The sequence below is a fragment of the Telmatherina bonti genome, assembly GCF_933228915.1.
Source record: "Telmatherina bonti genome assembly, chromosome: 3".
NCBI classification, from domain to species: Eukaryota; Metazoa; Chordata; class Actinopteri; order Atheriniformes; family Telmatherinidae; genus Telmatherina; species Telmatherina bonti.
Genome location: NC_136621.1, coordinates 36104516 through 36235709, shown reverse-complemented (window position 1 = coordinate 36235709; position 131194 = coordinate 36104516). Strand labels below are relative to the sequence as shown.

The 131194-nt window shown below is 39.3% G+C and overlaps 6 protein-coding genes across 8 annotated transcripts; 4 read left to right on the top strand and 2 right to left on the bottom strand.

Annotated features, from left to right (window-relative positions):
• Window positions 1-26245: 26245 nt before the first annotated feature.
• LOC306774742 (essential MCU regulator, mitochondrial-like) lies at window positions 26246-27744 on the bottom strand. 2 transcript variants are annotated; one of them, XM_079264900.1, is made up of 3 exons: window positions 27567-27744; window positions 26681-26848; window positions 26246-26463 (listed from the first exon to the last, which is right to left on the bottom strand). In XM_079264900.1, the coding sequence occupies exons 1-2, from the start codon at window positions 27726-27728 to the stop codon at window positions 26711-26713; spliced, it is 300 nt and encodes a 99-aa protein (XP_079121026.1). In that variant the 5' UTR covers window positions 27729-27744; the 3' UTR covers window positions 26246-26463; window positions 26681-26710. The 2 variants fall into 2 exon arrangements, with proteins under 2 accessions (XP_079121026.1, XP_079121027.1); XM_079264901.1 differs by having other exon boundaries at window positions 26687-26848.
• Window positions 27745-29901: 2157 nt separating this feature from the next.
• On the top strand, window positions 29902-39327 carry LOC306754268 (putative RNA-binding protein Luc7-like 1). Of its 2 annotated transcripts, none has more exons than XM_079238219.1 (10): window positions 29902-30409; window positions 31839-31933; window positions 32352-32450; window positions 32865-32975; window positions 33060-33203; window positions 33435-33611; window positions 33711-33871; window positions 33952-33981; window positions 35747-35902; window positions 38392-39327. In XM_079238219.1, the coding sequence occupies exons 1-10, from the start codon at window positions 30349-30351 to the stop codon at window positions 38627-38629; spliced, it is 1272 nt and encodes a 423-aa protein (XP_079094345.1). In that variant the 5' UTR covers window positions 29902-30348; the 3' UTR covers window positions 38630-39327. The 2 variants fall into 2 exon arrangements, with proteins under 2 accessions (XP_079094345.1, XP_079094346.1); XM_079238220.1 differs by lacking the exon at window positions 29902-30409 and adding an exon at window positions 31183-31246.
• Window positions 39328-42866: 3539 nt separating this feature from the next.
• Window positions 42867-53562, top strand: pane1 (proliferation associated nuclear element; the record flags this gene model as incomplete). Its single annotated transcript, XM_079264363.1, has 6 exons — window positions 42867-42923; window positions 43967-44043; window positions 48195-48293; window positions 50284-50363; window positions 50551-50642; window positions 53413-53562. 6 exons carry the CDS (start codon window positions 42867-42869, stop codon window positions 53560-53562), a joined length of 555 nt encoding a protein of 184 aa, XP_079120489.1.
• An 8240-nt stretch (window positions 53563-61802) lies between these two features.
• mb (myoglobin) lies at window positions 61803-64311 on the bottom strand. Its single transcript, XM_079264951.1, has 4 exons — window positions 64176-64311; window positions 63285-63385; window positions 62558-62777; window positions 61803-62193 (listed from the first exon to the last, which is right to left on the bottom strand). The coding sequence occupies exons 2-4, from the start codon at window positions 63365-63367 to the stop codon at window positions 62053-62055; spliced, it is 444 nt and encodes a 147-aa protein (XP_079121077.1). The 5' UTR covers window positions 63368-63385; window positions 64176-64311; the 3' UTR covers window positions 61803-62052.
• Window positions 64312-65944: 1633 nt separating this feature from the next.
• Window positions 65945-81296, top strand: serhl (serine hydrolase like). The gene is made up of 12 exons (XM_079264931.1): window positions 65945-66132; window positions 68299-68442; window positions 68706-68819; window positions 71291-71332; window positions 71417-71436; window positions 71512-71586; window positions 74951-75060; window positions 75149-75228; window positions 75304-75338; window positions 75447-75523; window positions 77822-77909; window positions 80244-81296. Exons 1-12 carry the CDS (start codon window positions 66075-66077, stop codon window positions 80385-80387), a joined length of 987 nt encoding a protein of 328 aa, XP_079121057.1. The 5' UTR covers window positions 65945-66074; the 3' UTR covers window positions 80388-81296.
• A 15384-nt stretch (window positions 81297-96680) lies between these two features.
• On the top strand, window positions 96681-117509 carry septin3 (septin 3). The gene is made up of 10 exons (XM_079264464.1): window positions 96681-96877; window positions 101829-102230; window positions 102317-102445; window positions 108008-108089; window positions 109321-109458; window positions 109934-110051; window positions 111630-111725; window positions 111857-111953; window positions 112042-112093; window positions 113741-117509. The coding sequence occupies exons 2-10, from the start codon at window positions 101831-101833 to the stop codon at window positions 113868-113870; spliced, it is 1242 nt and encodes a 413-aa protein (XP_079120590.1). The 5' UTR covers window positions 96681-96877; window positions 101829-101830; the 3' UTR covers window positions 113871-117509.
• The last annotated feature ends 13685 nt before the right edge of the window (window positions 117510-131194 follow it).

Here is a 131194-nt window from a genome sequence, read left to right as displayed (position 1 = left end):
CCTTGTAATACACAAAGCACATTGAGTATGGAAAACCAGGAAAGAACTGGGATTGGGGAACTAAACAAATACAAAACCAGACAGCAGAAGAGTCAATATTTTGTCACATAAAATAATCCAAAACCTCCATTAGAAACTGTTAATTATAACAGAATTTTTCTGAATGATGAACAGATTTATTGCCTTGACAGTTCTTTATAATTCAATCAATGAAAGAACATTAAAGCTGGGTGTTGGAGTCAAATTCATTATTTTACATATTATAATTTAATTTAAAGGAAAGGTAAAAATATTTTGAAAGGTTTTTGAGCTCTGAAAGTTTATATTTGCTAAAATGTATAATTTTACATTTCCTAAGTTACCATACATCACTGGGAAGCTGCTAATTAGTCAGATTGAAGCCAGAGATGTTAGAAGCAATGTAGTTTTTTGACCGTGTGATCCTGTTCATATTTTGTTAACTTGTTCTTATTAAAACCACAAGAAAGAAGAACTGGTCTACTCGCGTTTCAAATACGAAGTTGCTCGACTGACTTCAAACTGGTAGTAAAGAAGAAAAATGAAATGCCACTACATTGTGTTTAAACTTGGCATCTAAGGTCAGTCACGGCGTCAACAGGTATGCTTAGCGTGGGTCAGCGGAAACCTGACACACCTCTTCCAGATCCAAAGTGGACCTCTGCTTGCAGCATTGTTATGCTGATATGCTTCCTTGTGATTGGTCGGTTTGTGATTCTGTGTTTCCAAATTTGTTTAGCTTCTTGCCGGCTGTGTTCAGATTTCTGCACTATTTCCCATATAGTGTCCAGTGGACAGGGTATAATCTGGTGTGTCCAAATGTCCAGAGAGAAAAAAATGGTGCACTCAAAATGACCCACAATGCATCTTGAAACGTAGTTAGTGTCAGTCGTCACATGGGTCAATATAGACCACAATGCATTGCAGGCGGGAGCTCAAAATGGTACAAGTGAGACGATCATCAAAGAAGTATAAAGAAAACTGGAGACCATTCATTTGTAATCTTTTTTTTTTTTTAATTAAATAGATATGCACAAAGAAAAAAATAAAATACAATATATGTAAATAAAACAATTTAACACGAGGGACTGGATTTGGAACCATATCGTCACACCTTTAATGGTTGCTTCCTCCTCAAGTGCCTTCTGAGTTCTTTAATCCTAATCTATCTTCAATAAAACTTTTTATGTTTTATTTAGCTTCCTCAACATTTATTCAAATAGTAAATATCTGACCCATAGACTGTGTGATGACCATCACTGCATTTGGTCAGTCTGCCCTGTCCCGACCTCTGGTAGCTCACAATGACAGCTGCATTGATGGATGAAATAAAATGATCAAATTTATTTATTTTTCCTGTGTATTTAAACTTATAAGTGAGACACACTTTTATTAATAGGTCGATGATGATGATTCATTTATTTTGAACAGCAGTTAAAATTATGACTCAGATATACATAAAAAACAAAAAGCAAACAAAATTAAAGGTCATACAAAATAAAAGTTCATTAAATTAAACAGTTGAAATGACACAAGAGTTGTAAATTTATGCAACATTTAATGTTTTTTAATAGAAAAGAAACCATTTTAAATATGCTTTCTTTGATTTATTGGCATATTCATTTGTTTGTCGAGCCTTTTTTATGTTTGTGTTTATTTTTCCGTCCTCCATAGTCTCACCGCTTTCTGAACCTTATAAATAAAATCTGGGCAGCATTTGTTGCCATTCAAAAAAAATACTTGTAAAGATGTTGCCGTGATGTAATGCATAGCTGCACATAGCTGTACAACCCCGTGGGGAGCCGAGGTTTCATTAGAAGGAAAACCTTCACGCTGATACAATTGTTATTATTTTTGTGATAATATGGATACTGCATATGTTTTATGATAAATTAGTATAATTTAATACGATGGCTGCCATGTTCATGCAGTTTTTACAGCTGAATTACTTCAAATCACAGAAAGGAGCTGTTTTAACAAGGATTTGTTTTGACCTTAAAGGGACATGATAAACACCAGTGATACATGCAGAAAACGTATGTTTCTCTCCACTTTACCAGCCCCTTGTCACATGATAAAGCACTGTAATTTTTTTTAAAAAGAAACTTGAAATATAAATAAAGAATCATACAAAAGCAACTGTTCATCTGGTTGTGACAAAGTGGATAAAAGTTGTTGGGTTCAAAAGGTTGAGAGCAGGAATGCTGGTCATGATCAATACCTGCCGCAGGGATCATAGTCAGGAGCGCTCAGTACTCATCTTCCACAATGAGGTGATTGCTTATTGGGATTTAACTAATCATTTAACATTAGTTACATTAACAGAAAGACTATGCAATCGAGCCCAGCTGTTCCCTTTGTTTTGAATTTTATAGCATTCCAACATTTCTGTCCCATTAAACAGAGTGATGTGCAGAGCGATGCCGATCAAAACAACTGATCACACGTGAAAAGATTTGTAACTCTGATGTAAAAGCCTCCATGCCAAAAGCTGAGCAAATGGGCACGCTCTCATAGTTTCTGAAGCTCTGAGCTGAACGGACAGAATAACAGAAATGTCTCTCCTTGACTGAAATTAAATCTCTTGTAAGAACATCTGCTGCAGCGCCGAGCTGGAGCCCGTGTTTGCGTGATAAGTTCCTAACAGCTGTCATTCTCAAGCAGAGGTTATGAAACAATGAGTTCAGGCTTCTTCAGGTCCCCCTGTTGTCTGACTCAGCGACAGAAGGAAAGAATATAAAAATCAAGTACCAACCATGCAGATGTGACGTGTTTCTGTTTAGCATTGCATAAAGCATGACTTCATGGCCACTAAGTCTCTCTGGGGGGGTTCTGTTTGATGGATTAAATGTAATTTTGTTGCCATTCTTTGACTTAGATTTGGTTGTTTTGCAGTGCTGCACAGTCGTTCCACATTTGTTTTTTCTATAATCTTGTTCCTATTTTAACTGTTATGTGTATTTATTGTCTAATTTTAGACATTTTACTACTAACTGTAGTTCTTTATGCTTTTATTGTCACTTTGTCTCTTCATGGTCTCTTTGTGTCCCTCATTTGCTTTTGCATTTTGCAAATGTCTCCTCCTCCTTTGGTCTTTAATGTCTTTTTTTTTTTTTTTTTTTGTCTTGTCCAGCATTTAAGCAAGCAGAATGACTATCTGGATGCTGAGTTCTGCTGGGCAAATTTACTTTGCCAAGGGAAGCATTATAGATGTAACCAATGAAGAGAATTAAGGACAGTAGACAGTAATTTGATGGCGTTAGTCTCTCATCTGCAGTGAGCTCCGGTTAGAGAGCAATGAACCAGGCAGAGGTTATGCTTCCACTTTCTTTAATGGCAGGTTGACTCAGTATAACTTCGTAGTACTCTCTGAGCAGGCAACCAGGCTAACACACCCCGGTATAGGTGAGCCTACACAGGTATGTACCGTAACTAACTGGAGGTATACATTTGTATGTAGGGTTCTGAAATGATAAAGAGATTAATAAAAATCTGTATTATAATTAGCATTGTTAACAAGAACATAAATTACCATCAATACAGATTATCTCTTCCAACTCCACTTAGCTTAGCAGCTTTAGCATAAGCCCAAACAGTTAAGAGATATATAGATTTCGTGCTCCCCTTGATATTCTGGATTCTTTTTTTTTTTTTAATTTTTCTATTTATTTTGCATAATTTTTAGTATTATAAAGTTTGTATTGCTGGACCGGACCAGAGAGGATAGAAGAGGGACAGAAAGAGAATAGAGAAGAAGAAAAAACAGAAAAACACCTCATAGAGAGAAAAAGAGAGATGTCTGAACAGGGAAACATTTTTGATCACATTGCAGATTACTGTCATATTATTATAAAAATTTCCACAAAAGCATCCTAAACTGTGAAGACTGAGGTATGAAAAGAAATCTTCCCCGCAGCGGTTTTGTACTTTACTTAACATCTGTTCTGCCATGTAGTTTATGTGATCATCGTCACAGTGCTCATTTATTCCAGTCTAACTACTGCTGCTACCATTCTGCAGTTTATTCAAGCTTTCTCAAAGTATGTTTAAAGTTTTCTTCACATATTGACTGTTTTTATTTGTAGCGATTACCTGAGAACTTGTCATATCTCTGCATCGTGTTGTCATGGAAATTCTTCATAAAAACGATTGATAAAAAATAAATCCATAAAGCCCCAGTTGTCTTTTATGTAATTCATCTCGCTGCAGCAGGCAAACATGGTCAACAGTGTAAAAGAGTCTGCAGCAGTTGTTTCATTTTCCCTCCCCGAGCATTTTTATTCATCCTGCAGCTCTTAGGTGCAACTCTTGTCCAACACGCCTGAATCACATGCATGTCTCGTTACCAGACCTCTGCTGAGCTGGATGACATGTAGAGGAGGAATTCATTTACCAGATTCAGGTGTGTTTCAGAAGAGATGTATCTAAAGTTGGTCCTGAAGAGCCGCTGTCCTGCAGGTGTTCCATGTATACCTTTTCCAACGCACCTGGCTTCCATTAAATGGACCCAACAAGCTCCGGCACAATGACTGATTAGTTAGAGTTAGGTGTGTTGGAACAGGGATACATGAAAAGCCTGCCAGACTGTGGCCCTCGAGGACTGACTTTGGACACTTCTGACCTAAAAGTTCCAGGATGGTAGCTCTCATGGACTTGACCTGGGCACACCCTGGACTACAGCTTAAACCAGGGCTGGGCAACTCCGGTCCTCGAGGCCTGCAGTCCTACAAGTGTTGGGAGTTTCCCTGCTGCAACACAGTTGACTCACATCAGACATGATTAGCAGACTGCTGCTTGACATCCAACTGCACTAGTCAGCGAATTACCCGCTGATTTGCAGCAGCTGTGTTGCAGCAAGGAAACTCCTAACATGTGAAGGACTGCGGCCCTCGAGGACCGGAGTTGCCCAGCCCTGGCTTAAACCATGGGTCTCCAACTCTGGTGCTTGAGAGCTACCATCCCGCAGGTTTTAGTGTTTCCCTGGTACAAAACTTGATTTAAATAAAAAGGTTCTCCAATACAAAGGTTCTACACCTGACCCAAACACTAAAACCTGCAGGATGGTAGCTCTCAAGGAGATGGTGACCTCTGGCCTATACGAACCTTCACCTGGAGTCAGACTGGGTTCTGCAGAGTCTACATAAACATCAGATATGAATATGTCTACTCTCAGATTAAACTTAAAGGGGTGCTATTATGGTATTTGGAGTTTTCTGAGCTTTCTACAGTGTTACAGTGTTGAATCCTCATCACACATGTGAACGGCACCGTTTTTTATCACCTAAACGCATGTTTGAGTTTGAGTTTGAGTTCCAGCCCTCTTTCCGTTCGGTTTCCATGGCAACAAAACACGCGTCGTTTTAGAGAGTTTTTTCTACTTGGAAATCCTTGTGACGTCCCGGGGGATAAGGTTCGGTGATTGGTTACCTTCTACTGGTTAACAAGGGCATGTACAAATACATCAGGCGGGTGGAAAACGTGGGATAAAGTTATTTCCAACGATGGCTGGTGAGTTTACCAAAGAGAGACATCCTGCTGCATTCGTTGCTGTGGGTTGCTGTTTTCCACTTCGTTTTCAGGGTCTGATTCAGGTTCCAACATGTAGGGCTGTATGCTATGTGTTGACATTGTATTTTGTTTTATTATTGAGTTCATATTAGCCTAATCCTTCTGTTTATGAGATGTTACAATGACGGTGAAAGCAGCTGCGGTGCGCGCTCCCGATGTAGTGCAGTGGCGGGAGGCGGGGCTTAATGCGGAAGAGTCTCAATCCACTCGTTTTGCCCGCAGGCTGATCTGACAGCCTACGGAGAGGGTCGGTCTGAGGTAAATAAAGCCATTTGTGACAATAACTCCATCAATCCCAGCCCTTCTGGTCTCAGAAATAAAAATAAATTAGCCTGAAATGCACATAATAGTTCCACTTTAAACTTACCATTGATATATATCATTGGCTTAATTAAAAGATAAGCAAAAAGTTTGGACGCACTTTCCCATTATATTTAATGAGAAGGTGTTTACAAACTTTTCATTGGCAGTGTATATGAAAATTATCAGAATATAAATTTCATTAATGTCGAGCAAATAATCAAAAGTTTTAGGGATCTGGAGGTGAGTGGAGGACAAAGAAGTGTCAGGCATAAAAAGAAAAAGTAGAAGTTAAACATCATGATAATGATTTAGTGAAGACCAAGTACAAAGATTGAGTACAAACCTGACCTTCGGTCGATGCCTCTACTGTTCACTGGAGTCTCAACAGAAGAGTTTGTCATGGAAGGTCGACTATCACGAAGCCATTATAAGCCAATATGTCAAATTGCTCAAGAACTGGCCTAAAAATCCGTGACAGCAGGACTAATCAACCCCAACATTACTGAAGCATTTTAGGATCACTTTGCTAGAGAACAGAACAAATGGCAGGAAACAGGGGTCGTAAGAGCAACAAAAAGTCATATCCATGATACACACATAATGCAACATACAGCTAAGTTAATGTTAAAGCAGTGAAACCGTGAATGAGGTCATTTCATACCTTTGTAACCTTGAGAGTTGAAATAATAAAATCAGTCTTGTTTAATTTAAAGTAAAATGAATTAAGTAAATTTTGACTGTTTACTTCATAGTTAACACAACTTTTCCAGCTGCATTTCCATGGATACCGGTTCAACTTTCTTATCGCAGCAACTTCGGCTCAAGAGGCTGAGTTTGTACAGAATTCTTGTGGAGGACAAAAAAATACCTGTCGTTTCATGTCATTTCATGTTCCAGAATGTATACTCCTGTGTTTTAGGAATAAATAGCCCTGCTTGAGAAAATATAGGTTTAGGAAGCTGTAATTAATCATCACAAATTGCGGACATGTTCTAAAACAAGACATTTATGTAACGGGAATTGGACCTGAGCAGACACGCTCTCTTTAGAACAAACCAAAGAGCGCTGGTTAATACACATCTTTGTAGATGTTAATACACAAGCAGATGTTGCACAGCCATGTTTGCTGTATGTGAGTGTCCATGCAAGGCGGGGCAGTGGAGAGGGATTAAAATGCGGTTTTCCTATGTTTGCGTCCGTCCCTGAGCAGGTTATGTATGTCTGCATGTTCCGCACTGCAAAGACATAAAGCCCCCCTAAAATCCTGTTTCGTAAAAAATAAAAACAGGTGCTGATATATTGGTAATTACATCATAACTATTGATTAATCCTAAGTATTCAAGTCACATAACCAAGTATTATGAAGGATTTAAAGTGTCGTTCCACAAGCGAAAAAGGCTTCTTTTTTTCTTTATCCTTCCTTTCTTTATTCTCTGTCTGCTCCGCTATATTTGGCATTACAATTAGGTGGTTAAGGTTGCCCGTAAAAGCAGGCTACTACTGTCAAAAAGGGTTTGGGAACAATTTAATTATGGTTAAGTTCATTAATAACTAGAAAAGCACTCAGAGAGCGCAGACATCCGCCAAGCATAGTGTGATTAACACCCAACATAACTTCAAAGTGATCCAGAATCCAGGACCTCTTCTGGATCTCCACCAAAATGTAATCATTTGTTCCTTGTGAGACCCCCAATATATCCTGAAAATTTAATCAAAATCCATTTGTAACTTTTTGAGTATGTTGCTAACAGACAACCAAACAAATAAACATAACCTCCTTGGTGGAGGCAATTAAAAGACCAAATAAACAAAGTCCGCAGAAATACCTAAACAAAAATATTTGACCCTCATGTCCACCCGGTGGCATGAAAACGAACAAACAGCACCTCTACTGAAAGCACACATCCCACAGATTCCAGTCATACCAGTTTAATGTCGCTATGACCAAGATTTACTCAACCAGAGTCAAGAGAAGGCTGAATTTATGCATGACATTTGAAAAACATCATTACATATTCTGTCTTACCTTTACTGTTTTGCCTCCAAAACTTTAATCCACCGACATAAAACTGCATTCAGTAAAGCAACTACATTTCCCACTGTGCTTCAGGAGTAGTTAGGCGGACAAAATCACAATTTTCTGTCCGGTAACATCAGTTTGATTGGACGACAACAGGTGTCAGTCATTCAGCGTCACAAACATTTCCTGCTTTGTCGGTGGCGATTCGTCACATTTATGTAAAAATGATGCCATCAGCGTGATTCTACCATATCACATAATTAGAAAGAGGGGTCGGTCACACCTATCGGCCAATCATAGCCAAAGTTACACGCATTACGCACACTGCATACGATGACATGGTAGTCAGTGGCGCAGTGTCTGCTTTTAACTTTTTATTTAAAAACCAGAATCCAGGATCTCTTCCGGATCTCCACCAAAATTTCACCATTTGTTCCTCGTGACAACCCCGATATATCCTGAAGATTTCATCAAAATCCATTCATAACTTTCTGAGTAATGTTGCTAACAGACAAACTAATAAACTCAGACGAAAACAACGTCCTTTGCGGAGGTAATTATTCATGTTAATACAACTTGTAAAAGTCTTTGCCAGTATTTTTATCATTGCCATGGCAATGCATTTTACAGCAGTTGTGCTACTAGCTTGGGAAACCCTGTCCTTCCAAAAGTGATGCTTTCAGCATGCACTTTGCTTTAAAAGCCGACACAATGAGTTCCTGACCAAAGATTGCTATGTGATTAGTTGGGAGTGAGAATAAAGTGTTTACTCATGTTGTCACATGAGCGATCACTTCCCAGCTGGATACCTTCAATTATATCTGCCTACACATGGTACCAAAATAAGTATTTAACATGTGTGTTGAAAGACTGCATGCAAAGTGCATTTAACGACAAGAACAGGCCTCAGGCCCCCCTGCCCTGCATGTTTTATAGGCAACCCTGCCTTAACACACCTGAATGAAATAAAGGCTCATTAACAGGCTGCAGAAAACTTGATAAGGAAGTTCAATAATCTGATTCGGGTGCTTTGGAGGAGAAACATGCCTAAAACGTGCAGGGCAGTGGGGTCCTGAGGACCTGGATTCAGAAACACTGCTCTATGGATTCCCCGATGATGCTCCTCTTTCTGGTTTCATGCCAAGTTCTGGTTTTAAAGACCCCTCTTTGCGACGGCCCTGTCACAGTAACCATCTGTGCAGCAGCCCACAACCCTCCATAAGGCATCTGTTAAGACGAGTTAGTCCTGTGTTTCATTTTCTAAGCATGATGATATCTGATACGACATCCTCCCAGTATTGGGCCGATGCGAGAGCCAATGAAAGTTTGTTTTGTGACAAAAGACCCCAGCCTCTAATGCCTCCATGGTCAAAGCAAAACCATCTCCATCCCACTGGTGCAGAGCTCTCAACTGTTCTCCTTGTGGATTTAGCTCAGTTTGGTAAAGATTTATGTCTTTTTCTTTCTTATTTGTAAAAATACAGCGTTGGATCATTGTACGGAGATGTAGAATTTTCTTACTAATCAGCAAGCTTTGTCATGTGCACGCAACAGAGACACATTATGGAGGAGGATTTCCATGAAATGGTAAGACTATACACAGGTGAAAGGAATACCATCAATAGAGGTGTGTTTCAGTTCACTTCAACAGAACATGAGTAATTGTGCTTAGAGGTACCCACAAACGAATAGTACATTAAGAGTGGCATTGAGGTATGACTCAAAGAGATCTGTTTATAGTAACAAGGTTTTTTTTAGTACTTCTATGCAATTCAAATACAAAGATGTAAATAAGCAATCCCTAATCCCTTAGAGCCAAACTAATTGTAACTAATAAGAATTCAATTGTTTTGATGACGGTTGTTATTATATAATGCTAATTATTGTGTCTTGAGCCTAACCAGAGCCTCCTGGGAAATGACAGTACACCAGTTCTACTGAAACCAGTCAATCAAAAGCTATTGTAGTGCCAAGGTTCAAACAGCAGGGCAGGAGGAACATGGCACCACCTGGGGAAGACTATTACTGCCACAAGTTCCAGCCAAACACATTCGACCCATCCCGCTGCAGCTCCTGCCTTCGGCCAAGTCATATGCACATCAGCAGCACCACTGCAGCGCAGGAAGAAGCAGAACAACTGGGAGATCTACATGAGTGGGTATGTGCGTCGATCATTTCATAGTTCTTTAAAAAATCTGAGACTTTTTTGTAAATGAAGATGATTAAATGAACTCAATAGATAAATAAAATGTGGGAAAAAAGGTACACTTAACTTGTGGGAGCATCTCACAGATAGACAATATGTAATTAGCTGAGCTCCAGCCTCATACTGAAGTACAGTGTTTTTAAAAAACAAATGGCCTTGAGGTCCGAAATATGAAGCCAATCTTCAACTGTCTTCGGGTTATATTAGTTTCTAATGACCAGCAGGGAGTTACGCAACAAAAAAGAAAAACGTCAGGTCAGGATACCACCATGTTCATTTACTAAATTCTGATGTTATTCTGAAAATGATATGTTAGATAGACCTACCCATTATCTCTCTCCAAGTCCACCAAAAATATTCCAGATATTTTGGGATCACTAGGTTATTTTATACTATCAGTGCACCATATGAACACCTTTAGAGTTCTTTATGCAGCCATGCATGAACATTAGAAGCAAGTACAAGAAATGTTAACAAATGCAGCTAAACTAAAAGGGGAGAGGGGAAAAATTAGGTCTAACTACTCCGTTTCTTTGAGAGTCTACTTTGTTTGAGGTGTTGTGCAAATAAGCTTTAATTCAGAGTAAAGTGCGCTGACAACAGCAAATTTCAGGCCTTTTCAAGCAGACCAAATGCAGGTAGCAGAATGCAAACTCGCAATGCAAAGTACACTTTGAGTTTAGTGCACAACCTCAAACAAAACCAAAATAAAAGCATGTGTAACAACCTGTTTATGGTCAGACATGGAGGAGCTGGGCAAAAGTTCTGCTAGCAATATGATCAACCCAAGATCACTAGGATCTGATGCAGCTCTATGTTTTTCTGTTTGTTGTGTCTTCTCTTTGTATTTTGAGTCAGTGCTGCCTCTGAAGGGAAGTGGAATATGTTATTTAAAATGTCTGCTTCGTTCCAGCGGGGCAGTGTGCTGGCAAAGGCTTTTGTCCCCCCCAACTGAACTGAGTTCCCAATCATACCCAGTTCAGTGGATTATCCTGATGAGACCTTTGGATCACTGATGCTAATCATTAGCTGCATTTCCATTCAAGTGTTTAGCAAATTAAAGAGATATTTCCAAAATTTTGACAAACTAAAACTCAAATTTGCAGATGTTTTGAATGGGATTTAATCCATACGCCACTATTCTCATAAAATTTTGTCCTGTTAATGAGATTTAATAAGAATTGCGGCATCCACGTAGCAGTGCTTCTGGGTTTTTTACTTGCTGCGGAGGATTTGCAACTGCTATTCAGTTTTCATCTTTATTTTCCTTTCTAATTTTTTAGAAAGCTGCATTTTACTGTTGTTTCGTGCCATCTTTCCCTGAAATGAACTGATCACATGACCCCCTCATGCTCAATTTCACTTTTGTGATATACCTCTATATGTAAACTTCTAAACTTTGTAACTGTTTTTAAATGTAGGTGTTTCCATTACTGTTGTTTTTATTGTGAAATTTAATTTTTTTATTTTTTTATTTATTTATTTTTACAATTCTAGGGGTCATAGAAATGCAACTAGGGGTTCATTTAATGCTAACTGGGTGTTTTCCTTTAAATGAAAACAATACTATGCACTAAAAGCTTCTTTTAGAATCCCAGCAGTTTAAGAGAAGAAAAATAATACTTTAATACTTAATAAGTTTTACATCACTACCGTGTTAACTCAAAGATCTATCAATATGATTTAGCTAACTGGTGGAAGCTGATGCTAATTATTGTTTTGCTGATGGTTTCTCAGTGGATAAAGAAAGCATCTCTTAAAAAAAGTAAATGACCTTGCTTGGTTACGTAGGTATGTAGACACATCAGTATTTCTATTTGTTTGTTTAGTCAGGAATAAAGTTTATTTATTTTGACTTTTGAAAGTTGGTATGATAAATGCAGGTAACCACATATAAAAGTTAAAAGCATTTGAAATAATGAGGAACAGTGTAAAGAGCTGTTTACTGACTAGATATCAGTGTGTCACAAAAGTGTGGTTATAAGTTGTTCAACTGGTTGGATAGAAAGGTGACGATGTCAACCTATAACAGTCTCTGAGTAAAACTACTGTGGAGGAGGGAAATAGATAACACAATGTGGCATTTGATTCTGTATCATTAATAAATAAAAGCTTGAGGCAGTCCTCTGGGAATTGCAATCTAATGCCTATGTGATACAAACGCATATCCTTGAGCAGCACTGGGCCACTCAAGTTAAAATACACTATACTGTACAGATCAATGAGAATCTTAGAATTAGACACAGTTATGAAAGGAAGTTAAACTTAATTTTGATCAAAAACAAAATGCAACCCTTTCGTCAATTAAATTTTGATTCAAGCAACTGAAACTTCGTCTAAAGAACTACTTGAAAGGTTAAGGTAGGACTGAAATAGGTATCAAGATAAAGTCTCTAAGTGGGCGGTTCTGGTAAGGCAAAAGTACTAGAGCAATGAAATAATGATGAGCACGAGCAGAGACTAGCTTGAGTTACGTCCTGTGCTGCCGAGATGTGTTGGTTTTGCTGGACTGAACAGTAGGATAGCTGCACAGCCTTGACAGCAGATTTGGCTTTAGAAGAAGTCACAGTAAGTGAATTTGTTATAAGATAAAGGCTTGAATTATACATTTCCTATAGACTTGTGTGTTTTTGTTGCTGTGAATTGTTGGCTTTTACCAATTAATTGAAAAGACGACACAAAGCAACGGAAAAAATACTATTTCTAAAAGGTTGGCAATGTAGTGTGAGTGGCTATGTTCATGCATCATCATAAATTGTGATAAATTTGAAATCAAGCTGCTCTTTTAAGGTAATAATGTATCTGTTTTACTGGAGCATTCAGGTGAGAAATGATTTGCAAAAGAGAGTCATTTAACTTAGAATAGTAGTATTTATTTGGTCATTGTTTGATTCATATTGCCTCTTCTTGAATTATCCAAATGCTTGAAAATAAACGTTTGTCCTCCACAACCCAGGATGCAGAAGATGATGATGTTCATCTTGCCCCGTCTGAGGTGACCACAAGTGCCAGTAGTGATAACGTCAGCATTGGTTGGACTTACGAGTGGAGTCTGGGGCGAAGCCTGAGTCCCGAGTGGGAACTTGAGAACTGTGACAGTGACATACAATCCAGGTGACAGTATCCCTTAGCCTGATTTTAGAAACCACTTTTTTACGAATAGCTGACCTTTATCTGAACAAGCTGCTTGAAGACATTAGCCTAATTATATAACTACTAACAGTTAACAGACCGTAAAACCATCTCTACAAAACCACTAACAACTAATAAAATTGTTGTACAGAATGTACAGTTTAAAATCCATTTATAACATGGAGTTTCTATTCTATGGACTTTGGGGCAGAGGCCATGCCCCGCTGTGAACAGTGTGTATGCTAACTGGCTTCTTAGCATACGTGCTTATTAGCATAAAGTCTTGAATAAACACCTCTTTTCCCAATGTAAGAAACAATAATGTAAGAAAGGCATAATTGTCTTTTAATGCTACAGTTTATGATCTGAGTTGCATTATAAGAAAGAAGTATTCACAGGTAAGTTAAACAGTTGGCCCCCGTGCTAGCAAGTTAGCTAGCTAGCTTAAGTAGTGCATCTTGCTGATATAAATATTGAAAAAGTGAGGGAAAACCCAGCCATTTTACTTCTTGATGTCATTTAAATTCATTTCAGTGCTCACATGTTCATAATGTATAAAATAACAAAAGAAGATTTGTACTTTGGTGCTTAGAAACATACCATGGACATGTTGACTAGTTAACCTTGCCCGCACGCTTCCACAGACACATTAGTAGCCTACTGCTTAAATACTAAATAAGCTCTGTTACGCTAAGCAACATATTTCATGTCTCAGATATTTTAACCAAGTGATGAATGATTAGATGGTCCCTTAGGAATGGTGTACAAGGACAATGAACACTAAACCTACATCATTAAGTGGTCTACATAAAATAAATAAGTTTCTGCAGCACCAGGAATATTTAATAACATACTTCTGAATTATTGTTTCACAATGCTGTTGGATAAAGTTCAGTCAGATATTCTTAGAATAATGGCTCTCCCACTATTGTTTTCTATTATAATATTTGTTGTGTATGTGCATTTACCGCCTTAATATTTATATTTTAAATAATCAGCACACACAGTCGGGCAGTCAACAGTACCCCGCATGTCAAATGTTTATAGGAAAGGATTATAGAAAACAGAAATAGAAAATACATTGCAATTTATGGAAAACTCTTACCAAAACAAACAACTTTTAGCTGAAAAACACTTGGAAACTTTCTCCTGAATTGATACTTTTGGATTAAGCTCTTTATACACAGTTTAGTATTTAAAGCCACTGACTGTCTTTTGTTTTGTCCAGCTCTTCAAATCAGCAAGACAGTTCAGAAAGGAGCAGATCCCCCAGCACAGAGAGGCTCTGTGCTGCTGAGAGGGAAATGACTCGACTTGATCCGTCTCCCCCCAGAGGAATTGAAAGCTCTTGGATGGGTGACAGAAGGAGCAGAGACAGGTCCCGCCGGGCTTCAGGTCACTTGCATACTGCATCCTCAACTCTGTGACATCTTAATCTTGACTTTCGTCACAATTAAGCAACATTGTCGTCTGTAATATTTCTGCTCATGCACTTTTACAGGCTATGTAATAAGACAATGATCACAGGCTTGTATGATTTTCAGAATCCAGAGGAGAAAGGGAAAAGGAGAGTGGCTACTTCTCCCCTGACAGAAGAGGTGATGGTGCACAGCAGATGGAGGAGGTCAACAAACGTAAATATCATTTCTATGAGAGGGGCCGTCCCCTCCCAAGCAACTATGTTCCTGAGCCCAAAGCCTGCGTGCCCTACAGGAACGTCAACCTCGGACTGCCCTCTCAGAGAAGAACTCCCGAGACGTATATGCAGGAAACTTGGAGAAGTGAATCCCCACAGAGATACACGTACCACTCCAACTTTAGACGAGGTACTGACTCACAAAGAAATTCTCCAACACGCCACGGTTCTGTGAGTCCAGAGCGCTACAAGCTGACTGAATCCTCTGTAGAGCCAAGGAGAGGGAGCTCCCTCAGCAGGAGTCAGGGTAGGGCTCAACCTTCATCCCATGGCTCCTCTCAGCATCTATCACGCGGCGCTTCGTGCCATGCTTCAGGCAGGTCCAGTCCAAACCGCAGGAGGGGGTCCACAGCCTCAAGAACAGCATCACCCACTAGAACCTCCAATTCTCACAGACGCACAGACTCTTTGCTTTCACAGAGTGCGGAGTATGAAGCTCAAAAGCGTTGCAGCCAAGAGTCGAGAAGTCCATCCCAAGCTTCAAACAAGCACAGTTTGGACTCTGAGAAGCTGTACAAAAATCTGGAGTCAATCTCCCGCCGTGGCTCCTCAGCTGTCCAGCAGAACTCATATGAAGGATATCAGGCATCCCCTCGAATCAGAACAGCTACCAGCAGTTTGGCCAACACTCAAACTCTCAACAGCCGTGAAGTATCGCCATCCAGGTACAGCTACAGTCCTCGCAGCCGAGCCTCACAAAGAGAGCCAGACTCTAGGGACAGCAGACTCAGTCGCTCCCAAGGCTCCTGGCAGGGGTCTTCACACTCTGTACTCAGCCTTCCACCATCACATGGCTCATCTTTCTCTAGGCAGGCTGCAGATCCTCAAGCACTTGGTGAATTTCTGTCGCCCGTTGCTGTCACAGAAACTGATAAGGCCGATGAGGGGGGTCAGAACGTCAGCGGGGAAAGAAGCAGAAGCAACATGAGGCGAGGCATGGAGGCCTTGTTGATCTCTGAACCCAAAAAAACCGCTGCAGAACTGGAGGAGGTGAGTGACTCGTGTGTAACTTGTTGACTCTGGACAGTGCTAGAATGTTTCGATTATTAATTATTATTATTATTATTATTATTATTATTATTATTATTATTATTATCATCTGTAGAATGAACTTTTATTAAACTTCTTCTATGACTTGGTAGCTTATAGAAGCACCTTCACTAACAGTAAATTAAGATTTTGCTTTTTGGTCTGGCAGTACAATATCAGACTTATTGCAACAATCATTGAGGTTTGTACCAAATTTTCAGCATTTTTGTTGTTTTTTTGTTTTTTTTTTGTAATTTTGCTTCTACTGGGATTACTGTCATTTTGTATGACCCAGTTCTGTCCAAACTTGAGACGTCACTCAGGGTGAACTCACATTTGACATTAAAATACTTTCATGTATGTGTTTGCATTTACTGACAGCATTAATGATTAAATTAAAGCAAATGTTTTGCTTATGTGAACAGAGAGGTGTATCTGGTAAAGCATAAATTAAATTAGTTTGATTTTTCATTTGTTTTTTTTTTTCATTTTTTTTACAGCTACAAGTACATTACCAGGCACTTTAGTAAATGTGCTTTACTTAAAACTGGATAAAATGGACGTCAAAAATTATGCCTCAGAAGAAAGTGATGGATTTATTTAATTTAAATAAACGTGAATTTTTTTTTTTTTTTTTAAATCTGTTTTGAGTTTTTGCTTAATCTAACACTGTATGTGCACATCTAATGTAATTTTCTTGCCAAGATGTGTTTCTGGTGCTCCATATCCTCTTCCTCCCTGGAGGCTGCTGTGCTGGTTTATGGCTGTACTTGTTATAAAAACAATACCAATGCATTTTAAAAGTGTTTCACTGAAGACGCTGCTCTGTAATGTAGGTCAAATAAGTAAAATTTGTTGTGTTAGACAACTCACAATGTAGTCTTTATTTCTTTTTTAATCCAAGCTGGGGATGACCATAGAGGACTACATAGTTCTGGCTGACATACCGAAGATTCAGGTGGAGTCAGAAGAGGAACTTCCAGAGCGGAGATGGCGAAACCAAAGCCCAAGTCCATGCAGGAACCAGAAAGCCAGGACGTACAGGTTGGTGGAATGAGAATTTGGAGTTCTTTACATGTTGTTATAAAGGACCTCAGAGAGGTCAGGACTTTAATTTGGGATAGGATAGCAGGCAATAGTCTTACTAAACAAAAACTAATGCTGGAATCTGGAGGGAAAGCAGGAGTCAGAGCCACAGAAAGGAGGAACGGAAGTCCATCTGTCCATGAACGAGGTCTAACGAGTGAATGTGAGGCTGGTGCTTAAAAGGCTGCAGGTGTGGATGATTAGTATTCAGGTGATTGACAGCAAGGAGCCAGAAAAGGCTCCATTTTCTATAAGGACCCCGTTTCTTGCAACTCCCCACCTGACTCCAGTCTATGCTTAAACCATATTTGTCTTCAGGCTTTTATTAGGGAAATAATACCTGATTTTATTTTGATCTTGTTAAGAAAAATGCTTTTTACTCAATAAATAATGTGGTAATTTTATAATAAAGAAAGATAAAAAAAAAAAAAAAAGTATTGATTGTGCATAAATGACTCCAGGCTTTTTTAGTTGGTGGAAGCTGCTAATGCTAACTAGCCTCTAAACTTTCCACAACGTTTTTTCTCTGGCAGTTGCTAAATGAGGGACGTTGCTATAGCAATGACGGCGTCCCTCCTAGAGCGTGACAGATCTTATAAACAGAACAGCAAGGCCAATGAGGGGAAAGCTGGGGATTTAAGTGAAAAAAGTTTAAGTGTAAATGTCTCATACCAAAACAGTAAATTTACTGAAAGAGGCGAGTTTTCCCTGGAGAATCAAGCACAAATATGAGATGTGCACGTTATTGTGTGCATGTCAAGTGGGTGGAGAGGTTAAGGGAAACCAGGGGTGTTTAGGAAAAACAGTTAGGGGCTTGCACTTCAAACTAAGCTGTTTGTAAAGCTCATTTTTACTCACTTCTCGCCACAAATGATGCATTCAGTGTCCTTTCCTGTCCTTTTTATCGAGCCAAAGTTGAGATGATGTAGGATTACTTCTTTTCTTTTCATTGGGAATCACCTCACTGTGGTGTTTAACACACATGTTACATTAGAGAAAAAGAGCAGGAGAATTAAGATTACTAGGATAAACACTAACTACTCCTCAAATGTAGCTCCAAAAGCTCACTGACCTCACTAAACCACACAGTACATGGATGGAGACCATAAGGATGTACTGTATGTTTTGAAATATTGTTGTATTTCAGATTTTAATGACCCTCATTGCTTCACATGCTTTCAAAAGTTTATGACAGCAAAACATATAAACATTGCAAAGATACACCTCAAATCTTCACTATGTAGACATCACCTTAAATCTAACAATCACACAGGTTCTGTACAGTCAAAACTTTGCTAACTCGCTGCTCTCTTTGGGCAACCAAGGTCGCAAAACCGTTAGTACAAAAGACAGAAAAGCCAAGCAGGTCAGGTGATCTGACCACGAGTAAATCGCCTCACGTTGTAGCAAAAGAAAAGACACGAGCTTAGTTTTTGCACGATTGGATGAGAGTTCTACAAGAAAATACAAAATGACATAAACTACAGTGTGTTTTAAGTGTCATTTACACATCTGTCTCTGAAGGTATCAAGATGAAACAGGAGCTTATGGTTCGAGGCTTGAAGAGGACAGGGGAAGGGTCAGAGAGAGGGGGAGAGACAGACGAGAAAAATGTCGGGACTCTGACACCGAGCGATCATCTCGGAGACAGTCAGCAGCCTCTCTTCATACACAGGTATGATGCAACGGATGCAAATGTAACTAAAGTTTACTGAAACAGTCATCAAAAGGGTGTTTATTTATTTAAAAGTCTTCAGGGGAGCAAAGCGGCAAACACAGATCTAAGAGGGAGAAGGAACGAGCTCCTGCTGAGCTTCCACAGACACAGGTGAGCACATTCTCAGGAGTAAATCACATGAAGGTTTTAAAGAAAATGGGTCATTTATGGATTCACTGTGATGCAGCTAGATGTTTATGCCGTCTCTTCTGCCTTTTCTGCACTCGCTCTGGAAATGCTTGCAGGCAAAAAGCTATTAGTTAGCACTATGTGTTGTAGGGCAGCGTGTTCATATGATTTATCAGGTTTATTAATAGGCTCAAGGGAAGTTTTGCAAAAGTATCTTGCAGAGTCCGTGCTAAAAAACTGCTTATTCATTGTAAAGTGATGGATGACCACAAAACAAAATTAAATTCTGCTTTTTCTCTACTGAGAACTTTTAACTTTTTTACTGAGATCAACTTTTTATTTTCTCTCTCTGCTGCATGCTAATGTTGGACACTTGGTGCTTGGTGAGTATTTCCTGTTGTGTTCACATGCTTTCAAGTGATTCTGCACATGTTTAAGCACCAGTTCCTGTTTCTCCTCATATATAAAGTGTTGATAACTGTTAGAAACGACACATCTTCCTGTTTTGTGTTCCCATTCTGCAAGATGTTTCCCATTTTTCATATTTCACTCTGTAGCCCATGTCTCAGTGCACGCGTCAGAGTTATGCAGTTATCTTAAAGGAGACGTTTGTGTCTGCGACTGACAGTTTCCGCTTCCTCTGGTTTCACACTCAAATGTGAAAGCAAACCACAGCTGAATGCTTTTAACACACTTGCTTTTAATTCTTTACATGCAGATGGTTTTACTTGAAGGGGTGGATGTCCAGACTGGATGAAGAAGGCAAGGTAAATATCTGTTGTTGAGAAATTGTTTCCTAACCAAGTTGGTTTAGTTTCTGTTGTGACCACAGTTTGAGGGCCTGACAGTCTGAAACAATCCACACTAGCTGCCACAGCGACATGCTTCAGATCTGATGCAAACTTGGACTTTACAACTGTTTACAGTCTAACGGCATTTACAAAATCTTCCATTTGCTTTTTGAACTTTTATTATTAAGCAAACACAAGTATGAAGGAAATTATTTTCAGTGTCTAGACCGACCAGTTTTCTTGTAGCTTTATTGTTTTACCAGTCCATAATTAATGTCATCAGCACACTATAAAGTGTACAGAGGGATTTTTTAGGATTGTGTGACATCAGTATTCCTGTCATATAAACCTTTTAATAATTTGGTAACCTGTGAGTGTAATTGTTGTAGTTTTTCATAAGATTATGTGCTTATCTTTTCTGAATGTAAGATATCAGCTATCAACTGTTGTTACCATTATTGAGTCCCCTCTTGGTGGCACTCCACATATGTTTCAGTAGGACTCAGATCTGACCTGGAGGCAAGGGAATCAAGCACACATACTCATCTGAGAAGAAAAACTGTTTTAAGTCCTGCATAATTAGGTCATATGTCACTGCATCAATACATAATACATACAGTAAGCAAGTCATCAATGCCATGGATGATTATGAACCCTCAATGTGCCCAATTTGTTGCAAATTTGCATTTAGAAATATTCTGTCTGTGTGATCATGAACCTTAAATGGAGTTTTAGGACAAAATTCTAAATTCATAACCCATTCTTGATTGAAAAGACCAAATCTTTGATGGATGCTCCTTTTATAACCAACGCTGACACCCTTACTTGCCACTGGTTAATCTTCTGATTGTAAAATGTTAAAGAACAATGATACTTTAATATGGGTTCCTTTTTCTTCTCATTCTTTTAATTTTTTGTGGTCCCCACCTTTGGACAGTGTGTTAATATTACATGATAGATTTGCATATATTTTATAAACACAATTTAGTCAGTCATTGAAACTCTGAAAAACACTTCCTCAACTGTGTCTCTTAAATAAAGGTAAGTTAATTAACATTTTACCTTTAAGCTTTTTTGCTTATCAGAACTGTGTTCAACATTTCTGGAAATTAGGTTTATAAAGATTAAGACATTTAATCAGTATTTATCTGAGGGCCATGCACTGTGCACAGAAGCCTCACAAGCTTTAAACATTAATCCCATTTGAAATGGTTTTAACCAGGCTGCCACTTCGCTTCCACTTAGAAAAACTGCAACCAGACACATCATTTTTATTTTAAAAAACATATAAATGCAATAAACGACTATCTACAAGTGAGTTATTTTATGAACACTAAAGGTGAAATAGCTTTTATTCAGAGTATTGGTGTCTGTAAACAGACACACAGATATCTGCTAAATGGCTTTTATATTGCAGAACACCACAAATTAGATTTGATGATTATGTCACCAAGTAACTGCAAAAGGTTCATGTTTACTTTTTTTTTCTCCAGTGGAAGAAACACTGGTTTGTTCTCGGTGACACTTCGCTGAAGTACTACAGAGATTCAGAGGCAGAGGAGGTAAGACCTGCTGGAGAGCCTGACATGAAATCCATTAAAGTCATTAGTAAATGGCTTTAATGGATTTTCTGCTGGTTTTATTTCATCTTGATATAATTTTATGTTTTTTCTCCCTTTTTAAAAAAATATTAACATGAAGTCTTGTTTGACTAATGTTGCAGTCAGATGATTTGGATGGAGAGATTGATCTGACATGCTGTGTGTGTGTGTCAGACTGCAACGTTGAGAAGAACTATGGGCTCCAAATACAAGTATGTAATTACAGTAGCTGCTTTTCTCATGTTTCAAAATACACTTGTAGTGATGATGCACAGTCAGTCAATCCCCCACCCCTCCCCCCATGTTCACAGATAGCAAGTCTAACATTATAGTTGCTTCCTGTTTAACTTTGTGTGTGTGTTTTGACCTCTTCCAGACAAAAACAGCAGTGTTCACTCTCTCAGCTATAACATCCAGAGTTCGGCGGAACTGGGTGAAATTATTAAAGCAGGCTATTCAGAACAACACACAGTAAGTTTGATCTGATACTCAGAGACGGTGATGGAGGATTTGTTTAAATCATTTGCTTGAAATTTACCACTCAGCTTTGATAAAATAAGATAAGCATCGTCTTGGTAACGCACCTCAGTGTGGATAGAGTTCAGTTTGTTACATTATCCTAAACTAGTGGTTGATACAAGGTAGATATTAGCACTGAATCTCTTGTTTATGTCCCTTAAAAGGATTTTGGAGAAGTGTTTTATCTTTTTAAATTATTAATTTGTAATGTACAAATCACAAAATATTGTATATGAGTATTTAACCTGTTTTAACTGTGTGCTAAATTCATCAATCCAATGGCACAAACAAGTGCTCTACAGACCCGAACGCTTCGATTAGGTGGTCCCTTTGTCTTTCTCTGGAAATGTAACCCTATATACCTGCAATTTCCCCACTCTGACCCACAGCCAATCAGACTCCAGCAGCGAGAAAGAGAACCTCCTCTCCCAGAGACTGTCGTCATGCCAACCGCCTGCTCAGCTCACCTGCAAGGACTCCGGTTATGAACCTGCCACTTCCACCTACACAGCTGCAGCTGCAAACTCCCACCAGGAAGACCACCTCCATCGAACAGTAGACGGAGATCTGGATGTGGACTCATCTCCGGTCAGTCTAAGAGAAGAAGGGGAGGGCTGGGACCGTGAGCAAGCAAAGCGACTGGAGGAGAGGAACAAGTGGTTTGAGGAGGGGGTTCTTCTCAGTGAGATGGGTAGCAGGTGGGACTCCATGGAGCTGAAGAAGGGGAATGTTCCTGTGCCTGTTATCGAAACGCTGGACACCGAGGTCAACAGGAAGTGGGCAGAATTTGAGACATTGTCATTTAGGGACATGAGCGCACAGTCTCTCATTGGAGCCCAGGGTTATCGTGCAGGCTCCACGGAGGTGTCAGAGTCGCTAGCCAATTCCCAAACTTATCATTCATGCCCTGAAGATTCTGAACAGTCTGTCACTGATTCACAAACTTGTATCTCCAATTCAAAGGAGGTCCTTCAATCAATAAATGGTACCCAAACTTCTACAGCTGAAGCGCTTCAAAAAGAGGTAAGCGAGGCTCACTCTAAATTTCCTTCTTGGCCTTACAGCCTTAGGAGATTTAGCTTAGTTAAGTTTATTAAGTATCCCCATTAGCTGTAGCAAGCTACAGCTATTCTTCCTGGGGTCTGGCACAATTATATTATTAAAAAAAACTTGTAAAAAGTTACACAGTACATCAACATTTCGGTTCAATCCTGGAATACAAGATATTTACATATTCAAAATCATCTCTGTAATCCATTTTTACACAAGTAAGTGCATGCATGTAATGTCCATTCATATTACATCCTATCATGTAAACTATTCATTTACATAAAATATGCTTACTTATAATTGGATATCAACCTATATATTTGATTATCTATAGTATAAATATTTTAGTGCACCTCTATCCACATTATCAATTAGTTTTCTCCATTACACATACATTTGTATTTATTATACTTATCACCAAACCCTTATAATTATGATTTATGTAGATACCTGTACTTTAGAAAAATAGTCTTTTAATAATATTTTAAAGTTTTTAAGGTCAGTGGCAAAATTAATGTTCTTCTGTAGAGAATTCCATGTTTTCATGCCTTTATACATAACTATTCTTTTTATGGCATTTGATTTTGCTTTATAGTGTTATGTGGTTTGTGCATAGTTATTATTCCTGTAAGGAAATGTGATTAACCACAAAGGATGTGCAAATGAATTATTTTCCTCTTCAAAACTATCTCCCAGGCCATCTCCCTCCAAAAGCAGGTTGACAGCATCAAGAAGGAGCGTGCAGCCATGGGGATAGAGGTGTATAGTCCCTGTGGACCCAGGGCCCCATGCCGGGACAGGCTCGAAGCCATGGAGATAGCTCATAGGAAAGCCCTGCAGGAGCTGCAGGAGAAACATGCCAGGGAGATAAAGGAACTGGAGGAGAAGAGTGAGCGCATGCTGCAGGAGGAGCGCCATGCAGCTGCTAAGGGTTAGCAAAGAATTAGCAACAACTGTTTTAAGATCGGTTGTGTCCTTGAAATGGATCCTCATAAAAAGTCATTTTTAAAGCTGTTTAATGAAAAGAATCAAGTTGATTAACTCATTTAACAATGTGTTAATCAAAGCAATGGAGGCACTTCGAGCGGCTCACAGAGAGGAGCTGGAGAAAGAGGTGGAAAAGGCCAGGAGTCTGTATGGAGGAGCTGCACAGATGGATTCTTTATATGGAGCACAAATGTAAGTTTATTCCGGGTCCTCTGCCATCCTGCTGATAGCAGCTACTTCATCACTGGCTCTTGCTGCAGGCTTGAGATGTTCTCTCTAAACTGCCCGTGACAGTTTACTCCAGGACTTGTGTGTGTTTGTTTGTCTCAGGCCTCAAGCGGACATCTTGCACAGCGAGTTAAATGTGCTGTCAGAGCACTACTCTCAGAAATGCCTGGAACTGAGCCGCACCGAACAGAGTAGCAAGAGCCGAGAGACCGAGCTGGATCGCAAGCAGAGGGAGATGGAGCAGCTCCAAAGAGAAAACCAGGTTTCTGCAAACATCTTCTTAGATCCTGTTTCAGTGTTAAAACTAAAAGGTCACAGCTTGGAGAACTTTGACGTCTAAGTTCTAATATTTCTGCAGAACATTTGAGACTTAAAAATCTGTTTTTCAGGAGCTTAAGAACAAACTGGCTGAAGAGATCAGTCGAATGCGTTATTTCATCACAGGCCAGAGGTCGGATGTGGTCTCCCTTGGCAACACTGAGAGCACATCATCAGATTTAGAGGTACTGAAAGGAAAATATAACTAGTAAGCAGTCTCCTTTAACTTAAACATTCTCTTCAGCGTTATGGTCAGTTCTTATTCCACCAATTTACCTAGAAAAAAAAACGTGTTGCAGCATCGTGGACACAACTTGCATTCCCAGTGTTACTTTCACCGCTCCACTGTCATCTGCACCCTTTTGTTCTTGTCTTAGAGCAGAGGTGTCCAGCTCCGGTCCTCGAGGGCCAGAATCCTGCAGGTTTTCTATGTATCCCTGCTCAGACACACCTGATTCAAATTAATTAGTAGTAGAGCTTAATCAGTTGTGGACGTCATTGGCTTTTTGATCCATTTAGTTGAAGCTAGATGTGTTGGAACAGGAATACATGGGAAACCTGCAGGACAGCGGCCCTCGAGGACCGACTTTGGACACCCCTGTCTTAGAGCCTTATTTGTGTGGGGCATCTGTGCCCAGAGGCCTTATATCGAAGCAAATGCTGCCACCTACTGGCTGAATTACAGTATACGTATTTATCGCGCGCGCACACACACACACACACACACACACAACTAGTGCAGCATTTATATTATTAAAATCTTTGGCTTTTCATTAAAAATGAGCTGGAACTATTAGTTGTTTATATAAATTAATTTCTCTGGCCTCTGCTTTGTAGTTTGATGCTTCTTTCTTTGGATTTTGCACGTTTCAAACTGTTGACAAAACAAACACATTCATAAATTTTGCCTTTCTTTCTATGTTAATTTTCATTTTCTCGTATTTTCTGCTGTATTGCCAATTATAGGACATCCAGAATCAGCTACATATCTTCATTTGTTTTAAAAAGTATTCAATTGCAACGCAATCCACGTTACCGTTTCACTATCCGTGTTCATTTTTCCATTGTGTCTGTCAACTAGGTTTAACAAAAAAAAAACATATTTCTCTAAAACCAGGGATGAGGGAGAGTATGGATGGGTAATTTGTTCAGTTTTGAGGGACTGATTCCATAAATGTGTCTGTGGCACAGAATCCAGTGGTTGTCCTTGAATGTTTATTGTTATTATTATTATTATATGTAAATATAATGACCCAAAGACGTTTGATTTCTCCACTTCTGAACTGATGACATATATGTAAAGAAAATATCTTCATAAAAAATTATTGGCAGATTTTTAAGCTTTGAAAACAGCTGTTTCAGTCTGCATCAGGTCACTTTTTGTACCTTTCAGACGCTGCTAAGGGCAAAGGAAAATGAAGTGCAGTATCTTAAAAAAGAAATCAGCTGTCTGCAAAATGAAGTGCAAGCCCTCACCAAGGTATGTCTCACAATCCAGCTTTGTGCATCACGCCAACGGTTAAACACATTTCTTTGTGCATAGCTGGAACTTTAAACACATGCCCCCGATTGACCACCTTATATTTCCTTCCTGTAGGAGAAAGAAGAAGCTTATAAACATTATCAAGAGGCACAACACACAAGTTGGAGATGGGCTCCCTCAACGAACACTTGAGACTGGCCAATGCTGCACTTCAGGAAGGAGCACGACAAACTTGACAAATGAGGACGATATTTTAAATTTTGCAATAACTTAATGTAATAATACTGTGATGACATTACAATAACACAATGCCATGACTGGACGGCTGGTTGTTAAAAAGAAATAATAACAACCTTTCTCAATGTGTAATTGACTCTGTTTATTGAGCTGACACACACACTCAAACATGCAAACAGGAGTGTAGGCATCCGTAGTGGTTCTGATGGCCTCACATGAAAAACAGGATAAATATGAGAGGAAAGTGGAAAAAGATGAGTGGAGGTAGAGGATGCTTCTGGAAGTCAAACCGCTCCATCTTCCTTGTGCCGGCTGGTTTTCTTTCAGTTGATATTGCAAAACACCCTGTAGATATACATTATATTTTAATAGGAAACCTGTTAATAATTGTTATGTTTGTAAAACATTTCATAATATGTCCACTTTAACACCCAACATTACTCATAGGCATTCCAGAAAACATGCTCCGCCTCATGTGCCCTTTATACAGGACAAGATTGTGCATGACGAGTCCAACCCATAATGTTTAAACAGCATGTAAGGTGTGGCTGAAAGACATTACCTGTACCTCTTGTTAGGCTGCGAGCTTAACTCAATCATCATCGTCGTCATCTTCAGGGACAAATATGTCATGCTCCTCCAAGAGAGCAGCAAAGTTCTTGCTGATCAGAGTTCCCACATAAAGGAAAGGTATCACCACTGCTGTCATGCGAATAAGACCAAAAGGTGTCTGCAAAAAAATCAAAAGCTATAGTTAGGCCAAGCCACACCTCAGTTAGCAAAGTATTTGGATCTAATTTTATGACCACAGTTTCTGACAAAAGAGTTGAAAGATGAAAAAAAAAAAAAAAAAAAAAAAAAACACACATAATTAGATAAACTAGAGGAGTATCCATGTGGTTTCATTGCATAGAATGTCTCACAATTTCCTTGTGAAGTTATATTATTAAAAACAAATCACATTAAGATGTTTTTTTTTCCCTTGGCTATAGCACATGCTTTGCTTTAAGTTAAATTATAGCGTTTTGATGAACCAAGTGATGAAATATTTATTAATATGTTATTTAATAACAGATAAATAAAGAGACAAAGCATTACAGTTGTAAGGCTTCATTTACAAAGTGTATTTTTTCGTCTTTCCATGATCATTTGGATTTAAAAAATGATTCAATATTGAACCAAATATTACTATCAAAACAAGACAGCCAGGTACAAAGTCCGAAAAAAAAATCCATCTTCTTAAGTGTTAAATGTAACATTTTTTATGTATAAAATTGGGGGTTATTACTTCCTGGAAGTGCGTTTATGTTTGTCTAACCCCACGTTCATTGGCTAATGTCACAATCCGCTGCCGCTCTATTTGCCAAGACTCCTGTCAATCAAGATTGAGCTCCGCCCCCCGTGTTTCTTGTCCGGTTTCTCCTTACAATCAAGATCAAAACACTCACTTTATCCGGTTTTGGAAGGATTGCCCCGGACGGCGATGACACCACAGACCTGCATTGAGTTGTCCTGGATATGGTAGATGTTTGTAAGCCAGGGTTACGAGCCATTATAGCCGTATCCCTGGTGAAAAGTCGCAGGGAGAACCGCAGTGCACTAGACGCCATGTTTGCCTTTTTTTCAGACGTGGTGGGACGAACTGGTGGGACTGGGTTGTCTTTGGGGGCGTGATTCCACAGAAAGCCCCATCAGCAAAGCAAGCCATTTATGTGATTATCGCAAATAAACGCTTACACTCGTCACAGAACAGAGGCAAACATTGCCAAATGCTTGCAGAAGGTGTGTGTGTGTGTGTGTGTGTGTGTGTGTGTGTGTGTGTGTGTGTGTGTGTGTGTGTTTCTGAAGTTAATAATCAGCATTTAGGACAAACCCAAAGTAACATGTAGAACATGGTACACTACATAGTACAAGAGAAGCAGACACTTAGTTTATTCGATAAATAAATGCTTAAATAAATACATAAATATTGCTTTGTGAGTGTTTGAAGACGTAAATAAACGCTTCAATAAGATCCTGGTGGTTTGGTAGAAGTAAATAAAAGTGACTTCGATTAATTTGTTTATTTATTTATTTTTTAAGTGGAAAATAACCTACCTGTGGCATCTCTACCAACTAGTTTGGGTGTGTAAAACCCAAGCTAATGTTTCTTATAACTTTTTCTTAATTACTTTTTCAAATTTCAATTATTTCATTGTTGTTCCATAATTAAAAATTATATATATATATATATATATATATATATATATATATATATATATATATATATATATATATATATATATATATATATATATATATATAGTTTATTCTTGTCCAAGACAAGAATGACACAGAGAAATATTTATCTCTTGGCTTTTAGTTAGTTTTAAAGTTAAAGAATTAATACACAATAAACAGGGCAAAACAGCCTTTAGATAGATAGATAGATAGATAGATAGATAGATAGATAGATAGATAGATAGATAGATAGATAGATAGATAGAGTCCTCTACAGTATTCAGTTTAACATATAAATAAGTTTCCCAGTGGTTCCACATCATCATTTATTTGTTTCAGTCACAGATAATTTATTTATTTACAAATAAGTCAACCAACAACTCAAAGACCAAAATAGGCAGAAGCATAAAACTTATATACATATATAAGTATATACTTGCATCAAGTTACCTTAAATCTAACAGAACTGCATACAGGGTTAACCATGACAGCAATTAGATTGTTTTCTGACTCAGATGCCCTACGCATCAGGTTACAGTGGTACCCTGACAAACACATGGGTTGTACTGGAACTTCTTAAAGTTCACAGATGTGTCCAACATGCTTTTAAAAAGAAAGATCTTTACAGATACAGAGCACATGCTAAACTGACAACATACCATATTTGCTTGAGTATTCAGTTTCCGCCGCTCACTGTAAACATCCTTGTCATCAGACGGGTTATTTGCTAAACATTTGCTGTCATGAGGTTCAACGATGTGGAAATTGTGGCCAATTCCAATATCAGATATTAATTTTGCTGTTATGGCTGATAACCTATATTTAGTCATTTTTTGGAGTTAGGAGGATTGGCTTCCTGCCATTGTTTGCAAACTTCCGGATAGAGGTTTTTCATGTGGCATATCAACATGTGGTGTTAAATGATTTGAAGCAGCATCCTCCATACATTACTTTGTGCTGGTCAAAATTTGCAAGACAGTAATGCTGTGCTGCATTACTATCATGTTACATGCCCAAACAAATACATGAGAACTATATCAGCTAATAGGCAGCAGAGTAATGGCTCACACAAGTGATGTCACGTGCCCCTAATAATGTTGACACTGTTTGGCTGTAGCTATTATTTATTAACAACATCTGTTGAATTTACTAAATCACTCCATGCAGACTTGATGAAGAGTGTGGACTGTACAATGTTAGTTAATTCATTCTGACATGTGAACACTACATGACTGACAGAGGCTCCTGTTAACATGATCAGCTAATAATAAAATGCGAAATGAATGAGAGAAATGTGCGTATATTGCAATCAATTTGAATATAATCAAAATAATGATTAAATAACGCAGAAACAAATGCAGAATTTACAAAAAAAAAAAAAATTACAATGAAATGAAATATATTGATTTTTTTTTTTTTTTTTTTTTTTTTTTTACAGATACTGCCATATATATATTGATAATCTTGTTTTTATCCACATTAGATGTCCATATTTCGCTTCTTCCTCGAGTCTGACAGAGTGGGGAGCGCGCTTCGCGGCGACGCGCACGGAGAGGAATTAGGAAGGCGGAAGAGAGGACGTGAAACAAACTTGATTTCTAGCTCTCTGGCTAGACATACATTTAGATACCATGTTAATAGTAGAAATTGTTTCTTGCTTTCATCCATGTTTACTAGCTAACCAAACGCCCTGGTTAAATTAATTAGTCTGAACTCGCCACGCGAGTCGATCCGACCAGTGGACTCCAGCAGTTTTCACGTTGCACTTGCTCTGCAGACCCGAAGCCATTCACCTCTACAAAGTTGCATTTTGCTTTTGTAAAAGTGCTGAAATATCCCGTAAATTGGAAACAAAAACAATAAATATATTTAGACGGCTCGCTTTAAAGGAACCCGGGCTTTTTTTTCTTCTTGGTGGGAAAAGTTGTTGGTGGAAACCTAAAGAGGCCTGCAGTTCCAGGAAGCTGCATGTGTGGAGACCACTGCTGACTCACACAACGTTACACAGACATGTCGGCCCAGGCACAGATGCGAGCAATGCTGGACCAGCTCATGGGGACAGGGAGAGACGGTGAGCAGACCTTGTTAGTGTTTTACATGGATGACTGCCATCATTTACAGGACTTGGTGTAGCTAGCATTAGCCAAATGCTAACCTGTCTGCAAGGCGTGCTTCATGGAGCGGGCTAGCCGCTAGCCACTTTGCTACCTGTTGTATTTCAGTTTACAAAGCTTGATATTACTTTTTTCCCATCTTAAAAGTAGCTTAGAGTTTTACTAAGCAATCTTTATGTGCATTTGAAATGTTTCTTGTAAGCAGAGGTATTTATTTTTGTTTAGTTTAAGCAGCTACTTGTTTAGAGATACGCAGTTAAACGTTACACTGATGAGTAGCTGTGTGACTCTGCCCCAGGGCCGGATTAAAAGTGCACAGGTCCCTGGGCCCAGAGTGGTCCAGGGCCCCTTGCCCACCGCAACATTGTGAACATTGGGTACGGTAACATGGTGTTTGTTGTTTTATTCGGAATTAATAATTCGGAATTAACTTATTCTCTTAAAAGTTTACATGAAGATAATAATTTCGAATAATTGTTTACATGAAACATGTCCCCACTTATTTCCTCTTTAGAGCCACGGGTTGGGAAGGGTTCTGATTGGACAGAGGGTGCAAGTGACATATGACGTACACCGGGAATAAACAAAATTGGCTCCCTGCTTCATGTCTTTTCAGTCGTAACTTGTAAAAACTACATAATGCGAACCAGTTTCATCGCTATTTTTATTATAATTTTGAAGTACCAGCTCAAAACGAGCATACTACTTCACTTTTTGCAGCAACTGAGAAGAAGAAGAAAGAAAGACACCGAACACAGAAGGCAAAACAACGTGTAACATCGGGACAGGGCAAGGTAACGAGCATGCGCAGAACGACCCGAATTAATTTAGAGCAGAATTAAGGTTTACATGACAGAGGAATTAAATAGTTCTGAATTAAAATGTGAATAAACCAGCCACTTACATTGGAATTAAGTTTAATTCCAAATAAAAATTAGCATTAGGAATTAAGTGTTTACATCTTTGTTTTTCATCAGTTTAAAGCGGAATTAACTTTTATTCAGAATTAAACAGGAATTAAAACTCCCATGTAAACACACAGAATGTGAATGATACGCTGTGAAACAACATTTCTAACATCTCTCAACCAATGGTACCAACAGCAGTACACGAGACACTGTGGTGTAACTATCTGGCTTTTATGTACATTTAATTTTATGTCCAAACTGCTGGTGTTTTCCCTACGTGGACCTCACTTGGGCCCCAAGTGGACGTGGACCCCTGGGCCTGTCCCCATAATGTCCATTGGATAATCCAGCCTTGCTCTGTCCTCATGAGAATGGCTCATTGTCACGTTGTTTCTCTTCTTTCTCTTGAGGTGTACATTTTAAGGAACGAGCCAACTGAACACAAGACTTAACTCCAACATCTGTATCTCTGTTTCAGGAGACACCATGCGGCAGAGAATCAAATTCACAGATGATAGAGTCTGCAAAAGCCACCTCTTGGATTCATGTCCTCATGACATCCTGTCAGGAACCGTAAGTTCATATTTACACAAACATTCAACCAGAAATTATTCTGTTGTGCGCTGTCTTATAAATAAACAGGGGGAAAGCTACCTTTTTACTGCAGATTTTTAAAATATTTGTATAAAATGTGTTCATATTTGCTTCCATGATTGCCTTGGAGTCTACCGAACGTCTTTGATTTGAGAAGAAAGAGGCTGTTGTTACAGATTTTCTTTGCAAAAGAACATGGAGCGTGATGAATAATTGATGCTAAAGAAAATGTTTTTTTTTTTTAACCTCCTCTTTCGATGAAAACATCCTGAAAATTTCCTGGCATGTCCCAGCTACATCTATCATGTTACTGTTGATGTATTTTACTCTTCATTTATGATAAATTTGCACCTACTAAAAAGCTAAAACTAACACACTCTGATCATCTTTCCTACAGAGAATGGATCTGGGAGAGTGTGTCAAAGTCCACGACTTGGCTCTAAGAGCAGATTACGAGATTGCCTCTAAGGAGCATGAATACTTCTTTGAACTTGATGTAAGTTTTTGCACACAAATGCAACTTGCATGTTTAAAATTTAACCGTCGTCTACATGCATCTTTCTTGTGTTCACTTTTTAATGCAGTGCTTCAACTTTAACACATGGTTGGTTTGTTCTACACAAGGGGTGTCCAAAGTCGGTCCTCGAGGGCCGCAGTCCTGCAGGTTTTCCATGTATCCCTGCTCCAACACGCCTGGTTTCCATTAAATGGATCGAACAGCCGGTGAGGTTCTGATTGGTTGGAGTCAGGTGTGTTGGAGCAGGGATACGGGGAAAACCTGCAGGATTGTAGCCCTCGAGGACCAGAGCTGAGCATTTCTGTTCTAAACACTATTTCAGGGAATAAATGCCACATTCTGGATGCTCCTGTAAGGTCCCTGAGACATCTGATACGTATTTTTTTTTCCCAGGCGGCTGAACACCTTCAGTCTTTCATTGCGGACTGTGACCGCAGAACTGACCTGGCGAAGAAGAGACTAGCGGAGACTCAGGATGAGATCAGCGCTGAAGTGGCTGCAAAGGTGAGGAAGACTCTATTGACATAGTTGGTGATGTTGCTACCAGCTGTTTGTAAGTACTTTCTCTGTCTGATCTGGGATGATAAGGCTGAGCGTGTCCACGAGCTAAACGAAGAGATCGGCAAGCTGCTGGCCAAAGCAGAACAGCTGGGGGGTGAAGGGAATGTGGATGAAGCCCAGCAGATCCTGGAGAAGGTGGAGAAGACCAGGGCCTTAAAGAAGGAAGCTGAGGTCAGAAATTATTGAGTCTTTGACAGGTTTAGTGTAGCAGAAGGCATAAAATGTGTTTTAATCTAGCTGTTTAAAGTCTAGGTTTTAAGCATGACATTTTTTAAACACTAAGACATGATGTTTGATCAAACTATTGAGTTTAAAATCCTTTTTTCTGTTTATTTTGTTAAACTAGAATTTCTCAAAAGTGCCAGAAAATACTCTCTAATCCTAAAATCTTTTCTCTTGAAGGATGTGTATAGAAACTCAATGCCTGCCTCCAGCTTTCAACAGCAAAAACTGCGCGTGTGTGAGGTTTGCTCAGCCTATCTGGGTCTCCACGACAACGATCGTCGTCTGGCAGACCACTTTGGAGGCAAGCTTCACCTCGGTTTCATAGAAATCCGCGAGAAGCTTGAAAAGCTAAGGGTGAGAACCATGAAAGTAATAAAAACCTCTGGAATTGCTTGAATATTGATGGGTGTGACTTATGAGATTTTTATTGTTTTTTTTTTTTTTTTAATCCAGAAAGCTGTTGTAGAGAAACAAGAGAGGATGCGCATGAGAAGACGAGAAGAACGTGAAAGGGAAGATGAACGAGAGCGACAGTGGGAGCTGGAGCGGGAAAGAGAGCGAGAGCGCGAACGGCAGAGAGAATGGGAGAGAGAGCGGGAAAGGGATCGAAGGAGGTATGAAAGAATATTACAGCCATTGTACAAGGAAAATGCTCAACATCGTTTGGAAAATTGACTTTGTTTTACTGTCCCAGGTCGAGATCTAGAAGCGCAGACCGATACAGGTAAGCCCACTCTCACTAGATTTTTTTTTTTAAGATGTGTATCAGTGAGATTTAAGCAAGGCAGTTTTATCTGTCTTAAACCATTTCATGCATAAGTCAACAAAAAGTGCTAAACATCCTGTATATTTTCATATGATATTATAAAGAAACATGCTCCAGCTGGAGCGCTACATGGACAAGGTGCTTGTTGCTTCAAACAACAGTTGTTTGGTGTTTTTCACCAAGATCTTGTAATAATTATGGGGAATATTCAACACAAAGCAAACTGAGGCTGATGAATCCTGGTATTGTCATCTTGGAATATGTCTGTACTAGGAGTGGGAAAATCAAATCAATAATCAGAATTTTTTGCTTCACAATTTTAAATTTGAATTTTTGTTTTAAAAAAAAAAAGAAGGAAAAAAATGTATATATTTTTTTTTAAATATTAAAAATGTAAAAAAATTTTGATCGATTTTTACTTATTTAAAAAAAATATTTTTTTACTTATTTAAAAAAAATATTTTTTTTAAATAAGTAAAAATATCAAAAAATTTTTTTTTAATTTTTATTGTTTTATTAGTCTTTTTACTTGTCTTCCTGGGTATTATAGCAGCAGAATAATGGTCTGGTGACTGTATTGTTTTTCCTCATTGAAATCAAGAAATATGACGAGTAAAAAAAAGTTTCATACATTTTTTTTCTTTATTAATCTACAAAAATCAGCAATTTTGAAGAATTTTGAGAATCACAATTTAAATCGAATCGGCACCCAAAAAATCTGGAATGGAATCGAATTGGGACAAAAGCATATCGTCACAGTCCTATTCTGTACTATTGGGGAAGGAAAAAAAAAACATTAATGGCATCACATCCCCATTCAGTATATTCATGTAGTCGGCTGACTTTGTTCTTTGGACATTATATGTTGCTGAACTTAGACCTGACCTGCTGCAGCAACCCCAGACCATAGACTGCCCCAACAAGCCTGTACCGTAGGCACTAGTCATGGTTGACTGCATCACTTCTGCTGCCTCTTTTCTTATTCTGCTGCTCCCATTACTCTGGAACAGGGACTCATCGCACCACATGACCACTTCCTTTGCTCCAATCCAGTCTTAATGCTCCCTAGCAAACGGAAGCCTGTTTTCTCCAGTTAACCTCACTGATTAGTGGTTTTCTCACAGCTACACAGCCATTCAGTCCAAATCCTCTGAGTTCCCTTTATATTCTGTGTGTGAAAATGCTCATTCGGTCACTATTAAACATTCCCCTGAGTTCTACTGTTGTTTTGCTTTGACTTGATTTTCACCAAACGTTCATTAAAGATATTTTTCTGAGCATATTTCATCCTGGATGGTGATGGTTCCCAACGAATCTACTAGTTTTATAATAATTCGTTGGACAGCTAACCTAGTTTTGTCATTTCTGAATCATCTTATAGATTTTTCTTCACTTGATACAGCCAGTTTTGACCATTCTTCAACAGACTACCATAGTTTCCATGACAACGGGATGTCTTTCTACATAGTTGTTCAAGGATTTAAAAGTTACTCATTGTATTAGTTGGAGTTAAAGATAATTATCCTTGCAGTAATTATCAAACAGGAGGCTCGTATGTATTTGCTTAGTTAAATACATATGGTGATTTTTTTATTTTGGTTAGACTGTTTGTGTGTGTGTGTGTGTGTGTGTGTGTGTGTGTGTGTGTGTGTGTGTGTGTGTGTGTGTGTCCCTGTGAAACAAAATTATTACTTTTATTTTCTAATGAAATGATTCTTTCCAGGGATGGAGGCAGTTCATCATCCCATCATTCGAGACGCCACCGCTCCTCTCGTTCCAGAGAAGATGGGGCCGATCGGGATAGGGAGCGAGAGAGGAAGCATCGACACAAGGACGGACACCGCTCGCGTTCCCACTCTCACAGACGCAAAAAGAAGAGGTGTGGGTTTTTACTCATCACTGATACCTCTATGAAGTTGCAGTTGTTGGTCTGGCGGCACACCTCCTCAGCAGACTTAACTCAGCTGATGTCTCCTGTTTTAAAATCATGAAAACAGGACTTTTAAATGTGTGTTGACTTCCTGCTGGTCTGACGTTTTGGACCGCAGGAACTTCTTTCTGGATATGAGACTTTGTCTTGTTGTCACACCGTTTTTTTAACCAGGTTCTGGAGTTTGTTCAGAAATGGTTTAACTTGAAAGTATTTCTTACAGCTGGTTTGATTTTTGTTTTTTCCCCACATAACATATGAAGCAATTTTAGATTTGTCTTCCAGTCTATAAGGCAGATGGATGTGTAAAAAAACAAAAAAACAAATCTGACCACTTTTTGACATAATTAATTGACGTCTAACAGCACTATGTTTACCAATACTTCACAAGTTCTGCCGCGATATTATCGTCGTGACTCGATCCAGCGCACAAAACAAGACGACATGACTTGCTGATTTCACACACATGCTGCCAGTCACAACAAATTGCAAAAAAACAAAATATCCAAATATAACTTGATTCATGAATTTAATAAGATATTTAAATAAAAAAATAGTTCATTCAGCCGCACCACATTTAGTATAATTGAGCTTAAAAAAATCTGCATCAGGCGAAAAGTGAAAGACTAAATTCCAAGTTGTCGACATTAAAGCAAAATTTAGTGCAAACTTTACTCCTATTCAGAGTTTCAAACTAAATGTCTTTTAGGATTTGGTTATAATAAGCAACATAAAGGACATTTTAGATCATTTACAGACACCACCCATCCATCCATCTTCTGCAGCTTATCTGAAACTGGGTCATGGATGGATGCCACCATTTGTTGCAAACGTGCTTCATGCATGTATGACTGAGGTGGGATTTATTAACCCCCAGGTGGTGATAGTAAAAGATCTTATGCTGCTTTTAAACTCAGGATTGGAGCTTGAAGACACATCACAATTGGATTCTCTTATGATTCAGACTACGATGCAGTTATGAAATGATTATTGATGATCTTCTCTGTGTGACGGCTTGACTGTTGCGACTTTAAGTGGAAACATGTAACACAGGTTCTCATATTTCTCTCAACAAGGAAGACTCGCTCACCCATTGGCTATTGAAGGACAACTTGTGTTTCTGTCACACACAAGCGGAACATGGTGCCGCATCAAGTCTTAGCCGTCTCGGATGGATTTAACTTCTGTCCGAGCTGCTTTCTAGTTCCACACCCGGCCATCATCTTACAAAAGTGGATTTTTTTTATTCTTACAGTGTTCTTTGTGTTGTAGTCCAGGAGGTATGTTTGTAGGTACGGCGTACCAGAGTTTGTGCTGCCACATCTCCCCAAACAAACTGGAGCAGTTAAAGTTACCAGTAGAAGCTGAAGTACTTCCACACACGAGCTTTAATCCTACGTTGCTGGTTGGATTTCACGCTGGTATGGCTGGTGTCTGTACGCCGCAGATTGGCCAGGCACTGCATTTCTGCCTGTTTTGTTCCTGAACATTATTACATTTTTAAAAAATCTAATTACATCCTTTTTTTTTTTTTTTTTTTTAAAAAGGGGGGGGTAAAAAATAATTTCCTTTTTTTTTAAAAAAAAAAAAAGGATGTAATTAGATTTTTTAAAAATGTAATAATGTTCAGGAACATTTTTTCCTTTTTTTTTTTTTGGATAAAAACCAAAAATAAATTTTTTCCCTTTTTAAAAAAAACAAACAAAAATAAAATAATTTAAAAAGCATTTTTCCTGTTTTTGTTTTTGTTTTTAACTACAAAACAAAAATAAATAAATACATTTTTAAATTGGATTCCAAATGATACACTTCTGCACTGCAGTGCACCTCTGAAGAAATCCTACTTTTTCACCCCAACCCTTTCGCTGTTTCTCAGAGCCCTGGTCGTGACTGTTGTTCCATCTGTTGGCCAGTTTTCACAAACACTGAACAGCTTGAAAATGCGAGGAGGAGTGTATTTGTGAGTCCTCACTGCTGCCTCAACTTCACAGATATGGGTTTTTTTTTTGTTTTTTTTTTACTGGACTATGATTGGTTTCCACAACACAACACCAGCCTCTCTTGACCAGCAGATATTCTAGCTGTAACACCAGTTTTCTTGGTTCCAAGCAGCACTGGAGCTGCTTTTAAACGGATACCAGTATCCACCTGCAATACAGCTGCATGCGTTGACTGCTTGCATATTTTAATGTAACATCTGTACTTGTAAATGAGAGAAGAAAAAAAAAAAGGTGTTTTATCTCTTGGTGGACTTCCCCTGTTACCCTCAGGAACCCCCCTCCTGTCCCCAGACTGTTCAGTATGAAAATACTTACTGCTAACTGCCTTTTATGCATGTGCACAGTAGCTTTTCTTTCCATCTGCACAACAAACTGAAACCAAACACAAAGTTTCTGTGAGACTTGCAACTTTTTTTTTTAACATTGTTTCTCCCTCAGGTCCTCCAGAGACAGAACATCCCACACCCGTGACAGAGAGCGCTCACCATCCCAGGACCGATGGAGAGAGGGTGCTGGGGAGGCATGGCGTAAGGAAAAAGCAGAGTATGGACAGTGGGAGGACAGGGAGAGGTCCACTTCTCCAGACATGGCGAAGGGCAGGGAACGAGAGAGATCCCTGTCATACGAGCGCGACCGACGTTCCAGCTCTGAGGAGCGGGAGTCTGGGGAAATATGAACACTTCTGTTTCTGATTTGGAGATACGGAGTAAAACGGAGCATGGAAAGATGAGTGTCCTGGTGCGATTTTACTTGTTTGTCATCGCTGTATGCACGTTCAGAGGAGGACATATGGACGGGGGAGACGAGGGAACAGCTTCAGCGGCGGTGACCTATCAGATTGATGTGAAGTGAGACTCTCATGGGATCAGTGAAGTCATCTTTATTGTGTCATCTTGTCTACCTTATGTACAGCTACTTACACAGTAACAAGGGAAGAGAAACAGACCGCAACCCTTCTTTAGGTCATTTTTATTTTTTTTCTTACATGAAGTGCATTTTCCTTTCTTTTTTCTTTTTTATTTTTCTTTGAATCATTTAGTTTGATCTTAAATCTGTTTTTTCCTCTGTAAGTAGGCGTGGCACTCCTTCACAGTGCCAATAGACACAAGCTGTGACTGTCTAAAGCCACTTCTAATGTTTGTGGTTTATTTGTTGCCTTCAACCATAACAATTTCAGTCGGGGAAATCTAACGCACATCCTCCGACATGCAGCGATGGCGTGCCCTCCTAAAGATAATTCATCAGAATATTTTCTCTCAAATGTGGCCCGATTGTACAAGATGTTTATTTACAGATACTTTGCTGTGATGCAGCCCAGCCCTGCTGGGTAGAGATGTCTACTTTGCAGTGCCACCACTCTGTGAATAAACCTGAGTTCAAATACATGTAAAGATTTCTAGTCAACGCCTCCGTTTTTGTTTCTAAGCTTGACTGTAACATTTTAGTAGCATCATAATCTGTTAATCTTCCCTCACATTTACTTGGCATCAGTGCTGGTGTACAGTTACTAATTAACAATGGTGTCAAAAGTATTCACATTCATTACTCAGGTGGAAGTAAAAGTACCAACTCATTTTTTTACTTAAGTAAAAGGGTAAAAGTACTGACTTTTAAAAAAACAAAAAAAAAACTTCAAAAGTATTACAGTAAAAGTTATGCAAGTGTGAAAAATACCATTAAAGGTGGAGTATGTAAGAGTTTCAATATTTTCAAAATAAATTAATAAAATAACTACAATCATAATTAGACAGTTTTTTGAACATGTAGGTTCCAGTCTGTCCATATTTGATGTGTTATTAAATTACAAGTTTAATTAATGACAAATGACAAAAAGCACTTTTTTTTTTTACTGGTAGGCAAACATTTAAGAAGGGTCTTTGTCATTAATTAAACTTGTAATTTAATAACGCATCAAATATGGACAGACTGGAACCTACATGTTTTAAAAAAACTAATTATGATTGTAGTTATTTTTTTTAGTTAATTTATTTAGAAAATATTGAAAATCTTACATACTCCACCTTTAAAAAAGGAAGGCTTAAACTGTGGCACCAGAACTTAACAGTGCACTCCCCAAAATAACATTTTTCTATTAAGTTATGACTATAATGTTACATCAGAATATTAAATACAGAAAAAGCCGGGAAGCGCAACACTTTTTCAGCCACGTAGATTCTGATGAAAAATTAACACATTTGAATGCAATGCAAATATTTTAAAGAACCATATATAAGCATTTCATGGGTTTCATGGCCTGGATGATGTGAGTGTAAGCATTGTAATATTGCAAAGAGTCTAACTTCAAAAGGCACGTCATCAACAAGCTTTATTAGAATTTAAGTTATTCTAAGCTTAGCTGCAGGAATCGGGCAACTGATATGTATTAGGAGGCAAACAAAGGAAAAAAGTGATAATTGATAAGAAAAAAAAACTATATATATATATATATATATATATATATATATATATGTATATATATATATATATATATATATATATATATATATGCTGGAAAGATGTAAACTACTTTCATTTGTATTTTTAAATGTTAAGGAATAGAAGTAAAAAGTCATCTGAAAAGTAATTACATCAATAAAGTATAGATACCCCAAATTTCTACTTAAGTAAGGTAACAAAGTATTTGTACTTTGTTACTTGACACCTCTGCTAATAGATGTTGGTCCAATTATGTACAATTAAGAATAGGTGATGCTGATCTGAATAGGGCCATTGGGATGCTGCAAGGAGGTAATGACACACAGCGAAGTTTCAGCTGCCATCGGGACAGCACAATGTGTCATTTCCAGGACATGGCTTTGATACAGAAGGTCTGGTAGTGAAAGTCATGGTGGTGAACAACACCTGCCCAAGACAGATTTCTCACCCTACAAGCCCAACGGAACCGGTTCTTGCCTGCAGTCAGCCTGCGGAGCAACAGCAAAATGCAACAGTTTTCACTAAAACAGCACAAAGACGACTGCATGAAGCTGACTTGAGGGCTCAAAGGCCAGCGGTGAGGGTACCTCTGACTAGAGCACACATGCAAGCATGGCTGCAGCTTGCCACGGAGCACAGTAGGTGGACTTTGCATGACTGGAGCAATGTGCTCTTCAGTGAAGAGTCTTGTTTCTGTGTAGACTTCTTCACACAGTTCTGACCTCAACGCAATTGAGCCCATTTGGGCTGAATTGCAGAATTGACGCAGTGTATGTCTGGCTCCTCCAAGAACCCGAGTTGAGCTGCACACAGCTTGTCTGGCCATACACTCCACAGTAATGTTCACTCTGCATCGCAGGCACTGAAGCATCAGATGCATTTTTAGTTGATTCTGACATTGTTTGACTCACCAAAGCTCTGAATAAACTGCTCTTTTTTTGGTTTCACATTGACTTTTAGACTTGCTGTGATAGAACTTCCTGATCCACTTCAAAAGTGACTACTGTATTTGAGTTGTATTAAAAATTGCAGGATGGTAGACCCGGAGGACTGGACCCGAATACCCCTGAATTAGATGTTTCAGCTGATGGGGATATTGTAGAGGGGTTTCCAACACACTGAAAAAGGAGAAACAGTAGGAACGACTTTGAAATTGGTTAGGGTTTCATGTAATTTTTTATTTCAGTGTTGAGACTGAGCAAAAGTGTGGAATTTTCTTCATGTTAAGTGCCACATGGTTGTCAATTGCAGAGCCGCTGGAACCCTGTAGGGGGCACTCAAGAACTGTCTGAGGCCATAGATATCCTGTATACAGAGACGCCTCTATGAGCGCTGGAGAGTGAACCAGCGTCGCCACCATATTGGATGGGTCGCCACCATATTGGATGGGTCACCACTTTCGAGTCTTGCTGCAGAGTCAATATAGTTTCCCCACGTAACTGTTCTGTGGAACAACGCGTATTAATTACACACAAACACACTTCTACATAATTGGTTGATAAATAATGTTAACACAGTGCATAATTCTACTAAATGCAAATGATACATGTTACTCCAATGAGGTGTTTATGGAAAAATATAGTGACGTTTCACATAGAGAGTTTTACATGGTAGTATAATTACCTCTGCCAAGGAGGTTAAGTTTTCCCCGGCTTTATCTGTTTGTCTGGATGGATTTTCATGTAATTTTCAGGACTTGTTGGAAATGTGAAAAGGAAGAAATGATTTAATCTTGGTGGTGATCCAGATCACAACATTTGGATCCAGGAACTTTTTAAAGGTCTTGGCGTAAATAAGTGTAAATAAAAGAAAGAGTGAACCGTAGTCAAGAGAAAGCCAGCAACTATTCACGTATTTTGTTCAGCATACGCTTGCAATAACCGGCAAAATATTGAAAGCAGATTGTGTGGAATTACTTTTAACAAGGTTGAACAATAATTAATTCAACCAGATAAAAATAGATAAATCCACATGAATCAATAAACAATCAAACAATTTAGTATCAAATTTATTTATATATTTATTTATATTATATTTATATTACATCAATTTGTATTGTAGCCTTATGTACCTTATGTCTTAGTTAAATAGCATTATAAACATATTTTAGCACAAAAGCAGGTTGTTCTTTATGCTTTAAAGTGATCTGTATCATAACAATATATCTGCCCTTTGTAAGAAACCGAACTGTGAGAAAAATCAGATAAAACTTCGTGAAATTATTGTTGTGGTTGGGCCTACACCTTACAAATAAATGCATTGGAGGCGCATGGGACACCCATCCAAGATGGCGGCGCGATGAGACGGCAGCGTGATACAACGCGGCGTCTATGTTTTTATTATGTCTATGTCTGAAGCGTCTGTAACGTAATGACGTAAGACGCACACTCAAAAAAAGGCGCCTGTTAGAGAAACGTCCGGGTTTGTTTTGCTAAATTTTTCACACTTGTAGCTGATGAAAGTATTTTCATGTGAAGATGTCGCTGCTGAAGCCATTTAATAAACTCCCTGGTCTGAACACGGCGAATATCTTGGTGAGTTTTTTCTCCCTTTATTGAATTGTTGGCGGCGACGTCTGCGTGTGTGTGTTTTTCATGATTGATTGATTTATTTATTTTTTTATTGATAATATTCAGTCTCTTAGATTCATTTTTAAGATGTAAAATAATTGCCAGTATATTATCGTAACTGACAGCACTAAAAATTGCCTTTATGGTTCAATAATGAAAGCCACAGTTTTGTGCATTTTCTATATTTAATTGAGAATTAACAAATTGCACTGAAAAAAATGCAACACATTTTTTTTCTTGTAGAGATCACAGTACTACATTGTAATCAGTTTAACATTATTAATATATGCAGATTTCAGGTAATGTGAGGAGAAACTATAAGAAATCGGTGCCTAGCTATGTAAAAGAAGAAAGCTTCCAGTAGGGAGGCACCGATCCGCTTTTTGGAATTTCCGATCCGATATCGATATCTAAAATTTGAATAACTGTAGATACCGATATTTGCCGATACCGAATCTGTTTATGTGAACATTATTGTGACTGGTTATTATTGCTGTTATAACTGTGTAAGATTTCATTAGGTTGTAATAAATGACCCATCCTTTCTGAAGTTACCTCACCAATACAAATATAATAACATTACAGATCTAACAATATCAACAGGTTTTATTCTCATTTGTCATATTTGACCTAAATACAACTATAAATGCGTGGTTTTGAAACAAAGATCTCGCTTTTAGTGTAACAAAAAATGTCACATTTTAACATTCAAGGCATTTTTTTCTTTTAAAACATGTCTGAAGCATCAAACACATCTGCACTGGCTTGACTTGTGTGGTATTGTGGTGGTGGTATACTATTGGTATACTTTTATTAATACCAAGAACGAGTACATACGCTTGGTATTGAGCCAATACCAGTATTGGTTTCGGCTCAATACCAAGCTTTCAGCACATCTGTTGTTTTCAGACTACAGAGTTAGTAGATTCTTTGCTGTTCTACTTTTCTATTGTGCATATATGGTGGTCATTGGGTTTTGTGCTGATTTGAAGTGTTTTTTTCTGCAGCTGGTGGAAAGTGAGGAGCAATTTCAGCAGAGTTTAGCAGATGCTTTGGTGAAGGAGACCAGTATCATTGTGAATGTGTGAGTAGTGATCTGCATTGTTCATTCTGCACAGTTCAACTGTCTGATAGTAGTAATGTTCCAACTTTTCCAATTAGAGCACCTGGAATACCTTATTTATGAACACATTTTCCTTTTTTCTTTTTTTCCCCCTTTATAGTAGCCTATTATTAAAAAGCTTAAAGTATTAAAGAGCTTTTGGTCATTCCGGTCATTTTGCTGCCCCTTATTCTTTAAAGACTGCCAGAAAAACAGAGAATGGGTACCAACTGTCAGGTCGGGCGGTGGGGATGTGGACCCAAATGCAGGGAAGAGCCACAGGGATGCAGATTGAAGGAGATTTATTTAAACCCAAGGAACTCAGGGGACTACAACAACAAACAAAATGATCCAGCAACCAAGAACTGAAACTGAGGGGTATAAATAGACTGGGGAGCCAAACAAGAAACAGGTGTACTGAATGAACTAAAACAAGACCAGGGGCCTCATTTATTAAACTGTGCGTAGCAACGCTGACTACAGGTGGAGTACGTACGGAAAACAGGAAATGCTGCGCAAAAAAACTTCTCGATTTACAAAACAGTGCGCACGCACGTCCTACACCACGGCATGTCTGGTTGTGGAGAACATAGTTCTGTTCTGCGCTCTGGGTTGGGAAAATGAGTGATCAGCCCCAACCCGTCATTCATTTCCCTTTGGAAGGTGCCGGACTCGACTCCAGAGTGTCCAAGCTCATCTGCAGGGACAGAAAAGCCACTGTGCGCCTTTACGCATTTGGGTGCATTTTATATCCAACCATCACTTCATGTTTTGTACATCTGCAGGTGGAGGAGACACCCTGGTCAGCCTGATGATGGGTGACCACGTCATTTTAATGCCATTGTTCATTTAGACTTTTATTATTATGGCAGCTTCTGTTTGACTTATTAACTGTGTGAAATGGCTTTTATAACATGTAGAACTGCTTCGTTTCAGAACAGATTTTAGTGGTTGATGTTTTACGTGGTGGAGGAACAATATCATATGTGCAATTCTTTTTCTTTTTTTTCTTTTTTTTTTTTCTTTTTTTTCTTTTTTTTTGCAAACGCTGTTAATGTACGGCATTCTGCATAAAGGTTTATATTGGATTTTCAACAAATGTATCAAATTTCACACCAATTCTTTGGTTTTATTTTCAACCTTTGGTGTTTCCTGTTTCTCCAGACATTGTGCGTACGGCAGGGTCAGAGTTGGCGTGGAGGTAGGGACGTTTTACTGCCAAGTTGTGTTTTGATAAATCCCAAAAGTTGACTATAATTGGTGTACGCCTGGTTTTGTGCGTGCGACAGCTTGGTAAATGAGGCCCCAGGTGAACTCAGCGAACAGGAAATCAATGAAGCTAAACAAATAACAAGAGAACCAAACAGGAAAAACTACAAAACAAAAATTCAACTACATATGTTAGAGCTTGAAAGTTGAATATTTACTGTGACCACCTTTGTTTATCATGAACACAGACTGAACCTTCTTAGAGACCTTTCTTGTAATTTCTTCAGAAATGGTTCTCCGGACTTTTTGAAAGACTTTCCACATCTCTTCTTTGGATGTTGTCTGCTATTTTTGTTCCTTTTTTTTAAAAACGATGATCCCACACTTGTGTCATAGTGTGTCCACACCATATACTGCCCAGGTGACTCATCAGCGAACTGATCAGCCGGGGAATCGGCGAGATCAGTGGATCCCAAGCTTTTTCAGCAGGGCCCCCCTTTCATCAACAACAACAATGTCAAGCCCCCCCGTCCCGTCACATGAACCAAAGAAACATACTGAGAAATGCTTCCTTAGTTTAGTGACTGTATTGTAGGTAAAACCATGTCAGAGTCAGTCTTATGATCCATTCTTCTGCTTTAGTGTGAAACGTTTTAAACCAGGAATCTCTTCAAACTTCTTCAGGTGAGCCGAGTTTTCAATGAGACGATGCTGCTTTAGTGAAACAACTCCGATAGATATGATAGTTTATTTTATGCTTTATTTCTAAAGTAGCCTACAGGATTTTCTTTGTATTCAGGCTGAAAAGTCCCCAAGTGGTGTTGTAACTTGTTTGGCTTCATACTTCATAATGTTAGAATAGAATATTTTGATACATGCTAAAGACTGTTGTTTCTTCATTACCCATCAGTGATTATTACTAATACTTGACTGTTACCTGGTCAGGCAGGAGCAGATATGCTGCATCATATTTTCTTCTCTTCTTTTAGTACTTGAAGTCTGTCTTGTTGATTTATCATCATTCATCATTGGTACTTTTACAAATTTTTCCAGTACCAAAAACTCCCAAGTTTTATTTCGCCTTGTGGCCCCCCAGTTTGGGAACCACGGGGTGGATGATCCGCTCAAATCCGATGTTCGGCGAGAATTCCCCTTTAACCACACGGGTGGAACGAACAAATCTATGTTGGTTTGCTGATAAACTTAGAAAATGTTCAAACTTGAAGAAATAATGGATTTATTTAGGAGTGGGAAAATCTAATAGAAAACCGGGATTTTTTTGCTTCACAATTTAAAAAAAAAAGATTTTTTTTGTTTAAAGAAAAAATTGATTTTTTTTTCAAACAAAAAAAAAAAAAATCCATTATAAATTTTTTGGTCATTTTTATTGTTTTCATTGATCTTTTTACTTTTCTTTTTGGGCATTATATCAGCAGAATGATGGTCTGGATACTGGGTTGTTTTTTCCTAATTAAAATCAAGAAAAATGACATGGGAAAAAAAAAGTTTTATACGTTTATTTTGTTTTTAATCTACAAAAATCATCAATATCAAAGAATTGTGAGAATTGCAATTTAAGTCGAATCGCCACCCAAAAAATCTGAATCGAATCGGGACAAAGGCATATCGTCACAGCCCTAGCTTTATTTAATTTCAGTAGATATTTTCATATTAATATGATTCTAAAACAACATCTGGTGATTCGATGATTATTTTCAGCAGCTTGAGGCGGCGAAGTTATCTTCCAATCCAGCTAATTGACCTTATTTATTAAGAGAGCTCCAGTGGATACTGTTCCTCTCTGCAGACTAAGACTTTACAGAAATGTGTACACAGTTCCAGCTTTATCTTTCTTTCTTTTTTTTAAAAATAATTTTTATGATGAATCTTGCCCTAAAAAATCAATGCGTCTGTTTTTCTGGCAAATCCTCATTTCCACCAGCACACACACACACACACACACACACACACACACACACACACTCCCCTCATTTAACTCCTCCCCCACTGCTTGTCGTTGCTTCAGCGGGTCATCGCCCGGCTGATGGGAAAGGAGCGGACCCAACAAGGACAAGGCTTAAGGAGGATTCCTGTCGCCGCTGATTTTCAGTGAAGATCTTGTATCATTTTTGCACATCTCAGCATTTTCTCCTTCTTTTCCGTCCTTAAGAATGACATCTTTACCACCTGTCAATAGAAACCATTAATATTGGTTTATTGCCAACTTGTTTGTTATTTGTAAACACGCAAAACACCAGGTCGTTCCTGGAGTTATTTGCTATTTTATTATGTGAGTTAACATAAAACACATTCCTCTGAACATGGTCAGATACAAAGACTGACCTAAAAATGAGCGAGAAAGCAGTCGATGTGCGAAGAAAGTCCACAGAAGTATTTCAGAAGTTTCAAAGAGCTGAAGATGAAGCGTCTGGCTGCTCTGAGGCAAACATGTAAAGAAACGAGGATCCACTTGTGCAGTATTGTATATGGATATGGAGACAGAATACTGAAATTGTTTTTTTGTTTTTTTTTGTTTAAACGGTCAGGGGAAGGGTTGGGTTGTGTGCTTGTGTCGGTAACGTGTTGTGTGTTTTTTCAGTGTGAAACTATTTTTTATTTTTATGTTGTTAAGCACTTTGATATGCTTTTGTATGAAAAGTACTGTACAAATAAAGTTTGATTTGATTGTAGTTGTGAAAGTTGAATCAGCTACAGATTATGTTGCATTTATTACACGTTGTAATTTCCAGATAGGTCTGATCCATAGCACTTTCATAGGTATGTAGAACCACTGCTAATATTCCTTTCTTTTATACGGACACTTTGAGTCGTGTGAGTAAATCCTTTGTGGTTTTTCCACCTCTGTTTGTTGCATATCTGATTAGTTTGACCCCGACCACCGACGCCTTTGTTGTAACCAACAGGAGGCTGGCTAAGATTCTCCCTCTGCCCATGGAGAACGATGAAAGTCGTCCAAGGATCGACCTGGTGGTGTTTGTCATCAATCTCAACTCAGAGCTCAGGTAACATTCACATCTATGATTTCCTACCCTTCCTGAATGCCACATCTGTGGAGGTTTAAAGAAAAACCATTTCATTCTATTTGGCTTTAAGGAAAAAAAAAAAACATTAAAATCAAGACATTCAGCGATTTCATAAAGAGATTTGTGTTACATTAAAACAGTTATTAATAAAGTTTTTATCTCAACGTGGGCAGAAACCCTGACTGTAGGCCTTCACACACCTCCGAATATTTCGTCTGAATAATTCGCATGGAGATATTTTTTATGGAATCAATGTGAACATTCATGTCAGTGACTTAAACCCATCCAGAGATTTTTGTGAGTTTTATTTTTCCAAACTGAGGTAGATCTTTGTTAATATTCACATCCGACAGAAATATGATCGACCAATCAGAGAAGGCGTGTTGGGAGCTATGCAGGCGTCACTTTCACTGCCATTTCATTCAAACTTTGACTCATCATTGTCAAGCGTCTTTATTTCTTCTTCTCTGCTTCTCAAAGCAACTAGCGAGCTGCCAAAGCAGATCCTCCAACTGTTCTACGGACGTCCTGAAACGGCCGTCGTTCAGCTTCAGATCCTGGATATTAAACAATGAAACTCCCAAGTTTCAGTTCAGTTTATTTTCCATTTGCGACATTAAAACCACAATGGAAAGCAGCAGTAAGAGCACATTAGACAAACATACAACACATGTAAAGACTTCCTAAAACAGAGTAATAATAAAAAATAAATAATAAAGATACCTAAAACGATAACTAAAACAGGGATGAGGTGCATCATGAGGCGTTTTCAGTGTGTTGTTTGAAGCCACAACTGCTGGAAAGAAACCTTAATGTGTGCCAAGATGTGGTGCATTTAATACCGTCTACCTGAGGGCAGGAGCTCAAACAGCTCAGTAGCAGGATGACCAGAGGGATCATTAATGATCTGGAAAGCTCTTTTTAGAAGTCTGGATTTATAAATGTCCTTTCCAGAACAGCATGAACCCAGAACCTCCTTTTCTTGTCTTCTGCAGCATCAGCACATGATGTGGAATCCACCCTGCAAGATTGTTTGATCATTTTCAGCATTTTTTAACAGTTTCACATCCGGCGATATGACCTTTTAGTAATATCCCGATATTTTTATGGCATGTCACGATATACGATATATATCTCGATATTTACCTCAGCCTTGAATGAATGCTTCGGTGCATACAATCACATCAGGAAGAGGATTTTGTGTCTCCATTAAAACATAATTGTTAATACTGCATTAAGATATGCTGATTTTAAACATTCATGCCAAAAGGATGAAATTGTAACGAAGCAAACTGATCAAAACCGAATTGATTGAACAGTTAAAGCAGTGGCAGAAACATGTCTTTTTAAAACAAAATAGAGTGCTTTTGCATGATGTAATAAATGCAACGTATGAAAATAATATAAATTCAAGTGCACTTTTTGTGCAGTGCATAACCTGTACTATTTTTCTTCGGAACAAATTCTTCCTCCTCCGTTTTTTGTAACTCGCGCTGCTACTTCTGCCGGAGTTCTCTGCTAGAAAAGCTGCTACGCGCTGCCTCTCATGACGTAGCATGTAGCTCACGTTATGTATGTAACTAGGTGCGCTTGCTTTAACTCTCTGTGCAGAGAGTCAAGGAGGAGGGAGGAAACCCCGCCCACAGCTAAAAACAAGTGCGTGACAACAGGATACCCGAATATGACGAATATAGACATTTTCTATATCCCACAGGGGACTAGCCACGATATCGCAAGTATATTCAATATATCGCCCAGCCCTAGTTTCGCATCGCAGTTGGTGTCTGTAGACAGAAACGCAGAAAATTAATCTCTTGATTATTAACGTTGTGTTTATTCACATCGATCCCGGCGTGTAAAGAGGCATCCTGTCCAACATCTTCCATAGTGCAACATAATGCATCTTGTCTGGAGTATTTTATATGTTGAAGCAATAAATTCTGTTATTCATGCTGATTTGTTTTGTCAGTCTCCAGTCAGCGAATGCTTCCCTAAAATATCTGGACCCTGGATATTTCCTCGGAAAAGTCTGCTTCATGGTCACTAATGGTAGGACAAACTTCCTGAATTAAATCAACAAGGAGAAGCGAGGGGGAAAAAAAAGAAAATTAGATTAAATGTAGTGAAAATCTTTTGATTCTTCTGTTTTACATAATCATACGTGTGATGTTATTCTCAGTAAGTTACTGCGCCACCTTCCTGCAGGAGGTTTTTATTCTGCTACTATATCTTGCAGCCCGTCGTGCTTCGGTCCCAACAGAACGCCTGGACGCTGTCAGAAAGCTGGCTGCTTCGCTCCACTGCCCCCTGTTGTTTGCAGAGGATCAAGTATGTGTTGCTGAAATCTCATTTCTGATGTTAATGTCAACAGGACGTCTGCAGGTCTTTTTTAGTTTATTTATTTCAGGGTCCTCAAAGGTTTGAAAGGTTCTCGCTCTGTTTATTCAGCTTCCACATCCAGTCATGTTGGCTTGCTAGTGGTTGGGGAACATCATACCAGCGGTCCTCAGTCCCGGTCCTCGAGGGTCGGTGTCCTGCAGGCTTTTCAAATGTCCCCTGATTTAAATCAGTGTGTATTTAGCAGACATGTACAGAGCTTATCTGAATCAGGTGCGTTGCAGCAGGGACACATGGAAAACCTGCAGGACACCGGTCTTCGAGGACCAGGACTGAGGATCCCTGCATTATAATCAGACTTTATCTGGACTGGTTTGATCACATTAGCTTGTTTTTCTAAGCCCTTCTGGGAAAAAAAAGCGTATTTAGAGGGAAAGTAGACTTCTGTTCCACATTATCCTTTGCAAATAGCACCGATCTGCAACAAAAGGCACATCAGGGTCCAAAAACGACCAACATGAATATCTACCGCCATTTATTTTTTTTATCTTGAATTTTAATGTTGTGATGCAGATTTATTTCATATTTATATTCCTAACAATAATGTGAAGCTTTTATGCTCCCACACAGAAACCACCGAGGCCGACCTGAAGCGGGACGTGTCATTTATCTGCTGCCGGTGGACCTGACAGATCCGCCATGTTGGCCGTCAGGAGGCGAGGCCGACCCGGCGGATCTGTCGGGTCCATCGGGTTGGCCAAAGTGTTGATGAATGACACGTCCCTGCGGTCTGATGAAGAGTGCAGACAAATCCTGAGACACAACTAATAAACAGTTGACTACTGAAATAAAATTAAATTTTTCAAAAATAATTCAGTGAAATAAATAGAAATTGGAGTTTATTTAATAGGTTTGCCTATTCTATTCTATTCTATTCTATTCTATTCTATTCTATTCTATTCTATTCTATTCTATTCTACAGTCATTTAGCAGACGCTTTTATCTAAAGCCTCACTGGTAGATCTGTCATGAATAACATCTGATCAGCGGTCAGATAACGTTGCTCTGGAAGAATGCAGAAAAAATTGTCTAAGAAATGTACAAAGCATTAGTTTACGTATTATGAGGAACGTAATGCAAAAGTTGTTTCTAGGCAATGCAAAAGAAAAATAAAAAATCCCACATGTCACCACGGCGGGAGCAGAGCTCCGTAAATCCGTTTTTTTAACAAATTAAAACTTGAAGGTAAACGCTGCAGAAATCCTCTGCAAACTGCTGATGTTTTAAGCTCTGAATCTTTTTACAGTTTTTTTTTCTTTAAAGGTAGGGTATGTAAGATTTTCATTATTTTCAAAATAAATTAACTAAACAAATAACTACAATCATAATTAGATAGTTTTTTTAACATGTAGGTTCCAGTCTGTCCATATTTGATGCGTTATTAAATTGCAATTTTAATTAATGACAAAGACCCTTCTTGAATGTTTTCTGACCAGTAAAAAAAAAGTACTTTTTTTCCACCAGTAGGGGGAGTATAAGCCCATTTATTGCAGAGCGGCTCTGAGCTATAGCTCACAAGCGATTCCTGCCCTCATTGGAGCTGGCAAGGAGGAGGGGTGAGGCGTGAGTTTTGCTCTTTACTGCCAACCTGTGGTTGTTTGTGGAGGTAGCAGTTTTGTGGTTTTGCTCATGACCTGGTGTTTGCCACCTGGTGGTGGAAAGAATCGCCTTGAAATCTTATATACTCTGCCTTTAAAGGGAATATATCATGCAAAATCCACTTTTTAAACCCTTAAATTCTCGGGTTGTGACGGTGTTCTCGTCACGATTCAATTCGATTTTGATTTTTTTTGGGGGGGGGGGGGGTTGTTTTTTAGACTGAAAACAAAAAAAAATGCTCAAAACTTTTTTCGCTCGTCATTTTTTAAAAATTTAAATTAGGCAAAAACAACACAGTATCCAGACCATCATTACTTGTCATCCAAGAAGACAAGTAAAAAGATCAATTAAAAAAAAAAAAGACAAAAATTTTATAATGAATTATTTTTATTTATTTGGAAAAAAAAAATTTTTTTTTAAACAAAAAAATCTATTTTAAAATTGTGAAGCAAAAAATCCAGATATTTTTCCACCCCTATTAAATACATGTTTTTATGCTCTTTTAGTGTTTGAAAATGCAGAAAACTTGATGCTTCTTATATATCTTTATATTCTTTTATCATCATTTTTTTCGGTTTATTTAGTTTTCTCTGTTCACTGTCACATTTTCTTGTCTATTACGTCGCAGTGTTTGTTGTGGGTTTTCTCAGTAAGGTCCCGGACCTCCGGGTAAATACTGTGATAACACACCATTGCGATGCATTCATTTGAAGATGCGGTTCTGCAGGTTCATCGTCTTCATTCTCCCACTCTGGGTCAGACTCAGTCTGGCTGGATGGACACATTTTTCCGTTGCTGATATCTCAAGTAAACTAATAAATAGCTTCTCTGCCAGTAGATAAACGTATCGCTGCTACTAAACTACAAATATGTCCGAACAGGGTGGAGTCGAAGTCTCATTCACGTGTAAAGAGTTCGCACCAAAACAAGTAGCATTGAAGACGTGCCTTTAGAACAGGGGTTAACAAGAGGTGTGTGGAAGTGGAATTACCTGGAACTCAGACCAAAGCATTGCATGTAGACCAGAAATGAATGATTTCCATGTGAAAAGGAAGAATTTGAAACACTCTAAAAGCTCCTGCATGTTCTTCCTCCCCTCCAGACACCAGAGGGAGTGACCAGCGCGGCTGAGAGGCTGTTGATCGTCCTGAAGACGGCGGCCGGCGATGTTCCGCACACCACTGCTCTGTACCTGTCCAACCTCACCAGATGCACTCTGCCTCCAGACATCGACCAGCCAAGCTTTGATTAAGATCAATGAGCAAAGCATAAACATTTCTCATCTATAAATATGTGATAAGAAAATATTGTGAGGCTGTTGAACAGCAGAGGGACCGAGGAGGCGGAAGTGGGTCCTCCAGAGCGTGACCAAAGACACAATGTTATTTATAATACTTCAGTGTGGTTTCCATTGCAGCAGTCGACCATCATGCACATCTGTTAATCACTGTTAGGTCTTGGAGTGAGTCCTCTCACTTCCTCTCTGCCCTGCAGAGCTGCAGCTGTCTGACTGTGTCGGACTTTGTCAGATCCTTGACCATGAAAGAGCAGCCAAAGTCAGAACACACACTCTGCCAGTGGGGCATCTCATCGGGTGAATTGCATTCATCAGTCAGTTTTATGTTGTTTTAACAGGTCCAGTAGCTATTTCTGACTCAATCTGCTGTCTTGTAAAAGAAAAAAGTTGACTGTTTGTGAGCAGAAATGCTGAAAGAAGCACATCAAAAGCAGGCAGAATGCAAATATGTAAATATTCACAGACATTCAGACTTGTGCTGCCTGTATGGCTGAAAAAACAGTGTGTCTGTACTGCCCATCTCTAGTGCATAGAATTGTAATAAATATTAAGCTTTCTATGTAAACGTTGGGATGTTATGTAAATTGTAAATAAAGAGAATGATGATTTTCAAGCGTCATAAACTTGTTTTATTTCCAGCTCAACAACAAAGATGTTTAACCTTTTAAAACCTGACCCATGGAAAAATGGTGAGAAAATCTTTCATTCATACATATATATATATATATATATATATATATATATATATACATATATATATATATATGTATATATATATGTATATATATATACATATATATATATTTATATATATATATATATATATATATATATAATATGTATAAAATATGGTCTTTAGTTGACCCTTGAACAAAGTATACCAAAAGCCTATTTTAGTCATAAGTGTTTGGTGATAAAAGTATAATAAATACAAATGAATGTGTAATAGAGTAAACTAATTGATAATGTGGGTCAAGGTGTATTAGAACATTTGTATTATAGATAATCAAATAAATAGGTTGATTTAAATTATAAGTAAGCATATTTTGTGCATGAATAGGGTGCATATTACAGTAAACTGCTTATATGATAGAATATTATGTATTATGGTAAAGTACTGGATATAACATGAATGGACAGGACATGCATGCATTTAGTATGTAAAAATGGATGTAAAGAGATGGATTTGAATATGTAAATAGATTTTATTCCATGATTGAACAGAAGTGCTGATGTGCTGTGTACAAGTTTTTGTTTTTTGATGTTTTAATTGTGCCGGACCCCAGGAAGAATATCTGTAGCTTGCTACAGCTAATTAGTTTAATAAATTAAACTAAACTCTGATATGTATGAAATATTACTATTAGTGTAATATTTGCTTCCTGGTGTCTGATCAGGGGGCGGTCGATGGGTATCAGATTGTGTTTAACAGGATTTTGAGCATAGTTTTTACCACAAAGTGATGCAAAACATCCCAGGAACTTTGTGTATCAAATATATATTTGGCTTTAAAGGGTTAATTGAGACATTTGACCGTTTTCTGGGAAATATGAATGCATTTTGAATGTTTTTCACAGCGAAAAGTTCAATTCAATTCAACTTTATTTATATAACGTCAAATCACGGCAATGCCATCTCAAGACGCTTTACAGACAGAGGGGAAAACATAATGAAGGCCAATTCATAACAGCCTATATAAGGAAACCAACAGATTATGTTGAGTCCAACTCAATCTCCCATCCTGAGCAAGCACACTGGCAACAGTGGGAAGGAAAAAACTCCCTTTTAACAGGAAGGAAACCTCCGGCAGAACCCGGCTCAGGACAGGCAGCCATCTGCCTCTGCTGTGTGGGGGGAAGAGGACAGAAAGACAACAGACAACAGGAACTGCTGCTCCCGGCCAGGGAGACCTGCTGAGACAGGAGACATACATGTTAATGATGCAACACTGTTATGGGGGGGTAAAAGAAAGAGATAAAGAGAAAAAGAAAGAAGCTCAGTGTATCAGGAAATGTCCCTCAGCAGCCTAAACCTATAGCAGCATAACTAAGGGATGCTAACCATCCCTAGCTATAGGACTTATCAAAAAGATAAGTCTTCAGCCTAGTCTTAAAGGTGGGGAGGGTGTCTGCTTCCCTAACACTAACTGGGAGCTTATTCCATAAGAGAGGGGCCTGATAACCAAAGGCTCTGCCTCCTGCTCGGCTCTTTGAGACTCTAGGAACCACAAGTAAGCCTGCAGTCTGCGAACAAAGTACTGTTTGGTATATAAGGAACAATGAGGTCTTTGATATATAGTGGTGCCTGGTTGTGGAGGGCTTTATATGTAAGGAGAAGGATTTTAAATTCTATTCTAGATTCAACAGGCAGCCAATGAAGAGAGGCTAAAACTGGAGAAATATGATCTCTCCTGCTGGTTCTGGTCAGGACTCTGGCTGCAGAATTCTGGATCAGCTGAAGGCTTTTCAGGGCATATTTAGGACAGCCCAGTGATAGAAAGTTACAGTAATCTAGTCTCGAAGTAACAAAAACGTGAACCAGTTTTTCTGCATCACTCTGAGACAGAATGTCCCTAATTTTGGCTATATTACGTAAATGAAAGAAGGCTGTTTTAGTAACCTGCTTAATATGTGGACCAAAGGACAGGTCAGGGTCAAATATTACTCCAAGGTTTCTCACTGTAGCACTGGAAGCTAAAGTAATGCCATCCAGGTTCATTACAAAACTGGAAAATTTAGCTCTGAGTTTTTCAGATCCAACGAGAATTACTTCAGTCTTATCTGAGTTTAAGAGGAGAAAATTTTTAGACATCCAAGTCTTTATGTCTGTGAGACAATTTTGTAGCCTATTGGGCTGATTTGTTTCATCTGGTTTAAAGGATAAGTATAGTTGAGTATCATCTGCATAACAATGAAAGTTTATTCCGTGCTGTCTAATAATTTTGCCTAAAGGGAGCATATATAGCGTGAAGAGTATTGGTCCAAGTACAGAACCTTGAGGAACTCCATGACTTACTGTAGTTTGTGAGCAGGACTTGTCATTTACATGAACAAACTGAAGTCTATCAGATAAATATGATTTAAACCAGCTTAACGCTGTACCTGTAATTCCAATTACCTGTTAAAACAACAACAAGTTAAAACAACTTGTGTCAGCGACGTGTTGCGTCTCATCTTATAACAACTAGACATCTGTGAGGTGAGGCCAGTTGCTGGAGTTTCCTTCTGGTCATGCAGGGTTTCTGGCTGCTCTGCTCTTAACAATTCACAAAACAACAAATGTTTCTGTAGGTGGGAAGTCTGGACTGCAGGCCAGTTCAGCACCAGACTCTTCTGCTGTTCCACCATGCTGTTGTGGTTTAGCATTGTCTTGCTGAAATCTGCAAGGCCTTCCCTGAACAAGACGTCTGGATCGGAGCAGATGTTGCTTCACAGATGTGGAGGCTGCCCTCGTCACTGACACTAATGCAAACCCATCGCATCAGTGATGCAGGCTTTCAACTGTGCTGGATGCTCGCGCTCCTCTTTAGTACCAAAAGTTTCTCAAAATAAACCCCAATTTGGATTCAGAACAGCACAACTTTGCCTCAGACCATTTTAAATGAGCTCTGCTGCAGAGCAGCGTTTCAGGACCACATGTAGCTGCTTCTGCATGATGGAGCTTTAACCTTTAGGGTGAACTGTGCTTTCTGGAAGTTTTCTGAAGCCCATTCAGTGATTTCCAGCAGAGAATCCTGCCTTTTGTTTTTTAATGCAGCGCTGCCTGAGGGCCACAACATCTCCAGCGTCTGATTAGACCTTCAGCCTTTTCCCCTGCATACAGAGATTCCACTTCACTCTCTGAAGTTTTATTTTATCTTATACACTGACTCGACGTTCGACAGTTTCCAGACAGTTTGTCACGTTTTGGTAAACATCTGAGAGGTCCAGATCCTTTCGTACCATCATGTTACTAACCTGCTGTCATTCAACCTAAATCGTTGTGAAATGCTCCCCAAATGTGTCTGATTTTTGCCATTTGCTACACAAACCTTTCATTGCTCCTCTCACATCTTCTGGACATACGTTGCGCCATCTTTTCGTTCTGTTTTCATGTCTATGTTGCTCAGTCTTCCAGCTTTTGTAGAGTGGATTGTACTTTAGTGTTTCGTACTTCACAAATATTGGAATAAAGTTTTGAAGGTAAAATAATAACTTTCCTTAAATTTAAATTTAAAAACTTAGTTTAGGCTTTGATTTTACTGAAACTTTCATTTAAAATAATATTGGTTTTATTTTATTCTTACTCTATATTTGCCATTGAACTCATCTATCTACACACACACACACTCATACAAACTAGAAACTTAATTACCAGTAAAAAAATAAAAACAAAAAAATTAAAACTTTATTAGAAAGAAAAATGAAGATATTAGACCATTAGATGTTAAATAAAATGCAGAAGCAACTTGTGAAAAAGGCTGCGTGACCTGCTGTAAGTTGATAAAAGACCCGATCGGTCGTCCTGTTTAGCGTCAGCCCCAGTTTGACCTCAGCTCAGACTTCAGAGAATGATGAGGAGAGATGAAGGCAGAGTCTGGCCCTGATGAACCGTGCAGGGCGTCACGTCTGCAGACACGCACTCTAATAAAAGGTCATCATCACGGCATGTGTCTGTCAGACAAGTCAAGCAAACAATGTTTTGGCATGAAGTGAGGAACTGGAAGGACAACAAGTGGTCTCTGGGACGGAGGAATGTCAGTGATAACGCTCATATCTTTCACTTCCCAGCTCTTTCACGTCCTGCTTGTCCATCGTCGTGGACAGAAGCACTTGACCGCTCCTGCTAAGAGGAAATTATCCTTTTTTTCCACTTACCATGACAAACGCTGGTGTGGAAATGTGATTAGGGTGTCTTACAGATGCGTACTCTGTGTGCATCCTTGAGGTTTTTTGGGACTCCACACCTAAAATCTGTAGGACTAGATGGACTTTGACTTCCAGATTCATATTCAGAGTGCATCTAATTCAGATTAACATTAACTTTCATCCTGTTTTAGAGTTTATTTCCCCACCTGACAAGTTGCTGTTACACTTTCCTTTGAGTCATCCATATTAATCATTTTCTAATTTCCCTGCAAATCAAGTTCTACATCTTCATCTTCTTTTAAATGGCTTTCAACGGAATGATCTTTCATTGAAAGCAGATGTGTTTCAGTTCTTCTCACAATATGAAAGCAAATATCAAATCCTCCTCCCAGACACCTGGTCTTACAGCGCAGCTGTCCTGCAGGTTTAAGGTGTCTCCTTGCTTCAGCACATCTGACTGAGAATGTATTTTTTGCTGTGCAGAAGGTCAGAAGTTGTTGGTGTGTTGGAGCAGGAATGCATCCCAAACCTCCAGGACAGTTTCTCTGGAGATCTCTGTTATAGATGGAGGAAAGCTCTTTGCCCATGTGGAACAAACCAAACAATCCCTGAAACATGTTGGATATTGGAGCATAAAACAGCATGTAAAATGGATGATGAAGCTGGAAAACACAATGCTGAAGCAAAACCCTCCCCACAGTGAGAACCAAGCAGAGGAGGTGATTTTCTAGACGAATCCAGTTTAAATGAAGATGTTTGGATGTACGCTCTCAGTACTTTTGACATCTCCATTCCAGCCTTCATTCATTGGCTTCCTGTTAGATTTCATCATACAGCTCATCTCAAAACTTTAAATGACCTTCATCCCAAATACCTGTTTTTATTTATTTAATTATGGAGGTTAAAACGGTGGAGTGTGTGTGGAGTTTGCATGTTCTCCCCGTGTATGTGTGTGTTCTCTCCGGGTACTCCGGCTTCTTCCCACTGTCCAAAGACATGCATGTTAGGTTAACTGGTTACTCTGAATTGTCCGTAGGAGTGAATGTGAGCGTGAGTGGTTGTTTGTCTCTGTATTGGTCCTGTGATGGTCCGGCGACTTGTCCAGGATGTACCGGCCTCTCGCTCTATGACTACTGGGATTGGCTCCAGCTTCGCCATGACCATTAATTGCACTAAGCACTTAAGAAAATTTAATTTGTTTATTAATTATTTATATATTCATTTATGTATTTATTTATTTGTTTATTTACCTGTATTTATTTTATTTTATTTTATTTGATAAAATAGTAAGAGAAATTTCTGATCTCAATGGGACGTCCTGGTTAAATAAAGGTATTTTGTTTGTTTAATTTAATTTCATATTAAGAGTCATTAAATTAAATACGTTCATATCCATTAATGGCTTTAAGATTATCCTGAGGAATGCAGGAGTAATGTCAATGTTTTTCATAAAAAAACGTCTCTGGCTTCTTTTTTTTATTTTTTATTAAATTATGTATTTGTTATATTTGGTTTTGACTCTGTATGGCTGCTACCTTAGCCAGGTCTCCCTTTTAAAAGAGATTTCTGATCTCCATGGGACTTCCTGGTTAAATAAATAAATAAAGAAAGAAATGTTTAATTTAATTTAATTTAATTTAATTTAATTTAATTTAATTTAATTTAATTTAATTTAATTTAATCCCCCCCCCCCCCCCTTTACCCTCTAAAGTCACAAACACTTCATCCTTTTCCAACCTTCGAATCCCTCCTTAAACAAGCTGTCTGTCAGAAAGCCTTTACCCGTGTTTTTTCCATGTATCACACATTTTATTTTGTTCAGGTGTAAATGTTTCAGCACTGAGATGTGTCTGCAGGTTCCACTCTGTGTGATTGTTTGCTCTTTGGTCTCATAGCAGAATAAAAAGTTTTATGTTTAGATTTCAGTCCTGTTGGGGTTTACACTGGTTTCCTCCTACAAGCCTAAAAATACACCACTCACGGAAAGTTCATCCTTCTCTGTAAAGTCAGAAAATGCAGCTAAACTGCACTATAACCTCACAGATAAACTCAGTGTGACTTTCTCTGAACCTTTGAATTATATTTTGTTTCCATAAATAATTTGACACAAAGGAATTATTTTTCTATTTATTTTACACTAATGTCCCAATGTGATATCAACGGTTTACATTTTCCATAAGTTCCACCCAGGAGTTTAATTTCCTTCATTTTTACCAGCATTATATGTACTGTGTGTGACTGACTTGTCATTCTAAGTTGAAGCTGAGTAAATGCGAGCCAGTATGGAGGTTTCTGTGATGACCTGGTGACCTGCGTAGACTGTACTCGTCCTCTTCCCCACTGCAAGCTGGGATCAGCTCCAGTCCTCCCAGTAACCCTGCATAGGAATGGACCTTAAATTACAGCGCCATGTAGACGGGAGTATACTTTTGTTTTCAACACTATGAGATGAGTAAGATGGCTGGCTGATTAGGTCACGCTGACACCTGTGGATGAAGGCCTTCTACTTGCTCCATGGGTGACTTTGTCCACTTTGAGACTCTCTGTGCTGAAAATGGAGCATTTTTCTGTGATGTGAGTTGAAAAAAACTACTAAAATGTAAAGTCTTTTCCTTTTTTTTCCAAAAACCTTAGATGCCTCTCCCCTTTTTTTTATTTTCCAGTGTTAAGACGTGATTATTCAGCCACTTGATAAAACAGCAGATGAAAAGAAATAACCTGTTGAGGCTGATACAATCCTAAAAAAAAGGCGTAAACTCCTCTGAACAGCATGAAACTTTGTTTTAAGATCCAAAATGAGAAGATGTATGGGTTTTTTTTCCTGTTTTAATCAAACTTTTACAATAATCTACATTTTAAATCATGAAATACTGAGTTCTGTGACTCTGTGGTGGTTCAGGTTTGGAAGAAAATGTGAGAGAAAAACCTGCTCTCAGCTCAGCAGATTAAAAGTTAAAATAAAGCTCAAGAATCTTGGTTAAAAGAAAGAATAATATTGTTGATTTTTTAATTATTATCTCATTATATTTCCTTATCATTACCCTTCAGGATGGAGAGGGAAGAGAAGCCCCCATCTGTGATGGACTGACGTTGATCACATGACTGATAGTCTGAAATATCTACAGTTCATGAGGATCTATGTTGACGTAGTGCTGTAGTGATGTGCATGCTCTATTTATACTGCCTGATATCATAGCTGACCCCTTGTGCAATAAAAAGATAAAAGCATTATTACATAAGCTGATTTGTAACTTAAGAGATGCATCAGGTGAGAAAAAACATCATCCTCACTGTATCAGCGATGAAAAATCTGGGATGTGAGCAAAAGTAATGAGCAGAGAAAAGCAACAGAGTTTTATTGGTAGGAATTGTCAGTGATTTACAGCAAGCTGGACTCGTTTTGCTGGAGTTAAGAGGAGAAATTGACTTAACATAGAACATCTCTCCAGTTTAATGCAACAATCAGTAGCTATAATAATCCTTACAAGAAGCTAATGAGTAACATGACTATTATCTACAGTCTGGTTACTGGAAAAGATGCTTTTTATTCAAAGCAAAAGTACTTGCAAGTTGATTTTCTTTTCTTGACTCATGCCCTTCAGCCGGTGAAGCCGAGCTCTTTATAGGAGGCGTCGAGGTCAGCGATGACAGCAGCCATCACGTTTCTCAGGGCCTGTTGCCCGGCAGCGTCTAGTCCTGCCTTCTCCTGCATCACCTTAACAATCACCTCCGTAATCAGCTGAGAGGGAGAAAAACAGAGGAAAGGATGGACATAGTGTCTCTCCACCCTTCAAGGTCTTGGTCTGCCACTTGGTAGAGGTAAACTTTTAGTGGCTGTGATGAATTTCTTTATAAAGTTATGGAAATAAACCAGTCTAAGCCATTTCTACCAGTTAGTTTGGGGATATAAAACCAAAAAAAGGGTTTGTTTTACCTCTACTCGTTCAAATTTAAGCCTTTATATTGCTATGTTATTATTTACTTATAACTCAGTCATTTGCTTAAAAACATTTAGTCTGATTATTTTTTCTGACTTTTTTCTTTGTGTGAACTTCAGAGGGCTAAAGAAGATGGTGTGGGAAGAGGAGCCTGTGGGACCTCACCTTGAAGTTATTGATGGGGATCTTATGCTTGGTCGCGTGACTGGTGGCCAATGGTTTGAGGATGGGAGCATGGTTCCCTTTGGCTTTCAGCAGCTCGCCCAGTTTCTTCAGGACGGTGGCACCGTGGGCTGAAATGGCGGCGTTGCCAGGCAGGTCACCCAGGGCAATGCCCACAAACTTGGGGAAGAGCTTCTGGGTGTCTGGATGCTCCGTGAAGAGACTGTTTAAATAAGAAAACGTGATGTGGGCCAACTTTTCAGCCCCATACATGCAGATAAATGTCACAATATCACCCCTGACTAAGCTGAGAAGGCTTTGAACCGATGGGAGGAATAAAATTATAAGAAAATAAATTTAAAAAATAAACGCTACAATAATTTTGATTAACTTTATATAAAAAATTAATAAATAGATATTGTTATATATATATATATATATATATATATATATATATATATATATATATATATATATATATATATATATATATATATATATATATATATATATCGATATATATATATATATTTATATATATATTGTGGTCACTGAACGTGCAACGGATCAATCAAGTCGAGGAGTAATAAAAGAAATCAAACTATCTCTAATTAAACTAGTTCATTTGCATATGAGTATTTTTGTTCTTTTAAAATATTCACTTATTCTCTGCAAAACAGCATGATCTTTACAGAAACACGAGAAGCCTTATCTTTCCAGAACCACTGACCGGGTCAGAACCAAGTTCCCATGGGCAGCGTAGTCGGCTTCCACTGGACCCCAGTGCTTCAGAACCAAGTCGTAGTCTGCCATGATCCCAGAAGACGTAGTCTGATGGCAAATATATGAATAAAAGTATTTAGACGAAACAGTCGTCTGGGGGTTATAATCACGTCTCTGTCCTTTCAAAATAAATAAAAAAGGATGGGTTTATTTCACATCTGAGTGTTCTGCAAACAGTGTTATCTGCTTGTTTGGTGTCGCAGTTCTACTGTTTGATTTCATGGCCTCAGGTCAAGAACAACTTCGTTCAAGGCCATTTCATTTCATTAAGTGGAGCTGAATATGTTATTTCGTTTGCCTTCAGTGTTTTCTGTCTGTAACTTAGTGCAGATGTATGATTTATATAAAATAAAATGAGATACATGGTTTGTTTGCTCTAAAATCTGCCACATTTCTTTGAATACAGATTTTTTTGTCCTCAAGAACACTGCTTTTGAGCTGAAGTTCTGCAGGAGCAGAGGGTTGCTTGTTAATTCGATAACCTTTGTGCTTATATCATTAATTTAATGTCATGTAACTGTGATATTTCCTCTGCAAATTGAATGTTTATCAAATCAAATCATGACAGAACAATAAAAAAAGCCTTTTAAATATATATTTTCTTCAGTTTTATTGCAGGCTGATATGCTCTGAATCAGGTGGGTTTTTTTTTTTTTTAGATTTATATATACACACACACACACACACACACACACACACATATATATATATATATATATATATATATATATATATATATATATATATATATATATATATATATATATATATATATATATATATATATATATATATATATATATAAGATAATTAAATATTTAAAAAAGACATCCCATACCTGCAATGAAGTAAAACAATCCTGTGTTTAAAACAAATTCTTCTTGGCCTGACTTTCCACCTCTAAGTTGACCTTATATACTCCCTCCCAGTATGCAGCAGCCCAACTTTTTCCAGCACTCCCAACAGTGTACTTCACTTGCCGCACGTCTCTTAAAATATTCCACGCCTAATCTGGAAACCTCTACTTCCACACAAACACAGACTCTGAGGTGATCTGGAGGTTATTTGTTGGGAAAAGTTCCTTTTTTTTCTGTTCAGGATCTCTTGAAACATTCATTTAAATTAATTATTAATATCATCTGAGGTAAATTCTCCTCACTGTGTGCTTAATGCTGAAAAAAGTCATTTATTTGTTTATTCTGCAATGAGTTAGACTTTAATCTTGCTAAAATATACGGATTTTGTCAAATCTGTATGAGGAGCTGTTGATTCCTAAAACCTTTTTTTTATGGCTTTTAGCACGAGCCCGAGACTGCTTCTGGTCAGTGTTTGGTTTTATTTATTGGTCATTTTATTGGTTCGTTTTGTTTTATTGTTTTGACTTTGTATTCCTTTTATAATCATTACCTTACTGTCTTATATATCTCTCTTTTAACTGTTTTATTTTGACTGATTATGTACAACACTTTGTTCCAAAACCTGGTTATTTAAAAGGGCTTTATAAATAAAGTTAAGTAATAAAAATCATATTTGGAGGATTTAAGTCAAGTTGCAAAAACCAACAATCATTTTGCATCTTCTTCAGTCCCAGTATCCTGCTCCTGTCAGACTGGGGATGTGGCCCTTCTTATTTCTGTGCCTGAGGACCATTTGTCTGATTATCTGTTCTCTGCAAAATTACAATTGTTTTATTCGGTAGCAAAAAGACACAAAGTTGATGCACATTTTCATGTGCAGAACACAGGAAACTAACAGACACCAGTGTTTTTTATCTTCTCTTTTGTGTTCGGGAGTCTTTTGGTTCAGTTTTTTTTTTGCTGCCTCCACTGATGGAAGGCAGTATTTCTTATCCTGGTCCTGGTCCTCGGGACCCCCTGCCCTGCATGTTGTATGGGTAACCCTATTTTACCACAACTGAATGAAATAAAAGGCTCATTCATAGGTTGCAAAGAACTTGATGAGGAATTTTAATGAACTGACTCTGGTGTTTTCAAGGAGGAACAAAACGTTAAACATCCGGAGGAACCGGATTGAGAAACACTGGATTAAAGTCTGGACTCTGGACCACTATAAATCTTGATGTCTTGATAACTCAGGCAACTCAGAAAATACCAGGTGATTAGGTGCTTTGAAGAGGAGGTTTTACAACCAGATGTATTCCTTCAGACTTCTCATTATTATTTATTTATTTTTTATCATTATTTTTATGTTTTAGGGACCAATACAAAGTTACAGCCAAGGCCTTCCTGAAACTGATTAGTTATGATTTAATTAATTGATTTTCTTTTTTAAAAAAACAAAACAAAAAAAAACAAAACAACTTTTTCAAATATTTTATTTTTAAAACAGCTTAACGTTTTAATTTGTATCGATTTTTAATCTTTGTCAATATGTTGTTCAGTTGTTTGTCATATTACGTAATCAGCTTTATGGTGTTTCCACCTGTTGGATGCTGAGCAGGTGATGAAAATGCCATCTGCTGGTTAAAGTGTGACATCACACTGGGTAAAAGGTAAGTCCCTCCTCTTCTGAACGCTGATTGGGTCAGATTTCATTCACCATATATTCGTCTAACCAATCACGTGATCTGCAAGATCCGGAAGACAACATTGAACCTTCAAAAGGCCGGAATTTTGGTTCATTTAGGAGTTTTCCACGAGTTTGTTTTTGTTATATTGTGGGTACACTATTTTTTTTTTTGTTTGTTTTCTTTTAATAAGTAGTGGCATTTTTCGTGATGATACAAGCGTTAAAAGGTGTTAGACACATGGCGTCCAGTTCAGTGAAACAAGCAGGTAAATACTGATAATCTGTTTTTTTCCCGTGACTTACAGAAGAGAAAAAAGTCAAACAAGTGATAAAAGGTTTATTAACATTTACCCATTCGTGATTTTAATCTTTTACAAAGGCGTTTTGATCAGAACAATACTGTGAACTCGTTGCATTTATTTAATGAAAACAAAGATGACATGAAGGTAGAAGTCCTAAAGAATATATTTTAGCATTACATACATTACAAGTGGTTTAAAAAGTCTACGTGGGGTTTATAAATGCTTATTTTTAAATGGCTTTTAGTAAAGGGAAATTACAGTCTGCATGACCTTGCACATAAGGGATTCAGTTTGTGATTTCTATACGAAAGACAGCATATATGTTTAATGGAAATCATGCGTTTGCTGATTCATTCAGGATTAATTTGCCGAACAGTATGAAACACATTATCATACTGCCATCAGGAAGTATGATTGGTATTGATTGACCTAAGTGATCTGCATCAGCGTTTATGTAAATGAAGTCTCTCAAAGTAACCAAACTTTTACCAGGTTGACTAACGTGTCCTCAAAGTCCAGCTCTGCACATGGAGTAGACCCTCCTATGTAAAAGAAGTGTTGCATCATCCTCCTTTATGTAGCTTTCATTTGGTTTTTGGTTATCTTTGCTTGTCTTCCATAAAAACAATCCACATGGGTCAGCTTTTATCCTGGTCATACATGGCCTAGTTGCTGGTATCTTTGTTACTGGGCGTCTCCAATCCTTTTATTTAAACACGAAATCTAACCAAAGAGGCCCATTTTTGCTGTTTCAGGCGTGTCAGTTTTAACAATTTATTTTCTGGCTGGTTAAAATATCCAATCAACAGGAGCCATCGCAACATATCATATCAATATTGTTTACATGTTGTCCCTGTTTTAGGATTTATATTCTTCTTTTTAAAAAGCAGGAGACTTGTAAGATATTGTTTATGTTTAGAATACTTAAATATACTGACTAAAATTGAAGAATCTCAATTTATTCTAATTTAAAAACTTTATTTGTCCCTGACAGGCTCTTTTTTTTTTTTTTTTTTTAATAATAACTATATGTCATATAATATGTCATATGGTGATGACGGGGTTTTATAAAATGTAACTACACATGATGTGATAATGATCACATGGAGTTTTTGCAGTGGAGAGCTTCAGATAACTGTTAGTTAATAAGAGAACAAAAATAACAATACACATGATGATAACTTAACCTAGGAGAAAATTAATGCACGGCAGAGTAAACAGGATTATAAATAACTAAACATTAGGGCTGAAATAGTAAGTGCATGTGCTGAAGTTGTAAATCTTATATATCTTTTACAATATAATTTTACATAAAGTTCAGAAGCTTGAACTTGATAGTAAACATTGATTAGTGTCTTAATAATTCATTTTAAAACAGCCATTAAACGCAGAGTTGATACAGGAACCTTAAATAATCTTGTCAAATTGCTCAATTTTAAAATATGTATGTAATAGGACCAGCACCTCCAAATCCGAGACCATGGTTTTCAGCCAGGAAAGACAAGAGCATCCTTTCCAGGTTGGGAATGAAGTCCTACTCCAAGTGGAGGAATTTAATTATTTTGGGGTTTTGTTTACAAGTGAGGGAAGGATGGAGCGTGAAATGGACAGACAGATCGTCGTGGCATCTGCAGTGATGAAGAAGGAGTTGAGCCAAATGGCAACGCTCCTGATATACCTGACCATCTGCATTCTGTCTTTCAGCTATGGTCATAAGCTGTGGGTCATGACTGAAAGAACGATATCGCAAAGACAAGCAGCTGAAATGAGTTTCCTCCTCAGGGTGGCCGGGCTCTCCCTTAGAGACGGGGTGAGAGGCTCGGTCATTGAGGAGGGGCTCAGAGTAGAGCCGCTGCTCCTCCACATTGAGAGAAACCAGGTCAGGCATCTGGTTAGGATGCCTCCTGGACACTTCCCCCCAGGGAGGTGGAAAATGTGGCTAGGGAACATGGAGGTCTGGGCTTCTTTGCTCCCTGCAACCAACCCTGGATGAGCAGAAGAACATGGATGGATGGATGGAATATAATGGGAAAAGTCTGCATGTTTGTGTAGTTCAGGAGGTTATAATGTTCTGTCAGTTTCTGTAAATCAGGAATTTCTCTCACCATGTTCTTCATTTTCTGTGTTCAGTGTCAGAGCTCTCTGTGCCAGTCCCATGGGGAGAGATCAGAGGGAAAGTCTGGGGTCCTGATCATGGGCGTCCAGTTCTGTGCCTGCACGGCTGGGCAGACAACTGTGGTACATTCAACACCCTCCTTCCCCTTCTACCTAAAGGTAACAGCTCTAGGAGGATGCATGTAAAACATGACACAACTTACACCTGGTTTTGCTTTTCATTTGGCGATTCACACAAGTTTTACCACAAGTTGAATAGTTATTTAGTCGAGACTGCTGTGAAAGGCTTAAACACAGCTATCAGCTATTTAAAGAATTTTAGAAAATTTACCTGTTTTAACTTCAATCTGCTAAAATTCCAAGAACAATTTGGTTTTATAGTAGAGAAATGTTCACATAGATTACCTCCCTTCTTTTGACAGAGTGCAGATATGTGGCTGTGGACCTGGCAGGCCACGGCTGCTCGTCACATCGTCCTGCTGGAGTTCTTTACTCCTTCCCTTCGTACGTTTTGGATGTACGCAGAGTCGTTGAGGGTGTGTGAGTATGAGAAATTTCAGGACATGTTTAATCCTTTTAGTTAATATCAGTGTGTTTAAAAGCAGACTTTTCAGGTCATCTTACGTCATTCAGTATTACTGGCTTTTCACTTTCAGTGGAAATATATTGCATGTTGAATACACACAGTCTGACCAAATGAGTCACCGCCTGTATTTAGTTAAACAAATGGGTACGGGCCTCATATTGGCTAGTTACTGCATGGATGATCATCTTAAAGCTGGCAACAAGCTATTTAACCTCTGATGTAGTGAGTAGCTTCTCATTTTCTAAATAAACAATCATGCAGCATCCATGCATCAATCAGAGAAAACATCTAAGGAAATTGTTGAAACTTCTAAAAACTTTCCAACGCATGATTAGAAAACTGAAAGGATAACGGAAAACCATCGTTTTCCAGTATAAAAATCATTCTGAATGATGCCGGTCAGTGATCATTCATACACGCTGCATGTATAGAAGAGCGCTGCAAATCCAAAAGCGTAATGCAAAAGAAGAAAAACGCGCTGCGAATAAGGAAAAGCGCTGCATAAACGAAAACAGCTGCAAAAAGAAAACGCTGCATGTTCAGTCACACAACGGAAGCCAGCGACTTTCTACCCAAGAGACAAAGTATTTCTATTCCTTAATGCAGCTGTTTTTCTATATGAAGCGCGTTTGCACCCCTTGGCCGCCGTACTTAAATCCTTGAAATGAAATTGAAGACAAACAACAGTAGAACTCAGAACTACATTTCACATGCACAGTGTGAAGGGAAGTTAAAGGACCAGGACTCAACAGCTGTGCAGCTATAAGAAAACCACTAATCAATTTAAAAAAAAAAGAAAAAAAAAATTAGTGGAGTGTAGTGGAAGAAATTTTATCATGCTGGGCCGCCGGTTTAATGACAGTAAAGCTTCATTCATTCATAAGCGGTAAGGCTAACCAAAGAAAAAGGCTTCGGTATGTTCGGGAGCAATGGAAGAGGTTATGTTGCCTGATCAGTCCAGATTGATCCTGTTCCAGAGTGATGGGAGTGTCAGGGTTAGAGGAGAGGCAGATGAAGTGATGCAGCCATCATACCTACTGTACAGTAGGTATGATCTGGGGTTGCTACAGATGGTCAGGTCTAAGTTCAGCAACATTATGTGTCTAAAGGAAGAGGTCAGCTGATACCTGAATATACTGAATGAGCAGATTATTCCATGAATGCAGGAATTCTTCATATTCCAAGAGGATAATACCAGGATTCATCAGGATCAAATTGTAAGAGTGGTGCAGGGAACAGGAGGCATCATTTTCACACATGGACTGGTCATGGGGTTCAGGTCTGGCCACCACAGAGTCTAGACCTGAACCCCAGTGAGAATCTTTGGGATGTGCTGGAGGAGACTTGGCACAGTGGTCGGACTCTCCCATCATCAATAAAAGATCTTAGTGAAAAACTAAGGCACTAAATCTTGTGACAGAGCCGAAGCTGATTGAAACAACACCACAACAAATGCTGCCGTCATCAAAGCTAAAGGAAATATTAGTGTGTGACCTGTTTGGTTGTTTTTTTTTTTGGTGGTGACTTCTTTTTTTTTTTTTTTTTTTTTTTTGTCCAAACATTGTATTAGTATATAATTTAACCTTTTTTTTTTTAAATTTTACTTTAACATCTTGAAAAGCTACATTGCATGCTCACATGGATTTCCCCAATCAACGGTGAGTTTCTCCTCACTGGTCATGTTAATGCGAGCTAAGAAAGAGCTGTCAACCTCCAGCTGCAACATATCGGTATATACAGTTTCCATGGTTACAAGGCATCTCAGGTCTCAAAGGCTGCAGAAAATTGGTGTTTGATTCTTCAGTTGTGTTGGCATTACACCTCTGGGATTCAGGAATACTAAAAAAAAAAAAAAAAAAAAAGTTAAATTTCTCTTAATAATCTTCAAATTCATCACCAAAGTCACTTTAAATGATTAAATTATCATAATTAGTGGTACGATTATTGGTTTGCATCACTTGTGGCTTCTTCTTGTTTCAGTTTTGGCCTGTAGATGGCACTAGAGGCTTTATGTTGGAGTGTAACTCTTATGTTTCTGCTTAAAAATCTACTTATCTAAGTTGTAACCTCAGCCACAAATAAATAAATAGTCTTATTTTGATGTTTTCGGTCTTTTCTAAAACATATTTGAGGTCTAAATGTTCCTGTAACTGGCGTTACACATGTCAGTCTTAGTGGTGCGATGGCCAACAACAGCTGTTCCCTTTACAACCCACATAATGACTAGATTTATTTAAGTAGAAATGAATCCTGTGTGAAAGAGTTAGTAATGTTAAAACATTAAAACGGGTTATTTCATAAAGATAGCGGCGCTCCAGAGCGTCTGGTCGCAGTGATGTTTCCTTTAAAGTAAAAATGGCCCGTGTGTTTTTGTGATGAGATGCTGAACCTGGTTGATGATGTGTGAAATTACTCCCACAGCTATGCAGTGGAGCAAATTCTCCATCATAGGCCACAGCATGGGTGAGTGCAACTAATGGCAAAGAATTCGAGCTTTAAAATGTCTTTGGCATGTTTTTTTAATTCATGTTCTTGTTTTCATTTCAGGCGGTAACATCGCTGGAATGGTAAGTTACTGACAGCGTTACAGCCAACGTGTCGGTGAGACAGCGGTGTCTTCATCCATACGCTGTTTTCCACAGTTCAGCGCTCTGTATCCTGACATGGTGGAAGCCGTCGTACTGCTGGACTCCTACGGATTTTTACCAACAGATCTGGTACTTTTTTTTTTTTTTTTTTTTTTTCCCTCCATCCTGCACCACGATTCACTGATTTTACGATGCCGCGCCCACGCACTCCGAGTCACCTGCTGATCGCTGTAACCCTCATTTTAACTTAATAACATTAAAAAAAAAAAAAAAAAAAGTTGGAATAAATAAATATTGCTGCAAATTAGGCTTTAGATTTGCAAATGAACCCTTTATATTGAAGAAACCCACAGCTGTAGGGGGGAAAAACATGCAAACTCCAGGTCCCAACACGGAGGCAATGACATTAGAAACTGGTTTTTATTTTTAGAAAAATCACACGACACCTCATCGTATGTTTGTAAGACCGATTGATCATCTGTCACACCAAATATAGAGGTCATTGAAGTTCTCCAAAAACTGATCAAAACCCTGACAAAAGCACAGAAGATATATATATATATATATATATATATATATATATATATATATATATATATATATATATATATATATATATAATTTTTTTTTTTTTTTTTTTTTTTTTTAGCAGGTTTAATTACTGTTAATTGTGTAAAAGTTTGATCTGAACCCATCCTACTAATTGTATCAAAGTATTGATCCAGCTTTTTTTTTTCTTTATATTTCCATGAAAGGCTTAATTAAAATATTTAAAGACAAATGATCGTAGAGTAAAAGCTGTTAAGCTGTCTAATAATAATTTCATTCCCTTAAAACAGTCAAGCTTTCTTGTAATATCTTTAGGTGTTAAAGAATAGTTCTCCAGACTTCTGAAGGACTTTTCAAAGCTCTTCTTTGGATGGATGATCTCATGTTGCTCATGTTCTGGGTTGTGGAGAAGATTCATCACTTCTTGACTCTTTTTGTAAATCTCAGCCTATTCCTCCCTTTCCCGTCCACTAACATGACTTCTTTATGGTCATCCTTCTGTAGGACTTTCTGGGCTTCTTCAACGTTTTAAGGAGAGACTGCGCACCTTTCTGAGATGCTCCATGTTTTCGCTCTTTTGGAATCAATATGTTGGTGCTAAAATACTTATATATTTGGGGTTTTTTTTCTTTTGGTTTTGGAAATAAGAACAGACTGTTGGTACCAAAACAAACCTCTTCATCAGAACGTCCATATTTTTCTGCCTACTGTATGAAATGACAATTTAAATAAATCAAGTATAATGCATGCATAATCTTAAAGAAAGCTGAAAAATGTGAAATATCTACAGTAGTGTCAGGATCAAGATATGTTTTACTGTCAGAGGAAATTCAACTGGAACGCAGGGGAAAATACAAACATCTCCTCCTAAAACATCACTTTCAGTGAAACCTGGAGCAAAGCAGCCAAATGTAGCGAAGTTTGAGGAGTAACTGTGCAAAAGTAGAAGCAAAACACGAGCCTGAGCAGATTTAAACGTGTGATTGAAGGTGAATATCTCAGGATCCGATCACCCGATGATGATCGAAACCTTAATCAATCATCAGTCATGAGAATAAAGAGAATAAAATTCACCTTGGAAACATCATGACGGTCCAGAGGGAAGTGAAACACAAGATACTGTCATCAGAAGAGTAATTAATTGTCATTTGTTCTGCTTTCTGGTTATGTTTTTTTATGCTCGCTAATCTTTAGGTGCTAGCTGTCGGCTTTTCAAGTCGATTTTCAATTCAACTGTATTTATATAGCGTCAAATCCCGGCAATGCCATCTCAAGACGCTTTACAGACAGAAAAAAAAAAAACAATGAAAGCCAAGAACATAATCACACAGTAGTTTCACACAGTAATCAATCAATCTTTATTAATAAAACACTTTCATACAATCAAGAGCAAAGAAAGGACAAAAAACAATATTACTTATCGAATCCCCCTAAATTAAGAGCCTGTGAAACCCACATATACCCAACATATCAAACCCATTAAGAGGCGCTGTCCCAGCCCCATTAACTGTGTCAAAAAGCTAAAACACTGGAAAAATAAAAAGTATTAGGACTAAAAAAAACTTTAAGTGAATAAAAAAACATCAAACATTAAGATAAAGATATAGGAAGAAGCAACAGCTTTACTAAAAAGGTAAGTTTTATCTATAAACAATCAAAAAAATAAAAGCAATCAAACAAAAAGAATCGAAATAAAATCAGATCTAAAATGTCAACTTATTGTGCAGAAAAAGCCAGCTTAAACAAACGGGTCTTCAGTCCAGATTTAAAAGCAGATACAGTGGAGGCCTGTCTAACGTGTAAAGGAAGCTCATTCCACAGTTTAGATGCTGCCACCGCAAAGGCCCGGTCCGCTCTGAGCTTCCGTTTCGTCCTCGGTACAGACAGAAGTAGTCGGTCAGCTGACCTACGAGACCGAGAGGGTGTGTAAGGATGGAGGAGCTCAGAGAGGTACCGCAGGAAGAAGATGAGGAAGAAGAGCATGGCAGTAATCCATTCTACAGATGATAAGAGTGGCTAAGTGTGTCTGCAGAAACGGGACAAAACGTTTCATCAACACCTTGTTTGTGTGGTTTGCTCGACGTGGAGAAATGAGCTCTAAACTCCTACGATGATGACAAACATTGGGATAGAGGTTGCCTTGCATGGACGTGGGTCACCGGGGCCTCTATCTGAAGCCAGGCCGGGGGGGTGGGGTACAGGGGGAGCATCTGGTGGCCAGGCCTCCAGTCTAAAAGGGTTACATGGACCCCCGTCCTGTGGTCTCACCACCTGCAGGAGCCTTAGGGGTCATTTTCATATTTTCCTCTTATAGAACCTGCAGTGAGCTCCTTATTTTTTCCTTTTAACATGAATAATTTATCAGTAACCAGCAGCAGTCTTTTAATTTCCTTTTAGGTTAATAAAGTACTTATCTTATCTGTCTGCGATGGCGTCTCCTTCCAAACAAACAAATGGTTAAAGACACGCCGTTAGACCGTCTCAGGAGTGGTGAATGGTAAATTAGCAAATTAGCTGTTGATTAAGTCAACGTGACGACCTCTTTCTTTCTTTCTCAAGCTTAAAATGCAGCACTTTGGTTACATTGTAAGCTTAGTTGTTCAGTTTCGGAGTGCATACTCTTTAAATTATTGCTTTTTTTTCCACTGAGCGCTCATGCAGCCCGTCTGGTGACCTCTGGCTGATATTAGTCTGATGTACACTGAAAGGCCTCATGACTTCATTACAGAGTCTGATGAGTTCTGCAATGTGCACGGATGAAAAAATGTTTAAGTTGTTTGACATTTTGAAAGGCGTCATATTTAAGAAACGCTTTCAGTCATCAATGAAATTGAGTCTGCTGCTGTTTTTGTCCTTTGGGCCAATTTTAACGATTCCCATTATGTTGCTGCTCCTTGGTTCTTTCCCTGCTGTTTACTCGCTCGCCTCATAACTTGTCTTGCAGAAAGAAATGCCCAAGGTGTTCAGACAGGGCTTGGATGAGATGATTCAGTTTGAAAAAAAGGACGAAGACAAGAAGAGAAGAGTTTACACTTATGAGAGAGCTGTCGAGAGGTAAGACGCGTTCATATCTCAGCTGTGGAAAAGACAACTGCACATCCACTCAAGCAGAAATGTGTGTGTTTGTGTGTTAAATCCTCAGGCTGCTGGCTGGAAACCCAAGTCTGTCTGAACAGTCTGCAAAAATCCTCCTGGAACGAGGTTTGGTTCAAGTTGAAGGAGGTTTGTCTTATATTTTTTACTCTTTGATCCGCTGTGTTTCTCATGCTGAAGCTGTAACGAACCTTTCCCTTGCAGGGGTGGAGTTCTCTCGAGACTTTCGGATTAATTTGGTAGGTTAATGTTGAGCATTACTTATTTTTTTTTCTTATCTTTCTCTTTTTTTTTTTTTTTTTTGAGGAGTTCTTTGCAGCTCATAACATTTTATTTTGCCTTTTCAGAAAAACGTGGTACGCATCACTGTGGAGCAGAGTCTGGAGTTGCAGTCGAAGATACAAGCCTCCGTTCTAGTTGTTCTGTAAGACGTTCTTCTGCCGCTTGTTGTCTTATTACAGATATAATCCATTATTGCATCACAGCCCAGTCATGTGGTAAAGAAAATAGACCCCCTGAACTCTTAAGGTTTCACGTGTGAAGTGATGAAATGAAACATATGGCTATTTAGACCAGTGTTTTTCAACCTTTTTTGAGCCGAGGGAGACTTTTCTCACTGACAAATCACAAGGCATACCACAAAGGGGTTTTTTAAAGTCCATATTATTAATATAAAGTCCATCTTGTCAAAGCCTCTTGCATAGAAATCAGATAAACAGAAGAAGATGGAATTTTATTATCTTTCACCGGGGCCTGTTTGGAGCTGCTTTTTAGACCAATTAGGTGAAATTGGGTCATTTCTCAGGGCACACCTGATAATCTCTCACGGCACAGTGGTTGAAAAACACTGGTTTAGGCAAATATAACCTCAGCTGAATATCACTTGGTCATCTTTTTCTTCTACTGTTTAAACACAAATGAAGCTGAAATACAGAAGTATTGTGTGAAAAACAAACTTTTGTGGCTGCATGACTTGATCTGCCACTCTTCTTACCCTGGCGCTTCCATCACTCTGGAACTGTTGTCGTGAATGAGTCCATCCTTAATGCTTCCATAGCGATTACAGGTTTGGCATCGTTTAGGTGCTGCGGATTTAAATGCATGTGATTCATGGAGAATTTGCAGGTGTGATCACCTCTATGAAAGCACAAGTTCTTGCGGTGTAAGTCAACACAATGCATAGGAGAAAAGACAGCAACACCACTTCCTGACCATCCAGCTGGAAGGTTGATGGACAATTTCCAAACAATCTGTTGTGAAAATGATTATTTACAAGTGGAAAATCAATCAACTCCAGGCTCTGCAGCACTCAGAGAAACAGCAAAAAAATAAAGGCTAAAACTTCATGACAGATTTGCGTTCCTCAGCTAGCATCAGCTAGGATCAGTTAGCATCAGCTAGCATCGGTTAGCATCAGCAAGCATCAGTTTGCGTGTTGCATGTCAAAGTTAACGAGAGGAGAATTGGGAAAAGTCTGACCAAATATGATTTGCAAGAAAAAAAACTTGTATCTTGAAATTCGGGATCACCAGCTCCAGATCTTTGAGTCCTGAAGGGTTCACATGCTTCCCTGCTGCAATGAACCTGAGTTGAATTGATGGCTCATTTAGAGGCCAGTGCAGAACTTCATAACAAGGTTTTGGAGGATTTTATTTGAGTCAGGTGTGTTGCAGCAGGGAAACATCTAAAAACCTGCAGGTGTCAGATGTCACACTGGTCCAAGAGGTCTGGAGTTGGCGGGGTGCAATGGGTGCATGCCGCCGGTTTGATCACAATACAATATGTTGATTTAATGGATGGAGATTCAATGTTTGCCAATATATTCAGTCAGGATTTGTTTTGATTCGATTAAGGATCCAGTGATGGATATGAGACGATATCACAGGTTATTGAACCGAACTTTCCATTCACATCAAAATCACAAAAGGCAACTTGAATATAATTTAACATTTTTATTGCTGAGCTCAGATATTTAAATAAATGAAATTAAATAATAGCCAGAATGATAATAAAATGTCAGGGAACTCACATTCCAGTCATTTTTCTAAAATAAAATTGTTTGGTAAATACTTATCGGATTGATGATTGGACGATGTCTGCGTTTTTGATCCGTGTCATCGACTCATTAACAAGGTGATCGATATATTGCTGTAGATCACTGTCTTGTTTACGCCTCTATTGATCCCTGCTGCTAAACAAACACGGCAGCGAATCGTTGAACAAACCGAAAGGCTTCTGGAACAAAGTCTTCCAGACAGATTAGATTTTTAGTGCCAAGTTGAAGCCAGATAACCAAACTACATCATCTGCTTGTCACTGCGGTGGAGGGATGATGATTTGGGCTCATTTTGCAGCTACAGCACCCGGATACCCTGCAGTTACTGAGCTGATGGGGAACTCTTCTGCCTAGCAAAGTGATGTAATTTGTCTGACAGCGAAAGTTTGGCTGAAACCGATTCGCATAGCAGGGTGAAAATGATCCAGAGTGACAAATCTGCAACAGAATTACTGAAAAAACCAAACATTTAGCTGCAGCAACGCCTCCAAGTCCAGACTCCAACCTGACTGAATGATGACACGGTTTTATATGTAACGTGCTGTTCATCTGAGGATGTGTTTATCTATTCTTACAGCCTGGCAAGGATCTGTTAAAACCTTAAAGAACTGAAAGAGATGACACATTTAATATATAAACATGCATTTTTTTTTTTTGTATTTACAGAGCAGAGGACGGCTTTGAGAAAATGTTTGCTGAGCACGAGCAGAAGAAATTTACAGTAGACCTTCTTCAGGCCTACAGGGACAGAAATGTGAGTGTATTTGTCCTGATTTGTGTATGCAAAATAAGTATACTAGCATCTCCGTGTCTATTTTTAACCATAAAGCCTGTGTGTAATTGTCCCTGACAGACAAATGGCTTCGCAGTTTCCGTGTTAGTCTGAGCTCAGCGTCTCTGAGGCAGCAGAAATTTTTATCATCTGTAAACCTCAATGCTGACCTATATACTGGATCTCGGTTAAGTTGTGCAGATGAAAGGGGAAGCAGAGGCTGTGCATCTGCACTGGTAGATGCCTCTTTTCTAAGATTCAGACTTTTGACTACAACAAAAATACCAAAACAGCTTGGAAGAACATTTTATCACTGTAAGAACGGTTAAAGCGATGCGAGTTGCAGCTCATATTGATGAGGTTACGGAGAGCTACGAGCTGAATCTGCAGCTGCCTCTGCTTTCAGAGCCAGTTCTTGCAGGTGCTCGATGTCTTGCAGCAGTTTTTCTTGTTTAGTGAAGTCACCAAGGTAACTAACAATGACCGCCGTCTCGTGAGAGAAGGTTCTGTGGTAAATTTGTTTTTTTTTTTCTTTTTGTTATAAAACTGGGAAATGTGAGATATAGAGAGAGCAATATGACATCTCGATCGGGCTCTACTGTTTTCCAAATGTTTATTATTGTCAGCGCATCACTCTCAAATTTGACTCCCTAAACACCCATGAAAAGTTGTGAAATTTGGCACACACCACAAGCCAGGTGAAAATTTTGAGAATCTATGGTCCGCGTACACTCCAATACAAAAATGGCTCTCCGGCGCCACCTAGACATGGAAAAATGTCCAAATGAATTGGGTCTCGGACGTCTACTTTGACGTAGGAGAATTAAATTTGGCACACACGTGTAGCACCCGAAGATGAGCAAAAAAAAAAAGTCAATTGTATACCTGTTGCCATGGTAACGGGGTGTCCGCCATCTTGGAGTTTAGACTTATTTATGTACCTCATTTTTTCACTTTATGCGCATTGCATGAGGCTCAGACTCGAGGCTTTAATTTTTCATGTTTCTTTTCCTCCTGAAAGAAATCTTTGGAAAACCAAGTATTATATATAATATAAACTATTTTTATGTTGCATTAAAGGTACACTACAAAACTTTTGCAGATATTCTCAGTGACACGCCACCCTGTCAACATCTAATCCAGCGTAGTCTTGCATCCTACATGTTCTGTGAGACCTCTCCAGCCAGTAAACGACAGTCTTGTCCTTTCCCCCTCTCTCTTTCTGTTCTCTTCCTCTGATAATGTCTTCCTGCCATTTTTAAAGTTACGTTGTTAATCTTTCAGAAAACCTGGTGACCTTTTGGTCCCATTTTAGCCCTCTGATCGGATCTTCTACGTTACAACTCTATCGTTGATAGGTTGACAAACTACACCTGACAAACGACTTTTCCTGATGATGAGCAGAGAAACAAAAATGTTGAACCTTAAAGGGGCTCATTTAGTAATTAAACCTTATTTCTCTTACACTCGAAGCAAGATGATCCTCCCAGATTAACCTGAGAGACAAAGCAATCAGTTAATCATAAAGTCAAGCAGTTTTTCAGTTTTTATTTATTTATTTTTTTGTACCATTATTTTTTTTAAGCAGAAGAATAATGATATGCAACAGTTATAAACATTTCTGCAGTAAAACTTAACAACACATAACGATCAGCAACGTTTAGAAGAAAGCAGGTAGAAAAAGGAGCACTTTGTGTGCATGCATGTCTAAATGTGCATGTGATCATGCGACAATGATGAACAGTGTCCGTTCTTCAGATAAAAAATGGAAGGTATGATCTTATGTTTGCTCCTAATTTCTCAACCCAACTTGTTCCATAGCTTTAAACCCAGTAGTGGTCCATTATTCAGCTATTTGGCTTTTTCTTCCTGATTAAATGAATGAAACCTCGAGTGTTGGTTGGGTCAGAAAAAGATGGAGCTAAATTCATAGATCTGGATCAGTTTCCTAAACGGAGGGCAGAACATGTATTATGTTGTTTAAAAGCCACTAACTCTCCTTTGCTTCGACACAAATGAGCTTTTAGAAAGTGCTTTTCTAATATCTGCAGATCCTCCTGCAAACGGCTGGTGTGGCAGACATGGCATGCATTTGGCTGCATTCTGCAGTTTCACCACTAGATGTCAGTAAATTTACATACTTAATTTAAAGAGTTATTTTTGAGTCTTCACAACATCTTTCTGTTGTTAAAAAGCAAAAGAGCTTTCAGGAAATCTTGCAGTTTTTGCTGTTACTACTTGTGCATTTATACCAGAGTTGTGCATGTCTTTAGCATGAACATTAGTTTTAAACATAATATCATCTTTGTCTTTCAGAACACGGTGGTGACTGTTCCAGGAGATCATCACGTCCACTTGAACAATCCTGTAGTCGTTGCTCCGCTTGTGTCGGACTTCCTGCAGAACAAAGTGCTCTCAAACTCAGCAACGTTAACAGACACTGATGCGTCCAAATTATAGCAACACACATAAGCTTCAGTTGCTATACAGACGCATCATCACACCTCACAATGCTGAGTTTAGGAACTTAATTGTATTAATACTGCGATTGAGGATCCCTGCTGTATTGTTTGTACTATGTTTGTACTATTTTTTATAAGTCATCCAGTTGCCTGAGCGTAAAATATTATTAAGTTACTTCTGATTGACTCTAAATTAATATGAAGTAATTTTAATTTGAGAGATGTGTGTGTGTGTGTGTGTGTGTGTATGCTTGTTTAACTCCATATTATTTGTGGGGTACTAAACTGATTTTTCAGCCGGCACAGTTTGTGGAATATTTGGTGTATTAACAACAATATAAAGTCTTAACCCAGTTAATTCCTTATGTTTGAATAAGATTCTTATTTTCTAATCGGCTTTATATAAATGAGATTATGACAACAATAAGGGATAATCAAGGAGAGATCTATGAAGCATTCAGATTATAATCCTGTTATGTAAAATTATCGTTTTAAAAGCCTGTTCTGAAGAACAATCCTTCTCTCCACTGAAAGTCTGCTTTTTTTTTTATACGATCCAGGGAAAAGGAGAGTTGGTAATTCTGATCAGATTTCAAGATTAACCTCGAACTTGTGGATGAAGTTAATGTGCGCAGAGATGCCGCTCCTGCTCCCAAGCCAGTTACCAAACACTCCCAGTTCAGGTCGGGGACATAATAAGTCTCAATAGTCACATATCTCTCTTTGTTTGAAGCTTAATTATTGTCATGTGTTTATTGCAATAATCAGACAAATGATAAAAAGTTGGTACTGGAGATAAAATTAAACGTTTTCATTAAAAAATATTTCAGTTAATTATAAATCTTAATAAACTTGTACAATCAAACTGTATGAAATGAACAAAAAGGAATAAAGGAGGAAAAACTCAGATACCTGCATATGAATATTAAGATGACTTTTTTTTTTTGTTACATATACATTGTTCTGTTTATGGCTACATTTTTTGTAATTGTTTTAAAAATATTCTTAAATCCCTTTTTATTTATATTTTACGGTTCTTATGTAGAGATTTGATTACTTACTGATCTTGTTTGAAAAAGTTCCTTTTTTTGTCAATTATTTTTTCAACCATTCTTTTACTCAAAGGGATACATATAACTTATGGCTACTCAGGACGCTAAACCTGTAACTTTCCACAGGCCACATGACGCAAAATTAAAGTCTCCATCTGTGACAGTCACAAAAAACACTCGCACAAAGCAAAAACTGTCCCAAAAACATTACTATATAGTTTTGAGTATGAAGTGAAGCAGTAACTTTGGCACTCATGTCAATAACATCTTGTTTTGAAAGCATTAGCATTAGCCATTAGCTTATGGGACATTACAGAAGTACATCTTCCTGTTTAACAGCGTATGAAAACCATAAAACTAAACCAGGCCAGTTGCTGATTTATCGCTTAGTTCTTTGGTATTTACATGAATCAGGAAATATAAATATTGCTCGCAAACCAGCCCAACTTGCACAAAATGTTTAGAAAGTCATATTAGCTTTTGTCTGTAGTCGATTAGCTTAAACTAGCCACATTTAGCTTCTACTAAACAGCAAAATAAAAACACGTACGTGTACTGCAACATTCTGTAGCTCATCAGGCGCTTACTGCCATTGTTTTAAATAAACACTGCAGAAAGATGTGAAAAGTTAATCACTTTTTGGTGCGTTTGTGCAACAGGCAAAGCGCTAACTTACGATTCTGATAATACTGAGGTAAACAGTGGTTCTGGATCCATCCTGTTCTTTCATTAGACACCAATGAGCGAATTCTTTGCCAAGGTGGATTTGTGTCTTTCCTCTGGAGCAATCCCTTTCCTGCTTTCTCTTTTTGGCGTCCTCGGACACCGTTTTGTTCAACTATGACAAACTTTAGTTGGAAAAGCAGGAAAAAGTAGCACAAAGCAGTGTTTATAGAGGGAAAGCTGTAAAGCGATGCTCCGGGTCACATGATCCCATATGAGACAGATCCGCTCCTGCAAAGTAACAAAGTCTGGATTATGAAGATGAAGCCCCCTCTCAGAGCACCAACACGAGTCAAGCTCTATATTACCCTCCAATCATCCATTATTACTCACATTAGGCTGATGTTTGGGCTAAAAGTTGCATGATACCCCTTCAAACTTGTTTCTAGACATGTTGATTTGTGCAGTAAGGATCAGGTACATGTGTTCATCTGCCCATTAACAAAAATATATGATAATCAGTAGTGTTACATTGTTTGCTTAAGTTATAATGAACATCAGAAAGAGGAAGAAAGGAGATTTAAGTGACTTCAAATGTTGAAAGGTGATTGAGCTACAACACCGGGTGCCACTCCTGTCAGCTAAGAACAGGTAACTGAGGCAACAAGCTAAAGAGACTCACAAAAATTTGACAGTAGAAGATGGGAATATGTTGCCTGGACTGGTGATTCTTAGAGAAAAACCATACTTTATATTTCAGGCTGCTAGCGGTGTAATGATGGGAGGTCCCTTAGTACCAACACGGCCTGGTTTAACCACAGCAGCCAACCTTAGTATTGTTGCTGACCACGTCCGTTCCTTTATGGCCTCAGTGTAACATCTTTTGATTGATACTTTTTCTTGTACATGACATCTGTTTACACCAGTTGCCTCCACAGTTACTACATATCAATAAATCCTGGGGGTCCCTGACCCCTTAAAACAGTGCACAAAATGCACAGGGGGTCTGTGAGGTTTTGGGTAAACAGAATTTGTGTGGTTGTTAAAGCCATATCCCTATAAAGATAAGTTTAGTAGTTTTCATGATTTAAATGTTTTGTTCACATGGAAACGGTGAGTTGGGAGCCTGAAAACCTTTGAAACCAGTTTCCTAAGTGTATAAATGGAGGGGGGCATCATACATCCAGTAGACCACACCTTGTGCTTGCAATCATTTGTGTCCTTGTGTACTCTGTTGTTTAGTGATGTGAGAAAACTTGTGAAGCTGCAGGAGTGTGTTTCCTGGTAAGCTTGATATTTCTGGCTATGTTCCACAGGGGAGGGGCGGGCCTGATAAAGGCCATGAGCGTAATGCAGCAATATAACACGGTCTCAATGCTGTTGCATTGATCAGTTATACAATCACACTTGTGATGCATGTGTGGTGATTATTTCAGTCTGTTTTAAAGCAGAATTCCGAACACAATCTGGTTAAATGTAAGTGAATATTTGCTGCTTTGCAGTTTCACATCGTCAGACTACTTCCTTTTAGTATTTACAAATGTTTCCAGCATCTAACTTATTCATCGCTCACAACTAGAGAGAATTTAATGTAGTGAATTATATTAATAGTAAAACATTACTTTGAACATGATTGTGTGTTCTTTACGCACGATGAGGCTGCTGCCATGGTAACAAAGGCTCATGGTGTGTATTGTATCACTATTTCCATGTGATATACATTTTAGTTTTCCTGTTTTTTTTTTTTTAATGGCACAGGAGCAGTGTCTCGCACAGCATATCCTGATGTGCTTATTTCTGTCATTCTTAATGTTTTGGGATTTTTTTTTTTCCAGCTGATACAGATGTTTAAATCAGATTATATTATATTATTATTACACTCCATGGAGATTTAATGTGTTTTGCTCTTGTTGAGGCTCACCTTTTATTATAATGAGTAGAAAATAACTATAACAACAAAGCAGGAAATGGGTGAGATGTTCCAGTAGAAATTCAGTCAATGGGGGGGTATTGTGCTGAACTGAAGCGTGTGAGTTATGGCCATCAGTTATGCAGAATAAAAACTAATGTATGCATCTAACATAGTGGCAGAGAGAGAAAACAAGGCTCTCTCTTTCAACCAGAAGGTTGGGAGATCTAGGCTTCCCTTGACTGCATGCCAAAGTGTCTTTGGGCAAATCACGCAGAACCAGAAGCTGCCCCCTGATGTGCATGTTGTGTATGAGTGTGTGTGTAAATTGGTGAATGTGCATTGTAGCATAAAGCACTTTGAGTGGTCAGTATGCCTGGAAAAGTGCCGTATGAGTGTGTGATGGGCCGAGCAGTGAAGCACAGTATGGCACAGGTTCAAAGTGAAAAAAAAATAGGGTTTTTATTATAACCCAAATAAGAAAAAGTTGTTTTGACATAAATGAATAAATCAGGTCTATAAAAGAGATCAACTTAACGATCAAAGAATTTGTAACAGTAATAACTCAAGCTACAAAATGAAACAAACTGACCTAACAAATGACCCATAAGGGAAAACTTAAATAGTGGCTGATCAGCCCAAACAAAACCAGACAAAGGGGATGACACATAAAAACCTAACTAAATGAACAAGAGAAAACCCTAAATCCCCTCTCCCATTTCTGCCACTGGTTTGGTCCAATTAGCTGGCTCCCCCCCGTGGCCACCTGCTGGTTCACACCCAAGGGACTGGATTCACTGAAACTCAAAGGAAAAAGAACACAAAGGAAAACAATTATACCATCACAACATAAACTAAAATGCGCGCTTTTTCAGAATAGTTTTGATGCTACATGAAACTAATGTCTAACAGAAATAATGATCTGCAAATTAAATCCTGGTTGAACAAAATAAATCTAAGTGTATGTGTGATGCATTTGAATATCACCCAGGTGTGGTTGTAGACACCGCCATCACAAAGTGCAAGAGTGTTTGATTTGCTTTGTTAGTCTGTAGTAAAATGGTTTTCAGGTTTCATAATATAAACTGAGTGTGCACGAACTTTTAAAACAAGCTCTAAATGAACTTGAGGAGACCCTGGCATGTCTTTATTCCTTCTTCTGCTGTCTGTGAGGAATAATCTCCTTTTGCTTTCTTTCATCTGCTGGCAGCTGACTGCCCCCCTTCACACACACTCACACACACACACCTTTTTCTGCTTTTTCTGTCTTTGGACAAAGACAAAGTGCCCAGCGTGTTTCCTGCCTCTTGCCTAGCTGCTGGGATGGGCTCCAGCTCCCCCATGACCCTGAACTGGAATAAGCAATATAGAAAATGGATGGACAAAGGGAAGCTTTGTCTTTCCTGTAAACATTAAACAACAGAGCGTGCTCATGGATTGTCAGGAAAAGCTCATTTATCTAACAGGCATGGAAAGCGAAGGCTGGTTTGGACTCTGGCTGCAGAAAGTAAATTTGCCAGCTTTTTCTCATCCCCAGCAACCAAAACTCTTAATGTTTATTTGGATGTAAAATTGATTAATGCACCAGAATGCAGCATGAGTCATCATAAAACTATAGTTTCTTCTCTTCTTGCTCATTTTTTCGTCGTTTTCTTAGATCTCAGTGAAATGTTTCTGACATTCTTGTGTCAAAATTTCTCTGTAAGGAAGTTCAGCGGTTCTTTCTCCACCTGTTCGGTTCAGAAAACTTGGTGCAATAAGGAATTTGATCATCGCTGTGGATGGAAAATTGGAAATTATGCACTACAACAAAACACAGCTTCACGTCCAATTAGAACAAGTTGTCGCTGCAGTTATTAGAAGTCGGTATGAGAATAAACAAATTAGCAAAACTGACATTAAACAGATGGAGTAGTGATAAAAGAGGTGCCGTGTTCAAATAACCGCAGTACCAGAACCTGTTAATTGGATTTTCTCGAAGGCTTAATTAGATGATGTTGAGTCAGAAACTCCTGCGACATCATTTATAGCACATATGTTGTTTTTGCTCCACTAGTTCCTGACTTCCTCTAGACGCCTGCCCGGCAAACACACACACACACACACACACACACACACACACACACACACAGCTGTTGCAGGGACCATGTAAAGCTCCTTTAAACACACCGTTCATTAGATTTAGCTGCTTCTGATTTGATTTAGCAGAATTTTATTAAGTCCAATTAATACAACTTGCTGTGTTTATTATTGTTAATCTAAACACAAGTTACAAAGGAAATCATTTCCTTTTCAGGGTCCTTCAGCATTTAATGAAACAGTAGGTCCACTTCCTCCACACCAGATCTGGACTGAATTTAATCTCAGGTAGAGCTATTTTCATTTTTATCATCGTAGCTTCAGCCAGTAAGATGTTCAGTGCAGCTCCGGTGCAGATAAGATGATGCTGAAGGTGCTGTGAAAAAGACTGCATCGTGTAACATTTCCAGCTACGTCTTTTCTCCTCTCAGCTGTGAAACCTGACTGATGTTTTTTAGTTTTTAAGAGGATGCAATTATTTAAACTGCAAGAGAAAGTAGTAACAACTTTCACTCAATTTAGAATATATCCAATAATTAACAACAATCTGAACATAAAACTTCTTTTGTAGTTTTAGATAAGTGTAGAAGTTTGTTGTTTATGCAACACCAATTTACTATTGTATTTTTTATTAAAGGGGATGTTGCATGAAAAAAAAAAAATCCCTTTTCTAAGTGCTTAGAATTGACTTGTGTGGTGTTTTAAGTCACAAACATACAAAAAACAACTATAAAAAAAACAACCCCAGGACTAATTAGTTAGAAATTAAACATCTGAACATCTCGTTTTAAAATCTCCATTTTTATGATGTCATAAACTACAAAGAGAGAAGCAGCTGCACTCAAACTATGGGACGTGTTTACCAAAGCAGGGCTCCAAAGTTTAATTGAAATATCAGAGAACCGTTTCAGATTGGGTATAAAGTTTATATAATTTCTCCTTGAAACTTGAGGCTAAAATGTAAGATTCTTCCAATAAGGAAAAACATTGCAAAGATGTGGGTCACCAGGACCCCTCTGGAGCCAGACCTAGAGGCGGGGCATGAAGGTGAGCATCTGGTGGCCAGGTCTTTCCCCATGGGGCCCAGTATCACACAGAGGGTAACATGGGCCCCCCTCTTTTGGGTTCGCCACCCACAAGGGAGGGTGCAATGTTAGCTGGACAGCCCCCGAAGGCGGGGACCAAGGTGATCTGATCCTCGGCTACAGAAACTGGGTTTCTTCATCATTCAGCCATTACCTGTTAATCGATGATCCCAATCACCAAGTTCATTAATCAGTTAGATAGTTTGCGATGGACACTCGATCAACTAATGATCAGTGATTTAATGGCTCAGCCTTTTTTTTGGAAAGGCTAAAAATGACGCCTTCAGGCCTGACAGTGACATTACATTAAAAAAAAGGAGAGTTTCTCTGCTGGAAGTTACTCCGTTGGTTCAGGAACATTTTCAGAAATCACTGTCTGAACATAGTTCAGTGTGAAATCTGTACATACAGGCTGAGAAACCAGAAACGCTGCTTCTCTCCACTAACTCTCATTTAAAATGATGTGGGAAACTCTGCTGTGGTTCGACTATTAAGAACTGGAAGTTGTTTGGAAAGCGTGGATGCTGTGACGGAGCTGCATTAGTGTCTGACGTGGACATTTGTGCAGAAGCTGTCAGATCTGAAAAGTGCACCGAGGTTTCGGAGCAACATCTGCTCATTTGTTTCAGCCAGAAAAGCTCAGCTCTTCAGCTGCTTTTCAAGAATCCGGCGAGTCTCGTGCAGAACCAGCTAAAATTGGCTGCAGTGAGAAAAAAGGAGACGTCCTCTGACAACTTCTCATTATGTAGGCCATCCTCTCCGCTTTTGTCTTGGAAACGGCAGGATGAGGAGGAAAAAGCATGATGGGGAGGGAGTGACTCCATAAAACCCAGAAGCTGGTACCAGTCAGAGCAGACTGACCCCCCAACCCCCCCTCCAAATCCCCAATCTCCTACTCAATGTCACATAAACTGTGTGATCACCCCGGTGTTAAATGGAGTGGAATTGATTTTATTCAGTGAGCAGCAAGGAGGCGAACATCCAGACACATCTGAAGGGCTTACCCCCCCCCCCCCCTCCATCCCACCATCCTCTAACCCCCCACCACCCCATATATAACTATGATTATAGTTATATAAGTTGTCCTCCCACTCCCTTCATCCTCTCAGCCATCAGCAAGGGGGTGTTGTCATGGCAACCCCCGCCCCTCTCCTCTCAACGTCAGAGTCGGGGAGCCGGAGGATGAAGCCGCATGCAGCCTCTGTCCCTCGCGCCTCTCAGAGAGCACCTGTGATTTCTGCCGTGTCGCGCGCGCCAACGGTAGGAGCTGCAGCATCGGAACGGATCTCATGATTGTTTTTGACTCGCACCAGCTGCTCTTTATCGCATCCCATCACCATCACGCGCCTGAAGAGACGTACTGATCGCCCACAGGTGAGCACGCTCTTATGAAGGCGCACGTGCCAGATAATAATTAGGGGTCTCAATGTGTCTGAAGTAAAAAAAAGAAAAAAAAAATGGCAGCGAGGAGCTTGTTTATTGTGGGTGGGATTATTTGTTTAATTGTGAAGGGGAGGGGAAATACTGTGGCACAGATGCTGCAGTTAGTCACGCGCATTTGGAAGGTTTCGAGTAACTCATCCACCTTTTTCTCTCTCATTGTGCCTCCCCTCCTTTTTTTCACCCTCTCCTTCATCCCGTCTCCTTCATCTTCTGTCCTTTCCTCCTCCTCCTGCATCGTTCCCATCCCTCAGCTCTAAACAGATCGTTATGTCGTGGTTGTTCTTGGACTGGTTCGTGCCCCTGTACCTGCTGGTGTCGGTTTTGGTGCTGGCAGGCTTCGGAGCGTGCCTGTACTTCCTCGAGCCCGGGCTGCAGGATGCCCACAAGTGGAGTAACAAAACAATCCGGCATCACCCGCTGGTGGCCAGCGTGAACTGCAGAGATGACGATAGCAATGCCCTGATATGAAGAAGAGGGAGAGCCATGTGGACAGGGGCGCGGGCGCGACGCAGCGGGGGGCGGGGGGCCAACACCCGAGTGACTGAAAAAGGGGGGGGGGGTGGAGATGATCTGATAAAAAAAAAAAAAAAATCATTAAAAATGTTCTGTATCATTCCAGCTTTTCTCAGCTCTCTGTGGACTTTAACTGCAGATATCGGAGAAAAGTGAAGCAGAATTTTGTATGAAAGAATCTAAAATCGATGCCAAACGCACACTGCAGAAGGGAAAAAGTCAAGTTTTTGGGTTTTTTTCTTTGGAGGAGGAGACCTTGCTGTTTGGGGTTTGTAAATCTCATGCCATCTTATTCTTGTGCCAACTTTTACATAACATTTTTGTAATTTGACAATCACTTGACATGTGTTACTTACAGGTTTACTTATATTGTGCAATTGAATTAAAGTGACGTGAATGATATATGTGCAATGACTTTGCTGCCACTAGGGAGGATTTTTAATCCCCTCGATGTCAGCATGGCAGCTGCTGAGACACATAGGGATTGTTAGTGATGCCGTGCCAAAAATAGTCTAACACCTAGAAATAGTGTTCTCTGAATATATTCAAGTGACTGAAGCAGGATGTCGAGGTAAAGGACCAGTAGAGGATCGTACGTGGTCGTGCTTTAAATGTGTTTGATTTTACTTGACAGCATGATGTGGAGATTGTGTTATACCTCTTCTCTGCTGACCACATGCCTCCTTTGTTCATACAAAAATAAAACTATTTGATCCAATTAAAACCTACCTGTTTAGATTTATTTTTTTTTAAACCAAGCTTTGTTGACTATTTGGTTAAATCTCAAGATTTATTTACCATTGGCCCACAGCATGAAAGGTTGTGGGCCAATAGTTGTGGTTTTTGTTATAATGCTGTTTCCTCACAAACTCATTTCATCAGCAAATCAACATACTACCTCATCATCCATGGTCCTATGCGTTGTTTGTCTTAGACGAAAATCAAGCTTCTTATAGAATCATCCAACCCGGATCATATAAACCAGATCAACACACTCGTAAAACAGCTGACTGAAGCATGTATGTCGGGGCTAAGCGCTTCTCACGAGCTCTGATGCTCCATTTTTTGCATCTTTTACTAAAAATAGTCAAGTTTGCTCCCATATTCCTGCTCTCATCACACACTCCTTTCTCAGGCGGTTAAATATCAGATATGGTGCCTGAAAAAAACATCTGTTAATCACATGTCAGTTCATAAGTATTTCCAGACTTACAAAATCTACATTTTACATTAAAATCTAACAAAATAATCGTTTAGCTGAATAAAATACAATGTGTTGATTTTATCTTTACTGTAATTTCATGTACAATGATCTTTGTACATGAAAGACGAGGACGAGGCAGAATGTCTCATGTTTTATCGTGCTGCACTGCACTGTATACTTCATTAAATAACTTTATTCACTTCTCATGGATGTATAGGAGTTAAGAGATGCATTTAAATATCCAGGTTAAACTGCAAACCTCGGCTCAGTTCAGCTGTGCTTGTTCTTAGTGTCGAATTGGCCACAAAGCTTATGAAGAGCGAGGAAGGGATGATGGATGTCGCTAATCTCTGAAGCTGCATGCAGCAGCTTAGTTTTTCTCCCACTTGAAATTCCTTTCTGTTCTATGATGGCTGTAAGTTAAAACTACATCCTGGTGCATATAACATGATTACCTCCTCATGTTGAAGACAGAACAAGTTTTCCAACCAGTTTACTTATACTGTATGTGACCCAGATGGGTTCCCTCTTCAGTATCCCAACATGCAATGGAACCAGCTCATATTCTAGTAAAGGGATCCTCAATCCTGGTCCCTGAGGACCAGTGACCTGCAGGTTTTCCCTGGAGGTGTCCCTGCTGGAGTACACCTGACTCAGACTCAGACAAGCTCTGGACATGTCTGCCAATTTGAACCAGGTATGTTTGAAAGGGGGCACTTGGAAAGCCAACAGGACACCGGCCCTTATTGAATCAGCAAATAACTTTCTGGCTTCTAAACTCTGTGCTCCTGACTACTTTTAATGGCACACTGACATTCATTATGCATATTCCTTTAGCCGTCGTTCCCCAGTAGCATCCTGAGATTTAGAAATTACATGTCACTACGTTTTTTTTCCAAACCAGTTCATCACTTTTCCAGGTGAGTTTTGCTTCATACACAATGTTTCAAACCATCAACTGGATATCAACACACAGTCTGTTTTAAACATGCTGATTCTCATTCCCACATTACCAGTGGAAATGAGAGAAAGGGACAGAGCAAATGATATGACGAGAGTCAACAACAGACTAACTTTTACTCACTGGAGGGAGCTCAGAGAAGAGACAGGCTGCAATATAGGTGCTGAATTAGCCGTTGTTTCAGGGTGCCAGTGTTCAGTAGTGCTGCTTTGATTATCATAATAATAATTATTATAATAATCATTTTTAGTTGATAAATCGCCACTGAGAAATTCAACTTTGCATTTGACTTATGTGAGATGTGCTGTAGAGAGCATTGGTCTGCCATATTTTGGAGAGAGGGGAGCACTCAGGAAGGGTTCAAGGCTTTGCTCAAGGACCCACAGTGGTTCACCTGTCAAACCTGGGTTTTCTCGACCCCAGCCCACCTCTGTAACCACCAGGCTTCCACTCCCCCATCATTTAATGCATCACAGTTCCCATCATGTCACGAGAATGGCACCCAGAATAAAACAAAGGCTTTGTGTTGCTATGTTTTAATGATGGTTCGTGACATTATGCTTGAGACAAGTGAACAAAATCAATCAGTTCATGATTCCTGGTGAACTTGGTTTGTTGATGGATAATCACACCCAACATGACGTTCAAGTTTGCTGTCTACCAGAGAATATGAAACTCTGCACAGATCTGAAGGATTTCTTTCTAGTGCTAGAAAGGTGCTAATAGAAAATCAGCACTAAGCGTTTTATACATATATATATATATATACATATATATATATATATATATATATATATATATATATATACATATATATATATATATATACATATATATATATATATATATATATATATATATATATATATATATATATATATATATATATATATATATATATATATATATGTGTGTATATATTTATACATATCTATTTGTGTATATTTTTTTATATACACAATATATATATATATATATATATATATATATATATATATATATATATATATATATATATATATATGTATATATATGTATGTATGTATTTATATGTATGTATGTATATATTTATACATATCTATTTGTGTATATTTTTTTTATTGAGAGTTTAGAGAAACGTAATGTTTTTATGATGTTCAGTGTGTGTAGAAATGTAAATTAATTGCATACAAGTGCTGCTGTTGTAGATTTTTAAATACCTTTTAAATTGTACAACTTCGCCTGCCAGGGGACTGCAGATGCAAACTAGCAAAGGCTATATCTGGTGTAAGCCATCTTCTGATGTTTTTACTCATGGTCGCTGGTAAATAAACTAATAAACAAAAACAACAACAACAACAACAAAATCTGTGTAGATCACATCTCACTTCTCACTGACTTCAACGAGAAAGATGTCTCATGATGCCAAATCTAGTTCTGAGTCGGTCGCTTTGCTTTGATCGCAAACCTCACAGTGCAGAAGTGAGAATCCAAACATTTCATTAAACACCGATCAGTTCAATCATCTGACTGATTTCATGTCTGATCTCATGACTGTCACCACAATTCCAAACATGAAGCCCGCTTTACTCTCCTACCTTATTCTCTAAAATGCCAAATACTTTCCTCTCCAATAAAAAAAACCCATTAGATTGGTGAAGCTGCACAGGGATTTCAGTCCATGTTTGGAAAGTAGAATAATTTAAAATCAACAACACACACATAAGAAAAAAACTTACAAGAAGAAAAGTTAATCTAACGCAACTCTCAACACCTGAAGTACCTGCTGATGCTGATGAAGCTCTGGTTGAGTGGGGATTGTCTCTGGGAGTCGGCTTTGTGATCAGACAGTCTGCAGCCACCACATTCAGACTTCTCAGTCTCTCATGCACCAAATCAAACAGAACACCAGAGTGGGAGTGAAACAGAGAGGGCTCAGTGTAAAGGAATGGAGAGAATGGTACTTGTGTGCCCACTGCTTCCTACTGTTCTGCTTCCCGTCTCGCATTCGTTGTCTTGTTTACTCGCACACTGAGACAGCAACAGAGACACAGCTTCCAGCAGCAGGTTTGTCTTTTATTTCTTAACCCCTTTAACATTCACATTAACAAGAAGGCCAGAAAAATGCTTCTCTGTGTTTTTCTGTTTGTTTTGGACAAGAATAAAAAGAGTTAAGATGTTCAAAAGAAGAAGTTAATAATAATAAAACAACAGTGAAATGGGTGAAATTTGAAACAGAAGTGTCATAACACACTTTACGGGTTTTACATGCCCAAACCAACTGTGAGAGATAATCAGTCAGGTTTATTTCCTCAAATTTAAAAAGAACTTCATCAAAGTCACTGCAAATTTACCTCCACCAAATGGCAGACCAGGACCTTAAATGGTTAGCTTGTGTTTTGGACATATTAAAATTTAACTTAGATTTTCATATATTTCATACTCCTTAGCATATATTCATTTCTGATTATGGCTTTTGGGCTATCTGAAAAGGTCATGATGAACTGAATAACTTAAGCTAAGTGTCTGCTTATTCCCCTTACAGACATAGCAATGTGTGGAGACCCTGAGATGTCTGCATTCAGACATCTGAGATCTGATTCATTGAAGAGTGTTACATCTAAGGAGTCAGATGTAATAATAATCTCCCTAATGGTGCCATTAGGGAGATTATAATTTATGGGTCAGTCTGACCTTAATTTTTAAGCAACAACAGACATTTCTAGTTTAGAATAACATGGAGCTTAAAATGTGGTTTTGTGTAGAACTCTTTAGAGCATTTCCAGTCTTTCCGCCCCATCGGACCTCTGAAGTGTCTCTCCAAATTGCAATTTGTATTATTCTGTTCTTTTCCTATTTTCTGTTCAATAAGCTTTGTAATCTTTTTCACTTCAAAACCAGACTCCTCGTCATTTTCAGACTTTTTCACAACACTTGTATTTCTCATTGTAAGAATTTTCATTTTGCAGATTTCAGTATTTTTGCAGAAAAAAAACCCCCATAACCTCCTTTGGCGAAAGTAATGACGTTATTATTGCATCAGACAATGAGAGTTGAAAAAGTTCATAAATATCTGACTTGATACTTGTTTAAAATTTCCCTTCATAAATCCTTTATAAATTAATCTTTTTCATCTGTTTGTCAGCTTCTTTAAAACACAATGAGTGTTTTTCACCGCCTGGTACCTTTGATGTCAGAAGTATCTGCTTCCTGCAGACAAACAAACGAACATCCAAGAGGGTGTTTGTCTCCTCCTCTGGCTCTGTCTTCTCCTGTGGTGAAGAAGAAGGCTATTCAAATCCCATCTTTTGATGAGAAGGGACTCATTTTTGCGAAGCACAACACGAAACTGTCAACATCTGACAAGTAAGCAGTGTGTGGCTTGTTTCCTAAATAAATGTGCTGCATAATACTGTTGTGACTTGAACTGACAATTGACATCTTTTCCCTCTCAGATCATCAGATTTAACTTCCTCCTCCAAGACATCTGTTCAGGCTTCACAGAGTAAAGCTTGTCAGTTTTCACAGAGAAACCACGGAGAAAGAGCTTCATCCCTTCCAAGGACCAAATCTAAAACACATGGCTCTCAGTCCCTGTCTGCAAAGCCGAACATCAATGCTGCTGCTGCTCCGAAGCCAAATTCCCCTCCCACTCCTCCAACTCTCAACTCAAAGCCAAATGATTCTCTTCATCTACCCGCCTCGCCATGGAGGGATTTTTCTCCATTACCGCACTGGGAGAAGCCAAAACCAAGCGTATCTCCAACTCTGACGGTCCCAACACCCAGACTGACTCCGTCTCCGACGTCCGTTTGCCAAGGTATGAGTTCAGATGGCCAATCAGGAAAGCAGCTTTCTCCTGTTGCAAGAGAAAGGCGCGCTCGCTCGATTCCCATCTCCAATGCAAAAGCGGAGTCTTTGGATGAGGTGAGACATGATATTCTTGATGAGAGAGCTTTGCTAGACTTTACCCGTCCTGGATTCAGAAGAGTTCGTATCCTGACGAGCAGGGAGTCAAGACTCCAGACCGACTCTGACAGGCTGACAGCGGCATCTTGGGACTCCAGCTTTCTGCAAAACAGAGTTGGAGTAAGTAGAAATAAATTCACAGCAAACGATAAGCCACAAACTCCACATGTTGACATGGCAGTAATGTCTAAGTCAAAACCAAACACCAAACATCAACCAGTTGAAGCGATCGAGCATTCTGAAGTTGTTCACAGAGGCTCTCAGTTAGTCTTTGACGGACTGGCTGCTCAGTCAAACCCTCAAAGATCAAGTGCAGACTCCAGTCAGAAGAGCACTTACTCTCAAGCCTCGGATTTTACCTCAAACCACCAATCACATGAAGAAATATGTCCTGTGAAAAGAGAAACTTCCGAAAAGTCCTTCTCCTCTGAGCCTCTGTTGGGTTTTGTTTCTGCCAACAGTGAATCAAGAAGGAGACGATTTGACTTTCACGATGAAACAACAGGAGATCCATCAGGTTCTCATCGTCAGAGAGCACAGGAAGAAAACAACATGCAGACATCTATAACAGGAAACTCCAAGGTCTTTCAACCAGCTGGTGAATCTCAAAACATCAAGTCCAGTCAGAAAAGTGGGTTTTTGTCAAAGACTTGGAGTCAAACAACCCAGATGGATGTAAAAGGGGAAGTAAATCGGCCTGACTGTGCATCAAAGGACCACAGCTGCCAGTCAAGAGGTGTCGATCAGACAACGGGGATTTCTCAATGTGCACATGGATTAAATCGACTAAAGACTTGTCTGGTGACACCTCAGGCCCTGGAAGTCTCCCATCCTGTGTCTGCAGAGTGCACGGCTTCACGCGGTGGACTCTCGTCAAAGCATGGCCTTCAATCGCGCAAACAGTCTCCAGGGCAGAAAAGTCACAGATGGGGGAATGTCAGTGACACAAGTCCTAATCAGACAGATATTTTAGTCCCACCTGACCGCCATGAGGTGCCAGCAAAGCTGCTGGAACATCCCAGGCCCCCATCTGTGGTACGCTGCCCATTCGACACAAACAGCTTTGGCAGAAGCTCAAAGGGGGTCTTTGAGCTGCCACAGCAAAGAGTCTACCAGAGTCCAGAACTGTCAGCAGCAGCTTCTCCACAGCTGAAGTACTCTGTTACAGGCAGAGCATTTATCAGTGAAGAGCCAGAAGCAGAGGATCCGTATTACGTCACCATGTACTACCCAGGTTCAGTGTATGTGGGTGAGTACAGACATCCAAACCGGCCGGATGACTCTCACTGAGCAAAGTCAACACACGCATCCAGATAAAGGTGTCAGGGAATCTTTCTAGTTTTTTATTTTGGGTAGGAGTGCAATACACTTCTGTCTGTGGGAGGGGGAACTCAGATGAGGGGGTGCTCAAAGAGGATAGCAGGGAGGTAGAAGACATCACTCCTTATCAGCAGAGTAACAGACACGCCAGAGACAGAAGTGACAACGTTTTTTCAGCCGGCTCTGTCAAAGTGAAAAGCAGCAGGAAGACGCGTCAAAGCAGTTTTCCACAGAGGCACACAAACACATCGAAAACATGCAGAGAGGAAAGCGAAGGAGGACCGAGAGGAGAGCAGCTCTAAGATAAAAGTGTGAGTACTGCAGCATGAAAAAAGTTCTGCCTCTCATGCCTGAAAGAAACTTTTCAAGTGTTAGTTTTAAACTGGAGTCAAACGAGGCGTCTGCTTCCTCTTTGCACATCAGTGAGTTGTCGGAGTGGGAGGATGTCTCCTTCTGGTTCCACGGTTTAATCTGAACGTTGTGTGTTCTGTTAGTGTCATTTAAATGGCCTTTTAGAGGAGAAACAATGGAACAATGTTCAATATTTGTTTCACTTTACAAAGACAGATCTCTGTCCAACAGCCAGCTGTTTCTGGAGCTTTCTTCACATCTTTGTTAGTGGGGAGTTTTTCACCATGGATGGGGAATCTGTCAATACGCAAACAAACAAAAAACTATATGAATGATTGAAAAGTGATTGTGTGATTTGTCTGTCTTACAAACTTTCAGCTTGAGTTATGATGGTGGGATCCTGTGACTAACGCCAGATTTCCCTTCTTTTATCATTTATTATGCGTTTTTAAGTTTGCATGGAGTTTTTTTTAAAATGCTTTTTGTCTCCCTTTCTGCCTTAAAAATGGAAATCAACATTGATCACATCTGATATTTCTTCATGGTGTGAGAGAAAAAGCACAGGACTCATTAATAGCATTTATGACAGTTTTTTGTTTCTTAAATGAAGTAAATGTTGTCTTTGAAAATGTTTTTACAGCATTTGTTTTACAGAGAGTTGTATTTTGTTGTAGTTGGAGCTTATCTTCCAGCATAAATGACTTAATCAGCTTCAGTTTGATGAAGTTCATATAAAAATTCCCCTAAAATGTCAACAGATTAATGATAAGATCGCAGTATAATATCATAATTTAATCAGTCTGTTACTTTAGATTTATATCTACTACACTTATCAGACAAGATAGATTTATAAATCTACAGTGATTTACTGCTTAAAAGACAGTAGTTTCACTTTATCTTTATGAAATTCTGCATATGGATGAATAATTAATCAAATTAAAGATCATTTAAAATTTAATATATAAGATTTAAAAACCTGTTTACAGTGTTCTGCAAAAGCTTTAAGTGAAAATGTAAAATGATTTTTCAGCCCTCTTAGTCTAGCTTTCCATTAATTTCTTTAAGTAGACTTAAAGTAAGTTTTGGACTTTCCAAAACTCTTCTCTAGATGTTGACTGCCTCTTATTTTGTTCTCTGCCAAGATGATCCCACACTGCTACCATAATGTTGAGGTCTGGGCTCTAAGAAGAATTCATCACGTAATAAGACTTGTTTCCACTGATTTTCAGCTCAGTTATTATAACATTTACTCAACCTGTTCTTCCTGTTTCCCTTTCTTAAGAATGGCTTGTCGACAGCCAGCTTTCTATTGAAATGACTGCTGATAAGCTAAAAGAGAACAGTAACATATTTCAGGCTCTGTGTCCTATTAGCTCTGCAGCAATGACCTTGTTCGTGCAACATGGCTATTTTGGCCTTTTCTCCTTCCTCCTGTGTCATCTTTGGTATATTTTGTAGAAGCAACCAAAGAAATAAAAATAAAAAATAAAAAAAGCTCTGGCTGCTTGGAAGCTAAATATAAGGAAATGGATGATTACTGAAGACCTCTGTTCAGTGTTCTGTGTGCCTCTACAGATCTATAACCCAATAAATATTATGACTGGGATATTTGAACATATATGCTACAAAAAACCTACATGAAGTTACGTTTAAGCTATATGATGGTCATCTTTTTCCCATTACTTGTAGTAAAGACATACTGAAAGAACTAAAAGTTTGACTTTTATAGGAAACTTTGTTTAAGTAAAAGGGTTTATTTATCCCACAACGATATTCATGATATTCACAGACTTATAAGCTGTAACTGAGCACAAGAATGACTGGCAGAATATTTTGACATTCCACACTGAGCATAAACAAACATGCAAATTTATGCAAACATCATATAGAAGATAATAAATCAGAGACACTTATTATAAGAATGAGACACTTTTCCTCTAAAGTGTAGCATGTTTACTTTCCAGCCTTACATTACATAATGCTCACATTTGACAAAACTTTTTTTCATCTAATAATCTTTCCGTCTAAACCAATAAATATTGTTTATTGCCAACAACAAATTGTATTTTCTGAGGCAAAAGAGAAGAAGAAAAAAGTCCCTTTGATGTACAGTTGTGCTCATATGTATTCATACCCTTTCATTAAAGAAAAGGCTGAATTTACAACAGTCACTCAAATTACTGGAGACTTAGAAAAGGAACAATAACTAAAAATTTTCAAAAATATAATTTAGTTATATAAGACACTGTTTTTTCCATTTAATTGAGTTGAAAAAAGAAAAAACAAACAGACAAATTGGTCCTGGACAAATTAGAGCGCTTTTCTGTTGAACAGTGGGACAAAATACCTGTTAACAGGTGCAGAAGTCTGACTGAGAGGAACAGAAAACACCTGACTGGAGCGGAAACATTAAAAGATTGTTCAACAAAATACTAGTTTATGAGTGATGTAATATGTCATAAATTATCTTATTTGTTTGCTTTTTTAAAAAAAGAAATATTTCTATTTAACCATAATTAGAAAATAATGTAATGATTTTCAAAATTTTTAATTTTTTTTTTATAACTTTAGTCAATTTTAGCTTATTTTACAGGCAGCTGTTTTTTTCCTTCCTTAATGAAAGGGTATGAATAAATGAGCACAACTGTAGTTACACTGCGCATGTGCGCTGCATCCCTCCCTCTCCTCTTGTCGCCTTGGCAACAGACAAGGAGGGCTCTCGGCCAGAGGGAAGAAGAGAAGAGCTACCCAGGCTTATCACATGACCACTCCTCTTTCTGTTACATCTGCTTTAAGTATTTTGCTCTCGGACCCAGAGCGGCGACATACACCTGTCTTTTCCTCCAGCAGATTAAGTGAATCGGTAAGTGTGACGCTCGCGAGCTGGCAGCGGTTAGCAACGAGCTAACGATGCTAACGTTAACGTCATCATCCAGCATGGCTGCAGACAGACAATAGGCTCTTTGCGTTGTTACGTTTCCACTCAGATAAAGGCTGTTTCCCCCCTTTATTCTTTTTTTAATGAGATGATTCAGCGGTGAATTATTACGATAGTTATGATTTTTATAGCTTGTTTGAAAGCAGCACAGAGCAAAAGGCCAGGCGGAGAGGAGAGCAGAACTGCATGACTACTGACTGTAGTAACTCGAAGTGACAGCCACTGCCTCATGACCTGTGTGATCTGTATCTATAACTGAAGGCACAGCAGCAGGCTGCTCCATATGCACACACTGGAGGGCTCAGGTTATCTCCATCTTGGCCCAGCTTCATGTCTTACCGTAACCATCTGTTAAGTTTCACTTAAAGGCTCGTTTCACCAATTATCTTTCAGCTCAAGTGGTGTCAAAGCCAAGCAGCTTGATTTGGGTCTCCCTCCAGCATCTGACATTAAGGATACATGTCTGAGATCTGTGCTGCCAAACTCTAAAGATGCTCTGATTTTTGCTGATTTATTTAATTTAATGTTTAGTAAATCTCAAGTCAGACGAGATGCTCAACTGTTACATAAATAACTGTATATTCAGAGTTTCTGATTATTTAATGCCACTATGTGTCTAGATTAGTGGGATATGCGCCTCTGATGGACATTTCTCATTGCAAATCAGACAAATCCCCTCCTCCAAGTTAGCTTAAAACCACAGAGTGCTCCAGGCAGTGTTGTGGCGTTTGCCTTTGCAACTACATTTCTGACATCTCTATCTATTTATTGAAATGCAGGCAGGTCAATATTTAAGATGAGCACTGGGACATTAAATGCGCTGGCTTTAAATCAAAGCAGAAAAAGGGAAAAGGAATTATGAAAGACATTTTTGATTAAGTTTTGTTTATGTTGGGAAATGGGATGATTGTAGAGATCATCCAAACTGATAAGTTGCTATGACTTATTCCCTCAGTTCTGACACCATCACTGTTAGTTTCCTGGTTTCTAGCTGGATAAACATGACGATGATGATGGCAGGATTCAAAACAACTTGTCTTTAGTATTACTACATCATAATAGATGTTAATATTAGTTAATTTTGGTTCAGCACTGAGTAAGAGAACAGAGTAAACAGCACCTTAAACAGCTGCAGGTGTTTGTTGATTCTTGGCTGTTTTTGCAGATTTTCTGTCTGTATTGTTGTTGGGATCTTAAAAAGATTATACCAGATTTCTATTTGGTTTTGAGTGTTTATTTTTTAAAGACATAAAAAACATGAATAAGTCGTGTCTGCATTGTCTGGTTTGATATAGTGTTTTGTTACTGTACAGGGTGGTGGTATGGGCTACATTCTGCTAGTGGTTGTACTTTAGTTAAAGAAATATTTGTCCCATCTGGAAACTAACCTCAGTGAGAACAAAAAAACCCACAACAATTGTATCAAAAGAAGAAGAAAATCGATAAGATGCCGGTCAGTTATGAGTTGACTCAAAGGAGAAACAGCTGAGTTAAACCTGGCTTGGAAAGTTGGTTTTTTTTTTTTTTTTTAAATCAAATCTCTTTCAAAACAGGCAACAATCCACCTTAAGCCTGCAAAAAAAAACATGTTAGTGACAGTTTATTCCTATTATTTCACATTAAAGTTGTGTAAATTGATTTAAAATACAGGGATGGAAACTCAGCTAAGCTAATATGGTCTAAAAACACATTACTTTCACAGTATGAGTATAATAACATTAAAGAGAGTGTAAAAACATAAAATCAGGAAATCCCTTTGTGACACATTTACCGTTGGAGGTAACTGGTTAGACAGAAATACCTGCTTTAATGATGTCAAACTGTTTGCACACCTGAATACCCGAAAGATTTGAGCCTGCTGCAGCAACTCAAAGTAGAACAGCAAAGGGACGGGAGGTCTCAGCTGCTCCACTGGCCTACTTCCTGGTTCTTTTCCCAAGCTAATTTATTCCCATGTCTTTCCTCTGCCGTAGACATGTCAGACGTAGTTCCTCCAGAGGTTAGACCCAAACCAGCCGTCCCTGCCAAGCCCCCAAACGTGGGGGCTCACTCCCCTTCCAGCCCCTTCCCGCCCCAGGGCCCAGGTGTTGGAGTAGGTGGTATTTCTGCTCCACCTCCCAGCGCCATCCCAGTTCCCATCGGAAGTCACGGACCAGGACACGTAGGCAGCCACGCGGTGGGTCACGGTGCCGGCCACGGCATCAGCCATGCCGGTAGTAACGCTACGGCTCACAGCGCCAGTCATGGCCACGGGGGCACCCACAGCTCAAGTGGGGGATCCACGTTGCTAGGATACATAGGCATCGACACCATCATTGAACAGATGAGGAAGAAGACGATGAAGGCAGGCTTCGACTTTAATATCATGGTAGTTGGTAAGTTTTAGTGGAATTAGTGGCAAATTGTGGCTTTCCTGACTCACTCTCTGACCCTCCTTTATCCTGTCCTACTTCCACGTCAGGTCACAGCGGCCTTGGGAAGTCGACTCTGGTGAACACCTTGTTTAAGTCCCAGGTGAGCAGGAAGAGCGCAGGATGGACGCGTGATGAGAAGATCCCCAAAACGGTGGAGATCAAGTCAGTGTCTCACGGTATGTACCCTGTCCTTCCTACAGACATTAATATGCACATTTAAACCGACAGAGAAAATGATCATTTATAACTGTGCCTGCAAAGGTCTGTCAGACCCCCGTAAAGCACATCAGCACACTCTGCTAGCTGCCAAGAGAGATTATTCTCAGTTCCCAGCTGAGCTGCAAATGCTCAGGCCAGCCTCTGCCTCTGACTCGCCCACTGTCACTGTTTATTCGATGTAATTCCACTACATGTCATACGGATAAATCCTAACCGATTTGTGTGTTTCAGGCAGTTTGCTTCACAAGAAAGGAGAGAAGTTACTTTTTTATTCATGTAGAAGGAAAATTTGCTGTTGTGCATCTTTCTGTTGTAGAAAGAGTGGAAGTTTGGTGATTCTGGGCAGGATTTTAGTGCTCCTTTGGTCTTAAAATATCTCATTCAGTCAGCTGTTCAGACTTCTGATTGATTTCTAGGTCAAACTCCCAGTTTGGAGTAGAAATATAGCAGATTGTGCCTTTAGGAATGAGAACTGACTGTCAGTCCAGCTGCAGTCGAGGGAAATCAGAGTGTTTGGAATAGAATTGCTTGTCAAGTGTGGTTGGGGGGCCGTACGGTGACATAGTGGTAAGTAGGGGTCGGGAATCGAATAGAAAAAAATCCAATAATGGGATTTTTGTTTGTTACAATTTTAAAATAGATGTATTTGTTTAAAAAAAATCCTTTTTTTTCCAATTAGATAAAAAAATATCTATCTATTAGGTGTGGGAAAATTGAATCAAACAAATATGTTGATTATTTGCTTTACAATTTTAAGAATTTATTTTTTTTACCAAATAAATAAAAATAATCCATTATAATAATTTAAAAAAAAATCTTTTTACATGTCTTCTTGGGCATTATAGCAGCAGAATGATGATCTGACCACTGTGTTGTTTTTTTCCCCAATTGAAATTAAGAAAAATGACTAGTGCAAAAAGTTTTGTACATTTATTTTGTTTTTAAGTCTACAAAAATTGGCAATATCGAGGAATCATGAGAATCAAAATTAAAATCAAATTGACACCCAAAAAATTGGAATCGAATCAAATCAGGACGATAGCATATTGTTACAGCCCTACTATCTATTATATAAATGTTGTCATTTTTATTGTTTTTATTGATATTTTTACTTGTCTTCTTTGGCATTATATCAGAATGATGGTCTGGCTACTGTGTTGTTTTTTCCTCAGTGAAATGAAGAAAAATTACTCAAAAAAAAAAGGATTTGTGCATTTTTTTGTTTATTTTTAGTCTACAAAAATCAGCAATATCAAAGAATTGCAAGAATTGCAATTTAAATCGAATCGGCACCAAAAATAAATCAGAATCGAATTGAATCTGCCCTAGTGGTTACCACAGCAAGAAGGTTGCTGGTTCCAGCCTTTGAATGGTGGCCTTTCTGTGCGTGTTCTCTGCGTGTATGTGTGTGTTCTCTCTGGGTACTCTGGCTTCCCACCATCCAAAGACATGCATGTTAGGTTAATTGGTTACTCTAAATTTTCCCAAGGAGTGAGTGTGAGTGTGTATGGTTGTTTGTGATGGCTGGTGTACCCTGCCTCTTGCCCAGTGATTGCTGGGATAGGCTCCATCTTCCCCATGACCCGTAACTGGACCAAGCAGTTCAGAAATAAATGGGAGTGTGGTTGATTGTCTGAACTTTGGTTTGCATTGTGTGTGAACTCACCAGTGTCTCACCGTCTTGTTCTGTCATTCAGAAATGATGTGCTTTAGTTGTTTAAGGGTTGTTGGTCTCAACAGAGGCAGATCCTGCAGAGGACGAGTGGAGTTTTTAGGTCAGTTTACACCAATACAAGTGGGGACTGTGAATGTAATAAAGCTGTTGTATTTTATATTTTCACTAAAGCGTATCAGATGCATTTTGTTGAGAGAACTAGAATCTTGTTAGTGTTAACTTTCTCCCAGAAAAGTTCCTACTCTCTCGAGTTATTGGCCAGATGGAAGTAAAGATGGACGTATGAACTCGCAGGTCACATTTTAAAGTTCCACTACAGGATTTGACTCCCATTTGCCTCCAGAAGAGCCTAAATTTAGCCATTAACTCTGAGATTTTGATCTCTGGCAACTGATTGTGAAGGCCGCTGGAGTACAGAGACCTCATTGCCACGTTCAACAAACCAGTTGCAGATAATCTGAGCTGTGTGACATGGTGGACCATCCTGCTGGAAGCCAGAAGATGCTGCACTGTGGTCACTAAGGGATGGACGTGGTCAGCAGTAATACTCAGCTAGGCTGTGGTGGATAAACCAGGCTCAGTTGGTACTAATGGATCCAAAGTGTGTAAAGAAAATACCCCCCCACACACACACACACCAACACACCACAAGGAGCCTAGGAGGGATCCCTGCTCTCATGTTGCTTCCACCGTATTCCCACCTTTCCATCTGAAACTTTCAGCTGGAAGGAAAACTGGGAGATTTTTACCAGTCTTCCATTTCCCAGTTCTGGTGAGTCTGTGTGAGTTGCAGCCCCAGTTTGCTGTTCTTAGCAGACAGGAGAGGCACCGGCCTGGTCTTCTGTTGCAACAAGGTTCGTTGTAATGCCTCCAGAGTTACTTTTCTGCATACCTTGGTTCTAACGAGTGACTGGTTTGGTTACTGCTGCGTTTTTCTACAATTTCCTGTCTGTCCATTCTCATTCTGTCAGAGGTCTGAGGACAACGGCTGCTTTCTGGATACTTTCTGTTCCAGTACATTCTCTGTAAACCCCAGTGATGGTCATGTATGAAAATCCCAGTAGACCAGCAGTTGCCATGTTCAAAGTCACTTCAATCTCCTTTTCTTCTCACTCTGATGCTCAGTTTGAACCTCAGCAAGTCCTCCTGACCCTGTCTGCATGCCTAAATAATTTGTGATTGGCTGATTAGCTCATTGAGTTTCCAAGCAATTGAATAAGTGTAGCCCTGCGATGGACTGGCGAGCTGTCCAGGGTGTACCCTGCCTGTCGCCCAAAGCCAGCTGGGATAGGCTCCAGCTTCCCCGCGACCCTGAATTGGAATAAGCGGTTCGGAAAATGAATGAATGAATGAATGAATAAGTGTACCTAATAACGTGTATGTTGAGTGTAAATCTGGCCATGTGTAATTGGGTTAGTTGGCTGCATGTCAGGGACATTATAGGATATAATATTAGACCTGCTGTTGGTCTCTTCGGCTCCTAATCCTCAAGAGTTTAGTTAAAAAGAAACCTCATCTGCATATCAGATCGTTCACCTCATCAGCCTTTTAAATCTTGCAGAATTTCTCCCACAGTCATCCCAGCCTCAACATATTTCTGTTTGTGTTTATTCTTTAAATGAGACATCTGAAAATGATGCTCAGGAGCTTTGGAGGCGTTAAAATAACCACAATATTGATCGTATTCATAAAGATGTTTGCACATTGTTTGACTTGATATGAGAGACCAAAGGTAGCAACTCCTGGTCCAGAAAGTAAAGGTCCTGCCAGGTTTTCGGATCTACCTGTACATTTAGAACAGGTGTTATCACTAACAGGCTGGTTTACCTGGCAAATAAACTCTGCTCATTAAATTCAGCTGGTTTGGTGACTGGTCGGAACAGCTGCCGGACGGGATTTTCACTTTCTGGACCAGGAGTTGCCACCTCTGAGTGAGACAGATGCATGATGGGGAATGTGCCCTAAACCGAAGTCAGAAATATTCACTGGTACATTGCAGGACGACTTCAGAAGTAAGTGGGTTTCCATGGTAACAGTCATTCTCCCAGCCTGACTAATGACACAATGGGGTAGAGGCGTAGCTCTTAATAGCGACAATATGGCAGCTTTTTCTGCCCAAAAGAAAAAAACCGTCCTTGTCGTTTTAATCGATGTCGGCTGAGATAAGAAGAGCAGAGCAGCAACAGTCAGCTGTGAAATCCTCATGTCTCGGCGCTGCAGTGGATATTAGTTCTAGTCAAAGCCACTGAACTGTGGTCCCCCCCCCCAGTGGAAGTATCAGATCCGTCACTGTGGCAGACAGCGACGGTGTGCAAATCATCTCTAAAGTAGACCGGGGAACTTTTCAGCATGTGGCGTGCAGGACATTCATCCATGTCGACTGTCCAATGTTAAATGTAGCCCCCCCCTTCCTCTCTCTCTACTAAGTGCAGTACTGGGTAGCTACTGTTCATTTGATCATGCATGCATGGCCTCCAGCTGATGATGACCTGATGTGAGCGTGTTCTTTGGAATCACAGCCTTACACGCGTGTATGCAGTAAAAACACAAGTCGTTTATCTGTTAGCAACGCTGTTCCTGCTGCCATGTGGAAAATAAGCCCATGACTTAGAAAGCAAAGCAAGAGAACTAAACATTTGACCTTTTAGTCATCTTCAAATGATCACGGGTTATTTTTCTGCAAACGTATTGTTACGTCCCATAACTTGTGATACAAATCTGACTGTTAGACCATTGGTTGACTGCCTTGTTTCCACCCTACTACTGGCTGCAACGCTCCTTCTGGGATTCACTGCCTCGTCATCATCTTCAGCTGGACCAGCTCGTCAGCCCTATTTAAGGAGCAGGTTGGCAATCATTCAGGCCAGCTGAGTGTTGATGGTGCAGTTTGCTTCACTTTGTCTTGGTTGTCAGCCTGGAAAGTGGTTTTGTGGTGTAGTACGGATTTGTACTTTGTATCTTTGTGTTTGTGAGCCCAGTAGGGGTGTTTTGTAACCTGTCTTAAATAACAGTGGTTTTCTTGTGAAGTTTGCCACCCTTTTTGTTGTTCAGGACGTGAAGCCTGTTGCAATTTTGTGTTGGTTCTTTATTCCTGCCTGGTTGTCACGGGCAACAACATTCATGCCCGCAAATAAACACCTTTTTATTTAAAAAGAACTTATTTGTGAGGTTTAATGCTTACAAAGCTCTCCCCCTTTTCACTGGCGCGATGGAGGTTTGTAACACGTATAAACAGACGATGAACAGATAATCATCTGTTGACTTCTCCACATCTATCCGTTTCTCTTCGGCACTGGTTTTCCTGGTGCTGAGGACTCTCGCCCTGTTGGAATCCTGACTTTCAGTTACGCTGATGGACAGATGGCCTCACGTCCATGCCAAGGAACAATTCTTATATCGCAGAACTGATGTATAATTCAGTGACTGCAAGCTGGCCGGCCTCTGAGGCAGCAAAGAGACTCCAAACCAAAACACGTCCATCCATTCAAAGATGTCTTTAGTCTGCAGGAGACACGTCCACTGATCTACTGATAGCGGAGCCGGATGACCTTATCTTTCATCTCCTATTCAGAGCTCATCACGCCTAAAAGTCTGCTTCTTATTTCATGCGTTTAATTTCACATGCACTTTGCAACCATGAGGTTCAAGAATTACCGGAAAAGGTTACAGGCTAATAACTCACTTTAAAGAATCTGGAGATGCTTTAGACTTCATGGCAGAGTCAGTGGGATCCATGTGTTTCAGAGACTGTAGGCAAGTTTCCACAGGATCTTCTTTTCCTTCAGGGTCCATCAAAGATGAATGAGTTGCAGGATGTTTATGGTTTTTATCTTTGTTTTTGTAGTGATTGAAGAAGGCGGCGTCAAGATGAAGTTGACAGTTGTCGACACTCCAGGGTTTGGAGACCAAATCAATAATGACAACTGGTGGGTTTTACACGTCTCAGATCCTTAAATCCTCGATCTCACCAAGAACATTTGTGTTTATTTCTATTTATTTATTTATTTAGTTTACCGTTGTGCAAAAGAACCGTGTTTGTTGAGGACTGTACTCTGCAGCAGTCTGGACCAGGTCCTCATCTTTTTGCTTCAAAGCAGTCAGGCTTGTTTGTAATTGTTTTTAAGTGGTTTTGTACAGTAGTTCTCCAGACTTTCTGAAGGGCTTTGTAACCTTTTAGAGCCCACATGAAAAAACAGTTTCTGAGTCATTTTCATCCCTTTATGGTAAAAACTCAAAATTCTGTCAAACACAATCTGTATGTTGTCTGCTGCCCCCTACTGGATACAAGGAAGTAGAAGATTGCAGTATAATAATAATTTTGATGATCACATGGTCATAAATGGTGAATATCCCAAAAATAGTTTGTTCTTTTGTTTTTACATTTTGCTAAAAGGTAAAATAAAGACCTCATATTTAAAAAATGGGTCTTTTCACTAGTTTTTCATGAGCTGGTCCTGAAAGGGTTAAAGTTGTTTTGTTTTTGTTTTGTTTTATTTAACATTTCCTGCTGTTTTCGATTCCTTTTCAGTGTCGTGCCTCAAGATTTGCAGAAAAATTCAATCTTTAATATCCATTTACCAGTAGTGCTGCGTCCATACATGACAGGCGACGAAGCAAAGAATTGAAATAGTATTATTTTGTTACTAGCAGTCTGTCTCAAATACACATTATTTTCTCCCATTTCTTTAGTTACAACCATCAAAACATGCCATGAATTGCAGAATGTGAAACACATAAAGTTGTACTTTGCACCTTTATGGTGATTCCTAAAGAGCTATTAGCTGAAAATATGTTATTATAAAATATAAATATAATATAATATATATATTATATTATATCTCTTTCATTATTATTATAATTAATATTCTTATGCATGTGTTTCTGCCTATCGCTGTCATTTCATGGTGGGCAGTGTGCCCCTAAGAATCAGAAAAATGCACAAATGGAGCCAAAAGTATTTGGAAAGTCCTTGAAGAAACCTGGAGAACTGTACCTGAAGGTTACATAAAGATTACATCCAATCATTTACTGTAATCATTTCCCATATTTCTGACTTGCACAATGCTAGTTTAAGACAAAGCTTAATTAAAAACGTTGCACATTGTGATCTTTTTGGGGGGTTTTTTCCTCAAGCTGTCCTGCTCTGCTTCTCCACAGCTGGGAGCCCATTTCTAAGTACATCAACGAGCAGTTTGAAAAGTTCCTGAAGGAGGAGGTCAACATCACCCGGAAGAGACGCATCCCTGACACCAGGGTCCACTGCTGTCTCTACTTTATTTCCCCAACTGGTCACTCGTGAGTAAAGCTCTGACAGATTAGCAGAGGAATTGTTACACAGGAAGAGACTGACTTCCCACATAAAAAAAGCCATAAATCAGGTGTTAGTTTAGGTGGTTAGATAACACCCTCTCCCTCCTCTAAACACCTAACAATTAGCAGCTGCTGACAGCTGTGAAATTAGTCTTTAATGGATAAACAGTCTCAGTCTTTTGCATATCGCTGCCAGTGTGCGACATCCGTCTCAGCCGGGGTAATAGAGACCGGGTTTTTTGTGAGCCGTCAAATAAATATCGGCGCACAGCCTTTGTCCAGCGAGGAGCCCGTACTTACACAACATGTGCAGGCAGAGGCAGGGAACGGTAATGAGTGACAGTAAAAACAAACACTCCTCTGCTTCCTCGCAGTATTTGTCCCACAAATCATCTCTTATTGTTTTGTATGAGCTGCCTCAGAGCATGCCTCATAAATCCACTCTGTCCTTCTGCTTCAGTCTTCGTCAGCTGGACATTGAGTTCATGAAGCGCCTGAGTCATTCAGTCAACATCATCCCTGTCATCGCCAAAGCAGACACAATGACCATCGAGGAGAGGCAGGAGTTCAAACAGCGGGTGAGTTTCACCTGCATTCTCACTTCCAGCGCGCTCAGCCAACGTTAAAGCTGGCGTAGGTAATGTTGGGGAGCTAGGAAGATGTGAAAGTGGCGCCCTGTCTTGGCTCCTCCCCCTCTGGTTCTGCTCCTTGCAGGATCCAAGGTGTTTTTTTATCCGCAGCTTTTTCCACCAACGATTCTCTCTTTCTCGGCTGTTTAGCAGGAGGAGGCAAATAAACCGAGCTGGGTCGGGAAATCCTTCCTGCATTTTCTCAGCCATGTTTGCCTTCAGAGTTTTTCCTTCATTAATTTGTATTTTCATCCTAACACGCTGTTTATATGCAGGGTGTGGCTATCAGGTATGCACTGCTGGAGGGGGAGGAGGGGAGCCGGGAGAAGAAACTTACAAAATATAAGAAATGAACAACTTCAATTCGGCCAGAACATTTTGATTAGTCAGAGTTTTTACAGATTTACAGTAAACTGAGGGGTCTAACTATATTTCTTATTGTTCATGATTACAAAATGTACAGACTACTATCAGGACGAGGAACCACTTCAGCCCGGGGTAAAAAATGTCTGAGCTTTAACCCTTAAACCTGCTGGAACGTGGGTAGCTACAAGCTCTGGCGATCATATTGAACGCTTCCTCAGGAACAGTAGTGTGTAACTTTTTTTGTGAATTGTGATCAATAGCTTACTGTTTCAGTGATCTTCAGGACAATTTCCAGTTATTTATACGTCCTTCAGGAGGTTTATTCTGAGATTCTACCTGGTAAATCCACAATGAGTCGATTACTAATCAGTTTTTGTAACAACGAAAGGTCGCTGTAGCTACTATGTTGCTAAGAAACCTGTGATGAAATTACGATGAAGACACTTCCTGTCAAACTTTCGATCACTTAGATCCTTTAGATTGCTGGTAATATCCAATCAGGAACAGCTAAAGATCAAAAAAGCAACAAGAAAGTTTGATGTCTGTCTGGAAAGAACAAAACTAATGGTTCTCTGTAACGAAAATGAAGGTGGCGCCAAAATCCAACCCAGTTGGAGTTGGTTTTCAGGTAAATGGGAGCTTAAATAACTGTCAGAGAGGAAACAGTGTAAACACGCTTGTTTGTTTCAATCATAATGTTGATGAGAGATTTAAGGAATAATCTGCAGATGAGAAAAGGTTTGATCACTTCTGATCATTGTTATTATTACTGTTAGTAATAATTAACCTTTATGCTGCTTTATCTTCTGATAAATTCATTTTACATCATTTAAGTCCTGAAAAAATAACATCTGGATGTTGTCTGGGTTTAAAACGGTTGAAGTTCATTCGTACATTTTCTTAACCGCTTCGTTCGATCAAGGTCGCAGGGAAGCTGGAGTCCATCCCAGCGATCACTGGGCAGGCGACACGGTACACCCGGTCCAATCGCAGGAGGGTCGACCTTCTACAGGATATATACATAAAAAAGGGGTTTTTAAGGGTCAGATTTGCTCTGATAAGTTATCTACTCGGGTGAAAGTTGCGTTTAAAGTCCAGCCTCTGTGGAACTGATGGTGTTTTCTGTCTGTTTCATTTCATTCGCTTTGGCTTGTGTTGTAGGTAAGGAAGGAGCTGGAAATGGGTGGAATTGAGTTTTACCCACAGAAAGAGTTTGACGACGATATGGAGGACAAGAGTGACAACGATAAGATCAGAGTGAGTAGAATCGACCATCCGGTCCACACAGCCATCACTTCAGGGCACAGGGGCGTGAAATAGACTCATGTTATCTACTGAACCCTGAGCTGCTTTCATTCATACGCTGCGGAAAATGCGTCTGTCTGCAGGAAACGATGCCCTTCGCTGTGGTCGGGAGTGACAAAGAATACCAAGTAAACGGCAAGCGAGTTCTCGGGAGGAAGACGGCGTGGGGGATCGTGGAGGGTGAGTGTTTCAGCCATGAGGTCCTGTTCAGGATGTTGGTGCCCTTTCCACCAGAGCTGACGTCAATCATGCTTTTTGTTCGTTCCAGTTGAAAATCCAAACCACTGCGAGTTTGCTCAGCTGAGAGATTTCCTGATCAGGTACACATATCCACATCCTTTCGTGTGTTAAAGGCTTCATCGTATGAAGGTAAAGAGAATGTGATGAGGAATTCTGGATATTTGGAAGGCCGTCCTCCTGAGGATTCTTCCACACAGCTGAATGGGACGCATCAGGATCAGTTATCTGACCCATAGATGGGTCATCATGGTTCATGTGACGTAGCACAAAAAGGAAAGATTTTCTCCCCTTTAATAATACCATTTGTCACGGAGAAGCCTGAGTAGTCACCTTTACGAGTTACAACCAGTAATCATCCTGCTTCTGTGGAATGAGCAACACGACTAAATGTCTGCAAGAATCCACAGCAATATCCTGCTGTTGGTGTTGACTTGCTCATAGTTGCTTTGTGGATCAGATGGTTGCTCTCTCCTCTGGTAATAAGCTGCAACAGCTTGGTCACCAAACTGGTCACGTTACAGTGGGATGGCAGGTTGTGTTGAGGTTGAGGTCAGTTCTTCCTCTCCTCTCCGACATTCTGGAGGAACTCTGTGATGATCGAGGCTTTGTGGGGGAAAGTGTTGCCGTCCATGAGGACGGAGTCAGCTCCCAGACTCTCAAGATGTGCGACCTCATTGTGACGTGTGTGTTTCAGTCGAGATCTCATCATGTGACAGTTACACATCTGTGAGTATCTCACATCTGGCAGCAGTACTGATCTTTTGGTGAGAACTCGCCACACATTGGGCTGTGTTGTTCATTCCACACAAGCTTCTCCTTGTAAAAGTGACCAATGAGGCTTCCCAGTAATGTTTAACACAACATGAGTGTGTATTATTAAAGAGGAGAAATAATCAAACAAACACAATTTTCACAAGTTTAGTTTCTTAAATTAGTTTAGGTGTTTTTTTTTCCCATCTCCTTCTTTATCCATACAAACCACAACCAGTTAACAACAGCAGCAGGAAGTCTTCTTTACCAGATGATGCTCCCCCACCAACATGTGACCAACATGCTGTGGTGTATCCTCACCGTCTGCCAAAGTAGCACACATCTGATGAGAAATGTCTTGATCTTTGTGTCAAAGTAATATAAATGTGAGAAAGTTGTGAAAGATAATGTTCCAGACCCAAAGCAACGTCTTCACATAGCTCCTTTGGTTCGGAGGCTTTAAATCTCCTCCCACAGCAGCTTTACACCAAACCAAAGCTTCAGATCAGCTCCAAACAAAGGCCAACAGAACTCCACCACTCACAAAAAGTAGTGAAGCAATTCTGAGTCTGTCAAACCACAAACCCGTCCTCCCTGTCCAGCACCTTGAAACGGTAATAATAAAGCTTCTTGGTGAAGACAAAACCTTCATCTGGCTTGTTGTTTCTTTTTCTCTTTCTTATTAAATCTGAGCACAAATGAAAGGTTTAGTCCGAAGCAGCTGCGGAGCTGAAAGTCAGGCCTTAAACTGTTCAGGACAAAAATGAAACCTCGTCTGAAATCTGATTAATCTCAAAATACAAACAATAATTCTTCAGGCTGTCCAAATAAATCCGTTGCCCAAATAGTTTTCAAGAAAAATCCTCATTGACTCGTTTTAGTCTGTAAATGTTTAAAACACACCGGTGGCTCCACCGTCCTCACATCCCCAACTAAACAACGACCCTCTCTGGGCTCTTTATGTTGCTTTTTCACAGGTCCCACCTCCAGGATTTGAAGGAAGTCACCCACAACATCCACTATGAAACGTACCGTGCCAAGAGACTGAACGAGAATGGAGGTCTTCACCCCATTTCCTCCGGCGACACCCAGGAGAGCAACCTGTAGTCAGTCAGTCAGCGAGACGACCAGTTCAGAAAGAGCCAACGGAGGGCAATGAAGCTTAGTGATGAGTCCATGAAATGTTTTATTCACTGTCACTTCAGCATTGCTGCATGTGTGGAAACAACGTTCAATCTGTAAAGCTAAATGTTATTTAATGTATAAACTCCACCCAACACTTTCCCCACCTTCCTGTCCAGATCAACCCACCAAACATATCAAACTCACCTGCTTTCATTCAGAGTTTAGACACATGGAAGAACATTGGAGACTTGGTGCCATTGCAAGGTGAACATATGACGTACTGCCAGAGTGTTTTTGTTTCTTATCAACCAGGCAGTGCAGGTTTACGGCGGCTGCATCATTAACTGTATGAGAGATTAACCTTTAAGTTGTAGTATTGCAGAGCAACTAAGAAAATGATCTGTTTAGATAGTAAAACACAGCTCCTGTGTTAAAGTCCTAACAGCAGCTACTCGTATGCAACGCCGTCCTGTTTGATGACCAAATCCACGAAATATTATATATTCCTCTGAACTTTTCTGTTTAAAAATGTCCAACAGATCTGCACAGTGAACTGAAATGTGTGAAATGTTGCTGTGTGTGTGTGTGTGTGTGTGTGTGTGTGTGTGTGTGTGTGTGTGTGTGTGTGTGTGTGTGTGTAAGTGGAGTCAGTGTGGTGAATGAGGCTGCAGATCCAATGATTTAACATGACAGTGTAAAATCAGAGTATTTAGGATCAATACGTAACAGTAAGCTGTGTTTGAGGAGGAACTTTCTCCTTTTTTTATCTGTAACATCAAAGATTCAGATTGATCCTGTGATGTGTGTTTTTTTTTAGGCTTTTCATTAAATGTAGGATTTAATTTATTCTGACTTGAAACAAGAACTTAAATAATTAATTCGGCTCCCAATTGAAGTTAATTAGTGCTTTAGAGCCAGTTTGCTGAAGTTTTTTGAAAACTTTTTATGAGTTTGTGGATTGTTTTAAAGTTCAGTGAGTGCAGCGGAACATTTATGCTGCAATGCTTAATCTCGCCACTTGGTGGCAGCACTCAACAGCGTGAAGACACTGACCAGCTTGCATTTGCCCTAAAGTGGTGGTTCCTGTCCATAAGCCTCCCTTCATGACCCCCTAATCAAATCAATATGTTACCTTACTCTTTTTATGTAATGGGGCACATTATCTGCATGATGAAACAGTAAAACCAGCATGTTTCATGTCAGATGGACATTAATTAGTCCGCTACAGCAGCTCCAACAGCTCACTGACTTAGTTATATGGACAAAGTGAAGCCTATTTATTATTAATGACCCAGACTAGGATTAGTACAGCACACTGCATGTTTGACACAATTCAAATTGCTTTATGCAAGAAATTTGGAGCATTAAAGTGGAAGAAATGAAAAATGCATTAAAACCCAACTTAAAGATGAAATAAAGACAAAAAAAAAAAAAAAAAAGCTGAAATGAAATAAGATAAAATACAAAACATCAACGTTCCAGTGTGAGGAATTAACTGTGGTAAAAGTTTTTAACCGTGGTTTAAAGCAGCTGAGAGTTTCAGCAGACCTGCAGGTTTCTGGGAGTTTCTTCCACATGTGAGGAACATAAAACCTGAACGCCGCCTCCGTGTTTAGTTCCGACTCTGGGAATGGGAAGAAAACCTGACCCCTATGACCTGAGAGATCTGGTTGGATCATGACAAACCAGAAGATCTTGAATGATTTTGGCCTTAAACCATTCAGTGTTTTATAAACTTACAAGACTGGAGTTGTGTGGTCTAGGTTCCTGGTCTTAGTCTCGTCTAGATAAACACATAAACTGACTTTACAATTGCAACGCTGAAATCCAGGTCTTCCTTCATAAACACGGCCAGGTTTCTGACCTGCTTGTTAGGTTTTGACATCATTCAAAGCTGATTGATGACTTTAAGTCTTTCTTTCTATTTTTATTTTTGGCTTCATTTAACTAGAAAAGCACTCGGAGAACGCCAACCTCCACCAAGGTCTTTAAAAAGTTCCTGGATCCAAACGGTGACCTGGATCACCACCAAAAGTAAATCAACTCTTCCTTTTCACATTTCAACAACTCCTGAAAATTTAATGGAAATCCGTCTGTAACTTTTTTAGTTATCTTGAACACAAAGAGACAAACAGATAAACTCAGGTAAAAAACATAAACTTCTTAGGTGGAGGTTTCTGCCACGTCCCATTTTTAATTTGACCAGTGTAAATGATCAGTGTTTGGACCACTGACTGTGTATGAAAGATGGACGGAGCCTCCGGAGCTTAAAAGTGAAGCCTCCGGAGCTTAAAAGTGAAGCCTTTGCGGAAATGTATAAAACTGCAGTTCCCCCTTCATCCACTAGGGGCTGCAAAACCATGCGAATCCCCATAGAGTCCCTTGTTAAAAAGACCAACTTCACAGCAGAAATGAACATTCTTTACAGCCTGGTTCATAAATCCATTTTCGGTTTATAGGTCAGGTTTACCTTCATGACAACTGTGGGGGGAGTGAAATTTCTTCTAACTTGCCAGTTTAAAAGTAATTTATTCTCGAAATTCTGCATATTTAGGGGTGTGTCCTTTTGATTGACAGGTCCCCGATCTCCCGCTTCAAATAAGAAGAATGTAGAACAACCGCGGTATTTAGCCAGTTAACAACGTGACTTAACTTTAGCCCGCTTACCTCCGTTAGCTGGTTAGCTCCCGTTATCTCCGGGTTAGCTCGGTTAGCTCGTAGCTACAGGCAGCTCGGAGTTCGCTTGATGTCAATCATCCACCATGACGCTCACAGCCCCCCTCTCAGCTCCACCTCTTTGCCCATATTTGTATTTTCCGGAGGAAACAACAAACATGCCTCTGCCAAGATGGCGATGGTAGGAACCGCCCACCAAGCGTCAGTTCAGCGCTTCAGAAACCTATGGGTGACGTCGCAGAGGCTCCGCTCATCTTTCTATATACAGTCTATGGTTTGGACTAAAGATATGTGATAATGTTGCTCATTAGGAGCTTTTATTACAGTTGGAAAAAATGAACGTTTTCGCGTTGAGATTATAAAACAACATCAAGTCGTCTGTGCCTGGAGAAATCTGCTTTTTAACCTTCATACAGGCTTTGTCGGTCACTTCCTCGTGGACCCCCTGCGCTCCGGGACCCCAGGACGGGAACTACTGTCTTTAAGGCTAAAAACTGCTGAGAGTTTGATTTGTTCATATCTTGTAACTCCAGTATTATTTCCCAGTTAAGTTTACAGACCTGGCAGTCTCTACCATTCCTAGTCAACATATCTCACTTTCAGGTTTACAAGGAACTTTAATAATAATAATTTAATAAAACTTTAATAATCCTGCAGTAGTTTTGCACTCGAGCTGTGAACATGTTTACCAGATTTTCTTCGGGAATTAGTCTTTGCTTTGCTGCCGCGTCCCGATGCTGCGGCCAGCAAATGAAAATGCCAAATTTTCCTTTTTCAGTGATTTAAACAGACGTGTTTGTATGATGTTAATATGACAAAATGATGATCGTTGTGCAGTTTTCAGGTCTCGGAGCAGCAAAGCGAGACCGTGCTACACACACACTGCTCTCTCTCCTGTGTTTGTGTGCATGCTTGTGTCCATGCTGGCTGTTCGCTGACAGCCATTCATGCATCTTTACGTCAACTTACAGTTTCTGAATGTGCGATGTGTGCATTAAACTGATAAATCATCAAGCAGAGCGCAGCTGTCTTAACTCTGTAAACTAAAGTGAAACCCCCCAACACACACACACACACACTGTAACTTCACTATGTACATTCATTTAATGACCACTTCATGCACAGTTGCTGCGACACATTTAAGGTATAATTTCCAACGTCATTTGGAATTATTTATACATTGTTGTCATATTATTGTAATTTATTCTTTATTTAATAAAAGCACTTGTTTTTAGATTTTTTTTTCTCTTGATGTAAAGATGTATTTATCAGTACTTATTTTCACATGTTTGCAGACATTAATAGTAATAATTATGTCTTTTTTCAGGGTGTAATTAAAGGGGTAAGTAGCAGCAAGTTGCTGCCAATCAGGTTCGCTTGATTAACGGATCATCAGCAGGTGTGATCAGCTCTATGAAAGCTTTGCAGTGTGTTGATGTGGAGCTTTCAGGTGTGTGTTATGCTAAAGCTTAAAATTGATGTGGGGTTTCTGGTCCATTGATCTGGGGGGGGGGGTTAAAAGTTGGACGCATGACATGTGACAGTCGTCAGGCTTCCCAGCAAAAGCCGCAGTGCTCACACCCCTGTTTACAGCTCATCTAGTGATGATATCTGCTGGTGGTGGTGATACGTGGGACGCAGAAGCCGAGGCGCCTGCCTCCAGCAAAGGGGGCGTGTCTAAATGAAGCCTGCATTGAGGCCTGATGTCTTTATATTACCATGTGGTCACAGACTATCCACTATACAGCGAAAAGTGTTCACTCACACATCCAAGTAACAGGATTTATGTGTTTCAATCACTTTCAAGGCCACAGGTGTGTAAAATCCAACACATTTGTGAATGAAGAGGTTGCTGTCAGGAGGTCAGGGAATCCCACGGCAGTGCCGTAACAGGATGTGTGACAAATCAAGCTGTGAAATTTCCTCTCCATTAAATCCTCCACAGTCAGCTGTCAGTACTTTTCTGACAAAGCTCAGCCATGTGAAATGACAGCGGGGTCAGACCTCCAGACTTCATGTGGTCTCCAGATTACAGCCACAGCAGTGCGTAGACAGCTTGGTGGTTGGGTTTGCATGGTGACTGCATCCATCCCCACGTGCAATGCAAAGCGCCAGGTGCAGTGGCGTGCAACCCGCCGCCACTAGATTCAGCAGTGGAAAGGTGTTCTCTGGCGGGACAAGTCCCACTTCTCCATCTGGAAACCTAACAGACAAGTCTGGGTTTGCGGTTGCCAGGACAACGGTACCAGTATGGCTGCATTGTGCCAAGTAGGAAGTTTGATGGATGCTCAGTGGGTTGCTTTTCAGGAGCTGGGCTTGGCCCCTTTGTTCCAGTGAAAGGAACTCTGACAACTTCAGTGTACTAAGAGCAATTCCATGTTCCTGATTTTATGGGAACAGTTTGGGGAGGGTTCCTTCCAGTTCCAACACGACTGCACACCAGGACACGAAGCAAGGACCATAAAGAAATGGATGAACCAGTTTGGTGTGGAAGAACTTGACTGACCTGCACAAGGTCCTGACCTTAACTTGGCACCTTCATGTTTTCTTCAGTGATGGTTATTCTAGCCTAACACACGCACCATGATGTTTACAGAACCACGACAGGCAGACCTACGTGTAAAATATGATGCTGCTGTTCATCAAATAACCAGCAGATGGCAGTGCTACCAAACGAGCTGCTAAATCAGGGGTGCCCAAGTCCGGTCCTCGAGATCTACCATCCTGCTGTTTTTAGGTGCAGCCCTTCTCCAACACACCTGAATCAAATAAGTGTCTCGTTAGCAGGCCTCTGCAGAGCTGAATGACATGCAGAAGAGGAATTCAGCGATTTGACTCAGCTGTGCTGGACAGGGGTTGCATCTAAAGGTTGCAAGATGGTAGATCTCGAGGACTGGACTTGGGCACCCCTGTGCTAAACGAAGCTTCACGTGATGAAACCGATGAGGTTATTGGACCCATTTAGTTAATTTATTCATTGTTTAATTGTAAGGAAGTTTTGGACTTTGTAAAAGCTTAACTGAGGACAATTCATGCTGCTCTGAGCTCCGGCTTCTGATTGGTTCTGGTTTAACAAACCATCCATGAAGCTTAAGTTTCCCTTTTCTGTTAATTGTTGCTGTGAAGCCCAGAGAGAACACTAGTCTTTAACCATGCTTAAGTGTATTTACTCATAAGAAGTACCTTTAATTTTTTTTTTGTATCTCATTTTTTCTCCTTCCTGTAACACTGACAAGGTTTAGTAAAGAACATAGAAACAAGCAATGGACTTTCAGTGCTTTTTGGAAGCAAGCGTCAACTACAGATACATCTCAGAAAATTAGGATATTATGAAAAAGTTCAATATTTTTTGTCACTCATTTCAGAATGGGAAACACAAATATTATATAGATTCATTACACATAGAGTGAAACTTTTCAACCATTAATTCAGTGAAAATTTGATAATTGTGGTTTATATATAATGAAAACCCAAAATGCGGTGTCTCAGAAAATTAGAATATTATGAAAAACCTCAGTCTTGGAAAGTCATGGTGTCACACCCTAATCAACTAATTAACTCAAATCACCTGCAAAGGTATCCTAAATCTTTAATTGGTCTCTCAGTCTGGGTCAGATGGCGACACAATCATGGGGAAGACTGCGGATTTGACAGATGTCCAGAAGACAATCACTGACACTGACTGAAGAATCTGGGGAGCTTCACAAGAAGTGGACTGAAGCTGGACTCAGCGCATCAAGAGCCGCAACGCACAGACAAATCCCAGACATGGGCTACAAATGTCCCATTCCTCGTGTCAAGCCACTCCTGAACCAGAGACGACAGAAGCATCTCACCTGGGCTAAGGAGGAAAAGGACTGGACTGTTTCTCAGATGGAAGCAGATTCTGCATTTCATTTGTAAACTGAGGTCCTAGAGTCTGGAGGAAGAGTGGAGAGATGCAGAATCCATGTTGCTGGAAGTCCAGAGTGAAGTTTCCACAGTCAGTGATGATTTGGGGAGCCATGTCATCTGCTGGTGTTGCTCCACTGGGTTTTCTGAAGTACACAGTCAATACAGCATCTAGCAGGACATTTTAGAGCACCTCATGCTTCCTTCTGCTGACAAGCTTTATGGAGATGCCGACTTCATTTCCCAGCAGGACTTGGCACCTGCCTACACTGCCAAAGGTACCAAAAGCTGCTTCAATGACCATGGCGTTACTGTGCTGGCTTGGCCAACAAACTCACCTGATCTGATCTGTTGGGTATTGTCAAGAGGAAGAGGAGAGACACCAAATCAGAAACAGAAAGGAATGATTAGCTTACAAGCATTCACAACAGAAATAAGAGTTTTACTGTTTCAAATCAATCATTTTTTATTTTGTGGTAATTAAATCCTGTTTCAAACAATCAAAATACTGGAGAGTTGAAAAATTTAAAGACAAACATACTGAAAACATGTCACTGATTATGCTGTCTGGTGACAAGTCAACAAGTCAGTAACTCATGTCGGTGTGAAAAGAGCACCCTGGAGAAGCAGAGTCTCAAAATCACAGATGAACGACGGTTCGGCTACTTTCTAAAAACCTTTTTCCACATATTAAGGAGCAATTCCTGAATCATGTTTTTAATAATTTGCTTTTATCCACAGAGCATAACGTCATCAAACGACTTTGAAAGGAATCAAAGTGATATGAAAGACAAACAACAAGCCCTGATCATGGCAGCAGATGAGCACCAGAGGCCGGTGTCTAAAAGACAGGATCACATGTGCAGGATGTAAGAAGCGCCTTCAAAGATCGTTAACGAAAGAGAAAATCCTAAGAGTTTTCCAGATCCAGACTGATTAACTGCAGATGGATAAACAGAGGAAGGCTGTAGTTAATGCTACGTGGGAGAAAAATGATAGAAATTTCCAGAAGCGGGAAAATGAGAGGCTTAAAAAATACCCAAAGCTGATGGTGGAAAAGAAAGTAAATGCAATGATTGCAGCTGGTTGTCAGAGAGCTGTGGCCTGCAAACTGGGAGAGTGGCTCCAGCTGAAGGAACAAGGCTGGAGATGCTGCAGGGAAACCTGGGTGAATATAAACCATGCTTGATTCAGGTCCCTGCTGGTTCCCAGTTGCATTGTTCGGCCTGCAGTTCGCTGTTTTTTCATCTGTTCTGCTGCATTTTCTTTTGCTCCTGTTCTGTATGGACTTATTTTTTCCCAGTTTCCTTTCCTCCACTGCTGTCCTTTTCAGCTTTCAGGTCCCGTCGCATTAGTCAGTCTTTGCCCACCTGCTGTTAGCTTTCTTGCTTCAAGTGTTGTTTTGCATTTGGTACCTGTCAGGGCCACATCTGTTTTCATCTGTCTGGAGTTTTAACTAGATGCTTTCCTACCCAGCCTACGGTGTGTAACTGTGCATTCTGGGTCTTGTTTATAAACCCAGCGCTTATAAAAATATGAACCTGGTGGATGGAAATTGATTATTTTTCTGAGCACAGAAAGGTAGGTAGTGTTTGGGTCTCGCAGATCTTCTTCCCAACTGCTGCTCTCCTTGCTGCCACTGCTCCCATCCTTCCTGAGTATCACGGAGATCCCCACTACTAACTTCCTCATCCACAACTCCTGCTTCTGGAGGAGTTAGTGGGACCTCTCTAATCTCTTTGGAAGTAGATGACATATCTCTTTGTCTTTGTGGTTTTTTATAAGTGATTAAATCTGACTTGAATGCAGTTGGTGATATGTCTTATTCATCATTCATTATGGCCTTAAAAAGAAAATATTCTTTTTCTTTGATTATTTCAAAATCATGGTGGATAATTTATTTACAATGCAGTTTCGAGTTAGTGTGATGACGGTAGCAGCATCACTATCTCAAATTTACAAGTGATCTTCTGATCAATCGTGAAAAATGGCTGAAATATTGTTGCAAAGTTTAAATGTTTGTTATTGCAAGATCCATAAAAGTCAAATAATTGTCTACGTTAACTGATAAATCTCTGATGTTGATGAATCCTGACATACTGCCTCCAGTCTGAGACACCTTCAGCTCAAACTGTGCTTGTTCAGGTGTGATGCTCACTACTGATAGTAAACTATAATCTTTTTACCAAACCAAGTTTAAATGAGTCACTCACCAATGGGAACTGGTTTTTTGATCGATTAGTGTCATAGTGTTGCCAAATCTGCCCGTTATAAGCATATTGGGCTTGTTTTTCTGAAAAGAAAAATGCTTGAAATCATCTTCAGCTGTGGGTTTTCTGGCTTGTTTTCTCATGTTTTGCTGGTTTTTTGGGCTTACTTTATCTCTTTACAAACTCCTCTCAGTTCTCTCCCACAAATCACAACACAATGTGCCGTTTGCAAAGTGATACCTAGGAATAAGTTGGGAAAATATGGGAAAACACATTACAAAGACTGTGGAAAAAGGCATTGAAGGACGGGATCCAACTTCAGGAGGGAGACGACTCAAAAGCATGCTTCCTATTTTACAAATGTGAAATACATCCTCATCACGCTGACAAAAACACTGGCAGTTGTGGAGGTATTCATTTGCAATTTATGGACCTCTCGCACAACAGAGCAACTTAATTCCATTAAAAGCACTTGAAAAATCAAAGAATGTGATTTTCAAAGTGTTGCCTGGTATGTCCAGATGAGAGTGGGCTCTTAGAAGCAGGTAGATGATGGCATCTTCACGTCCATTCCCATTACAATATGCAAATTGTAATGGGTTCTGCATGGTGTTTCCTTGCTTGAGTCAATACGAATCTATCAAGGACTTTCATGGTATGAGATGTTTGGACCAGTGGACCAGTTTCTCCAGGTGTTTTTTCATTTGACTGCAGGAGACAGACAGGCTAGAGGAGGACGTCTCAGGAGATAAACAGGCTAGAGGCAGGCATCTCAGGCAACAGACAGGCTTGTAGAGGACACAGGGGGATCACTCAGGAGACAGACAGGCTAGAGGAGCAAAATATAGATCAGAGTATATCTAAGTATAAAGTATATAAGGCTAGAGGACGTCGTCTCAGGAGACAGAAAGGGTATAGGAGGGGACAGGACATGTATGTCCTTTCCATGAGGACCTTCCAGTCTGTGGCCTAAAGACACCCTCTCAGAGCAGCTTCATTAGAACAGGTTTTAATAACCTGTGTTGATGGCTGGTTGTTGCTGAATGATGGGCTCGTAGGTGGAGGTGAGAAGAACCAGACTATGGTAAGATCTTCCTAAGTTTGCAAGTCTAACATCTTAGTTTCTCTGTTCAAAGAGCCTGGACAAAGTCTAACCTGCAGGAACAAAAGGACAGTACACACACATTTAATATAAAATATGGACTGAAAAGAGAATATCCTGCAAATAATCTCTTTAACAGTCCCATCTTGGAAAGACCATCAGGGTCATGTAAGTTTTGATTGGCACCAGCATTAAAGCTGATGTTTAGGAATGTGATTTCTGTGTTACAGGGACAGGAGACAGTTTTTGTTTCAGATTTTAGATCTTAATTATTTGAGATGAGTAACTTTTTTTCAGTGAGTTTAAGAGTTTTAAGGTTAGGTTAATAGAAATCCTGGTGCTGACATTGGTTCATTGTCAATGTATTTTCTACCTCATCAGTTAAAAAGATTATTTAAAAACTAAAGTCTTTAAGTTGATTAATTTATTGGAAAATATTATTGCTTATTCATATGTATTTTCTACTAATTTTTATTCATTTGAATCTAGTTCTTTTACTTGACTTTTATCATTTAAAGCCCTAATAAAATAGTTATTTTCCATTGTATTCCAGTTTATAATTAACTACATATTTACCTCAAAATGACTAAAAATATCAATATTCAAACAGAAAAAAACCACTGTTCTAGGACAGAAAAGCTGGTATGGGAGGAATCGATATATCAGTATTGATCGGCACATTGTGTACTTGTATGCATACAAGTTTAAAACAATGCATCCATTGAAGACATTCTTCTGTTGGTTCTGAACAAATAAAGAACTTGAACGTGAACTTGTTCAGTCTTGTCCGGCAGCAGTCACTGCCTACATTTCCCAGGCACTGCGCCTACTTTGTACTTCATTACCCACAATGCACTTCATACACCAAAGCATAACAAACTCTCCATGGCAACCTGGTGCAGTCCTGCTCTAAAATAGCAAATGCAGGTGAAAAAAGAGGCGCTGCAGACGCAGCGTGCACATCAAGACACCTTGTCTGCTTTTGTAATCATGAATAAATGTAACATTTATATCTGCCTACACTTAATAAACAAGTCAGAACTTCTCGTTAGCTTCTAATATAAAAATATTTAAGCATCTATGGTGTCTGAGAAGACAATATCTTCACATTATGCAACATTTTTTAACTAGCTTTAAATTTAGGGAAGAGGTTACCTGAACTTCTTTTGCACTGATAAAGGTTATGTTTGTCCTCTATTCACATATGGGTTCCACATGCAAATCTATTTTTTGTCAGAAATTATGGCCTTGTATAACTGATCTCATTGCAGGACACAATAATTTATTTTCTTATTAAACTTCAGTCTTTTAGTCTCACTTGTAACCTCAAAAAAATGGAAATGAAGTGAACTTTAAACAAGTTTATGAGAACCATGAACTTGCACAACTCCTGAGTTGTTTCTGAGTGATTCATTCAAGCTATGGGTCAGTCAGGATACTGCAAGCCTCTGTGATTCGTAGCTTACCAAAATGGAAGGTGGTGACTGAATGAATCGTACATGCTGTGAGTCGAGCGATGCTACGTACTGAGAGCTACTGGGTGATTGTCCTGTGTTGTGAGTGGGGCTGGGCCTCTGTGAGCTTTGTACCGAGTTACCTTTGTTAACAACTCATAGTATGATGGGAATTAGTAATGGTTCACCAGGCAAATGGGGAGTTTAGTTAAGAAACCCTTTTCCCACAATTACAATGATTAGCTTGCAGTTGGAATAGCAGTTTCACAATGGTGACATATTCTCTTCAGATACCTCTGCAGTTAGCTAGCTAAGCTAGCCATAGCAGGGGCGAGTCAGTGAATGAGTCAGAGGGGAGGAGGAATTGTGATTCACGAGTCAGTAAAACAATTCTCGAGTATTAAATTATTTTTTTCATGAATAGCGCAATACTACTAAGACACAAGACACAAGTTTCACTTTGTTAAAGTGCATAACTCGGCTGAACGGACCAGTGGATGAAAAAAACACTTAGCATCTTTAGAAAAAAACATTCAGAATCACTGTTAATGCCAAATTCAGTCTCTCAGCTCCTTCCTTTGTTCATTATAACATTGATCATTTAGAAATTTAAAAATAAAATGCACAAAAAAATAATTTAGGATTTTTTTTCCCCTGCAGAGAACCCCAGCTAAACCATTTACTCCTCCCTCACAAATCAGGTTTTGGTGTAATTGTGTGCATTGGGACGAGTCTACATTTACATTTAGAGAGAAAACAAGATGAGCTGATTAAGCTGCTACCTCACTGTATTTTTGTGGTTATAAATCACAGCATTACTTTGGTTGTTCGGATTAAACCTGATCTCACACACACAGTCGCACATTGAACTGAAGCTGAAATCAGACTCTTTGCATCTTGTTGCATTTGCCTTGTGTCAAATTATAGTGTCATTTGACTTTGTATAGATTATATTAAACTGAATTGTAGCCAACATAGATCATGATTGCAGTTATACTTAAATATCGCAGCTGCTGCTGAAGTCCGAACAATAACCAGATCCAAGCGCAGCTTCATCTGCCGCCAAAATCAGACGGGAGTGTCCAGAGTGTCGTCATGTCTAATTTACATATTCATTAGACTGAAAACCTGTTATAACCTGACTGGATCAACGCACCAACTAATTTTGAATTACAAGAAACATAATATTTTAAAAGAATGCTACTTTTTTTTATTAAAATCTATCAATAATCTTGTATTGAAGTACAGAATTGTGTTGTAATATTAGGTACTAAAAAATACTGTGCTGGAAACAACAACACTGTTTCATTTTAAAGACTCAATAATGTAAAAGATGAAACTCCAATCTTACCTGCAGTTTCTCTCAGTTGCCAGAAGGTGGCACTATAACAGCATGTGGGTGTTTTGCTCCTCTTTGCTAGCTCCCTGTTAAATCCAGGATACATTTTAAAATTAACTTTTTTGTTTAAATACTATTAATGACTAAACTTTGTGTATATAAAGGTCTAATAGTCAATATTTTCCCATCTGAGAACTATGCTCTCACACTGCAGGTTCGCTAGTGGTACCTAGAGTTTCTAAAAGTAGTCTAGAATGGAGGACCGAGTCTTTCGTTATCAAGTCCTTATCAGGAACCAGTTCCCATTTTGGTTTCTGGAAGCAGAAATCCTCTTTACTTGTAAAATTTCAGATTAAATCTTTCCCTTTTTTCAATAAAAATAAAAGGTTTAAAGCTAGGACTTGGTTAGCCATCCCAGTTGTTGATCTACCATGATCTTACACATCTGGGGGATGTTCCACTTCCCTCCACTTTCCTTTCTACTCTTTTCTTTCTGCATTGTCATCAACTTGTGCCTTGCGTTTTCTTTCTCAGCAGGTAGCCATGATGTCGCGTTATGATCCTTGATGAGCCCTCTGTCCTGTCCGCTACACCCCCAGCCAGTCGAGGCAGATGGCTGCCCCTCCTTAGTCTGGTTCTGCAGGAGATTTCCAATTTCACTGTTGGCTGGGGGTGGGGGACAGAACTGGGGAGAAAACCTTATGCAATCTGTTGGTTTCCCAAGCCAGACAAATATTAAATCTGCCTAAATTGGCTTTTATGAAAACTACTGTTATTCCTGCATTTCTTTTGTTCTAACTGGACTACAATGAACCGAACTGGACTCATATTTAATGGTCTCCTGGTGTTCAGTATACCACCATCATTATGCATTTACAAGTTGGAAAACATCAGATTATTGCACTGTTTCTCAAATGGGGGTACGCATACCCCTGGGGTCCTTCAAGGCATTCCAGGGGGTACAAGAAATTTTTTGAAAACATATATCTTTTTATGTTTTCTTTAAAACATCCTTATATAAATTAATAAAACTATAATATGATATAAATATTTAATATATTTCAATAACTGTAAGTGTACATTCCGAAACTGAATTTACATTTACACCTTTTAATTCCTCCCAAAATCCCACATTCCAATGTGAATTGAACCCCACTCGTTACGAGCCAAATCACATCCGTCAGTCACGGTTGCCTTGACAACGCAAACAATGGAGTCCTGGTTGAAGTGTAATCGAGATGTGCAAAACCATTGCCCTTGTTATGCACGGTTACAGTTTAATAAACCAAACAAATTACAAAGTGCTGTATTTCATGTTTTTACTAACCAAAAATACTTTGCAGTGGTTTGGGGGTACTTGGCTGAAAAAATATTTTACAAGGGGTACTGTGTTGCAAAAATATTGAGAACAGCTGGATTATTGTAAGCCCTCTAGTAGTATATTCATCTTTCTCAAGGGAGGACATACTTTTGCTTTTTTATTATGTTGGTAAACTGAGAGCTATTTTTAAAGCAGGTACACACTCTTTTCATCAGTCACAGAAAATACTTTGACAAAGTTGAATGTTATTAATATTTCTACGCCACAGCCCAGTTTTAAAAAAGCAACTTTTAAAAAGCATTTTTAAGAAAAACAAAAGGAATGTTTTACTTTGGTAGTCTTGGTAACACGCCCCCTCCTTCCTCTAGAGGTCATTAGTCCAACATTTGCCCTACTTTCTACTTCTATCACAAGCTTTACTTAAAACACCATTTTCTGTTGTAGTCTAATTAAGTTCAATGTTATATGACAATATGAGGGCAACGTTTATGCTTAAATGTTTCAGATGAGCAAATCTTAGTTTTGGAAAAGCAATAGTTTGTTGATGTGACTTGTGGTTCGGTTTGGTTTCTGATTTTCTGAAACACCTTCATACTTGGAAGACTCAAATTATTTTTGGCATTCATACCTATAACAAGAAAAGAAACATGTCAATTAGGTCCCGCAAAGAAAAAAAACACTTTAAGCTGAAAAATGATGTGAAAATTCAGACCGGCAGCGAACACTTTACTGACCTGTCAGTAACTGTCTGTGGTTTTAGTTATTAATGCCTAAAAAGACAGGGAGTTAGTCAGTCAGAAGATTCATTTCCTTATTTATCATTTCCTCTAACCATATCAGGAAATTACGTTTCTGCAGAGCAGAAAGTAAAAGCAAACATTTGTCGCTGGCAAAATAAGGAAACAAACAAAACACTCTCTGGTTATTTATGGGCGACACAACAGGTTTTGTGCATGTCTTTAATGAGGTGTTCCAGACAAACAAAGTCTTCATAGGAGGCCTATTTCAACCAAGACCTTACCTTGTACTTCTGACATTTCTTGAGCTTTAAAATCTGCAAGATGTTTGGCGAAGCCAAACTCCTTTTGGAAGCGATAGCTGGAGGTCGATAAAATAAGTTTAAGACCACCGTCACCTGGTAAAGTCTTGATTAATGATAATCATCAAAATGAACCAAATCATTGATCCAGAGATTCTGTGGTTAGCCTAAAACCTGAACCAGAAAGTTGTTAGACTCAAGAATAAACAAAAGGATTTCTAGATGATGAGTCAAACACCATTTCAGTTCTGGGAGAGGAGGCGGAGTCTGGACACCGTTCTGGCTCGCTGCGAGAACCAACAGGGTAGACTCAATGTCTTCGGGAAGATAGTCAAATGTTTGAAACACGATGTAGCATTTTATCCGTTAGCCTGTAGCAGGGGTGGTCATTTCTATATGCAGGCCTCTATTAGAACAGCAGTACCAGTACCAAACAGAAACTGAACAGATGCAGGCCACTTGGTTTGTAATGGGGACGACTCTGAACCCACCACGACTGATTATGTTTAGAAAAACGCTGCACAAGCTGCTAGACATCATGTACAATTCTGCACATCCTTCTACAACATGATTAAACAGTCTGAGGGTTCTTCATCTCTGCTGCATTGTCATTCTTTTTACAACTAAAACTTTACGCACTGCACTTTATTCTGAGCTGATTCCTACTGACGTCGTAACAATATAATTTACCTGTCCTTTCCTTTCCCAACTCTAGGTGAAATTTTAAAGATACTCACAATACCAAAATCTAAAAAGGAACTACAAATCTGAAGTAGCTCTTGACTGGTCAGAGCAGGATATAGAGCCCAGTTTCAGTCGATACTGACAAAGAAAACTGTTTGACCAGAGCCTGTGTACAATTCGTAGTATTTTTACCATCTAAGCTTCAAAGTAGTTGATGACAATGTTTTGTTTTAGGCTATTCTTTTGTGTCACGTAGCATCAAATCATGTGACACTGGGACCAAAGATAAGGAAAACAAGTTTGTTGTAACATATTTAGCTAACCCTAACCAAGTATTTTTAGCTCATTAGCATGTGGGAGATAAATTAGGCAATCTCTTGCTTAAAAAGTCAGAGTTCATCATTCAGCCTGCTGCCTTAAAAGGCTATTGTTTAGTCCTACTTAACAGCAGTAACAGTTTAAGTAGCAACTTTGTGAGTGTGAGAGAACATCATGAGTGTGTGACAGGAGTTGTGTTGTAGCAGCAGAATACTTTAATAAAACGTACAGGAACATTTTAGACAAACTGCTACTTATCGTGGATCAACGTTTGTCAGGATGCTTCATTGATACGAGACATCCACAACAATGAAGAGTCAATTTTTATGTACATAAACTCCAAATCATACTTACTTTTGACTAAATGAAATGTAGCTATATTTCATGCCAAATTATAATAAGAAAATATGCATTAGTGCTCCCAAAATTCTGCTGTCGTCAAGTGATTGTTTGTTAATCGTGTTTACAAGGACAAAACCTTGTCAACGGTTCATTTTCTGAATTCCACATGTGGTATCCTTCGAAGTGACGCTTGCGTGTTGCTGCTTTTTCATTACTCAACTTCATGACAGAGCAGCTAAGTTTGCCTTTTGCAGTCCTCCTGACTGCAAACGCTCTGCGTTTAGGAAAACTTAGCATATCCTGTGAATTGCATATCAATCACACTGTTGTCCCATTACATTTCTTTTGCACACAATTTCTTCAGTCATATTGATTTATTGGAACTAAAATAGACTGTGCAGTTGAGCTCTCCAACCTTCTGGATGCTAATTAGCGACTTTAATTTTCAAGCGTTTGACAAATCTTGTGATCCACAGGGGTTTATTGCCTCAACATCAGAGCTCTGTTGCATCGAAAAGTGAAAATGCTATTCAGTGCAATCCATTCTTCATGCTGCACTGCAGAAGCACTACGTTACAGTGCTGCCTAGCTGGATTTGTTCATGCATGCTGGTGACAGAAGCCACTGCTTTCCATTAGACCAGCACTGCAGAGCATGGCTGGTCTGATGTGCATGGCTGTGAGAGGAGAAATGCACCAAGCAGGCAAGGAGGAGAGCGCAGCTTCAAGCTCCTATCTGAACACATGAATACCCTTGTATGAATTTGAGAGGAGACTAGCCATGACACAGACTACGGTACAGTACAGCTTCTTGTGGACAAGGACAAACACATTAACGTGCAGAATATCACCGGCGCTTGCCCTCTAGTGGCTTTCTGTGGAACTACAAGTTCTTCATGTAGAAGTGAGTCAACAAAATGGCTGACCTCTG

Excerpts from the sequence above, each read along its gene's own strand:
- LOC306754268 (XM_079238219.1), top strand. The coding sequence starts at position 30,349 with ATGTCGGCCCAGGCACAGATGCGAGCAATGCTGGACCAGCTCATGGGG. Across the intron at positions 32,976-33,059 it reads GCGCTGAAGTGGCTGCAAAG|GCTGAGCGTGTCCACGAGCT; the intron begins GTGAGGAAGACT and ends TGGGATGATAAG. Across the intron at positions 33,204-33,434 it reads CCTTAAAGAAGGAAGCTGAG|GATGTGTATAGAAACTCAAT; the intron begins GTCAGAAATTAT and ends TTTCTCTTGAAG.
- LOC306774742 (XM_079264900.1), bottom strand. The coding sequence starts at position 27,728 with ATGGCGTCTAGTGCACTGCGGTTCTCCCTGCGACTTTTCACCAGGGAT. Across the intron at positions 26,849-27,566 it reads TCCTTCCAAAACCGGATAAA|ACACCTTTTGGTCTTATTCG; the intron begins GTGAGTGTTTTG and ends ATTTTTTTGCAG.
- septin3 (XM_079264464.1), top strand. The coding sequence starts at position 101,831 with ATGTCAGACGTAGTTCCTCCAGAGGTTAGACCCAAACCAGCCGTCCCT. Across the intron at positions 111,954-112,041 it reads GGCGTGGGGGATCGTGGAGG|TTGAAAATCCAAACCACTGC; the intron begins GTGAGTGTTTCA and ends TGTTCGTTCCAG. Across the intron at positions 112,094-113,740 it reads CTGAGAGATTTCCTGATCAG|GTCCCACCTCCAGGATTTGA; the intron begins GTACACATATCC and ends GCTTTTTCACAG.
- serhl (XM_079264931.1), top strand. The coding sequence starts at position 66,075 with ATGATACAAGCGTTAAAAGGTGTTAGACACATGGCGTCCAGTTCAGTG. Across the intron at positions 68,443-68,705 it reads CCTTCCCCTTCTACCTAAAG|AGTGCAGATATGTGGCTGTG; the intron begins GTAACAGCTCTA and ends TTCTTTTGACAG. Across the intron at positions 71,587-74,950 it reads GATTTTTACCAACAGATCTG|AAAGAAATGCCCAAGGTGTT; the intron begins GTACTTTTTTTT and ends CTTGTCTTGCAG.
- mb (XM_079264951.1), bottom strand. The coding sequence starts at position 63,367 with ATGGCAGACTACGACTTGGTTCTGAAGCACTGGGGTCCAGTGGAAGCC. Across the intron at positions 62,778-63,284 it reads GGGAACTTGGTTCTGACCCG|TCTCTTCACGGAGCATCCAG; the intron begins GTCAGTGGTTCT and ends TTATTTAAACAG. Across the intron at positions 62,194-62,557 it reads TCCCCATCAATAACTTCAAG|CTGATTACGGAGGTGATTGT; the intron begins GTGAGGTCCCAC and ends TCTCCCTCTCAG.